General features: G+C 47.5%; 34 pseudogenes; 9 read left to right on the top strand and 25 right to left on the bottom strand.

The window, feature by feature from the left end:
• Positions 1-5144: 5144 nt before the first annotated feature.
• On the bottom strand, positions 5145-5263 carry LOC143947180 (5S ribosomal RNA; annotated as a pseudogene).
• Positions 5264-5586: 323 nt separating this feature from the next.
• Positions 5587-5705, bottom strand: LOC143947597 (5S ribosomal RNA; annotated as a pseudogene).
• A 3554-nt stretch (positions 5706-9259) lies between these two features.
• LOC143950075 (5S ribosomal RNA) lies at positions 9260-9378 on the bottom strand (annotated as a pseudogene).
• Positions 9379-20426: 11048 nt separating this feature from the next.
• Positions 20427-20545, top strand: LOC143950074 (5S ribosomal RNA; annotated as a pseudogene).
• A 3553-nt stretch (positions 20546-24098) lies between these two features.
• On the top strand, positions 24099-24217 carry LOC143947596 (5S ribosomal RNA; annotated as a pseudogene).
• Positions 24218-33632: 9415 nt separating this feature from the next.
• Positions 33633-33751, bottom strand: LOC143947179 (5S ribosomal RNA; annotated as a pseudogene).
• Positions 33752-34073: 322 nt separating this feature from the next.
• Positions 34074-34192, bottom strand: LOC143949851 (5S ribosomal RNA; annotated as a pseudogene).
• A 3309-nt stretch (positions 34193-37501) lies between these two features.
• Positions 37502-37620, bottom strand: LOC143949183 (5S ribosomal RNA; annotated as a pseudogene).
• Positions 37621-52378: 14758 nt separating this feature from the next.
• On the bottom strand, positions 52379-52497 carry LOC143948950 (5S ribosomal RNA; annotated as a pseudogene).
• A 14126-nt stretch (positions 52498-66623) lies between these two features.
• On the top strand, positions 66624-66742 carry LOC143949752 (5S ribosomal RNA; annotated as a pseudogene).
• A 3619-nt stretch (positions 66743-70361) lies between these two features.
• LOC143949355 (5S ribosomal RNA) lies at positions 70362-70481 on the bottom strand (annotated as a pseudogene).
• A 95-nt stretch (positions 70482-70576) lies between these two features.
• LOC143949027 (5S ribosomal RNA) lies at positions 70577-70695 on the bottom strand (annotated as a pseudogene).
• A 3435-nt stretch (positions 70696-74130) lies between these two features.
• On the bottom strand, positions 74131-74249 carry LOC143949808 (5S ribosomal RNA; annotated as a pseudogene).
• A 317-nt stretch (positions 74250-74566) lies between these two features.
• Positions 74567-74685, bottom strand: LOC143947242 (5S ribosomal RNA; annotated as a pseudogene).
• Positions 74686-77371: 2686 nt separating this feature from the next.
• LOC143949055 (5S ribosomal RNA) lies at positions 77372-77490 on the bottom strand (annotated as a pseudogene).
• A 322-nt stretch (positions 77491-77812) lies between these two features.
• LOC143948835 (5S ribosomal RNA) lies at positions 77813-77931 on the bottom strand (annotated as a pseudogene).
• A 3281-nt stretch (positions 77932-81212) lies between these two features.
• Positions 81213-81331, top strand: LOC143947595 (5S ribosomal RNA; annotated as a pseudogene).
• Positions 81332-81652: 321 nt separating this feature from the next.
• Positions 81653-81771, top strand: LOC143948401 (5S ribosomal RNA; annotated as a pseudogene).
• A 100-nt stretch (positions 81772-81871) lies between these two features.
• LOC143945994 (5S ribosomal RNA) lies at positions 81872-81990 on the top strand (annotated as a pseudogene).
• Positions 81991-84740: 2750 nt separating this feature from the next.
• Positions 84741-84859, top strand: LOC143947241 (5S ribosomal RNA; annotated as a pseudogene).
• Positions 84860-88442: 3583 nt separating this feature from the next.
• On the top strand, positions 88443-88561 carry LOC143948464 (5S ribosomal RNA; annotated as a pseudogene).
• Positions 88562-88656: 95 nt separating this feature from the next.
• Positions 88657-88776, top strand: LOC143949071 (5S ribosomal RNA; annotated as a pseudogene).
• A 17162-nt stretch (positions 88777-105938) lies between these two features.
• Positions 105939-106057, bottom strand: LOC143948049 (5S ribosomal RNA; annotated as a pseudogene).
• A 320-nt stretch (positions 106058-106377) lies between these two features.
• Positions 106378-106496, bottom strand: LOC143949862 (5S ribosomal RNA; annotated as a pseudogene).
• A 10768-nt stretch (positions 106497-117264) lies between these two features.
• Positions 117265-117383, bottom strand: LOC143949833 (5S ribosomal RNA; annotated as a pseudogene).
• Positions 117384-117481: 98 nt separating this feature from the next.
• On the bottom strand, positions 117482-117601 carry LOC143950037 (5S ribosomal RNA; annotated as a pseudogene).
• Positions 117602-117693: 92 nt separating this feature from the next.
• Positions 117694-117812, bottom strand: LOC143948949 (5S ribosomal RNA; annotated as a pseudogene).
• Positions 117813-117914: 102 nt separating this feature from the next.
• LOC143949407 (5S ribosomal RNA) lies at positions 117915-118033 on the bottom strand (annotated as a pseudogene).
• Positions 118034-124839: 6806 nt separating this feature from the next.
• On the bottom strand, positions 124840-124958 carry LOC143946722 (5S ribosomal RNA; annotated as a pseudogene).
• A 100-nt stretch (positions 124959-125058) lies between these two features.
• LOC143949428 (5S ribosomal RNA) lies at positions 125059-125177 on the bottom strand (annotated as a pseudogene).
• A 3597-nt stretch (positions 125178-128774) lies between these two features.
• On the bottom strand, positions 128775-128893 carry LOC143948284 (5S ribosomal RNA; annotated as a pseudogene).
• A 2342-nt stretch (positions 128894-131235) lies between these two features.
• On the bottom strand, positions 131236-131354 carry LOC143949306 (5S ribosomal RNA; annotated as a pseudogene).
• A 541-nt stretch (positions 131355-131895) lies between these two features.
• LOC143945537 (5S ribosomal RNA) lies at positions 131896-132014 on the bottom strand (annotated as a pseudogene).
• A 3265-nt stretch (positions 132015-135279) lies between these two features.
• Positions 135280-135398, bottom strand: LOC143949400 (5S ribosomal RNA; annotated as a pseudogene).
• Positions 135399-144179: the final 8781 nt, after the last annotated feature.

Here is a 144179-nt window from a genome sequence, read left to right as displayed (position 1 = left end):
GATCGGGGAATTGCTAAAGCTCCTATCGGAGAGAACCTGCCGGTTAGGGCAGAGGGGCCTAGTGGGGGAAGAGGTAAGGCACTGTAGAGGGAGGAACTCGTCGGTGCAGTACCCCTCCAGCATCCCATGGTCCATGCAGTCGCAATCGGGCGTGCACGGAGCTTCTTTGGCATCTTAACTACGACATCAAACGCATTATAGAACATCACTGCAGCAGGTATCGGGCAGTTAACAACAGTAGAACAGTGCATAATTAGACCAACATATTAAACTTTTCAACACAGAGTATAGATAACTTTATACCACCCAGGCACCCGCCCCTCCCCCCCCCCAAAAAAAAATGGAAAAAAGGGGGGGGGGAGGAGAGGGGGAGGGAGCGGGAACGCCGCCCAGGGGCACCCGGGGGGCACCACCAGGCAGTCCAAAAACACAAAGAGCGCCGAGACTAGGGCACCTGTAGATAAACAGTAACGAGAATGGTGAACAGTACCGCCAATAACTCAGGGCTTCGTCCAGGAAGCGCAGTGTCCAACTCTGTTCTTCCAATGTCCTTCCTCTCCCCTAGCGGGGGCGCTGGGAACAATGGCCCGTGGCATGGTAAACAACACAAAGCTGGATACTCCAGCCGTCTATGTTGGTAGAGAAAAAGAAAACAAAAAAAAAAAGGGTATAACACAGGAATAACGGAAAATTACTGTACTCTCTCAGGGTTCACGATCTTGAGGGGCCTGCGATCTCTGACGTTGGGATCGACGGTGGCGTCTCACTCTCTGTGGCCTGGTTGAGGGGTTGTTCGTCGGGGCCACTGCTCCCTGGGGGACAACAGGAGCCAACCAGTCGGGGACCTGAACCGAGGGCAGGCCCAAAGCCTCCAGAAAGGACGGGACCTCCGAAGGGTGTCGTAGCGCAAGGGGCCTCCCATTTTTGCGCACTATAAGGTGAAACGGATGGCCCCACTTGTATGGAATCCTCCGTTCAGTTAGGTGTTCCAGAAGGGGTCGCAGACAGCGTCTCATCTGGAAGGTCTTGCGGGATACATCTGGCAGAAGGGTGACTTGGGCCCCGTCAAAATCAATGCTGCCTTTGCGCCACGACGCTTGCAGGACATCCTCCCTAACTGAGTAATTGTGGAGACAGCATAAAACGTCACGTGGCCGGTTCTCTGTGGGGCTCCTGGGGCCCAGGGTCCTGTGGACTCTATCAATGGCTATTACTGTGTCAGCAGCGCGGTCCAGACAGGCGTTAAATATAGCTGTAACTGTGGCTTTGAGGTCTGCCTGGCCAGTGGCTTCGGGCAAGTCTCTGATCCTGATGTTGCGTCTGCGGTTGCGATTCTCAAGGTCATCCACTAGGAGTTGCAACTGTGCCACTCTGTCAGCAAGGGTATCATGTGCGGCTTGCAGGCCAGAAACATCAGTGGTCAGGGAGGTCACATCCGATGCCAGGGTGGTCACCCGCTCGTTCGTAGCCGACACGTCACGTTTGACCCCTGCGATTTCATGTCGCAAGGTCGTTTCAATCCTGGCTGCCATACAGCTAAAGTCTGCTTTAGTGGGAAGGTTTTGGAGTAAAGCTAGGATGGCCTTGTCCCCCAATAATGCCGGTGCTGGTGGCAGCGGTGGGTCCCCCTGTGTGTCTGAGGCGAGAGCAGCCTGGCCATTCGGTCCTGGGATGAGGCTTCCACTGCGGGAGGGTCTCTGGGACAGTTGGGAGTTGTGAGGGAACCAGGGTGGCAGGCCGCTATAGTCCGGGCTGTCAAGCGAGGCCATGGACAGTGAGCGGGGGAGACACGGGGACAAGTCACTAGGCGGGGAGAACGGGGGCATGTCGTGTCCCTGCATAGCAGTCTGCTCACCTTCCCTCTGTGCCGCGTGTCCTGGAGCGCCGGAGGCCGCGGGCGCCATCTTGGCTGGATCCGGCGTGGAGGCCGGAGGCTGCAGCGGGACCAAGTACCTGTCCATGGCAGCAGCGGCGGACCCCGCTCGGCTGGCTGTGTTCCGCCGAAGCGCGGGGATGTCGGCGATGCAGAAATATGCGACCAGACTGTGGTAAAGGGGTGCGGAGGGGTCACGGACCGGGAGCTCCGGAAAAGAGTGTCCTCACTCCTTCATGCCTAGGCCACGCCCCCCTGGTTAGTGTCTTGATTGGGAGATCGCCTGGGAATACTGGATGCCGTAGGCTTCTTTTTATGTTGTTGGCTTTGACCTGTTTTTTTTTAGCTTGTTTCCCAAGGTGACCATCTTGGCCTTTGTCAAGAGGCTTCAGAGTGCCCGAAGAGAGTGCCTACGGCCAAATCACCTATATAGTATCTTATATATAATAACTAAAAATATTATTTATTATTATAGATATAGATATATAGTATAGTGATTTGGTCGTAGGCACTCTCTTTGGGCACTCTGAAGCCTCTTGACAAAGGCCAAGATGGTCACCTTGGGAAGCAAGCTAAAAAAAACAGGTCAAAGCCAACAACATAAAAAGAAGCCTACGGCATCCAGTATTCCCAGGCGATCTCCCAATCAAGACACTAACCAGACCAGATCCTTCTATGGCACCTGGTCTTCCCAGGGAGTCTCCCATCCAGGTACTAACCAGGCCTGACGCTGCTTAGCCTCTGAAATCAGACGAGATCGGGTGCTTTCAGGTTGATGTGGCCGTAAGCGTTCTCCTCAAGACACGCCCAACCCTCTTGACAAACGCCAAGATGCTCACCTTGAGAAACAAGCAAAAAAAAAACAGGTCAAAGCCAACAACATAAAAAGAAGCCTATGGGCTTACAGCGGACCTTAAAAGATGGGACCCACTAGCTCTGTCATGGTTCGGACGCTGTAATGTGTTGAAGATGAACGCGATGCCACGACTTCTGTATCTACTACAAGCCTTACCTATCAAAATACCCCAGACTTTCTTTCATGCGGTTCGCTCAATCTTTATCAAGTTCCTCTGGCGCGGAAAACATATGCGTATTGGTAGGGCAATGCTATTGCGACCGAAATTGCGGGGAGGTATTGGCTTCCCGGACCCTGCTCTATATTACACAGCGACGCACATGACACCGGTGGTTGACTGGTGCCGGTGTTCTGCCATATACTGTCCGGCCATGATATAGTGTCCGCGCCGTACTGCGCATGCGCAGTACGGAGCAGACGAAGCTTCGGAAAATCTCCGAAGCTGAACGGCGCCTGCGCGGTGAGTGGAGGTGGTAGCCCCACCATCCAAGCGGACATAGGGTTGTGAATATTAGAGGGCCCCTCGCAGGCGAGCTTCGCTCGCCACGCTTCGGGCTCGGCCTCGCTGCGCTCGGATCTTTTATATTCTTACTCTATGTCCACTTGGATAGTGGGGATAGAACCTGGACTCAGTGCGCAGGCGCCGTTCATGCTCGGCAATTTTCGGAATCTGTGTTGCTGTGTACTGCGCATGCGCAGTACACAGCGGACACTATCCGATGGGGGACCATATGTGATAAGACACCGGCATGGGGAACTGAAGCTATGGGTCAAGCTAGAGCAGGAGATGGCACGGGTTCCACTGGCTGGTCTGCCTTGGGCGGGGAGGCAATTGGAGCCCTGTGTGACTACTCACCCGTTAATTGGCCCCTCGCTCGCCGAGATGGATAGTTTTTTTCACCTTTCCCACCTGACTAACTTCCCTTCTCCTATGACCCCAATTATTGGACATCCTAGATTCCCTCCGGGCCTGTCTGACCAGGCCTTTACCAGGCAAGCCCCGAAAGGGCTTCTGAGAGCAGCCCTATTTCTTGGACCCACGGGCTTGATTCCCACGGGGACCATACTGCTAGAGCAAGTACCTGTTGCATTGGATAGCTGGAGAGCTAGACAGCTAATCCATTTCCTCGGATCACTACCTAACCATTCGTTCTTCTCTAGACAATTCCACCCCTTCGAGGAACTTTGCCTGGATGATGGCCCAATTCGTGGTTCCCTCTCTAGGTCCTACCAAATCCTGACAGATGCACAATCCTCCACGGATCCACCCTTCCTAGCTAAATGGAAAAGGGACTTACAAACTACATTCTCCAAACCACAGAAGGACAGAATACTCTTTTTCGCCCATAAGTCGTCACTCTGCAGTAAATATCAGGAGATCTCATATAAGCTGATCACACGCTGGTATCGTACACCGGTGGTGTTGGCCAAAATATTCCCCGGTCAATCTGACCGCTGCTGTCGCTGTCGGCAACAGACTGGCACCATTCTCCACATTTTCTGGGAATGCCCTAAATTACAAACATTCTGGCAGCCTGTCCTGAGACTCATCCACAAGTTCACAGACATTTCCTTAGCCAATGATCCCGCAGCAGTTCTTCTCAATCTAACTCCTATGTCGAGAAAGCGTTATCATAAGTCCTTACTTAAACATCTCCTCAATGCAGCTAGGGCCTGCATCCCAAGTCAGTGGAAAGAGCAATCTGCTCCAATGGTGACCCAGTGGTTCGCAAAGGGTAAATGATATTGAACGAATGGAAGACCTGACTGCCACAATGAGGGATAAAACGGAGGAGCATGGGAACAGATGGTTCTACTGGACCCAGTTTCGCTTTTCGGAAGAATACCTCCGCAAGACATAGTAAGCTCATGGTGATCGTTGGAGATCGCTGTTCCAAACGTTGGACAGCTGATGAGCTGGTGAGCCGAGGGCGTCTCTTGCTCCCTGGGAGGGGACCCCACCCTATCCACTCTACCCACGACACCCCCTTACCCCTTCTTTTCCTTTTCTGCCATTTCCTTCCCCAATCTTCTCTTTCCCTTTCTCCCTCCTTTCAGTTCTACTATTTCCCTTCTTAACTCAAAAAAGGGAAAAGAAAATGGTATGTTCCGACCCCATTTGACTACTACACAATACTCTTCCCCTATCTATGGATATCTAAACTCTTCGAGGGTAGCAGGGCTAGTATCAATAATATTTTAAGTGGTAGAGGATCCCAACGAGATGGAGCTTTAATCTCATCTTAATATGACCGCAAAGCTGTACACGTGCTATTCTCCTCAGACTTCTTACCATTGGCTCTGATATCCATGCAATATGATCGTTTGTTTATAACTATTTGTATCACACATTCTGTGAAGTTGCCTTTGCATTGTATGTCGCATACTACTAAATAAAAAAACAAAAAAAACAGAAGCCTATGGCACCTGGTATTCCCAGGCGGTCTCCCATCCAGGTACTAACCAGGCCCGACACTGTTTAGCATCCGAGATCAGACGAGATTGGGCGCTTTCAGGGTGATGGGGCCGTAGGTGATCTATTCGGGCACTCTTAACCCTCTTGACAAATGCCAAGATGGTCACCTTGGGAAACAAGTGAAAAAAAAAACAGGTCAATGTCAACAACATAAAAAGAAGAATACGGCACCTGGTATTCCAACGCCATCTCCCATCCAGGTACTAACTAGGCCCAACCCTTCTTAGCCTCAGAAAAGAGAAGAGATAGGGCTCTTTCAGGGTGATGCTGCTGTAAGCGATCTCTTTGGGCACTCTCAACCCTCTTGACAAATGCCAAGATGGTCACCTTGGGAAACAAGCAAAAAAAAGAAAACGAATCAACGCCAACAACATAAAAAGAAGCCTACAATAACTGGTAATCCCAGGTGGTCTCCCATCCAGGTACTAACCAGGCCCGACTCTTCTTAGCCTCCAAGATCAGATGAGATTGGGTGCTTTCAGAGTGATGTGGCCATAGGCAATCTCTTCAGGCACTCTCAACCCTCTTGACAAACACCAAGATGGTCACTTTGGGAAATAAGCGAAAAAAAAACAGGTCAACGCCAACAACATAAAAAGAAGTCTACGACACCTGGTATTCCCAGGCGGTCTCCCATCCAGGTACTAACAAGGCCCGACTCTATTCGCCTCCAACATCAAACGAGATCGGGTGCTTTCAGGGTAATGTGCCCGTAGGCAATCTCTTCAGGCACTTTCAACCCTCTTGACAAATGCCAAGATGGTCACCTTAGGAAACAAGCAAAAAAATAAAAATAAGTCGGAAGCTAGAGACAATACGGCCCGAGTCCTCAATTTAATCCATGCGGCGCATGTACAGGGAAGGCCCTTGCTTATGCTGTCAACGGACGCGGAGGAGGCCTTTGACAGGGTGGCCTGGCACTTTATGCAGGCCACCCTGGAACATATAGGTCTTGGCCCCAACATGATGAACTGGGTAATGTCGCTTTACTCCACGCCATCGGCAGCGGTACGGGTGACCGAGTGGTGCTCGGACTCTTTCCCCATCACTAATGGGACGAGGCAGGGGTGCCCTCTGTCTCCCCTAATTTTTATTCTGACACTGGAACCACTTATGTGTCACGTTCGGAATGACCCGAATATTACTGGCATATCCAAACCCTCGGCACAGCACAAAATTGCGGCGTACGCTGATGATCTAATTTTTTCCATCTCCAATCCACACATTTTGCTTCCCAAAATACTTGCGTCTCTACAGCGACACGGCAGCCTATCAAACTATAAAAACAATTGCGCCAAGTCGGCTTTATTGAATATATCGGTCCCGGATGGTGAGGCCAAGAGGCTCCGCTCCTCTTTTCCATTCTACTGGGCTGAAAAATCTATACGTTAACTGGGCGTTGACATCGCAGCGGATTTAGCGCAATTGTACCTGCTTGATTTTGTCCCTCTCCTGGATAGACTGAAATCTGATTTGGGAAACTGGCATGCTTTAACACTGACCTGGTTCGGGCGCTGTAATGCATTAAAAATGATGGCCCTCCCTCGGATCTTATACATGTTCCAGACATTACCAATCCGGTTACCCCCAATTTTTTTCAGACAACTGCAGGTGCTGCTCCGGGACTTTATTTTGGCGCGCAAACCGCCCAGAGCCCATTTGCAATTGCTTGCCAGACCAAAGGACAAGGGGGGTCTGGGTCTCCCAGATCTCAGACAATACTACAGAGTGACTCTGCTAGCGAGAGTCGTTGATTGGCATTGTAATGGCCCACACAAGCCGTGGGTGGAGATGGAGATTGAGGATGGATCCATTCCCCTATTGACCTCCCCGTGGCTCCTGTCCTCCCTACCAAAAGACCTCAGAGGTCACCCCGTAGTGGGAGCTACGTTGGCTGTTGTGCGGAGGTTGTTCCGCTGCACACACATTGCTCCCCTGCCATCACCAATGACTCCGGTTATAGGTAATCCAGACTTCCCATCGGGATTTACCAACAAGAAACTGCGACAGTTGACAGTGGTGGGGAAACAGCGTCTGGGAGAGGTGTGGCCCACGGGAAGGCTCCCGACCACGCAAACTGTCGCCGAGCTTTCTGACCCTCCGCTTGACTTGTTTAGTGCTTATCAACTTCGTCACTTTCTTCTGGCCATACAAAGGGCCCCCTACACTCCTAGAGACCTGACACCCTATATATCCATCTGTCACAAAAGGGAACCTGTGCGACACACCCTCTCCCTTCTGTACAACCTATTGAGTAGTCAGGAGGAGGAGTCGACCCCCACCATTTATCCACAAATGGGAGAGGGACTTAGGCATCACATTTACCCCACAACAGATAGGGAAGATCCTGACCTTAGTACATAAAGCTTCCATCGCAAACCAATATCAAGATACAAGATAGTCTCACGCTGGTATAGAGTCCCATACCTTCTGAATAAAATGGATAGATCGATCCCGGATGTTTGTTGGAGGTGAAATTCAGATATGGGGACCATGGGACACCTTTTCTGGGCATGCCCGACCTTGAGGAACTTTTGGGTTCCCAGTAGCGTGCCTTCTACACTTGACCGAACAGCCTGTTCGAAAATACAAAAAAACCCTCACGATGCAACTCCTGAATGCCGCCCGGGCCTGCATTCCCGCACTGTGGAGGCAGCCTCAGCCCCCATCCAAGGTGCTGTGTTATTCCAAAGTCAATCATATTCTCCGGATGGAAGAATTGACCGCCACCCTTCACAACACTGAAGAGGCATTTAGTGTTACATGAAGGCCCTGGAGGTATTTTACTGGTACTCGAGACTACATTCGGGAGGTGAGCAGTGCCTCTGTCCCAGAAAACGACTGAACATCTAACGTTTACCTACGTAGGCCATGTCTGCCCTGGGTGGCATTCCCCCCCTCCTTTTTGTCTTTATTTTTCTTTTTTTCCCTGTCGCCATCCCCCCACCTCCTCTCTCTCCGTCTTTGCACTCTCTTCTTCCCCCGTCCTCCCTTTTGACTATGCCTTGTCTCCTTACTAGCCTTCGGGACCCAGAAGAACCCCAGGGTTCTGGACATGACCGGCTCATATTTTACTCTGGTTCACGTAGGTCATGATAAGCTGGCTCGCTGTGGTCCCAGTTGTTCTCCATGATTACATTTGTCCGAACGGAGCTGCACTAGTTATACTGTACTACATGTCGGAGGTGGGGTTTCTCTATTTTCTGCATGAAACTGTAGGACTCCCCTCTGAGAACCCAGAGTTATTTGGCTGCCTATTTTTTGTTAGCATGTAATTGTGACCCTGGGTCATGCTGTATGGTTGACTGTTATATTTATGTTGTTCTACTTAATAAAAGAATAATAAAAATAAAGAAAATAAGTCAATGCCAACAACTTAAAACTAAAGCCTATGGCATCGAGAAATCCCAGGTGGTCTCCCATCGAGGTACTAACCATGTCCCAACCCTGCTTAGCCTCTGAGATCAAATGCACGCTCAACCCTCTTGACAAACGCCAAGATGGTCACCTTGGGAAACAAACAAAAAAAACAAGTCAACGCCAACAACATAAAAAGAAGCCTGCGGCATCTGGAAAACCCAGGCGGTCTCCCATCCAGGTACAAACCAGGCCCAACCCTGCTTAGCCTCTGAGACCAAACGAGATTGGGCGCTTTCAGGGTGTTGTGCCCGTAGGCAATTTCTTTGTGCACTCTCAACCCTCTTGACAAATGCCAAGATGGTCACCTTGGGAAACAAGGGAAAAAAAACAGGTCAAAGCCAACAACATAAAAAGAATCCTACGGCATCCGGTATTCCCAGGCGATCTCCCAATCAAGACACTAACCAGACCAGATCCTTCTATGTCACCTGGTCTTTCCAGGCAGTCTCCCACCCAGGTACTAACCAGTCCTGATGCTCCTAAGCCTCTGAAATCAGACGAGATCGGGTGCTTTCAGTGTGATGTGGCCGTAAGCGTTCTCTTCAAGACACGCCCAACCCTCTTGACAAACGCCAAGATGGTCGCCTTGAGAAACAAGCGAAAAAAACAGTTCAAAGCCAACAACAAAAAAAGAAGTCTATGGCACCTGGTATTTCCAGGCGGTCTCCCATCCAGGTACTAACCAGGACCGACACTGTTTAGCCTCTGAGATCAGATGAGATTGGGCGCTTTCAGGGTGATGGGGCCGTAGGTGATCTCTTTGGGCACTCTCAACCCTCTTGTTAAACACCAAGATGGTCACCTTGGGAAACAAGCGAAAATAAACAGGTAAAAGCCAACAACATAAAAAGAAGCCTACGGCACCTGGTATTCACAGATGGTCTCCCATACAGGTATTAACCAGGCTGTACACTGCTAGGCCTCCGAGATCAGATGAGATTGTGCACTTTCAGGGTGATGTGGCCATAGGTGTTCTATTTAGACACTCTCAACCCTCTTGACAAATACCAAGATGGTTATCTTGGGAAACAAGTGAAAAAAAAAAAGGTCAACGCCAACAACATAGACCCTGGCGGTCTCCCATCTGACCCAGACCCTGCTTAACCTCTGAGATCGGGCGCTTTCAGGGTGATGTGACCTCAGGCGAACGCTTTGGGACATACTCAAAACTCTTGACTGATGCTAAAATGGTCACCTTGGGAAACAAGCGAAAGAAAAACAGGTCAAAGCCAACAATATAAAAAGATTCCTACGGCACCTTTAATTAGGTACTATCCAGGCCGGACCCTTCTTAGCCTCTGAGATCAGATGAGATCGGGCACTTTCAGGGGGTTGTGGCCGTAGGAGATTTCTTTGGGCTCTCTCAGCCCTCTTGACAAATGCCAAGATGATCACCTTGGGAAACAAGCGGAAAAAAAAAACCATGTCAACGCCAACAACATAAAAAGAATGCTACAGCACCTGGTATTCCCAGTTGGTCTCCCATCCAGTTACATCAGGCCCGACAATGCTTAGCCTCCGAGATCAGACAAGATCAGGCACTTTCAAGGGGATGGGGCCATAGGCGATCTCTTCGGGCACTCTCAACCATCATGACAAACGCCAACATGGTCATCTTGGGAAACAAGCGGAAAAAAACAAGTCATTGCCAACATTGGAGGCTAAGCAGGGTTGGGCAATCAGTTTCCTTGCCTGAAATAGGCATCTCAGAACTGCCATCTGGCTACTTCCCGGGTTTCCAACTCCTTCAACTAATCCCAGGAGACAATACTTCGCCTCCATCCTGGTGGAGGTTCCAACCACCCGATCAATGGTTCCTGTCACCTCTGTCCAGTAGCGGATCAACTTCGGGCATCTCCAAAACATGTGCATCATGTCTCCCCCCATGTTCCCGCACCGGGGGCAACTTGCGTCCGGCCGTTCGGCCAAACTGAAAAAGTTTACGAGGAGCATAATAGGTTCTATATAATAAGAACAGATGTGACATCCTGTGTGAGGAGAGCCACAATTCACCACAGGCAGGATTCCTGTGGCCAATTATAGCTCAGGGGGGTTTAGTACACACCCCACACTATATAAGGCCGCCAGCATGGCGGCCTTGTATAGTGTGTTGCGGTGGTCAGGGAAAGAGGACGCTCTTTACTGCTTGGGAACCTAGCACTGTTACAGTGGGTGTTATGTGCCTCCTGCACAGTACACACCTGAAGCTACCCTTTATTACTGGTGTTCAATTTCTGCAATACATGCATCTGCAGTGCAGAAGTTAGAGTCGGTGTTGTGTGCCTCCTGCACAGTATACACCTTATTGCTGGTGTTCTGTTTCTGTAATACAGGAACCTAGCACTGTTACAGTGCTAGGGTGTACAGAGAAGCTGGTATATATAGAAGACTACAGCATACAGAAGAAAGGCTAGTGAATACAGAATACAGGTTTCGTGTATGTAGAGAGGCTTGAGTATACAGAGATGCTAGAGTAAACAGTGAGGATGGGGTACACAGAGAGGCTAGTTTAAAGACAAATACAAAGATGTTAGTGTATATAGAGAGGTTAGTGTATAGAGAGAGTCGAGTGTATACAGAAAGGACAGTGCATATAGAGAAGCTAGTGTATACAGAAAGGGTATACATGAAAGCTGACATTCTATACAGAAGACTGGGTAGTGTATACAGAGAGTCTAGTGGGTACAGAAGACAGGCTGGTGTATTCTAGCTAGTTTTTACAGTCTAGTGTATACAGAAGACAGGCTGTGGTATACAGAGAGTTTAGTGTATTCAGAGAGTCTAGTGTATACAGTCGGCGAGTGTATACATAAGACTGGCTAGTTTACACAGTGTTTACAGAGATGCAAGGGTGTACAGAGAAGCTGGTATATATAGAAGACTACAGCATACAGAAGAAAGGCTAGTTAATACACAATACAGAAGACTCGTGTATGTAGATAGGCTTGAGTATACAGAGATGCTAGAGTAAACAGTGAGGCTGGGGTACACAGAGAGGCTAATTTAAAGAGAGGCTAGTATATACAAAGATGTTAGTGTATATAGAGAGGTTAATGTATAGAGAGGGTCGAGAGTATACAGAAAGGACAGTGCATATAGAGAAACTAGTGTATACAGAAGACAGGCTTGGGTATACATCAAAGCTGACAGTGTATACAGAAGACTGGGTAGTGCATACAGAGAGTCTATTGGGTAAAGAAGACAGGCTGGTGTATTCTAGCTAGTTTTTACAGTCTAATGTATACAGAAGACAGGCTGTGGTATACTGAGGGTTTAGTGTATTCAGAGAGTCTAGTGTACAGAGATGCAAGGGTGTACAGAGAAGCGAGAAGCTAGTATATATAAGGCTAGTGAATACAGGCTAGTGAATGCAGATAGGCTTGAGTATACAGAGATGCTAGAGTAAACAATGAGGCTGGGGTACACAGAGAGGCTAATTTAAAGAGAGGCTAGTATATACAAAGATGTTAGTGTATATAGAGAGGTTAGTGTATAGAGAGAGTCGAGTGTATACAGATAGGACAGTGCATATAGAGAGACTAGTGTATACAGAAGACAGGCTTGGGTATACATCCAAGCTGACAGTGTATACAGAAGACTGGGTCGTGTATACAGAGATTCTAGTGGGTACAGAAGACAGGCTGGTGTATTCTAGCTAGTGTTTACAGTCTAGTGTATACAGAAGACAGGCTGTGGTATACAGAGGGTTTAGTGTATTACAGAGATGCAAGGGTGTACAGAGAAGCTAGTATATATAAAAGACTACAGCATACAGAAGAAAGGCTAGTGAATACAGAATAAAGGCTGGCTTCTACGGAGAGGCTACCACTACGGAGATGCAGAACAATATCTAGGGTATATAGAGAGGCTAGATTATACAGAAAGGCTAGTGCATAGAGTGAAGCTATTGTATATAGAAGCCTGGTTAGTGTATACAGAGAAGCTAGCGTGTACAGAAGAAAGGCTAGACAGGCTATAAAGAGAGACAAGTTTTTACAGAAGACAGTTTGGGATGCAGAGATGCAGAAGACAGAGATGCTAGTTTATACAGAGAGACTAATTTATACAGAAGACAGGCTAGGGCATACAGAAGACAGAAGACGGGCTAGTGTATTCAGAACATAGGCTAGTGTATATCGAAGACAGGCTATTGTATGCAGAAGACCGGCTAGTGTAAACATGCTGGTGTATATAGAGAGGCTAGTGAATTTAGAGGGTAGGCTAAGTGATAACAGAAGACAATCTGGGCTATACAGAGACATTTCATCATTTCATCTAGCTCACATCTCTAATGGAGTTTGTCTCATTGCCATGTTATGCCTTTTTATTCTTATGCTAAATATAGATCACTACACGATTTTAATCATCCACATCAAGCATGCAATAAAACTATCATACATCAAAATAAACCATGTACTCTTTTGCATATTTGTACCGGGACTGTGAGTATGTGACAGTCCTGACACACCATCCTGACTTATTTTTCTTTATTTCTTATTAGAAATGGAGAGTACTATCTCAAAATCCGCTTAAATCTATTCACTTCCATGAGTTCTACCTCTAATTGTACCTTAATGCAAAATGTTCACAAAACCATCCATTTGCTACCAGACATGCTGCACATACTAAGAGTAATGTAACTATCGCTCTCTAACGATGTAAACAGTTTTATTGCTTTTCTGACATTGACCGAGTATCTCTGACATTAACTGAGTATCTCTCTGCACTATGATCTTAATAATAATAATAATAATAATAGGATTGTGTAATGCAAAGATCAACTAGTCTAATATAAGCTTTCTCATTGGTACCGGCATATCCTTTAAATTTAGACTAACGCAACTATTTCTCGGCCATTTTCAAGCTAAGCTTTCAATCTCTTACCTTTGAACAGCGATACTTCCTCCCTACAATATTAAGCCATTTAAATGTCCTATTGGTCGCCTATATTATACAACTCTTTGAAAAGCCTATATGTAGAGAATAAAACTAGTCTTACATCTTAATAAAACAGTTTTATTGCTCAACCAGTATCAGCTGTCATGACAAATAAACGTTTCCACTGTTTGACTCTATTTTCTGTATTACTTCTTTTTCTCCACCTTATCTGTCACAGTTAAAACACAGTGACAAAACATTTCTTTTTACCTCAGCAAAATGTGAGAAAAGCAGTATAAGCCGTCTTTCTGCCATATGCAACCATCTCTCGCTACCTCTATGCGATAGGATTCTCTTTCCAGTGGAAACGGAAAACAGTCAGTGTAAGCCGTCTTCGTGCGTAACAAAATTAGTGGAACGATTTACACGTTGGAATTTGCAAGCTACGTCAATTTACTGTTAAATAGAGTACCTTTGCATTTATCCCTTGACTTTGCAACTATCCCTTGATCCCTTTTGTGTATTCACTTTATCTCGACCTATATATAATGCCTCAATATTTTCCTAATTGGTTTTGCTATACTTATTATTATATTATAGAGATTACTAACTCTAAATCATTGTAAACCTAACCATAGTTATAATGTCTACAGCTAATTTTACGTTAAAGCAAAATTCACACAAAACCATCTTTTTAAAACCTTTACACATTAAGAGTAATGCAACCATCTCTCGCTACCTCTATGCAATAGGATTCTCTTTCCAGTGGAAACGGAAAACAGTCAGTGTAAGCCGTCTTCGTGCGCAGCAAAATTAATGGAACGATTTACACGTTGGAATTTGCAAGCTACGTCAATTTACTGTTAAATAGAGTACCTTTGCATTTATCCCTTGACTTTGCTACTATCCCTTGATCCCTTTTGTGTATTCACTATATCTCGACCTATACATACTGCCTCAAAATTTTCGTAATTTGTTTTGCTATACTTATTATTATTATTTTATAGAGATTACTATCTCTAAATCATTGTAACAAGTTATAATGTCTACAGCTAATTTTACGTTAAAGCAAAAGTCACACAAAACCATCTTTTTAAAACCTTTTACACACTGCACATTAAGATTAATGCAACCATCTCTCGCTACCTCTATGCAATTGGATTCTCTTTCTGACTCTATTTTGTGTATTACTTCTTCTCCACATTAACTGTCACACTGATAACCATTTGTAACACATAACACTTGCAACACATTTTTTAACAGCGGCAAAATGTGAGAAAAGCAGTGGGACGGTTTACTTGATTGAGAAGTGGTTGCATTAGCAAAGCATAGCAATACAGTTTGATTAAATTAATAACACTTAATGCAACTATTTTACATTCACATCATGCATACATCCTAATGTAAGCTGTCTATCACTATTAATGTTCATGGTTACTGATACATTATGCCGATGACCAGTGGAAACGGAAAAACATGTTACGCACGAAGACGGCTTACACTGACTGTTTTCCGTTTCCACTGGTCATCGGCATAATGTATCAGTAACCATGGTGCAGTGTGTAAAAGGTTTTAAAAAGATGGTTTTGTGTGACTTTTGCTTTAACGTAAAATTAGCTGTAGACATTATAACTTGTTACAATGATTTAGAGATAGTAATCTCTATAAAATAATAATAATAAGTACTGGAAAGAGAATCCTATTGCATAGAGGTAGCGAGAGATGGTTGCATTACTCTTAATGTGTAAAGGTTTTAAAAAGATGGTTTTGTGTGAATTTTGCTTTAACGTAAAATTAGCTGTGGACATTATAACTATGGTTAGGTTTACAATGATTTAGAGTTAGTAATCTCTATAATATAATAATAATAAGTATAGCAAAACAAATTACGAAAATTTTGAGGCAGTATGTATAGGTCGAGATATAGTGAATACACAAAAGGGATCAAGGGATAGTAGCAAAGTCAAGGGATAAATGCAAAGGTACTCTATTTAACAGTAAATTGACGTAGCTTGCAAATTCCATTGTGTAAATCGTTCCATTAATTTTGCTGCTCACGAAGACGGCTTACACTGACTGTTTTCCGTTTCCACTGGAAAGAGAATCCTATTGCATAGAGGTAGCGAGAGATGGTTGCATTACTCTTAATGTGTAAAGGTTTTAAAAAGATGGTTTTGTGTGAATTTTGCTTTAACGTAAAATTAGCTGTGGACATTATAACTATGGTTAGGTTTACAATGATTTAGAGTTAGTAATCTCTATAATATAATAATAATAAGTATAGCAAAACAAATTAGGGAAATATTGAGGCAGTATATATAGGTCGAGATAAAGTGAATACACAAAAGGGATCAAGGGATAGTTGCAAAGTCAAGGGATAAATGCAAAGGTACATTATTTAAGAGTAAATTGACGTAGCTTGCAAATTCCAACGTGTAAATCGTTCCATTAATTTTGTTACGCACGAAGACGGCTTACACTGACTGTTTTCCTTTTCCACTGGAAAGAGAAACCTATTGCATAGAGGTAGCGAGAGATGGTTGCATATGGCAGAAAGACGGCTTACACTGCTTTTCTCACATTTTGCTGCGGTAAAAAGAAATGTTTTGTCACTGTGTTTTAACTGTGACAGATAAGGTGGAGAAAAAGAAGTAATACAGAAAATAGAGTCAAACAGTGGAAACGTTTATTTGTCATGACAGCTGATACTGGTTGAGCAATAAAACTGTTTTATTAAGATGTAAGACTAGTTTTATTCTCTACATATAGGCTTTTAACAGAGTTGTATAATATAGGCGACCAATAGGACATTTAAATGGCTTAATATTCAAATGTACCATTTAATATACAGAGTTGTATAATATAGGCGACCAATAGGACATTTAAATGGCTTAATATTCAAAGCTTAGCTTGAAAATGGCCGAGAAATAGTTGCGTTAGTCTAAATTTAAAGGATATGCCGGTACCAATGAGAAAGCTTATTGATTGACTGGTTGATCTTTGCATTACACAATCCTACTATTATTATTATTATTAAGATCATAGTGCAGAGAGATACTCAGTTAATGTCAGATATACTCGGTCAATGTCAGAAAAGCAATAAAACTGTTTACATCGTTAGAGAGCGATAGTTACATTACTCTTAGTATGTGCAGCATGTCTGGTAGCAAATGGATGGTTTTGTGAACATTTTGCATTAAGGTACAATTAGCGGTAGAAATGAATAGATTTAAGCGTATTTTGAGATAGTACTCTCCATTTCTAATAAGAAATAAAGAAAAATAAGTCAGGATGGTGTGTCAGGACTGTCACATACTCACAGTCCCGGTACAAATATGCAAAATAGAGCAAAAGAGTACATGGTTTATTTTGATGTATGATAGTTTTATTGCATGCTTGATGTGGATGATTAAAATCGTGTAGTGATCTATATTTAGCATAAGAATGAAAAGGCATAACATGGCAATGAGACAAACTCCATTAGAGATGTGAGCTAGATGAAATGATGAAATGTCTCTGTATAGCCCAGATTGTCTTCTATTATCACTTAGCCTACCCTCTAAATTCACTAGCCTCTCTATATACACCAGCATGTTTACACTAGCCGGTCTTCTGCATACAATAGCCTGTCTTCGATATACACTAGCCTATGTTCTGAATACACTAGCCCGTCTTCTGTCTTCTGTATGCCCTAGCCTGTCTTCTGTATACATTAGTCTCTCTGTATAAACTAGCATCTCTGTCTTCTGCATCTCTGCATCCCAAACTGTCTTCTGTAAAAACTTGTCTCTCTTTATAGCCTGTCTAGCCTTTCTTCTGTACACACTAGCTTCTCTGTATACCCTAGATAGTGTTCTGCATCTCCGTAGTGGTAGCCTCTCCGTAGAAGCCAGCCTTTATTCTGTATTCACTAGCCTTTCTTCTGTATGCTGTAGTCTTTTATATATACTAGCTTCTCTGTACACCCTTGCATCTCTGTAATACACTAAACCCTCTGTATACCACAGCCTGTCTTTTGTATACACTAGACTGTAAACACTAGCTAGAATACACCAGCCTGTCTTCTGTACCCACTAGAATCTCTGTATACACGACCCAGTCTTCTGTATACACTGTCAGCTTGGATGTATACCCAAGCCTGTCTTCTGTATACACTAGTCTCTCTATATGCACTGTCCTATCTGTATACACTCGACTCTCTCTATACACTAACCTCTCTATATACACTAACATCTTTGTATATACTAGCCTCTCTTTAAATTAGCCTCTCTGTGTACCCCAGCCTCATTGTTTACTCTAGCATCTCTGTATACTCAAGCCTATCTGCATTCACTAGCCTGTATTCACTAGCCTTATATATACTAGCTTCTCGCTTCTCTGTACACCCTTGCATCTCTGTACACTAGACTCTCTGAATACACTAAACCCTCAGTATACCACAGCCTGTCTTCTGTATACATTAGACTGTAAAAACTAGCTAGAATACACCAGCCTGTCTTCTTTACCCAATAGACTCTCTGTATGCACTACCCAGTCTTCTGTATACACTGTCAGCTTTGATGTATACCCAAGCCTGTCTTCTGTATACACTAGTTTCTCTATATGCACTGTCCTTTCTGTATACTCTCGACCCTCTCTATACATTAACCTCTCTATATACACTAACATCTTTGTATATACTAGCCTCTCTTTAAATTAGCCTCTCTGTGTACCCCAGCCTCACTGTTTACTCTAGCATCTCTGTATACTCAAGCCTATCTACATACACGAGTCTTCTGTATTGTGTATTAACTAGCCTTTCTTCTGTATGCTGTAGTCTTCTATATATACCAGCTTCTCTGTACACCCTTGCATCTCTGTAAACACTGTGTAAACTAGCCAGTCTTATGTATACACTCGCCGACTGTATACACTAGACTCTCTGAATACACTAAACTCTCTGTATACCACAGCCTGTCTTCTGTATACACTAGACTGTAAAAACTAGCTAGAATACACCAGCCTGTCTTCTGTACCCACTAGACTCTCTGTATAGAATGTCAGCTTTCATGTATACCCTTTCTGTATACACTAGCTTCTCTATATGCACTGTCCTTTCTGTATACACTCGACTCTCTCTATACACTAACCTCTCTATATACACTAACATCTTTGTATTTGTCTTTAAACTAGCCTCTCTGTGTACCCCAGCCTCACTGTTTACTCTAGCATCTCTGTATACTCAAGCCTCTCTACATAAACGAAACCTGTATTCTGTATTCACTAGCCTTTCTTCTGTATGCTGTAGTCTTCTATATATACCAGCTTCTCTGTACACCCTAGCACTGTAACAGTACTAGGTTCCTGTATTACAGAAACAGAACACCAGCAATAAGGTGTATACTGTGCAGGAGGCACACAACACCGACTCTAACTTCTGCACTGCAGATGCATGTATTGCAGAAATTGAACACCAGTAATAAAGGGTAGCTTCAGGTGTGTACTGTGCAGGAGGCACATAACACCCACTGTAACAGTGCTAGGTTCCCAAGCAGTAAAGAGCGTCCTCTTTCCCTGACCACCACAACACACTATACAAGGCCGCCATGCTGGCGGCCTTATATAGTGTGGGGTGTGTACTAAACCCCCCTGAGCTATAATTGGCCACAGGAATCCTGCCTGTGGTGAATTGTGGCTCTCCTCACACAGGATGTCACATCTGTTCTTATTATATAGAACCTATTATGCTCCTCGTAAACTTTTTCAGTTTGGCCGAACGGCCGGACGCAAGTTGCCCCCGGTGCGGGAACATGGGGGGAGACATGATGCACATGTTTTGGAGATGCCCGAAGTTGATCCGCTACTGGACAGAGGTGACAGGAACCATTGATCGGGTGGTTGGAACCTCCACCAGGATGGAGGCGAAGTATTGTCTCCTGGGATTAGTTGAAGGAGTTGGAAACCCGGGAAGTAGCCAGATGGCAGTTCTGAGATGCCTATTTCAGGCAAGGAAACTGATTGCCCAACCCTGCTTAGCCTCCAATGTTGGCAATGACTTGTTTTTTTTCGCTTGTTTCCCAAGATGACCATGTTGGCGTTTGTCATGATGGTTGAGAGTGCCCGAAGAGATCGCCTATGGCCCCATCCCCTTGAAAGTGCCTGATCTTGTCTGATCTCGGAGGCTAAGCATTGTCGGGCCTGATGTAACTGGATGGGAGACCAACTGGGAATACCAGGTGCCGTAGCATTCTTTTTATGTTGTTGGCGTTGACATGGTTTTTTTTTTCCGCTTGTTTCCCAAGGTGATCATCTTGGCATTTGTCAAGAGGGCTGAGAGAGCCCAAAGAAATCTCCTACGGCCACATCCCCCTGAAAGTGCCCGATCTCATCTGATCTCAGAGGCTAAGCAGGGTCCGGCCTGGATAGTACCTAATTAAAGGTGCCGTAGGAATCTTTTTATATTGTTGGCTTTGACCTGTTTTTCTTTCGCTTGTTTCCCAAGGTGACCATTTTAGCATCAGTCAAGAGTTTTGAGTATGTCCCAAAGCATTCGCCTGAGGTCACATCACCCTGAAAGCGCCCGATCTCAGAGGCTAAGCAGGGTCTGGGTCAGATGGGAGACCGCCAGGGTCTATGTTGTTGGCGTTGACCTTTTTTTTTTTCACTTGTTTCCCAAGATAACCATCTTGGTATTTGTCAAGAGGGTTGAGAGTGTCTAAATAGAACACCTATGGCCACATCACCCTGAAAGTGCACAATCTCATCTGATCTCGGAGGCCTAGCAGTGTACAGCCTGGTTAATACCTGTATGGGAGACCATCTGTGAATACCAGGTGCCGTAGGCTTCTTTTTATGTTGTTGGCTTTTACCTGTTTATTTTCGCTTGTTTCCCAAGGTGACCATCTTGGTGTTTAACAAGAGGGTTGAGAGTGCCCAAAGAGATCACCTACGGCCCCATCACCCTGAAAGCGCCCAATCTCATCTGATCTCAGAGGCTAAACAGTGTCGGTCCTGGTTAGTACCTGGATGGGAGACCGCCTGGAAATACCAGGTGCCATAGACTTCTTTTTTTGTTGTTGGCTTTGAACTGTTTTTTTCGCTTGTTTCTCAAGGCGACCATCTTGGCGTTTGTCAAGAGGGTTGGGCGTGTCTTGAAGAGAACGCTTACGGCCACATCACACTGAAAGCACCCGATCTCGTCTGATTTCAGAGGCTTAGGAGCATCAGGACTGGTTAGTACCTGGGTGGGAGACTGCCTGGAAAGACCAGGTGACATAGAAGGATCTGGTCTGGTTAGTGTCTTGATTGGGAGATCGCCTGGGAATACCGGATGCCGTAGGATTCTTTTTATGTTGTTGGCTTTGACCTGTTTTTTTTCCCTTGTTTCCCAAGGTGACCATCTTGGCATTTGTCAAGAGGGTTGAGAGTGCACAAAGAAATTGCCTACGGGCACAACACCCTGAAAGCGCCCAATCTCGTTTGGTCTCAGAGGCTAAGCAGGGTTGGGCCTGGTTTGTACCTGGATGGGAGACCGCCTGGGTTTTCCAGATGCCGCAGGCTTCTTTTTATGTTGTTGGCGTTGACTTGTTTTTTTTGTTTGTTTCCCAAGGTGACCATCTTGGCGTTTGTCAAGAGGGTTGAGCGTGCATTTGATCTCAGGGGCTAAGCAGGGTTGGGACATGGTTAGTACCTGGATGGGAGACCGCCTGGGATTTCTCGATGCCATAGGCTTTAGTTTTAAGTTGTTGGCATTGACTTATTTTCTTTATTTTTATTATTCTTTTATTAAGTAGAACAACATAAATATAACAGTCAACCATACAGCATGACCCAGGGTCACAATTACATGCTAACAAAAAATAGGCAGCCAAATAACTCTGGGTTCTCAGAGGGGAGTCCTACAGTTTCATGCAGAAAATAGAGAAACCCCACCTCCGACATGTAGTACAGTATAACTAGTGCAGCTCCGTTCGGACAAATGTAATCATGGAGAACAACTGGGACCACAGCGAGCCAGCTTATCATGACCTACGTGAACCAGAGTAAAATATGAGCCGGTCATGTCCAGAACCCTGGGGTTCTTCTGGGTCCCGAAGGCTAGTAAGGAGACAAGGCATAGTCAAAAGGGAGGACGGGGAAGAAGAGAGTGCAAAGACGGAGAGAGAGGAGGTGGGGGGATGGCGACGGGGAAAAAAAGAAAAATAAAGACAAAAAGGAGGGGGGGAATGCCACCCAGGGCAGACATGGCCTACGTAGGTAAACGTTAGATGTTCAGTCGTTTTCTGGGACGGAGGCACTGCTCACCTCCCGAATGTAGTCTCGAGTACCAGTAAAATACCTCCAGGGCCTTCATGTAACACTAAATGCCTCTTCAGTGTTGTGAAGGGTGGCGGTCAATTCTTCCATCCGGAGAATATGATTGACTTTGGAATACCACAGCACTTTGGATGGGGGCTGAGGCTGCCTCCACAGTGCGGGAATGCAGGCCCGGGCGGCATTCAGGAGTTGCATCGTGAGGGTTTTTTTGTATTTTCGAACAGGCTGTTCGGTCATGTGTAGAAGGCACGCTACTGGGAACCCAAAAGTTCCTCAAGGTCGGGCATGCCCAGAAAAGGTGTCCCATGGTCCCCATATCTGAATTTCACCTCCAACAAACATCCGGGATCGATCTATCCATTTTATTCAGAAGGTATGGGACTCTATACCAGCGTGAGACTATCTTGTATCTTGATATTGGTTTGCGATGGAAGCTTTATGTACTAAGGTCAGGATCTTCCCTATCTGTTGTGGGGTAAATGTGATGCCTAAGTCCCTCTCCCATTTGTGGATAAATGGTGGGGGTCGACTCCTCCTCCTGACTACTCAATAGGTTGTACAGAAGGGAGAGGGTGTGTCGCACAGGTTCCCTTTTGTGACAGATGGATTTATAGGGTGTCAGGTCTCTAGGAGTGTAGGGGGCCCTTTGTATGGCCAGAAGAAAGTGACGAAGTTGATAAGCACTAAACAAGTCAAGCGGAGGGTCAGAAAGCTCGGCGACAGTTTGCGTGGTCGGGAGCCTTCCCGTGGGCCACACCTCTCCCAGACGCTGTTTCCCCACCACTGTCAACTGTCGCAGTTTCTTGTTGGTAAATCCCGATGGGAAGTCTGGATTACCTATAACCGGAGTCATTGGTGATGGCAGGGGAGCAATGTGTGTGCAGCGGAACAACCTCCGCACAACAGCCAACGTAGCTCCCACTACGGGGTGACCTCTGAGGTCTTTTGGTAGGGAGGACAGGAGCCACGGGGAGGTCAATAGGGGAATGGATCCATCCTCAATCTCCATCTCCACCCACTGCTTGTGTGGGCCATTACAATGCCAATCAACGACTCTCGCTAGCAAAGTCACTCTGTAGTATTGTCTGAGATCTGGGAGACCCAGACCCCCCTTGTCCTTTGGTCTGGCAAGCAATTGCAAACGGGCTCTGGGCGGTTTGCGCGCCAAAATAAAGTCCCGGAGCAGCACCTGCAGTTGTCTGAAAAAAATTGGGGGTAACCGGATCGGTAATGTCTGGAACATGTATAAGATCCGAGGGAGGGCCATCATTTTTAATGCATTACAGCGCCCGAACCAGGTCAGTGTTAAAGCATGCCAGTTTCCCAAATCAGATTTCAGTCTATCCAGGAGAGGGACAAAATCAAGCAGGTACAATTGCGCTAAATCGGCTGCGATGTCAACGCCCAGTTAACGTATAGATTTTTCAGCCCAGTAGAATGGAAAAGAGGAGCGGAGCCTCTTGGCCTCACCATCCGGGACCGATATATTCAATAAAGCCGACTTGGTGCAATTGTTTTTATAGTTTGATAGGCTGCCGTGTCGCTGTAGAGACGCAAGTATTTTGGGAAGCAAAATGTGTGGATTGGAGATGGAAAAAATTAGATCATCAGCGTACGCCGCAATTTTGTGCTGTGCCGAGGGTTTGGATATGCCAGTAATATTCGGGTCATTCCGAACGTGACACATAAGTGGTTCCAGTGTCAGAATAAAAATTAGGGGAGACAGAGGGCACCCCTGCCTCGTCCCATTAGTGATGGGGAAAGAGTCCGAGTACCACTCGGTCACCCGTACCGCTGCCGATGGCGTGGAGTAAAGCGACATTACCCAGCTCATCATGTTGGGGCCAAGACCTATATGTTCCAGGGTGGCCTGCATAAAGTGCCAGGCCACCCTGTCAAAGGCCTCCTCCGCGTCCGTTGACAGCATAAGCAAGGGCCTTCCCTGTACATGCGCCGCATGGATTAAATTGAGGACTCGGGCCGTATTGTCTCTAGCTTCCGACTTATTTTTATTTTTTTGCTTGTTTCCTAAGGTGACCATCTTGGCATTTGTCAAGAGGGTTGAAAGTGCCTGAAGAGATTGCCTACGGGCACATTACCCTGAAAGCACCCGATCTCGTTTGATGTTGGAGGCGAATAGAGTCGGGCCTTGTTAGTACCTGGATGGGAGACCGCCTGGGAATACCAGGTGTCGTAGACTTCTTTTTATGTTGTTGGCGTTGACCTGTTTTTTTTTCGCTTATTTCCCAAAGTGACCATCTTGGTGTTTGTCAAGAGGGTTGAGAGTGCCTGAAGAGATTGCCTATGGCCACATCACTCTGAAAGCACCCAATCTCATCTGATCTTGGAGGCTAAGAAGAGTCGGGCCTGGTTAGTACCTGGATGGGAGACCACCTGGGATTACCAGTTATTGTAGGCTTCTTTTTATGTTGTTGGCGTTGATTCGTTTTCTTTTTTTTGCTTGTTTCCCAAGGTGACCATCTTGGCATTTGTCAAGAGGGTTGAGAGTGCCCAAAGAGATCGCTTACAGCAGCATCACCCTGAAAGAGCCCTATCTCTTCTCTTTTCTGAGGCTAAGAAGGGTAGGCATGCGCAGTACACAGCAACACAGATTCCGAAAATTGCCGAGCATGAACGGCGCCTGCGCACTGAGTCCAGGTTCTATCCCCACTATCCAAGTGGACATAGAGTAAGAATAAAAAAGATCCGAGCGCAGCGAGGCCGAGCCCGAAGCGTGGCGAGCGAAGCTCGCCTGCGAGGGGCCCTCTAATATTCACAACCCTATGTCCGCTTGGATGGTGGGGCTACCACCTCCACTCACCGCGCAGGCGCCGTTCAGCTTCGGAGATTTTCCGAAGCTTCGTCTGCTCCGTACTGCGCATGCGCAGTACGGCGCGGACACTATATCATGGCCGGACAGTATATGGCAGAACACCGGCACCAGTCAACCACCGGTGTCATGTGCGTCGCTGTGTAATATAGAGCAGGGTCCGGGAAGCCAATACCTCCCCGCAATTTCGGTCGCAATAGCATTGCCCTACCAATACGCATATGTTTTCCGCGCCAGAGGAACTTGATGAAGATTGAGCGAACCGCATGAAAGAAAGTCTGGGGTATTTTGATAGGTAAGGCTTGTAGTAGATACAGAAGTCGTGGCATCGCGTTCATCTTCAACACATTACAGCGTCCGAACCATGACAGAGCTAGTGGGTCCCATCTTTTAAGGTCCGCTGTAAGCCCATAGGCTTCTTTTTATGTTGTTGGCTTTGACCTGTTTTTTTTTGCTTGTTTCTCAAGGTGAGCATCTTGGCGTTTGTCAAGAGGGTTGGGCGTGTCTTGAGGAGAACGCTTACGGCCACATCAACCTGAAAGCACCCGATCTCGTCTGATTTCAGAGGCTAAGCAGCGTCAGGCCTGGTTAGTACCTGGATGGGAGACTCCCTGGGAAGACCAGGTGCCATAGAAGGATCTGGTCTGGTTAGTGTCTTGATTGGGAGATCGCCTGGGAATACTGGATGCCGTAGGCTTCTTTTTATGTTGTTGGCTTTGACCTGTTTTTTTTAGCTTGCTTCCCAAGGTGACCATCTTGGCCTTTGTCAAGAGGCTTCAGAGTGCCCAAAGAGAGTGCCTACGACCAAATCACTATACTATATATCTATATCTATAATAATAAATAATATTTTTAGTTATTATATATAAGATACTATATAGGTGATTTGGCCGTAGGCACTCTCTTCGGGCACTCTGAAGCCTCTTGACAAAGGCCAAGATGGTCACCTTGGGAAACAAGCTAAAAAAAAAAACAGGTCAAAGCCAACAACATAAAAAGAAGCCTACGGCATCCAGTATTCCCAGGCGATCTCCCAATCAAGACACTAACCAGGGGGGCGTGGCCTAGGCATGAAGGAGTGAGGACACTCTTTTCCGGAGCTCCCGGTCCGTGACCCCTCCGCACCCCTTTACCACAGTCTGGTCGCATATTTCGGCATCGCCGACATCCCCGCGCTTCGGCGGAACACAGCCAGCCGAGCGGGGTCCGCCGCTGCTGCCATGGACAGGTACTTGGTCCCGCTGCAGCCTCCGGCCTCCACGCCGGATCCAGCCAAGATGGCGCCCGCGGCCTCCGGCGCTCCAGGACACGCGGCACAGAGGGAAGGTGAGCAGACTGCTATGCAGGGACACGACATGCCCCCGTTCTCCCCGCCTAGTGACTTGTCCCCGTGTCTCCCCCGCTCACTGTCCATGGCCTCGCTTGACAGCCCGGACCATAGCGGCCTGCCACCCTGGTTCCCTCACAACTCCCAACTGTCCCAGAGACCCTCCCGCAGTGGAAGCCTCATCCCAGGACCGAATGGCCAGGCTGCTCTCGCCTCAGACACACAGGGGGACCCACCGCTGCCACCAGCACCGGCATTATTGGGGGACAAGGCCATCCTAGCTTTACTCCAAAACCTTCCCACTAAAGCAGACTTTAGCTGTATGGCAGCCAGGATTGAAACGACCTTGCGACATGAAATCGCAGGGGTCAAACGTGACGTGTCGGCTACGAACGAGCGGGTGACCACCCTGGCATCGGATGTGACCTCCCTGACCACTGATGTTTCTGGCCTGCAAGCCGCACATGATACCCTTGCTGACAGAGTGGCACAGTTGCAACTCCTAGTGGATGACCTTGAGAATCGCAACCGCAGACGCAACATCAGGATCAGAGACTTGCCCGAAGCCACTGGCCAGGCAGACCTCAAAGCCACAGTTACAGCTATATTTAACGCCTGTCTGGACCGCGCTGCTGACACAGTAATAGCCATTGATAGAGTCCACAGGACCCTGGGCCCCAGGAGCCCCACAGAGAACCGGCCACGTGACGTTTTATGCTGTCTCCACAATTACTCAGTTAGGGAGGATGTCCTGCAAGCGTCGTGGCGCAAAGGCAGCATTGATTTTGACGGGGCCCAAGTCACCCTTCTGCCAGATGTATCCCGCAAGACCTTCCAGATGAGACGCTGTCTGCGACCCCTTCTGGAACACCTAACTGAACGGAGGATTCCATACAAGTGGGGCCATCCGTTTCACCTTATAGTGCGCAAAAATGGGAGGCCCCTTGCGCTACGACACCCTTCGGAGGTCCCGTCCTTTCTGGAGGCTTTGGGCCTGCCCTCGGTTCAGGTCCCCGACTGGTTGGCTCCTGTTGTCCCCCAGGGAGCAGTGGCCCCGACGAACAACCCCTCAACCAGGCCACAGAGAGTGAGACGCCACCGTCGATCCCAACGTCAGAGATCACAGGCCCCTCAAGATCGTGAACCCTGAGAGAGTACAGTAATTTTCCGTTATTCCTGTGTTATACCCTTTTTTTTTTTGTTTTCTTTTTCTCTACCAACATAGACGGCTGGAGTATCCAGCTTTGTGTTGTTTACCATGCCACGGGCCATTGCTCCCAGCGCCCCCGCTAGGGGAGAGGAAGGACATTGGAAGAACAGAGTTGGACACTGCGCTTCCTGGACGAAGCCCTGAGTTATTGGCGGTACTGTTCACCATTCTCGTTACTGTTTATCTACAGGTGCCCTAGTCTCGGCGCTCTTTGTGTTTTTGGACTGCCTGGTGGTGCCCCCCGGGTGCCCCTGGGCGGCGTACCCGCTCCCTCCCCCTCTCCTCCCCCCCCCCTTTTTTCCATTTTTTTTTTTTGGGGGGGGGAGGGGCGGGTGCCTGGGTGGTATAAAGTTATCTATACTCTGTGTTGAAAAGTTTAATATGTTGGTCTAATTATGCACTGTTCTACTGTTGTTAACTGCCCGATACCTGCTGCAGTGATGTTCTATAATGCGTTTGATGTCGTAGTTAAGATGCCAAAGAAGCTCCGTGCACGCCCGATTGCGACTGCATGGACCATGGGATGCTGGAGGGGCATTCTTATTAAACATGGTCATAGACTCAAAGTGGCCAAAACTGAGGCTCTCTCCAAACTTATTGCCAAGTTGCATGCGTGTGAACAACGACACAAATCCCAGCCGACTGCTGCGCTGGAGGTGGAGGTGAGAGATCTTAGAGAACAAATCAGAGATTTCTCTCTCTTTCAGGCTAGAACCAGACTCATGTGGGTCCGCAGGACGTATTATGAATATGGAGACAAGTGTAGTAGGTCCCTAGCGAACTCCCTGCGTGCCCAACGCAACGCGTCCTTCATTCCAACCATAACCTCCCCTTCGGGTGCCAAGCTTCATGATTCACGGGAGATAGCGGAGTGTTTCCGATCTTTCTATGAAGCCCTTTATAACTTGCACCCCCGGGACTCAGGAGACGCCCTCCAGGCCGGCACAGCGGCCATTGACGAGTACCTAGCTTCGGCAAACCTCCCGTCGCTGACACAGGAAGAGATAGAGCTTCTCTCGCAACCTATCTCCCCGGAGGAATTGTCGGCAGCGTTAAGAGACTCACCCAAGGGCAAGGCACCAGGCCCAGATGGGTTTACGGTCCCTTATTATAAGGCCTTCCTCTCCCTGTTGTCCACGCCGTTTGTGTCAGCTTTTAATGCCCTATTGGAGGGCCAGACCTTTCCAGCGGAGCTGTTGCAGGCAAGCATCTCGGTCATACTCAAGCCGGAGAAGGATCCGCTTCTCTGTGCGAACTACAGGCCCATCTCCTTATTAAACAGCGACCTTAAGCTCTTCACTAAGATACTGGCGGAGCGGTTGGCGCCCATTCTCCAACGCCTGATACCTCTGGATCAGGTGGGGTTTATTCGTAACAGGGAAGCCCGAGACAACACTACCAGGACAATCAATGTTATAGAACGCGCCAGACGCCTTAAACTACCGATTATGTTGCTCTCTGTGGACGCAGAAAAAGCGTTTGACAGGGTGAGCTGGCCTTTTTTGCTAGCCACCCTGCGAAGCTTGGGTGTACCCCCCCATGCTTTCATGGGTTACAGCTCTTTACTCGTCACCGACGGCGATGGTTAGGGTCAATGGGTTTGCCTCGTCGCGTTTCACTATTGGCAATGGAACGAGGCAGGGATGCCCGTTGTCCCCCCTTTTGTTTGTCCTATCGCTTGAACCCTTGCTGCACCACATCAGGCAGAACATAGACATCAAGGGACTGGACACCCCCTCACACCACCATAAGGTCGCAGCCTTTGCAGATGACCTCTTGTTCTATGTCTCGGAGCCTCACATTACATTGCCGAATCTCTTAGCGGAAATAAGACGATATGGCACCCTGTCAAATTTTAAAATTAACTTACAGAAATCGGAAGCACTCAACGTCTCCCTGTCTACCAACGCCCAGACGAGTCTAAGCACTAATTTTCCCTTTCGTTGGGCAACTGGGGCTATACAATATCTGGGTACCAAGGTTCCCCCGGACCCACATCTGATTTTCCAATTGAATTTCCAGCCGCTTCTTAAAATTTTTGCCATAGATCTAGAGAGGTGGTCAAAGTTGGCGACCTCTTGGTTTGGGAGATGCAATGTGCTCAAAATGAATGTAATGCCCAGACTCTTGTACCTATTACAAGCCTTACCGATAAAAATCCCCCAATCATTTTTTAAAGCCATGCGCTCCATCTTTATTCGATACGTATGGCAGGGCAGGCCTCCAAGACTCAGCCGAACATTACTGCTCAGATCAAAAGACAAGGGAGGGATTGGCCTCCCAGATCCGGCATGGTACTATACGGCGGTGCACATGAACAGAGTAGTTGACTGGTGCAGACACCTGAAGGATAAGCTGTGGGTTCGTCTGGAGCGTGAATCCGTACCATTTCCAGGTTTGCCCTGGAGTGGACCGGGCTGGTCGGGAGCGACGCGGGCACACCCACTCATTGAGCCAACGTTACAAGAGCTAGACAGATATTTTACCCTGACGGGCGTGCCCAGTTTCCTTTCGCCCATGACTCCTATTATTGGACACCCACGCTTTGAACCCGGCATGACGGAAAAGTCTTTCCGCCTCGACCCTGACCGGGACCTTGTGCGGGCCTCTTCTTTTCTTGGCCCTAGGATGTGGACAGCGGTCTCCACTATGTACGAGGCGTTAGCAACCACGGCCCTGGGACAGTGGAAGCTTGCCCAACTCTCCCACTTCTTGAAATCTTTGTCAAACAGTGGCGAATTCCGCAGACCCCTAACATCGTTTGAGGAGGTATGCTCAGGAGAGGGACCGACCCGAGGGTCTCTTTCCCTGTCATATCGCATCCTACTGGACCAACTCTCCCAGGGTAACCTGGTGTTCGTGGAAAAATGGGAGTGAGACCTGCATGTCCGGCTCTCGCCAGACCAGAAGAACCGCACGCTTCTTTTTGCACACAAGTCATCCCTATGTAGTAAATACCAGGAAATAGCTTATAAAATTTTGACCCGATGGTACAGGACCCCCACTGTCCTGGCGGCTATGTTTCCCGGTCACAGCCCTTTGTGCTGGAGATGCGGTGAACAAGCCGGCACGTTACTACATATCTTTTGGGAATGCCCTCAACTGGCCCATTTCTGGAGACAGGTTCTCAATATCATTTATGACCTCACGGCTATTGATCTCCAGAACAACCCAGCTGCGATCTTCCTCAATCTGACCCCACTCTCGAGCAAGAAGTACCATAAATCTCTCTTAAAACATCTTCTGAGTGGGGCCAGGGCATGTATACCTAGCATGTGGAAACAGCAGGCCGCTCCACTGGTGTCTCACTGGTTTGCAAGAGTTTGCGACATCTACCGTATGGAACAGCTCACATCAGCGTTAGGCGACAGGGAGGAAGAGCACACTGCTCGTTGGTTGTCGTTGGTTGTCTTGGAGCCCCCCATCCCCTTCTCCTGCCCATTTGCTCCCCCCTCTTTCCCTACCCCCTAACTCCCAAGTATAATTAAAATACATGATGATTGCAAGGATCTTTTCGTTTTGTTCCCTCAATTTCCCAGCCAGGGGTTGGCGACCCTCGGGGTGGTCCCGGCTGAGCTCTTTGACCAATAGAATGAAGGTGACCGATGTTAGAGGCCCCTCAGTCTGGGCCTTGAGGGGGATCGCCCCGCGGACTGCCCTGGTTTATAAGTAGACACTGGGGTGCCAGATCATTAGAGTGGGATAATGTGGTGGCCTAGCCACGGCTGGGGCTGCTGCTGACATAAGTTGTTAGGTTTCCCCCGGTCCCCCACGAAGTATTAACTATGTATTTTTGTTAACCTGGAAAACTGAGGGATCTATGTCTTTTACAGTTTGTCTCTGTATTACCTGCAATCCGTAAATAAAGAATTAAAAAAAAAAAAGACACTAACCAGACCAGATTCTTCTATGGCACCTGGTCTTCCCAGGGAGTCTCCCATCCAGGTACTAACCAGGCCTGACGCTGCTTAGCCTCGCCTCTGAAATCAGACGACATCGGGTGCTTTCAGGTTGATGTGGCCGTAAGCGTTCTCTTCAAGACACGCCCAACCCTCTTGACAAATGCCAAGATGGTCGCCTTGAGAAACAAGCAAAAAACAACATAAAAAGAAGCCTATGGGCTTACAGCGGACCTTAAAAGATGGGACCCACTAGCTCTGTCATGGTTCGGACGCTGTAATGTGTTGAAGATGAACGCGAGGCCACGACTTCTGTATCTACTACAAGCCTTACCTATCAAAATACCCCAGACTTTCTTTCATGCGGTTCGCTCAATCTTTATCAAGTTCCTCTGGCGCGGAAAACATATGCGTATTGGTAGGGCAATGCTATTGTGACCGAAATTGCGGGGAGGTATTGGCTTCCCGGACCCTGCTCTATATTACACAGCGACGCACATGACACCGGTGGTTGACTGGTGCCGGTGTTCTGCCATATACTGTCCGGCCATGATATAGTGTCCGCGTCCGGAGCAGACGAAGCTTCGGAAAATCTCCGAAGCTGAACGGCGCCTGCGCGGTGAGTGGAGGTGGTAGCCCCACCATCCAAGCGGACATAGGGTTGTGAATATTAGAGGGTCCCTCGCAGGCGAGCTTTGCTCGCCACGCTTCGAGCTCGGCCTCGCTGCGCTCGGCTCTTTTATATTCTTACTCTATGTCCACTTGGATAGTGGGGATAGAACCTGGACTCAGTGCGCAGGCGCCGTTCATGCTCGGCAATTTTCTGAATCTGTGTTGCTGTGTACTGCGCATGCGCAGTACACAGCGGACACTATCCGATGGGGGACCATATGTGATAAGACACCGGCATGGGGAACTGAAGCTATGGGTCAAGCTAGAGCAGGAGATGGCGCGGGTTCCACTGGCTGGTCTGCCTTGGGCGGGGAGGCCATTGGAGCCCTGTGTGACTACTCACCCGTTAATTGGCCCCTCGCTCGCCGAGATGGATAGTTTTTTTCACCTTTCCCACCTGACTAACTTCCCTTCTCCTATGACCCCAATTATTGGACATCCTGGATTCCCTCCGGGCCTGTCTGACCAGGCCTTTACCAGGCAAGCCCCGAAAGGGCTTCTGAGAGCAGCCCTATTTCTTGGACCCACGGGCTTGATTCCCATGGGGACCATACTGCTAGAGCAAGTACCTGTTGCATTGAATAGCTGGAGAGCTAGACAGCTAATCCATTTCCTCGGATCACTACCTAACCATTCGTTCTTCTCTAGACAGTTCCACCCCTTTGAGGAACTTTGCCTGGATGATGGCCCAATTCGTGGTTCCCTCTCTAGGTCCTACCAAATCCTGACAGACGCACAATCCTCCACGGATCCACCCTTCCTAGCTAAATGGAAAAGGGACTTACAAACTACATTCTCCAAACCACAGAAGGACAGAATACTCTTTTTCGCCCATAAGTCGTCACTCTGCAGTAAATATCAGGAGATCTCATTTAAGCTGATCACACGCTGGTATCGTACACCGGTGGTGTTGGCCAAAATATTCCCCGGTCAATCTGACCGCTGCTGTCGCTGTGGGCAACAGACTGGCACCATTCTCCACATTTTCTGGGAATGCCCTAAATTACAAACATTCTGGCAGCCTGTCCTGAGACTCATCCACAAGTTCACAGGCATTTCCTTAGCCAATGATCCCGCAGCAGTTCTTCTCAATCTAACTCCTATGTCGAGAAAGCGTTATCATAAGTCCTTACTTAAACATCTCCTCAATGCAGCTAGGGCCTGCATCCCAAGTCAGTGGAAAGAGCAATCTGCTCCAATGGTGACCCAGTGGTTCGCAAGGGTAAATGATATTGAACGAATGGAAGACCTGACTGCCACAATGAGGGATAAAACGGAGGAGCATGGGAACAGATGGTTCTACTGGACCCAGTTTCGCTTTTCGGAAGAATACCTCCGTGAGACATAGTAAGCTCATGGTGATCGTTGGAGATCGCTGTTCCAAACGTTGGACAGCTGATGAGCTGGTGAGCCGAGCGCGTCTCTTGCTCCCTGGGAGGGGACCCCACCCTATCCACTCTACCCACGACACCCCCTTACCCCTTCTTTACCTTTTCTGCCATTTCCTTCCCCAATCTTCTCTTTCCCCTTCTCCCTCCTTTCAGTTCTACTATTTCCCTTCTTAACTCAAAAAAGGGAAAAGAAAATGGTATGTTCCGACCCCATTTGACTACTACACAATACTCTTCCCCTATCTATGGATATCTAAACTCTTCGAGGGTAGCAGGGCTAGTATCAATACTATTTTAAGTGATAGAGGATCCCAACGAGATGGAGCTTTAATCTCATCTTGATATGACCGCAAAGCTGTACACGTGCTATTCTCCTCAGACTTCTTACCATTGGCTCTGATATCCATGCAATATGATCGTTTGTTTGTAACTATTTGTATCACACATTCTGTGAAGTTGCCTTTGCATTGTATGTCGCATACTACTAAATAAAAAAAAAAACAGAAGCCTATGGCACCTGGTATTCCCAGGCGGTCTCCCATCCAGGTACTAACCAGGCCCGACACTGTTTAGCATCCGAGATCAGACGAGATTGGGCGCTTTCAGGGTGATGGGGCCGTAGGTGATCTCTTCGGGCACTCTCAACCCTCTTGACAAATGCCAAGATGGTCACCTTGGGAAACAAGTGAAAAAAAAACAGGTCAATGTCAACAACATAAAAAGAAGAATACGGCACCTGGTATTCCAACGCCATCTCCCATCCAGGTACTAACTAGGCCCAACCCTTCTTAGCCTCAGAAAAGAGAAGAGATAGGGCTCTTTCAGGGTGATGCTGCTGTAAGCGATCTCTTTGGGCACTCTCAACCCTCTTGACAAATGCCAAGATGGTCACCTTGGGAAACAAGCAAAAAAAAGAAAACGAATCAACACCAACAACATAAAAAGAAGCCTACAATAACTGGTAATCCCAGGTGGTCTCCCATCCAGGTACTAACCAGGCCCGACTCTTCTTAGCCTCCAACATCAGACGAGATCGGGTGCTTTCAGGGTGATGTGCCCGTAGGCAATCTCTTCAGGCACTTTCAACCCTCTTGACAAACGCCAAGATGGTCACCTTGGGAAACAAGCAAAAAAATAAAAATAAGTCGGAAGCTAGAGACAATACGGCCCGAGTCCTCAATTTAATCCATGCAGCGCATGTACAGGGAAGGCCCTTGCTTATGTTGTCAACGGACGAGGAGAAGGCCTTTGACAGGGTGGCCTGGCACTTTATGCAGGCCACCCTGGAACATATAGGTCTTGGCCCCAACATGATGAGCTGGGTAATGTCGCTTTACTCCACGCCATCGGCAGCGGTACGGGTGACCGAGTGGTGCTCGGACTCTTTCCCCATCACTAATGGGACGAGGCAGGGGTGCCCTCTGTCTCCCCTAATTTTAATTCTGACACTGGAACCACTTATGTGTCACGTTTGGAATGACCCGAATATTACTGGCATATCCAAACCCTCGGCACACCACAAAATTGCGGCGTACGCTGACGATCTAATTTTTTCCGTCTCCAATCCACACATTTTGCTTCCCAAAATACTTGCGTCTCTACAGCGACACGGCAGCCTATATGTATTGAATATATCGGTTCCGGATGGTGAGGCCAAGAGGCTCCGCTCCTCTTTTCCATTCTACTGGGCTGAAAAATCTATACGTTAACTGGGCGTTGACATCGCAGCGGATTTAGCGCAATTGTACCTGCTTAATTTTGTCCCTCTCCTGGATAGACTGAAATCTGATTTGGGAAACTGGCATGCTTTAACACTGACCTGGTTCGGGCGCTGTAATGCATTCAAAATGATGGCCCTCCCTCGGATCTTATACATGTTCCAGACATTACCGATCCGGTTACCCCCAATTTTTTTCAGACAACTGCAGGTGCTGCTCCGGGACTTTATTTGGGCGCGCAAACCGCCCAGAGCCCGTTTGCAATTGCTTGCCAGACCAAAGGACAAGGGGGGTCTGGGTCTCCCAGATCTCAGACAATACTACAGAGTGACTCTGCTAGCGAGAGTCGTTGATTGGCATTGTAATGGCCCACACAAGCAGTGGGTGGAGATGGAGATTGAGGATGGATCCATTCCCCTATTGACCTCCCCGTGGCTCCTGTCCTCCCTACCAAAAGACCTCAGAGGTCACCCCGTAGTGGGAGCTACGTTGGCTGTTGTGCGGAGGTTGTTCCGCTGCACACACATTGCTCCCCTGCCATCACCAATGACTCCGGTTATAGGTAATCCAGACTTCCCACCGGGATTTACCAACAAGAAACTGCGACAGTTGACAGTGGTGGGGAAACAGCGTCTGAGAGAGGTGTGGCCCACGGGAGGGCTCCCGACCACGCAAACTGTCGCCGAGCTTTCTGACCGTCCGCTTGACTTGTTTAGTGCTTATCAACTTCGTCACTTTCTTCTGGCCATACAAAGGGCCCCCTACTCTCCTAGAGACCTGACACCCTATGAATCCATCTGTCACAAAAGGGAACCTGTGCGACACACCCTCTCCCTCCTGTACAACCTATTGAGTAGTCAGGAGGAGGAGTCAACCCCCACCATTTATCCACAAATGGGAGAGGGACTTTGGCATCACATTTACCCCACAACAGATAGGGAAGATCCTGACCTTAGTACATAAAGCTTCCATCGCAAACCAATATCACGATACAAGATAGTCTCACGCTGGTATAGAGTCCCATACCTTCTGAATAAAATGGATAGATCGATCCCGGATGTTTGTTGGAGGTGAAATTCAGATATGGGGACCATGGGACACCTTTTCTGGGCATGCCCGACCTTGAGGAACTTTTGGGTTCCCAGTAGTGTGCCTTCTACACTTGACCGAACAGCCTGTTCGAAAATACAAAAAAACCCTCACGATGCACCTCCTGAATGCCGCCCGGGCCTGCATTCCCGCACTGTGGAGGCAGCCTCAGCCCCCATCCAAGGTGCTGTGGTATTCCAAAGTCAATCATATTCTCCGGATGGAAGAATTGACCGCCACCCTTCACAACACTGAAGAGGCATTTAGTGTTACATGGAGGCCCTGGAGGTATTTTACTGTTACGCGAGACTACATTCGGGAGGTGAGCAGTGCCTCCATCCCAGAAAACGACTGAACATCTAACGTTTACCTACGTAGGCCATGTCTGCCCTGGGTGGCATTCCCCCCCTCCCTTTTTGTCTTTATTTTTCTTTTTTTTCCCCGCCGCCATCCCCCCACCTCCTCTCTCTCCGTCTTTGCACTCTCTTCTTCCCCCGTCCTCCCTTTTGACTATGCCTTGTCTCCTTACTAGCCTTCGGGACCCAGAAGAACCCCAGGGGTTCTGGACATGACCGGCTCATATTTTACTCTGGTTCACGTAGGTCATGATAAGCTGGCTCGCTGTGGTCCCAGTTGTTCTCCATGATTACATTTGTCCGAACGGAGTTGCACTAGTTATACTGTACTACATGTCGGAGGTGGTGTTTCTCTATTTTCTGCATGAAACTGTAGGACTCCCCTCTGAGAACCCAGAGTTATTTGGCTGCCTATTTTTTGTTAGCATGTAATTGTGACCCTGGCTCATGCTGTATGGTTGACTGTTATATTTATGTTGTTCTACTTAATAAAAGAATAATAAAAATTAAAAAAATAAGTCAATGTCAACAACTTAAAACTAAAGCCTATGGCATCGAGAAATCCCAGGCGGTCTCCCATCCATGTACTAACCATGTCCCAACCCTGCTTAGCCTCTGAGATCAAATGCACGCTCAACCCTCTTGACAAACGCCAAGATGGTCACCTTGGGAAACAAACAAAAAAAACAAGTCAACGCCAACAACATAAAAAGAAGCCTGCGGCATCTGGAAAACCCAGGCGGTCTCCCATCCAGGTACAAACCAGGCCCAACCCTGCTTAGCCTCTGAGACCAAACGAGATTGGGCGCTTTCAGGGTGTTGTGCCCGTAGGCAATTTCTTTGTGCACTCTCAACCCTCTTGACAAATGCCAAGATGGTCACCTTGGGAAACAAGGGAAAAAAAACAGGTCAAAGCCAACAACATAAAAAGAAGCCTACGGCATCCGGAATTCCCAGGCGATCTCCCAATCAAGACACTAACCAGGCCAGATCCTTCTTTGTCACCTGGTCTTCCCAGGCAGTCTCCCATCCAGGTACTAACCAGGCCTGATGCTGCTAAGCCTCTGAAATCAGACGAGATCGGGTGCTTTCAGGGTGATGTGGCCGTAAGCGTTCTCTTCAAGACACGCCCAACCCTCTTGACAAACGCCAAGATGGTCGCCTTGAGAAACAAGCGAAAAAAACAGTTCAAAGCCAACAACAAAAAAAGAAGCCTATGGCACCTGGTATTTCCAGGCGGTCTCCCATCCAGGTACTAACCAGGCCCGACACTGTTTAGCCTCTGAGATCAGATGAGATTGGGCGCTTTCAGGGTGATGGGGCCGTAGATGATCTCTTTGGGCACTTTCAACCCTCTTGTTAAACGCCAAGATGGTCACCTTGGGAAACAAGCGAAAATAAACAGGTAAACGCCAACAACATAAAAAGAAGCCTACGGCACCTGGTATTCACAGATGGTCTCCCATACAGGTATTAAACAGGCCGTACACTGCTAGGCCTCCGAGATCAGATGAGATTGTGCGCTTTCAGGGTGATGTGGCCATAGGTGTTCTATTTAGACACTCTCAACCCTCTTGACAAATACCAAGATGGTTATCTTGGGAAACAAGTGAAAAAAAAAAGGTCAACGCCAACAACATAGACCCTGGCGGTCTCCCATCTGACCCAGACCCTGCTTAGCCTCTGAGATCGGGCGCTTTCAGGGTGATGTGACCTCAGGCGAACGCTTTGGGACATACTCAAAACTCTTGACTGATGCTAAAATGGTCACCTTGGGAAACAAGCGAAAGAAAAACAGGTCAAAGCCAACAATATAAAAAGATTCCTACGGACCTTGCTTAGCCTCTGAGATCAGATGAGATCGGGCGCTTTCAGGGGAATGTGGCCGTAGGAGATTTCTTTGGGCTCTCTCAGCCCTCTTGACAAATGGCAAGATGATCACCTTGGGAAACAAGCGGAAAAAAAAAACATGTCAACGCCAACAACATAAAAAGAATCCTACGGCACCTGGTATTCCCAGTTGGTCTCCCAACCAGTTACTAATCAGGCCCGACAATGCTTGGCCTCCGAGATCAGACAAGATCAGGCACTTTCAAGGTGATGGGGCCATAGGCGATCTCTTCGGGCACTCTCAACCACCTTGACAAACGCCAACATGGTCATCTTGGGAAACAAGCGAAAAAAACCAAGTCATTGCCAACATTGGAGGCTAAGCAGGGTTGGGCAATCAGTTTCCTTGCCTGAAATAGGCATCTCAGAACTGCCATCTGGCTACTTCCCGGGTTTCCAACTCCTTCAACTAATCCCAGGAGACAATACTTCGCCTCCATCCTGGTGGAGTTTCCTACCACCCGATCAATGGTTCCTGTCACCTCTGTCCAGTAGCGGATCAATTTTGGGCCTCTCCAAAACATGTGCATCATGTCTCCCCCCATGTTCCCGCACTGGGGGCAACTTGCGTCCGGCCGTTCGGCCAAACTGAAAAAGTTTACGAGGAGCATAATAGGTTCTATATAATAAGAACAGATGTGACATCCTGTGTGAGGAGAGCCACAATTCACCACAGGCAGGATTCCTGTGGCCAATTATAGCTCGGGGGGTTTAGTACACACCCCACACTATATAAGGCCGCCAGCACGGCGGCCTTGTATAGTGTGTTGCGGTGGTCAGGGAAAGAGGACGATAGGCAGGGACAGTGTCTTTACTGCTTGGGAACCTAGCACTGTTACAGTGGGTGTTATGTGCCTCCTGCACAGTACACACCTGAAGCTACCCTTTATTACTGGTGTTCAATTTCTGCAATACATGCATCTGCAGTGCAGAAGTTAGAGTCGGTGTTGTGTGCCTCCTGCACAGTATACACCTTATTGCTGGTGTTCTGTTTCTGTAATACTGTTACAGTGCTAGGGTGTACAGAGAAGCTGGTATATATAGAAGACTACAGCATACAGAAGAAAGGCTAGTGAATACAGAATACAGGTTTCGTGTATGTAGATAGGCTTGAGTATACAGAGATGCTAGAGTAAACAGTGAGGCTGGGGTACACAGAGAGGCTAGTTTAAAGACAAATACAAAGATGTTAGTGTATATAGAGAGGTTAGTGTATAGAGAGAGTCGAGTGTATACAGAAAGGACAGTGCATATAGAGAAGCTAGTGTATACAGAAAGGGTATACATGAAAGCTGACATTCTATACAGAAGACTGGGTAGTGTATACAGAGAGTCTAGTGGGTACAGAAGACAGGCTGGTGTATTCTAGCTAGTTTTTACAGTCTAGTGTATACAGAAGACATAGAGTTTAGTGTATTCAGAGAGTCTAGTGTATACAGTCGGCGAGTGTATACATAAGACTGGCTAGTTTACACAGTGTTTACAGAGATGCAAGGGTGTACAGAGAAGCTGGTATATATAGAAGACTACAGCATACAGAAGAAAGGCTAGTTAATACAGAATACAGAAGACTCGTGTAGGCTTGAGTATACAGAGATGCTAGAGTAAACAGTGAGGCTGGGGTACACAGAGAGGCTAATTTAAAGAGAGGCTAGTATATACAAAGATGTTAGTGTATATAGAGAGGTTAATGTATAGAGAGGGTCGAGAGTATACAGAAAGGACAGTGCATATAGAGAAACTAGTGTATACAGAAGACAGGCTTGAGTATACATCAAAGCTGACAGTGTATACAGAAGACTGGGTAGTGCATACAGAGATTCTAGTGGGTACAGAAGACAGGCTGGTGTATTCTATCTAGTGTTTACAGTCTAGTGTATACAGAAGACAGGCTGTGGTATACAGAGGGTTTAGTGTATTACAGAGATGCAAGGGTGTACAGAGAAGCTAGTATATATAGAAGACTACAGCATACAGAAGAAAGGGTAGTGAATACAGAATAAAGGCTGGCTTCTACGGAGAGGCTACCACTACGGAGATGCAGAACAATACCTAGGGTATATAGAGAGGCTAGATTATACAGAGAGGCTAGTGCATAGAGTGAAGCTATTGTATATATAAGCCTGGTTAGTGTATACAGAGAAGCTAGTGTGTACAGAAGAAAGGCTAGACAGGCTATAAAGAGAGACAAGTTTTAATAGAAGACAGTTTGGGGTATACAGAGATGCTAGTTTATACAGAGAGGCTAATGTATACAGAAGACAGGCTAGGGCATACAGAAGACAGAAGACGGGCTAGTGTATTCAGAACATAGGCTAGTGTATATCGAAGACAGGCTATTGTATGCAGAAGACCGGCTAGTGTAAACATGCTGGTGTATATAGAGAGGCTAGTGAATTTAGAGGGTAGGCTAAGTGATAACAGAAGACAATCTGGGCTATACAGAGACATTTCATCATTTCATCTAGCTCACATCTCTAATGGAGTTTGTCTCATTGCCATGTTATGCCTTTTCATTCTTATGCTAAATATAGATCACGACACGATTTACATCATCCACATCAAGCATGCAATAAAACTATCATACATCAAAATAAACCATGTACTCTTTTGCTCTATTTTGCATATTTGTACCGGGACTGTGAGTATGTGACAGTCCTGACACACCATCCTGACTTATTTTTCTTTATTTCTTATTAGAAATGGAGAGTACTATCTCAAAATCCGCTTAAATCTATTCACTTCCATGAGTTCTACCTCTAATTGTACCTTAATGCAAAATGTTCACAAAACCATCCATTTGCTACCAGACATGCTGCACATACTAAGAGTAATGTAACTATCGCTCTCTAACGATGTAAACAGTTTTATTGCTTTTCTGACATTGACCGAGTATCTCTGACATTAACTGAGTATCTCTCTGCACTATGATCTTAATAATAATAATAATAATAATAGGATTGTGTAATGCAAAGATCAACTAGTCTAATATAAGCTTTCTCATTGGTACCGGCATATCCTTTAAATTTAGACTAACGCAACTATTTCTCGGCCATTTTCAAGCTAAGCTTTCAATCTCTTACCTTTGAACAGCGATACTTCCTCCCTACAATATTAAGCCATTTAAATGTCCTATTGGTCGCCTATATTATACAACTCTTTGAAAAGCCTATATGTAGAGAATAAAACTAGTCTTACATCTTAATAAAACAGTTTTATTGCTCAACCAGTATCAGCTGTCATGACAAATAAACGTTTCCACTGTTTGACTCTATTTTCTATATTACTTCTTTTTCTCCACCTTATCTGTCACAGTTAAAACACAGTGACAAAACATTTCTTTTTACCGCAGCAAAATGTGAGAAAAGCAGTATAAGCCGTCTTTCTGCCATATGCAACCATCTCTCGCTACCTCTATGCGATAGGATTCTCTTTCCAGTGGAAACGGAAAACAGTCAGTGTAAGCCGTCTTCGTGCGTAACAAAATTAGTGGAACGATTTACACGTTGGAATTTGCAAGCTACGTCAATTTACTGTTAAATAGAGTACCTTTGCATTTATCCCTTGACTTTGCAACTATCCCTTGATCCCTTTTGTGTATTCACTTTATCTCGACCTATATATAATGCCTCAATATTTTCCTAATTTGTTTTGCTATACTTATTATTATATTATAGAGATTACTAACTCTAAATCATTGTAAACCTAACCATAGTTATAATGTCTACAGCTAATTTTACGTTAAAGCAAAATTCACACAAAACTATCTTTTTAAAACCTTTACACATTAAGAGTAATGCAACCATCTCTCGCTACCTCTATGCAATAGGATTCTCTTTCCAGTGGAAACGGAAAACAGTCAGTGTAAGCCGTCTTCGTGCGCAGCAAAATTAATGGAACGATTTACACGTTGGAATTTGCAAGCTACGTCAATTTACTGTTAAATAGAGTACCTTTGCATTTATCCCTTGACTTTGCTACTATCCCTTGATCCCTTTTGTGTATTCACTATATCTCGACCTATACATACTGCCTCAAAATTTTCCTAATTTGTTTTGCTATACTTATTATTATTATTTTATAGAGATTACTATCTCTAAATCATTGTAACAAGTTATAATGTCTACAGCTAATTTTACGTTAAAGCAAAAGTCACACAAAACCATCTTTTTAAAACCTTTTACACACTGCACATTAAGATTAATGCAACCATCTCTCGCTACCTCTATGCAATAGGATTCTCTTTCTGACTCTATTTTGTGTATTACTTCTTCTCCACATTAACTGTCACACTGATAACCATTTGTAACACATAACACTTGCAACACATTTTTTAACAGCGGCAAGAAGTGGTTGCAGTAGCAAAGCAAAGCAATACAGTTTGATTACATTAATAACACATAATGCAACTATTTTACATTCATTTTACATTCACATCATGCATACATCCTAATGTAAGCTGTCTATCACTTTTAATGTTCATGGTTACTGATACATTATGCCGATGACCAGTGGAAACGGAAAACAGTCAGTGTAAGCCGTCTTCGTGCGTAGCATAATTAATGGAACGATTTACACGTTGGAATTTTCAAGCTACGTCAATTTACTCTTAAATACCCTTTAGCTGCTTAGCTCACACTTTGCTGTATGTAGCCGCGTTTACATGTAAGTAACCAATGGGGATTGACATTTCATGTCCATCTCACATCTCTAATGCAATTTGTCTCTTTGCCATGTCATACTTTGCCAGTTATTATACTTTCTCATCCGATAGAAACCTAGTCGTTGCTGATATTTCATGATTACAGCAATCATCTCATCTAATTGCTATTCCGACATTTTGCCTTGGTATTACTTTGCAACGCTCTATTGAACAATGTAAAGGTAAGCTAGATATTTTGTGTATTTCCACTTAAACTCTACCTGTATATACTGTCTCAATATTATCCTTTCTAATTTTGCTAAATTAGATTATAGAGTTTGCTATGTCTAAATCCAGGTTACCTACTCACCTTTATTACGTATACTGCTAATTTTAGGATAATACAAAACCATCTTATTGCTTCTTTACACGCTGCACATGTTAAGAGTAATGCAATGCTACCGTGAACAGTTTAATTACTCGTCTCACAGTAACTGGTATCTCTCTGCTATAGGAAACTGAATTTGTACTAGAACGATCACTCATCTAATATCAGTCCACTCAGTGCTACCGGGATAACTTTTAAATTTAGAGTAATGAAATGATTTCTCAGTCATTTTGGAGCTACTGCAACTAACGCTTCCGATCTCATTTCGACTGCAATACTTAATCTCTGCTATTGCAGAATATTTAGCTGCTGACACGTAATTAACTTGATTGATAAAAACCTACACACGTTGTTGCTGTTATTTCGTGTATTTCCACTTAAACCCGTTATAGTTATTTTGCTATATTTATTACTAGTATAAACAGATTACTATCTCTAAATCCTGGTAAACCAGCTCACACTAAACCATCTAATTTCTACCTTACACGCAGCACATATTAACATATTAACATTTAGCCGGTATAGTGAAATAGTAAACGAAATGTGTAGATCACTCATCTAATATCGTCTTTTCAGTGCTACCGGAACAACTTTTAAATTTAGAGTAATGCAACGATATCTCAGTTTTATGAAGCTACTGCAACTAACGCTTTGGATCTCTTTCCTGATAAATTACGCTCTGCAATATTAAGCCATGTAAATTGTCCTATTGGTCTGCTAACAATGCTATGTATAATAATACAAATCTTTTAAAAGCAATATCGTCTCACTGCAATACTTACACTCTGCATAATATATATGAATAAAGCGAATAATGCTAATAATAAAGTCGTCTAAAACTCGGCTATAAGTAGAGAATAAAACTATCTTACATCAAAATAAACCATGTACTGCCAAACCAATAACGGCCAATTACTTAACGTCTATCAGTCAATGACTTAACAAAGTAAACTTAGCACTCTTTTGCTCTATTTTGAATAGTTGTAGTTCTCCACATTAACTGTCACATTGATATCACCACTGACAACACACCACTTTTTAACAGCACCAAAATATGAAAAAAGCACTTTATATGTTTCAAAAGTAGTTTCATTAGCAAAAAATAAAGTCCTGTCTTCTTTACACGCTAGCTTTTCTGTATACATTAATCTCTCTGTGTACACCAGCCACTCAATATAGACTAGCCTCTCTGTCTTCTGTATACAGGTGCCCGTAATCTATATACACTAGCCTGCCTTCTTTTTACAATAGTCTCGGTGTCCCAGCCTCTCTGCATACACTAGCCTCACTGAATTCCCCAGACTGTCTTCTGTATACACAAGCCTATCTGTAAAAAAAAAATAGCCGGTCTTCTGCATACTCTAGCCTCTCTGTGTAACACAGTCTCTCTCTGGATTCCCTAGCCTACATCTCTGCATACCTAGGACCTTCCTCTGTATAATCAAGCCTATCTGTATACACTAGCCTGTCTTTTGTACAAATTAGCTTCTCTGTAGCCGGTCTTCTGTATACACGAGCCTCACTGTCTACTCTTGGTTGTCTTTTGTATACACTAGCATCTCTTTATACAAGAGCTCTCTGTATACCCAAGCCTCTCTGTATACACTAGTCCACCGGTATACATTAGCAAGTCTGCATACACTAGCCTCTCTTTGTAACTCAACTTCTCTCTCTGTATACCTTAGCCTCCATCTCTGCATACCCATCTCTATAATCTAGCCTATGTGTATACACTAGCCGGTCTTCTGTAGACATTAGCCTCTCTGTATAAACTAACCGGTCTTCTGTATACACTAGTCCGCCTGTATACACTAGCAAGTATGCATACTCTAGCCTCTCTCTCTGTATACCCTAGCCTCCATCTCTGCATACCCAGGACGTTCTTCTGTATAATCTAGCCTATCTGTATACACTAGCCTGTCTTTTGTACACATTAGCCTCTCTGTGTAAACTAGCCGGTCTACTGTATACACTAGTCCATCTGTATACACTAGCAAGTCTGCATACTCCTGCCTCTCTGTCTAACCCAGCCTCGCTCTCTCTCTCTGTATACCCTAGCCTCCATCTCTGCATACCCAGGACGTTCTTCTGTATAATCTAGCCTATCTGTATAAACTATCCTGTCTTTTTTACACATCAACCTCTCTGTATAAACTAGCCGGTCCTCTGTATACACTAGTCCGTCGGTATACACTAGCATCTCTTTATACATTAGCTCTCTGTATACCCAAGCCTCTCTGTATACACTAGTCCACCGGTATACACTAGCAAGTCTGCATACACTAGCCTCTCTTTGTAACCCAACTTCTCTCTCTGCATACCCAGGACGTTCTTCTCTATAATATAGCCTATTTGTATACACTAGCCTGTCTTTTGTACACATTAGCCTCTCTGTATAAACTAGCCGGTCCTCTGTATACACTAGTCCATCTGTATACACTAGCAAGTATGCGTACTCTAGCCACTCTCTCTGTATACCTTAGCCTCCATCTCTGCATACCCAGGACGTTCTTCTGTATAATCTAGCCTATCTGTATAATCTAGCCTATCTGTATACACTAGCCATCCATCTCTGCATACCCAGGACGTTCTTCTCTATAATCTAGCCTATTTGTATACACTAGCCTGTCGTTTGTACACATTTGCCTCTCTGTATAAACTAACCGGTCTTCTGTATACACTAGTCCACCTGTATACACTAGCAAGTATGCATACTCCTGCCTCTCTGTGTAACCCAGCCTCACTCTCTCTCTGTATACCCTAGCCTCCATCTCTGCATACCCAGGACGTTCTTCTGTATAATCTAGCCTGTGTTTTGTACACTTTAGCCTCTCTGTATAAACTAGCCGGTCTTCTGCATACACGAGTCTCTCTGTATACCCTTGGATGTCTTTTGTATACACTAGCTGCTCTTTATACATTAGCTCTCTGTATACCCAAGCCTCTCTGTATACACTAGTCCGTCTGTATACACTAGCAAGTCTGCATACAGCGGCCTCTCTGTGTAACCCAGCCGCTCTCTCTGCATACCCAAGATGTTCTTCTCTATAATCTAGCCTATTTGTATACACTAGCCTGTCTTTTGCACACATTAGCCTCCCTATATAAACTAGCTGGTCTTCTGTATACACTAGTCCGTCTGTATACACTAGCAAGTATGCATACTCTAGCCTCTCTCTCTGTATACCCTAGCCTCCATCTCTGCATACCCAGGACGTTCTTCTGTATAATCTAGCCTATCTGTATACACTAGTGTATACAGACAGACTAGTGTATACAGAGGACCGACTAATGTGTACAGATAGGCTAGATTATACAGAAGAACGTCCTGGGTATGCAGAGCGCTCAGCTTCAAGGTATGGCCAATGTGAGTAATATGAGGGACACTCCTCACCCCCGCCCCCACCTACCAGATCTGACTTTCATCCCCTTGCCCTCTCTGCCCCGGTCATCTGGTGGCAGTTTTATGCACTCCCTGGCCCCCACCCATTCATAATCCTTACCGACCTTTCTTTCCGCTGCTCACAGAAACACACTGGATGACTTGTCTAATTAACCAACTTGTACAAGACACCGCTATCCTCCTGTCTGACACCGGTCCCCCTTGGAGGCTTTACCCCTCACTGTTTGGGTGGTCCCTGCCTCTCCCTGGATGCTCCACATATACCACAACGACATTGTCAGAGGGGCACCACTTGACAGGACACGGGGCTGTCATGCCGGTGGCATCTCCCATTGGAGGAAGGGATGATGGCCCCAACCCCTTGGCAGCAGGTTCTTTCATGTACAGACCAGGGCGGCTCATCTTCCCTTCTGGAGTCTTGACCTTAGATGGGGGATTTGCACTTTGGGGGGTCTGAGTGATACCTAATGCGCTGTACTGGAAGGGCTTGACATTCCCGCATATGTGTCCCCTCCCCCTGGATGTGCCCCTTGTCCCCCCCTCTGGCTCCCACCTACTCTTTGCCGACATTGCCTTCTGCAGCTTTCGGGGACCCTGGATGACTTATTTATTGAGCCTATTGGTACGAGACACTGCTTCCCTCCAGGGTGACTCTGGACCCCCCTGGAGGATTTACCCCTTACTGTTTGGGCAGTCCCAGCCTCCCTCTGGAGATGCAGGAGAGACACTAATTGGCGGGCCCCAGGACTGCTGCTCGGGTGAAGTCTCCCATTGGATGGAGGGATGGTGGCCCCAGCCCCTTGCCTGCCGGGTTTTCCATGCACCGACCAGGGCTGCTTCTCTTTCATCTTGATGTGGTGACCATGGAGGGGAGGAGTTGAAATTTATGGGGTCCGGGTGTTTGCTGGTGGGAGTGCGCTAAAGGACTTGACATTTCTGCATGTTTGTCCCCTCTCCCCTGTTTCCCCCCTCCCTTCCCCCCCTTCCCACCCTTCCCTTCCCTCCTTTCCCTCCCCCTTTCCCCCTTCCACTCCCCCTTTCCCCCCTTCCACTCCCCCTTTCCCCCCTTCCCTGCCCCTTTTCCCCCCGGGGCGTGGACGGGGGAGAGGGGGTAAGGAGAGGACAATCTGCCAAAGGGAGAAAGGCATTTGTTTGGGGACTGCATGTACTTTAGGGGTATGGGACGGGGGGTGGTGGATCCCATTCTGTGATGCCTTTTCTGTTGTGACGGGCTCCCTCGTGCATGCCTACGTTTAGGGCGAGCCGAGGAGACCCCTCAGTGCTAACAGTTATATGCTCTACCTCTGTTTTGGTTATACTATTGTTTTTTGTTTCTTTGATGTTACTGATTGTCTTTTATTTGCATACCGGTATCAGACGTGACATTTACCACTGCCGGGGTTGGGGGGACTAGGATTCGGGGGCTCCCTCTCCAACCTGTCTACCCAATTACCCAAGTAGGACAGCGCGTTAAACCCAGTGTACATCTGGTAAGCGCTATAGCATAATTGTGCTGTTTTAGTATACCCTTCCTGTACTGTTGAGTGCGGACAACCCTTAATTTCCCTCTCCCCCCGGGGTTGAGGTGCCCGGCCTCTTTTTCCCTTTACCTTTCCTTGCATTTGCCCTTCCTTTCTCCCCCTTAGTTCCCACCATGCATTACCTACCCAAAACCTACCTTGGTTCAACTTTCTTTGCTTTTCTCTGATGTCCCTCCCCGAGGAGCGATGGCAGACTCAGTCAAGGTCACCTCTCTAAACGTTAAGGGACTGAACTCCCCTGAAAAACGGTGGATCCTCCTGTGAGAACTGAACACATCCTGTACTGATGTGGCCTTTATACAAGAAACACATTTTAAAAATACTAGCCTCCCCTTTCTATGGTCGAGATCCTTCCCTAAGGTCTACCACTCTACTAACCCCTCCTCTCCATTCTGATCTCTAGCAGGCTCCCCTGGGTTCTCCAGGATTCTCTGGTGGACCCTGGGGGCCAATATCTTTTTCTTAGGGGCCACATTGGAGAGCGCCTTTTTACATTTGCCACTGTGTATGCTCCCAATGATCACCAAGACACGTTCCTCAGAACTACCCTGCACAGATGATGTGACTTTCGGGAGGGCCAATTGATATTAGGTGGGGACTTTAATGTCCCCTTTCGCCATCGGTTGACACTTCTGCCTCTTGCTCCTCGCTCCCTACCCCTCACCTAGGTCTCTATTCTGGCACCTTAATAAGAGCCTGCTCCAGATACCGGAAGTTTTAGCAGATGTGACCAGGGAATTGGACCTTTATTTCCAAGAAAACTAAAGCAGGACTGTGACCCGGGGATAATTTGGGAGGCTCACAAGTCAGTACTCCGCAGGGTACTTATCAGGCACGGGGCGCGCATCAAACGAGCACGGAAGGAACAGCTTGCTAATCTGTTTCGTGAACTTGCCTCTGTGGAAGCGAAACATAAACATACCCCCTTACGGACCTTAGAGATTGAATTGGGGACACTCCATACCCATATTGCTGTCCTACTCCATTATAAAGCGAAAGCGGCACTCCAGTTTTGTCGTAAACTGACGTAGGAGTCAGAGGACAAATGCAGAAAAATCTTAGCCAGGTCGGTAAAGGAGTTGAAATCTGGCTCTTACATACCACAGTTGATAGATGAGAATGGCCAGAGGGCCTCTACCCCAACCCAAATAGTCGAAGTCTTTGAAAAATGTTACTCTGATCTCTACAACCTGCCCGATTCAGGGTCTGGACAGGACAATATAGACAGATATGTAACCGGTTCTGGTCTACCAACCCTCTCATCGGAATCACGGGAGTACTTGGAGGACCCGATCACACTGGAAGAAGTCCAGGCGGCCGTGGGACCTCCGAAGGTGGGTAAGGCTCCGGGCCCTGACGGATATACCGCACAATACTTTAAGACCTTCCTCCCTATTCTCGGCCCGCGCTTGGTGAATTTATTTAATACTCTGAGCTCGAATGGGGATTTTCCTGAGGATACCCTTAGAGCCCACATCTCGTTGATACCTAAGGAGGGCAAAGACCCAGGCCTATGTGGGAGCTACAGACCCATTTCCCTCCAAAATTCGGTCCTAAAACTATTCACTAACTCCTCGCCACGTGATTGGCACATCACTTGTAGTCCCTTATACATATTGACCAGTTAGGTTTTATTCCCACCAGGGAAGATAGGGACAACACCACTAAGGTGCTTACCCTGATCCGTAAAGCAAAGTCATCTGGGACCCCTTGTCTTTTCATGAGTACTGATATTGACCAGTTAGGTTTTATTCCCACCAGGGAAGATAGGGACAACACCACTAAGGTGCTTACCCTGATCCGTAAAGCAAAGTCATCTGGGACCCCTTGTCTTTTCATGAGTACTGATGGCTTTTGATCGGGTCAAATGGACATTAATGTTCTCGGTCCTTCGCCATATAGGTCTGAGTGAACGGATGCTGGCATGGATAAGTAAGATATACTCACGTACTTACATTCCACCGGACATCGCGCGTACGTTTATGTTGAACTTCCCCCCACCCCTTGTCACTAAGATCCGCAGTTTGCTTCACGGGTGGCATTCTGGCCTCCATTCCTGGTTCAGCAGATGCAATCTCATTAAAATGAACATACTCCCTAAATTTACTTATCTTTTCCAAGCTCTCCCGATCCAGATTCCAGTCCTGTTTTTTAAGCAAGCTCAATCCTTGCTCACTCAATTTAACTGGGCCCACAAAAATCCCAGACTTAAGCGGTCACAGCTGACATTGTCTAAACAACAGGGAGGGTTGGTTCTCCCTAACTTGCGACGCTACTACCTGGCCTCCCATCTGGGGCGTGTATTGGACTGGAATCGAAACAAATTTTCTAAGCTCACTCCCGAATCCCGCTAAGAAGCGCCATGTGGTGCTATAAGTATTTACCCACAGAATTTATGTCACATCCCACTATAGGGGCTTAGTTGAAAGTCAGTCACCTGATCGCTACCCAAAACACACTCACGTCTTTGACTTCCCCCCTATTCCCTATACGTGGCCATCCAACCTTTGAACTGGGGACCCACTTAGAAATTCCAACCTAGACAATGCGTCTAAATTCGTCATTGATGGAAAATGGCCTTCTTTCTCAACCCTAACAGATCCGACAGGGCTTTTCCAACTGCCTTTTTGGAGAGCGGCGCAACGACATCATTTTCTCCATTCCATCCCCAATCCTCAAACGTTCGCCCGCCCTCAGACGGAGTTTGAGACTCTATGCAGGAGCGAAGGCCCTTTGGCCCACATTCTCTCTCAAACAGATTACCCACACTTAACCTGTCTGGCCAACTGGGAAAAGGACCTTAATTGCTAATTTTCCCCAGCACAGAGACAACGCATTATCACTTTGGCTCTCAAAATGTCGCTGTGCACGAAGATACAGGAGACGAATTTTAAACTTCTCACCAGGTGGTATTTGACACCATCAAAGCTGCAGAAATGTTTCCCCTCTTCCTCGAACATATGCTGGAGGTGTGGAGAAGAAGAGGGCACGTTGCTGCACATTTTTTGGTCCTGCCTCAGCTTGGTGGACTTCTGGACAGAGATCCGATGCATGACACAAAAATTCACAGACTTCTCCATCCAGGAAGAGGCTGCATTCTTTCTCTTGTACCATTCACAGATTCCCATTAAGAAGTACAAAAAAATCTATTTTACGGCATGTGATTAATGCGGCGAAATCCTGCATCCCTCTCTATTGGAAAAAATGTTCCCCCCCTTTCATTACTCACTGGCTTAGGAAAATAGAGGACATTAAAAAAAATGGAGGACTTGATCCTCACATCACAAGGTAAACAAGAATTTTTTAAACAAACCTGAGACATCTGGAATACCTTTATATTCTCGCTTAGAAGGATGTCGCCTGCTACCGCCTTAGTGCTCTGAGCTTTCCTTGACTGGCCCCTTAGACAGTGGCTGCCATCGTGTCTCGTCCCCTCTTCTCCTTTTCTGATCTTTCAACCCTTCTCTTTTCGGCCTTCCTCCCCTATCTCTCACCCCCTCCACCCCCTCTCTCTTTTGGAAAGAGTGGAAAATTGGGAATGACGGCCCCACACCCCCCTCTGGATGGATTATGCCGGAGGGACCTGGGGTTTGTGTGACCCTGGATCTTGGTACAGTACTTTATCCGTGCCTCGAATCATTGTGATTGATGGAAGGCAGACTCACAGTTGCGAATATACCTGTATCAAGTATTGTTCAGCTGCTTTTTGCTCTGTATTTCTCTGTTGCATTATGTACTCGGGGGACCGTCTTCCCCTATTTGGAGAAAAAATTATATTTGAAAAAAAAAAGAAGCCTACGACACCTGGTATTCCCAGGCGGTTTCCCATCCAGGCATTAACCAGGCCTGACCCTGCTTAGCCTCCAAGATCAGACGAGATGGAACAGATTCAGGGTGATGTGGCCGTAGCCGATATCTTCAGGCACTCTCAACTCTCTTGACAAACACCAAGATGGTCACCTTGGAAACAAGCGGAAAAAAATAGGTAAACGGCCACAACATAAAAAGAAGCCTACGGCATCTGGAAATCCCAGGCGGTCTCCCATCCAGGTACTAAACTGGTCCCAACCCCGCGTAGCCTCTGAGATCAGATGAGATTGGGCTCTTTTAGGGTGGTGTGGCCGTAGGAGATTTCTTCAGGCACTCTCAACCTTGACTAACGCCAATATGGTCACCTTGGGAAACAAACAAAAAAATCAAGTCAACGCCAACAACATGAGAAGAAGTCTACAGCACCTAGTATTCCCAGGTGGTCTCCCATCCAGGTATTAACAAGGCCCGACCCTGTTTAGTCTCTGAGATCAGACGAGATCTGGTGCTTTCAGGGTTATGTGGCCATAGGCGAGCTCTTCAAGCACTCTCAACCCTCTTGACAAACACCAAGATGGTCACCTTGGTAAACAAACAAAAAAAAAAACAAGTCAACGCCAACAACATAAAAATAAGCCTTCAGCACCTAGTATTCCCAGGTGGTCTCCAATCCAGGTACTAGCAAGGCCCGACCCTGTTTAGCCTCTGAGATCAGAGGAGATCGGGCGCTTTCAGGCTTATGTGCCCATAGGCAATCTCTTTGGGCACTCTCAACCCTCTTGACAAATGCCAAGATGGTCACCTTGGGAAACAAGCGGAAAAAAAACAAAACGAATCAAGGCCAACAACATAAAAAGAAGCCTACAATAACTGGTATTCCCAGGTGGTCTCCCATCCAGGTACTAACCAGGCCTGACTCTTCTTAGCCTCCAAGATCAGACGAGATTGGGTGCTTTCAGAGTGCTCGGACTCTTTCCCCATCACTAATGGGACGAGGCAGGGGTGCCCTCTGTCTCCCCTAATTTTTATTCTGACACTGGAACCACTTATGTGTCACGTTCGGAATGACCCGAATATTACTGGCATATCCAAACCCTCGGCACACCACAAAATTGCGGCGTACGCTGACGATCTAATTTTTTTCGTCTCCAATCCACACATTTCGCTTCCCAATATACTCGTGGCTCTCCGGCGATACGGCAGCCTATCAAACTATAAAATCAATTGCACCATCGGCTGTATTGAATATATCGGTCCCGGATGGTGAGGCCAAGAGGCTATGCTCCGCTTTTCCATTCTACTAAGCTGAAAAATCTATACGTTACCTGGGCGTTGACATCGCAGCGGATTTGGTGCAATTGTACCCGCTTAATTTTCTCCCTCTCCTGAATAGACTGAAATCTGATTTGGGAATAGTGATGGCCGAACGGTTCGCCCGGCGGTCGTTTCGCGGCGAATTTCCGACTTTCGCCGTCCGCGGGTTCGAACGCCTTTTTCCGTCGTTCGCCCCGGCGGACTTACGTGTTTAATGTATACAAGAACTTTAACCTTTCGTGACACGTTTATCATGTGTTACAGGACAACCAATTGAGACATGACAGCTCATGGACACTTGGACATTCCCCCTAACCTATAAATACACCCGATCCGGTGGCCATTTTACATTCTTTCTTCTGTCACTGTAGGGAAAGGATCCTGTGTGGAGTAGGGACAGAGAAAACGCTAGCTATTTGGTACACAAAAGTTCTTTTCAGGACTGGTATAGGTGTTAGGTCAGCAGCCTGAGTTTCTTTTGTCAGTTTAGATAAAGGGACAGAGCGCTGTATGCTGCTATTTTAGGGACAGCTCAGCCAGATTAGTCTTTCTTCATCATCATCATCATCATCATCATTAGCTGTTACTATCAGGTCCACAAAAGAGCTGTTCCAGCTAATCGTTCCAGCCTACTCTTTTTTGCCAATTTGTATAGGGACAGGCAGGAAGCAGTGTGTCAGGCAGTGAGGATAATTTTAAAGACTTGCTGTTACTATTAGTTCCACAAAGGTTCTTTTCAGGACTGGTATCAGTGGTACGGTAATAGGCTTGTACACGTATAATATTCTTTCTTCCAAATATAGAAAGAATATTATACTTGACTGCTGCCCTTCTGCTGCAGTCTGCTAATCATTCACAACTCACTTGTTCCACAAAAGTTCTTATAAGGACTGGTAACTTGGTCTGTCTAGGGTGCTACGGTACATAGGCTTGGGTGCGGTACAGTCTGCTGTTCTGTAAGGACCGCTATCGGTCCACAATAGATAGGGTTGCCGTGCACTACTGCTGACCGCTGCCCTATACTGCAGCAGTCCTTCAGCGGTATAGGGACTGACGCACAGTCTGCTAAACACTAATACACAACCTGCTTGGTCCACAAAAGTTCTTATAAGGACTGGTAACTTGGTATAGGGTGCTACGGTACATAGGCCTGAGTGCGTTACAGTCTGCTGTTCTGTAAGGACCGCTATCGGTCCACAATACATAGGGTTGACGTGCACTACTGCTGACCGCTGCCCTATACTGCAGCAGTCCTTCAGCGGTATAGGGACTGACGCACAGTCTGCTAAACACTAACACACAACCTGCTTGGTCCACAAAAGTTCTTATAAGGACTGGTAACTTGGTATAGGGTGCTACGGTACATAGGCCTGAGTGCGTTACAGTCTGCTGTTCTGTAAGGACCGCTATCGGTCCACAATACATAGGGTTGCCGTGCACTACTGCTGACCGCTGCCCTATACTGCAGCAGTCCTTCATTGGTATAGGGACTGACGTACAGTCTGCTAATCACTAACACACAACCTGCTTGGTCCACAAAAGTTCTTATAAGGACTGGTAACTTGGTATAGGGTGCTACGGTACATAGGCCTGAGTGCGTTACAGTCTGCTGTTCTGTAAGGACCGCTATCGGTCCACAATACATAGGGTTGCCGTGCACTACTGCTGACCGCTGCCCTATACTGCAGCAGTCCTTCAGCGGTATAGGGACTGACGCACAGTCTGCTAAACACTAACACACAACCTGCTTGGTCCACAAAAGTTCTTATAAGGACTGGTAACTTGGTATAGGGTGCTACGGTACATAGGCCTGAGTGCGTTACAGTCTGCTGTTCTGTAAGGACCGCTATCGGTCCACAATACATAGGGTTGCCGTGCACTACTGCTGACCGCTGCCCTATACTGCAGCAGTCCTTCATTGGTATAGGGACTGACGTACAGTCTGCTAATCACTAACACACAACCTGCTTGGTCCACAAAAGTTCTTATAAGGACTGGTAACTTGGTATAGGGTGCTACGGTACATAGGCCTGAGTGCGTTACAGTCTGCTGTTCTGTAAGGACCGCTATCGGTCCACAATACATAGGGTTGCCGTGCACTACTGCTGACCGCTGCCCTATACTGCAGCAGTCCTTCATTGGTATAGGGACTGACGTACAGTCTGCTAATCACTAACACACAACCTGCTTGGTCCACAAAAGTTCTTATAAGGACTGGTAACTTGGTATAGGGTGCTACGGTACATAGGCCTGAGTGCGTTACAGTCTGCTGTTCTGTAAGGACCGCTATCGGTCCACAATACATAGGGTTGCCGTGCACTACTGCTGACCGCTGCCCTATACTGCAGCAGTCCTTCATTGGTATAGGGACTGACGTACAGTCTGCTAATCACTAACACACAACCTGCTTGGTCCACAAAAGTTCTTATAAGGACTGGTAACTTGGTATAGGGTGCTACGGTACATAGGCCTGAGTGCGTTACAGTCTGCTGTTCTGTAAGGACCGCTATCGGTCCACAATACATAGGGTTGCCGTGCACTACTGCTGACCGCTGCCCTATACTGCAGCAGTCCTTCAGCGGTATAGGGACTGACGCACAGTCTGCTAAACACTAACACACAACCTGCTTGGTCCACAAAAGTTCTTATAAGGACTGGTAACTTGGTATAGGGTGCTACGGTACATAGGCCTGAGTGCAGTACAGTCTGCTGTTCTGTAAGGACCGCTATCGGTCCACAATACATAGGGTTGCCGTGCACTACTGCTGACCGCTGCCCTATACTGCAGCAGTCCTTCAGCGGTATAGGGACTGACGCACAGTCTGCTAAACACTAACACACAACCTGCTTGGTCCACAAAAGTTCTTATAAGGACTGGTAACTTGGTATAGGGTGCTACGGTACATAGGCCTGAGTGCGTTACAGTCTGCTGTTCTGTAAGGACCGCTATCGGTCCACAATACATAGGGTTGCCGTGCACTACTGCTGACCGCTGCCCTATACTGCAGCAGTCCTTCATTGGTATAGGGACTGACGTACAGTCTGCTAATCACTAACACACAACCTGCTTGGTCCACAAAAGTTCTTATAAGGACTGGTAACTTGGTATAGGGTGCTACGGTACATAGGCCTGAGTGCGTTACAGTCTGCTGTTCTGTAAGGACCGCTATCGGTCCACAATACATAGGGTTGCCGTGCACTACTGCTGACCGCTGCCCTATACTGCAGCAGTCCTTCATTGGTATAGGGACTGACGTACAGTCTGCTAATCACTAACACACAACCTGCTTGGTCCACAAAAGTTCTTATAAGGACTGGTAACTTGGTATAGGGTGCTACGGTACATAGGCCTGAGTGCGTTACAGTCTGCTGTTCTGTAAGGACCGCTATCGGTCCACAATACATAGGGTTGCCGTGCACTACTGCTGACCGCTGCCCTATACTGCAGCAGTCCTTCAGCGGTATAGGGACTGACGCACAGTCTGCTAAACACTAACACACAACCTGCTTGGTCCACAAAAGTTCTTATAAGGACTGGTAACTTGGTATAGGGTGCTACGGTACATAGGCCTGAGTGCAGTACAGTCTGCTGTTCTGTAAGGACCGCTATCGGTCCACAATACATAGGGTTGCCGTGCACTACTGCTGACCGCTGCCCTATACTGCAGCAGTCCTTCATTGGTATAGGGACTGACGTACAGTCTGCTAATCACTAACACACAACCTGCTTGGTCCACAAAAGTTCTTATAAGGACTGGTAACTTGGTATAGGGTGCTACGGTACATAGGCCTGAGTGCGTTACAGTCTGCTGTTCTGTAAGGACCGCTATCGGTCCACAATACATAGGGTTGCCGTGCACTACTGCTGACCGCTGCCCTATACTGCAGCAGTCCTTCATTGGTATAGGGACTGACGTACAGTCTGCTAATCACTAACACACAACCTGCTTGGTCCACAAAAGTTCTTATAAGGACTGGTAACTTGGTATAGGGTGCTACGGTACATAGGCCTGAGTGCGTTACAGTCTGCTGTTCTGTAAGGACCGCTATCGGTCCACAATACATAGGGTTGCCGTGCACTACTGCTGACCGCTGCCCTATACTGCAGCAGTCCTTCAGCGGTATAGGGACTGACGCACAGTCTGCTAAACACTAACACACAACCTGCTTGGTCCACAAAAGTTCTTATAAGGACTGGTAACTTGGTATAGGGTGCTACGGTACATAGGCCTGAGTGCAGTACAGTCTGCTGTTCTGTAAGGACCGCTATCGGTCCACAATACATAGGGTTGCCGTGCACTACTGCTGACCGCTGCCCTATACTGCAGCAGTCCTTCATTGGTATAGGGACTGACGTACAGTCTGCTAATCACTAACACACAACCTGCTTGGTCCACAAAAGTTCTTATAAGGACTGGTAACTTGGTATAGGGTGCTACGGTACATAGGCCTGAGTGCGTTACAGTCTGCTGTTCTGTAAGGACCGCTATCGGTCCACAATACATAGGGTTGCCGTGCACTACTGCTGACCGCTGCCCTATACTGCAGCAGTCCTTCATTGGTATAGGGACTGACGTACAGTCTGCTAATCACTAACACACAACCTGCTTGGTCCACAAAAGTTTTTATAAGGACTGGTAACTTGGTATAGGGTGCTACGGTACATAGGCCTGAGTGCAGTACAGTCTGCTGTTCTGTAAGGACCGCTATCGGTCCACAATACATAGGGTTGACGTGCACTACTGCTGACCGCTGCCCTATACTGCAGCAGTCCTTCATTGGTATAGGGACTGACGTACAGTCTGCTAATCACTAACACACAACCTGCTTGGTCCACAAAAGTTCTTATAAGGACTGGTAACTTGGTATAGGGTGCTACGGTACATAGGCCTGAGTGCAGTACAGTCTGCTGTTCTGTAAGGACCGCTATCGGTCCACAATACATAGGGTTGCCGTGCACTACTGCTGACCGCTGCCCTATACTGCAGCAGTCCTTCATTGGTATAGGGACTGACGTACAGTCTGCTAATCACTAACACACAACCTGCTTGGTCCACAAAAGTTTTTATAAGGACTGGTAACTTGGTATAGGGTGCTACGGTACATAGGCCTGAGTGCAGTACAGTCTGCTGTTCTGTAAGGACCGCTATCGGTCCACAATACATAGGGTTGACGTGCACTACTGCTGACCGCTGCCCTATACTGCAGCAGTCCTTCATTGGTATAGGGACTGACGTACAGTCTGCTAATCACTAACACACAACCTGCTTGGTCCACAAAAGTTCTTATAAGGACTGGTAACTTGGTATAGGGTGCTACGGTACATAGGCCTGAGTGCAGTACAGTCTGCTGTTCTGTAAGGACCGCTATCGGTCCACAATACATAGGGTTGCCGTGCACTACTGCTGACCGCTGCCCTATACTGCAGCAGTCCTTCATTGGTATAGGGACTGACGTACAGTCTGCTAATCACTAACACACAACCTGCTTGGTCCACAAAAGTTTTTATAAGGACTGGTAACTTGGTATAGGGTGCTACGGTACATAGGCCTGAGTGCAGTACAGTCTGCTGTTCTGTAAGGACCGCTATCGGTCCACAATACATAGGGTTGACGTGCACTACTGCTGACCGCTGCCCTATACTGCAGCAGTCCTTCAGCGGTATAGGGACTAAGAGTTTTGTCACAGGGTGATTTAAAAAATGACAGGCAGAGGAAGAGGCAGGCCCTTCCGCAGGGGTGGTAGGGGTAGGGCAGGAGCAACAGCCTTGAGCCAAAGTGGGAAGTTGCAGAAGGTGCGTTCAATTACTTTAAAGGACGCACCAGACTTGGTTGAGTGGCTCACTCAGCCTTATTCTTCTGCACCCTCCTCATCCTCTCGATCTGCACCCTCTTCTTCACTCTCTGCTATGTGCACCCCCAAAGACACTACCACCAACAACACCACCACCACCACATACCTTCCGCTTGAGTGCAAATGGGGGCCTTCATGCTCCAGTGTTTTAATAGGGACCCCCGTATAAAAAGCATGAGGGTCAAGGACCAGTACTGGGTGGCAACGTACTTAGATCCCCGGTACAAACACAAAATGGCGGAAATGTTACCGCCGTCGCAGAGGGCTGTCAGAATGCAGCACTTCCAGGCCTTGCTTCGAGAAATGCTGCATTCTGCTTTTGCGTGCGCTGGCAGAGGAGCAATTCCCACTCCCAGAGAAGGATTTGCGGGTACCAATCCAACAGCGCCTGCAAGAAGAGGCCGGTTTGAAGATGTGTTGGTGACTTCGGATATGAGGTCATTCTTTCAGCCGACCCATCGACAGGTGTCATCCGGATCCAGCATCAGGGAACGCCTAGACCGTCAGGTGTCCGACTACATTGGGTTAACGGCCGATGTGGACGCTCTGAGGAGTGATGAACCCCTAGACTACTGGGTGGGCAGGCTTGACCTCTGGCCAGAGCTTGCCCAATTTGCAATCGAACTGTTGGCTTGCCCCTCATCCAGTGTCCTGTCCGAAAGGACGTTCAGCGCAGCAGGGGGGATTGTGACCGATAAGCGTACTCGCCTAGCTCACGACAGTGTTAACTACCTCACATTTCTAAAAATGAATGAGGCATGGATCTCGGAGGAATTCAACACATGTGATCAGTAGACCATGTATATGTCTATAAACAATTTTTGGAATCAAGCACACAGACCTTCTTAATTCATTTGGCTCACTTCCCTGACCCAAAAAAGCACACCGTACTATATGCCCCTACCCTCCTCTTTGAAGAGGTTGAGCGGTGTCATATTTCTACTGGGGCTGCTTATTATGAGGGGTTCCCACCATCCCTGTGCTGTGCTGACTTCCTCCTGGGTGTTCTTATTATGAGGGGCTCCCACCATCCCTGTGCTGTGCTGACTTCCTCCTGGGGGTTCTTATTATGAGGGGCTCCCACCATCCCTGTGCTGTGCTGACTTCCTCCTGGGGGTTCTTATTATGAGGGGATCACACCATCCCTGTGCTGTGCTGACTTCCTCCTGGGGCTGCTTACGGTGCTGCTGTCAGCGCTGTATGTCACGGAGCTGCTGTCAGCGCTGTATGTCACGGAGCTGCTGTCAGCGCTGTATGTCACGGAGCTGCTGTCAGCGCTGTATGTCACGGAGCTGCTGTCAGCGCTGTATGTCACGGAGCTGCTGTCAGCGCTGTATGTCACGGAGCTGCTGTCAGCGCTGTATGTCACGGAGCTGCTGTCAGCGCTGTATGTCACGGAGCTGCTGTCAGCGCTGTATGTCACGGTGCTGCTGTCAGCGCTGTATGTCACGGAGCTGCTGTCAGCGCTGTATGTCACGGAGCTGCTGTCAGTGCTGTATGTCACGGAGCTGCTGTCAGCGCTGTATGTCACGGAGCTGCTGTCAGCGCTGTATGTCACGGAGCTGCTGTCAGCGCTGTATGTCACGGTGCTGCTGTCAGCGCTGTATGTCACGGAGCTGCTGTCAGCGCTGTATGTCACGGAGCTGCTGTCAGTGCTGTATGTCACGGAGCTGCTGTCAGCGCTGTATGTCACGGAGCTGCTGTCAGCGCTGTATGTCACGGAGCTGCTGTCAGCGCTGTATGTCACGGTGCTGCTGTCAGCGCTGTATGTCACGGAGCTGCTGTCAGCGCTGTATGTCACGGAGCTGCTGTCAGCGCTGTATGTCACGGAGCTGCTGTCAGCGCTGTATGTCACGGAGCTGCTGTCAGCGCTGTATGTCACGGAGCTGCTGTCAGCGCTGTATGTCACGGTGCTGATGTCAGTGCTCTGTATTACGGTGCTGCTGTCAGTGCTCTGTATCTCCTGCACCCTCTTGTTTGCCTACCCTGGTCCCTGACCTTCCCTCTCCTCCATTGCCTTCATTAGCTCCATAGTCCTGAATTGTCAGAACAATTTCCCAAATAAAAAAAAAATGCTTGTAGTTATCGATCCCAAATTCACCTCATACATGTATTATGCTATTGTCCAGGTGGTGGGACTACGTGCTACCCCCTAATAATTACCCCGTGGCCGCAAATTCGACCTAAAGGTTTGCGAAATTCGCCTCCCATTGAAGTCAATGGAGCCCGCGGCGAACGGTCGTTTTCGCGAACGTTTGTGCCCGTTCGCGTTTCGCGTTCGCGAAACGTCCCGTCGGAAGTTCGTCCATCACTATTTGGGAAACTTGCATGATTTAACACTGACCTGGTTCGGGCGCTGTAATGCATTCAAAATGACGGCCCTCCCGCGGATCTTATACTTGTTCCAGACATTACCGATCCGGTTACCCCCAATCTTTTTCAGACATCTGCAGGTGCTGCTCCGGGACTTTATTTGGGCGCGCAAACCGCCCAGAGCCCGTTTGCAATTGCTTGCCAGACCAAAGGACAAGGGGGGTCTGGGTCTCCCAGATCTGAGACAATACAACAGAGCGACTCTGCTAGCGAGAGTCGTTGATTGGCATTGTAATGGCCCACACAAGCAGTGGGTGGAGATGGAGATTGAGGATGGATCCATTCCCCTATTGACCTCCCCGTGGCTCCTGTCCTCCCTACCAAAAGACCTCAGAGATCACCCCGTAGTGGGAGCTACGTTGGCTGTTGTGCGGAGGTTGTTCCGCTGCACACACATTGCTCCCCTGCCGTCACCAATGACTCCGGTTATAGGTAATCCAGACTTCCCACCGGGATTTACCAACAAGAAACTGCGACAGTTGACAGTGGTGGGGAAAAAGCGTCTGGGAGAGGTGTGGTCCTCGGGAGGGCTCCCGACCACGCAAACTGTCGCCAAGCTTTCTGACCCTCCGCTTGACTTGTTTAATGCTTATCAACTTCGTCACTTTCTTCTGGCCATACAAAGGGCCCCATACACTCCTAGAGACCTGACGCCCTATGAATCCATCTGTCACAAAAAGGAACCTGTGCAACACACCCTCTCCCTCCTGTACAACCTATTAAGTAGTCAGGAGGAGGAGACGACCCCACCATTTATCCACAAATGGGAGATTGCATTTGGCATCACATTTACCCCACAACAGATAGGGAAGATCCTGACATTAGTACATAAAGCTTCCATCGCAAACCAATATCAAGAATCAGGATACAAGATAGTCTCACGCTGGTATAGAGTCCCATACCTTCTGAATAAAATGAATAGATTGATTCCGGATGTTTGTTGGAGGTGCAATTCAGATACGGGGACCATGGGACACATTTTCTGGGCATGCCCGGCCTTGAGCAACTTTTGGGTGGAGGTGACCGGGACGATAAAAACTCTCAGAAATGTAGATATCGCAGACAACCCAGCAGCGTGCCTTCTACACTTGACCGAACAGCCTGTTCGAAAATACAAAAAAACCCTCACGATGCAACTCCTGAACGCCGCCCGGGCCTGCATTCCCACACTGTGGAGGCAGCCTCAGCCCCCATCCAAGGTGCTGTGGTATTCCAAAGTCAATCATATTCTCCGGATGGAAGAATTGACCGCCACCCTTCACAACACTGAAGAGGCATTTAGTGTTACATGGAGGCCCTGGAGGTATTTTACTGGTACTTGAGACTACATTTGGGAGGTGAGCAGAGCCCCTGTCCCAGAAAACGACTGAACATCTAACGTTTACCTACGTAGGCCAAGTCTGCCCTGGGTGGCATTCCCCCCCTTCCCTTTTTGTCTTTATTTTCTTTTTTTCCCCGCCGCCATCCCCTCCCCCCCTCTTCTCTCTCCGTCTTTGCACTCTCTTCTTCCCCCGTCCTCACTTTTCACTATGCCTTGTCTCCTTACTAGCCTTTGGGACCCAGAAGAACCCCAGGGTTCTGGACACGACCGGCTCATATTTTACTCTGGTTCACATAGGTCATGATAAGCTGGCTCGCTGTGGTCCCAGTTGTTCTCCATGATTACATTTGTCCGAACGGAGCTGCATTAGTTATACTGTACTACATGTCAGAGGTGGGGTTTCTCTCTTTTCTGCATGAAACTCTAGGACTCCCCTCTGAGAACCCAGAGTTATTTGGCTGCCTATTTTTTGTTACCATGTAATTGTGACCCTGGGTCATGCTGTATGGTTGACTGTTATATTTATGTTGTTCTACTTATACTTAATAAAAGAATAAAACAAAAAAAAAAAAATAAGTCAATGCCAACAACTTAAAAAAAAAGCCTATGGCATCGAGAAATCCCAGGCGGTCTCCCATCCCGGTACTAACCAGGTCCCAACCCTGCTTAGCCTCTGAGACAGGGCTGGTGCAAGGATCGTTGACACCCTAGGCGAAAACCTAATTTTGCCGCCCCCCCCCCGGCTGCGCCCATGACTCCACCTTACCCTGCCCTTGCTACACATGACCTATCTGACCCCTACACTGACCCCCTGACACATAAACTAATCCACCTGACTCCTACTTCCTGCACTACTCACATCACACTGACCCCTACACTGACCCACCTGATAATTACACCGACCCACCTGGCACCTACACCAACCCACCTGGCACCTACACTGCCAATTACACTGACCATCACGCTGACACCTACACTGACCATCACGCTGACACCTACACTGACCATCACGCAGACACCTACACTGACCATCACGTTGACACCTACACTGACCATCACGCTGACACCTACACTAAAAACACATACCCTGAAAACACATACCCTGAAAACACATACCCTGAAAACACATACCCTGACACATACAATGGCACTGACGCATACACTGAAGCATACACTGACATGACACATACACTGACACGACACATACACTGACATATTACACTGACATGACACATACACTGACACGACACATCACACTGGCATGACACATACACTGGCATAACACATACACTGACACATCACACTGGCATGACACATACACTGACACATCACACTGACATGACACATACACTGACACATTACACTGACATGACACATACACTGACACGACACATACACTGACACATCACACTGGCATGACACATACACAGACACATCACACTGACATGACACATACACAGACACATCACACTGACATGACACATACACAGACACATCACACTGACATGACACATACACAGACACATTACACTGACATGACACATACACTGACACATTACACTGACATGACACATACACTGACACGACACATACACTGACACATCACACTGGCATGACACATACACTGACACATTACACTGACATGACACATACACTGACACATTACACTGACATGACACATACACAGACACATCACACTGACATGACACATACACAGACACATCACACTGACATGACACATACACAGACTCATTACACTGACATGACACATACACAGACACATCACACTGGCATGACACATACACAGACACATCACACTGACATGACACATACACAGACACATCACACTGACATGACACATACACAGACACACCACACTGGCATGACACTGACACACATCACACTGACCTACCTGACTCCTACTTCCTGCATTACTCACACACAAACCCCCTCCATACAGCTCAATGGATCCATCCTCCTCCTTACCTCTGCTCTTTGATGCTGCCTTCAGCGACCATCATCCCACCGGGCCTCTCTGACTCCTCCGCACTGCCAGCGCCGTCCACCCGCTCCGCCGGGGCCACGCCAGCGCCATCCATCCGCTCCACCGGGGCCACACCAGCGCCGTCCACCCGCTCCGCCGGAGCCACACCAGCGCCATCCATCCGCTCCGCCTCCATCATATCCCCGCCGGGACCAGGCCAGCGCCGTCAACCCCGCTCCATGATGTCCCCGCCGGGCAGGAAGTCAGCTGACCGACCTCTCGAAGCTCCCATCTCCGCCGAGCCCCACCCCTCCGCTGCACTCACACAGACACACAGCGCCGCTCCAGAGGGACAGGCTGGAGCAAAGGAGTCCCGGAGCGGCGCTGTGAGATGAGTACGGTGGGGCGCTCAGCGGGAAACATGGGGGATTGGTGGCGCCGGTGGAACACCACAGGGGGGGCGAGAGAGCAGAAGAGGAGCTCACACTGGGCAGAGGCCGTAGTTGCGCCCTAGGTGGTAGTGCGCCCTAGGCGGCTGCCTACTTCGCCTAGTGGTAGCGCCGGCCCTGCTCTGAGATCAAATGAGATTTGGCTCTTTCAGGGTGATGCAGCCATAGTAGATTTTTTCAGGCACGCTCAACCCTCTTGACAAATGCCACGATGGTCACCTTAGGAAACAAACAAAAAAAACAAGTCAACACCAACAACATAAAAAGAAGCCTACCGCACCTAGTATTTCCATGCGGTCTCCCATCCAGGTATTAACAAGGCGCGACCCTTTCTAGCCTCTGAGATCAGCGGAGATTGGGCACTTTCAGGGGGATGTGCCCATAGGCAATCTCTTTCTCGGACTCTTTCCCCATCACTAATGGGACGAGGCAGGGGTGCCCTCTGTCTCCCCTAATTTTTATTCTGACACTGGAACCACTTATGTGTCACGTTTGGAATGACCCGAATATTACCGGCATATCCAAACCCTCGGCACACCACAAAATTGCGGCGTGCGCTGACGATCTAATTTTTTTCGTCTCCAATCCACACATTTCACTTCCCAATATACTTGCGGCTCTCCGGCGATACGGCAGCCTATCAAACTATAAAATCAATTGCACCGTCGGCTGTATTGAATATATCGGTCCCGGATGGTTAGGCCAGGAGGCTACGCTCCGCTTTTCCATTCTACTGAGCTGAAAAATCTATACGTTACCTGGGCGTTGACATCGCAGCGGATTTGGCGCAATTGTACCCGCTTAATTTTGTCCCTCTCCTGAATAGACTGAAATCTGATTTGGGAAACTGGCATGCTTTAACACTGACCCGGTTCGGGTGCTGTAATGCATTCAAAATGACGGCCCTCCCGCGGATCTTATACTTGTTCCAGACATTACCGATCCGGTTACCCCCAATTTTTTTCAGACAACTGCTGGTGCTGCTCCGGGACTTTATTTGGGCGCGCAAACCGCCCAGAGCCCGTTTGCAATTGCTTGCCAGACCAAAGGACAAGGGGGGTCTGGGTCTCCCAGATCTGAGACAATACTACAGAGCGACTCTGCTAGCGAGAGTCGTTGATTGGCATTGTAATGGCCCACACAAGCAGTGGGTGGAGATGGAGATTGAGGATGGATCCATTCCCCTATTGACCTCCCCGTGGATCCTGTCCTCCCTACCAAAAGACCTCAGAGATCACCCCGTAGTGGGAGCTACGTTGGCTGTTGTGCGGAGGTTGTTCCGCTGTACACACATTGCTCCCCTGCCGTCACCCAAGGTGACCATCTTGGCCTTTGTCAAGAGGCTTCAGAGTGCCCAAAGAGAGTGCCTACGGCCAAATCACCCTGAAAGAGCCCAATCTCATCTGATCTCAAAGGCTAAGCAGCGATGGGCCTGGTTAGTTCCTGGATGGGAGACAGCTTGGGAATACCAGGTGCCGTAGGCTTCTCATTATGTTGTCGGCGTTGACCTGTTTTATTTTCCCTTGTTTCCCAAGGTGACCATCTTGGCATGTGTCCAGAGGGTTGAGAGTGCACAAAGAAATTGCCTACGAGCACAACAACCTGAAAGCGCCCAATCTCGCTTGGTCTCAGAGGCTAAGCAGGGTTGGGCCTGGTTTGTACCTGGATGGGAGACCGCCTGGGTTTTCCAGATGCCGCAGGCTTCTTTTTATGTTGTTGGTGTTGACCTGTTTTTTTCGCTTGTTTCCCAAAGTGATCATCTTGGCATTTGTCAAGAGGGTTGAGAGTGCCTAAAGAGATCGCTTACAGCCACATCACCCTGAAAGCACCCTATCTCTTCTGATCTCAGAGGCTAAGAAGGGTTGGGCCTAGTTAGTACTTGAATGGGAGACGGCCTTGGAATACCAGGTGCCGTATTCTTCTTTTTATGTTGTTGTCGTTGACCTGTTTTTTTTCGCTTGTTTCCCAGGGTTTTGGCATTTTTCAAGAGGGATGAGAGTGCCCAAAGAGATTGCCTATGGACACATCACCCTGAAAGCGCCCAATCTCCGCTGATCTCAGAGGCTAGAAAGGGACGCGCCTTGTTAATACCTGGATGGGAGACCGCATGGAAATACTAGGTGCGGTAGGCTTCTTTTTATGTTGTTGGCATTGACTTGTTTTTTTTGTTTGTTTCCCAAGGTGACCATCTTGGCGTTTGTCAAGAGGGTTGAGCGTGCCTGAAAAAATCTACTATGGCTGCATCACCCTGAAAGAGCCAAATCTCATTTGATCTCAGAGGCTAAGCAGGGTTGGGACCTGGTTAGTACCGGGATGGGAGACCGCCTGGGATTTCTCGATGCCATTTCTGAGAGTTTTTATCGTCCCGGTCACCTCCACCCAAAGGTTCCTCAAGGCCGGGCATGCCCAGAAAATGTGTCCCATGGTCCCCGTATCTGAATTGCACCTCCAACAAACATCCGGAATCGATCTATTCATTTTATTCAGAAGGTATGGGACTCTATACCAGCGTGAGACTATCGTGTATCCTGATTCTTGATATTGGTTTGCGATGGAAGCTTTATGTACTAATGTCAGGATCTTCCCTATCTGTTGTGGGGTAAATGTGATGCCAAAGTCCCTCTCCCATTTGTGGATAAATGGTGGGGTCGACTCTTCCTCCTGACTACTTAATAGGTTGTACAGGAGGGAGAGGGTATGTCGCACAGGTTCCTTTTTGTGACAAATGGATTCATAGGGCGTCAGGTCTCTAGGAGTGTAGGGGGCCCTTTGTATGGCCAGAAGAAAGTGACGAAGTTGATAAGCACTAAACAAGTCAAGCGGAGGGTCAGAAAGCTCGGTGACAGTTTGCGTGGTCGGGAGCCCTCCCGAGGGCCACACCTCTCCCAGACGCTGTTTCCCCACCACTGTCAACTGTCGCAGTTTCTTTTGATCGGGTCAAATGGACATTAATGTTCTCGGTCCTTCGCCATATAGGTCTGAGTGAACGGATGCTGGCATGGATAAGTAAGATATACTCACGTACTTACATTCCACCGGACATCGCGCGTACGTTTATGTTGAACTTCCCCCCACCCCTTGTCACTAAGATCCGCAGTTTGCTTCACGGGTGGCATTCTGGCCTCCATTCCTGGTTCAGCAGATGCAATCTCATTAAAATGAACATACTCCCTAAATTTACTTATCTTTTCCAAGCTCTCCCGATCCAGATTCCAGTCCTGTTTTTTAAGCAAGCTCAATCCTTGCTCACTCAATTTAACTGGGCCCACAAAAATCCCAGACTTAAGCGGTCACAGCTGACATTGTCTAAACAACAGGGAGGGTTGGTTCTCCCTAACTTGCGACGCTACTACCTGGCCTCCCATCTGGGGCGTGTATTGGACTGGAATCGAAACAAATTTTCTAAGCTCACTCCCGAATCCCGCTAAGAAGCGCCATGTGGTGCTATAAGTATTTACCCACAGAATTTATGTCACATCCCACTATAGGGGCTTAGTTGAAAGTCAGTCACCTGATCGCTACCCAAAACACACTCACGTCTTTGACTTCCCCCCTATTCCCTATACGTGGCCATCCAACCTTTGAACTGGGGACCCACTTAGAAATTCCAACCTAGACAATGCGTCTAAATTCGTCATTGATGGAAAATGGCCTTCTTTCTCAACCCTAACAGATCCGACAGGGCTTTCCAACTGCCTTTTTGGAGAGCGGCGCAACAACATCATTTTCTCCATTCCATCCCCAATCCTCAAACGTTCGCCCGCCCTCAGACGGAGTTTGAGACTCTATGCAGGAGCGAAGGCCCTTTGGCCCACATTCTCTCTCAAACAGATTACCCACACTTAACCTGTCTGGCCAACTGGGAAAAGGACCTTAATTGCTAATTTTCCCCAGCACAGAGACAACGCATTATCACTTTGGCTCTCAAAATGTCGCTGTGCACGAAGATACAGGAGACGAATTTTAAACTTCTCACCAGGTGGTATTTGACACCATCAAAGCTGCAGAAATGTTTCCCCTCTTCCTCGAACATATGCTGGAGGTGTGGAGAAGAAGAGGGCACGTTGCTGCACATTTTTTGGTCCTGCCTCAGCTTGGTGGACTTCTGGACAGAGATCCGATGCATGACACAAAAATTCACAGACTTCTCCATCCAGGAAGAGGCTGCATTCTTTCTCTTGTACCATTCACAGATTCCCATTAAGAAGTACAAAAAAATCTATTTTATGGCATGTGATAAATGCGGCGAAATCCTGCATCCCTCTCTATTGGAAAAAATGTTCCCCCCCTTTCGTAAGGGGGGGAACTTTCGTAAGGGGGGGAACTGGCTTAGGAAAATAGAGAACATTAAAAAAAATGGAGGACTTGATCCTCACATCACAAGGTAAACAAGAATTTTTTAAACAAACCTGAGACATCTGGAATACCTTTATATTCTCGCTGGAAGGATGTCGCCTGCTATCGCCTTAGTGCTCTGAGCTTTCCTTGACTGGCCCCTTGGACAGTGGCTGCCATCGTGTCTTGTCCCCTCTTCTCCTTTTCTGATCTTTCAACCCTTCTCTTTTCGGCCTTCCTCCCCTATCTCTCACCCCCTCCACCCCCTCTCTCTTTTGGAAAGAGTGGAAAATTGGGAATGACGGCCCCACACCCCCCTCTGGATGGATTATGCCGGAGAGACCTGGGGTTTGTGTGACCCTGGATCTTGGTACAGTACTTTATCCATGCCTCGAATCATTGTGATTGATGGAAGGCAGACTCACAGTTGCGAATATACCTGTATCAAGTATTGTTCAGCTGCTTTTTGCTCTGTATTTCTCTGTTGCATTATGTACTCGGGGGACCGTCTTCCCCTATTTGGAGAAAAAATTATATTTGAAAAAAAAAGAAGCCTACGACACCTGGTATTCCCAGGCGGTCTCCCATCCAGGCATTAACCAGGCCGGACCCTGCTTAGCCTCCAAGATCAGATGAGATGGAACAGATTCAGGGTGATGTGACCATAGCCAATATCTTCAGGCACTCTCAACTCTCTTGACAAACACCAAGATGGTCACCTTGGAAACAAGTGGAAAAAAATAGGTCAATGGCCACAACATAAAAAGAAGCCTACGGCATCTGGAAATCCCAGGCGGTCTCCCATCCAGGTACTAAACTGGTCCCAACCCTGCTTAGCCTCTGAGATCAGATGAGATTGGGCTCTTTCAGGGTGGTGTGGCCATAGGAGATTTCTTCAGGCACTCTCAACCTTGACTAACGCCAATATGGTCACCTTGGGAAACAAACAAAAAAATCAAGTCAATGCCAACAACATGAGAAGAAGTCTACAGCACCTAGTATTCCCAGGTGGTCTCCCATCCAGGTATTAACAAGGCCCGACCCTGTTTAGTCTCTGAGATCAGACGAGATCTGGTGCTTTCAGGGCTATGTGGCCATAGGCGAGCTCTTCAAGCACTCTCAACCCTCTTGACAAACACCAAGATGGTCACCTTGGTAAACAAAAAAACAAAAAAACAAATCAACGCCAACAACATAAAAATAAGCCTCCAGCACCTAGTATTCCCAGGTGGTCTCCAATCCAGGTACTAGCAAGGCCCGACCCTGTTTAGCCTCTGAGATCAGAGGAGATCGGGCGCTTTCAGGCTTATGTGCCCACAGGCAATCTCTTTGGGCACTCTCAACCCTCTTGACAAATGCCAAGATAGTCACCTTGGGAAACAAGCGAAAAAAAAACAGGTCAATGTCAACAACATAAAAAGAAGACTACGGCACCTGGTATTCCAAAGCCATCTCCCATCCAGGGACTAACTAGGCCCAACCCTTCTTAGCCTCAGAGATGAGAAGAGATAGGGCTCTTTCAGGGTGATGCTGCTGTAAGCGAACTCTTTGGGCACTCTCAACCCTCTTGACAAATGCCAAGATGGTCACCTTGGGAAACAAGCGAAAAAAAACCAAAACGAATCAAGGCCAACAACATAAAAAGAAGCCTACAATAACTGGTATTCCCAGGTGGTCTCCCATCCAGGTACTAACCAGGCCTGACTCTATTAAGCCTCCAAGATCAGACGAGATTGGGTGCTTTCAGAGTGCTCGGACTCTTTCCCCATCACTAATGGGACGAGGCAGGGGTGCCCTCTGTCTCCCCTAATTTTTATTCTGACACTGCAACCACTTATGTGTCACGTTCGGAATGACCCGAATATTACTGGCATATCCAAACCCTCGGCACACCAAAAAATTGCGGCGTACGCTAACGATCTAATTTCTTTCGTCTCCAATCCACACATTTCGCTTCCCAATATACTCGCGGCTCTCCGGCGATACGGCAGCCTATCAAACTATAAAATCAATTGCACCTTTGGCTGTATTGAATATATCGGTCCCGGATGGTGAGGCCAAGAGGCTACGCTCCGCTTTTCCATTCTACTGAGCTGAAAAATCTATACGTTACCTGGGCGTTGACATCGCAGCGGATTTGGCGCAATTGTACCCGCTTAATTTTGTCCCTCTCCTGAATAGACTGAAATCTGATTTGGGAAACTGGCATGCTTTAACACTGACCTGGTTCAGGCGCTGTAATGCATGCAAAATGACGGCCCTCCCGCGGATTTTATACTTGTTCCAGACATTACCGATCCGGGTACCCCCAATTTTTTTCAGACAACTGCAGGTGCTGCTCCGGGACTTTATTTGGCCGCGCAAACCGCCCAGAGCCCGTTTGCAATTGCTTGCCAGACCAAAGGACAAGGGGGGTCTGGGTCTCCCAGATCTGAGACAATACTACAGATTGACTCTGCTAGTGAGAGTCGTTGATTGGCATTGTAATGGCCCACACAAGCAGTGGGTGGAGATGGAGATTGAGGATGGATCCATTCCCCTATTGACCTCCCCGTGGCTCCTGTCCTCCCTACCAAAAGACCTCAGAGATCACCCCGTAGTGGGAGCTACGTTGGCTGTTGTGCGGAGGTTTTTCCGCTGCACACACATTGCTCCCTTGCCGTCACCAATGACTCCGGTTATAGGTAATCCAGACTTCCCACCGGGATTTACCAACAAGAAACTGCGACAGTTGACAGTGGTGGGGAAACAGCGTCTGGGAGAGGTGTGGCCCTTGGGAGGGCTCCCGACCACGCAAACTGTCGCCAAGCTTTCTGACCCTCCGCTTGACTTGTTTAGTGCTTATCAACTTCATCACTTTCTTCTGGCCATACAAAGGGCCCCCTACACTCCTAGAGACCTGACACCCTATGAATCCATCTGTCACAAAAAGGAACCTGTGCGACACACCCTCTCCCTCCTGTACAACCTATTAAGTAGTCAGGAGGAGGAGTCGACCCCACCATTTATCCACAAATGGGAGAGGGACTTTGGCATCACATTTACCCCACAACAGATAGGCAAGATCCTGACATTAGTACATAAAGCTTCCATCGCAAACCAATATCAAGAATCAGGATACAAGATAGTCTCACGCTGGTATAGAGTCCCATACCTTCTGAATAAAATGAATAGATCGATCCCGGATGTTTGTTGGAGGTGCAATTCAGATACGGGGACCATGGGACACATTTTCTGGGCATGCCCGGCCTTGAGGAACTTTTGGGTGGAGGTGACCGAGACGATAAAAACTCTCAGAAATGTAGATATCGCAGACAACCCAGCAGCGTGCCTTCTACACTTGACCGAACAGCCTGTTCGAAAATACAAAAAAACCCTCCCGATGCAACTCCTGAACGCCGCCCGGGCCTGCATTCCCACACTGTGGAGGCAGCCTCAGCCCCCCATCCAAGGTGCTGTGGTATTCCAAAGTCAATCATATTCTCTGGATGGAAGAATTGACCGCCACCCTTCACAACACTGAAGAGGCATTTAGTGTTACATGGAGGCCCTGGAGGTATTTTTCTGGTACTTGAGACTACATTCGGGAGGTGAGCAGCGCCCCTGTCCCAGAAAAAGACTGAACATCTAACGTTTACCTACGTAGGCCATGTCTGCCCTCGGTGGCATCCCCCCCCCTCCCTTTTTGTCTTTATTTTTCTATTTTTCCCCGCCGCCATCCCCCCCCTCCTCTCTCTCCGTCTTTGCACTCTCTTCTTCCCCCGTCCTCCCTTTTGACTGTGCCTTGTCTCCTTACTAGCCTTTGGGACCCAGAAGAGCCCCAGGGTTCTGGACACGACCGGCTCATATTTTACTCTGGTTCACATAGGTCATGATAAGCTGGCTCGCTGTGGTCCCAGTTGCTCTCCATGATTACATTTGTCCGAACAGGGCTGCATTAGTTATACTGTACTACATGTCCGAGGTGGGGTTTCTCTCATTTCTGCATGAAACTCTAGGACTCCCCTCTGAGAACCCAGAGTTATTTGGCTGCCTATTTTTTGTTACCATGTAATTGTGACCCTGGGTCATGCTGTATGGTTGACTGTTATATTTATGTTGTTCTACTTATACTTAATAAAAGAATAAAACAAAAAAATAAAAAATAAGTCAATGCCAACAACTTAAAAAAAGCCTATGGCATTGAGAAATCCCAGGCGTTCTCCCATCCAGGTACTAACCACGTCCCAACCCGGCTTAGCCTCTGATATCAAATGAGATTTGGCTCTTACAGGGTGATGCAGCCATAGTAGATTTTTTCAGGCACGCTCAACCCTCTTGACAAACGCCAAGATGGTCACCTTGGGAAACAAACATCCAGGTATTAACAAGACGCGACCCTTTCTAGCCTCTGAGATCAGCGGAGATTGGGCGCTTTCAGGGTGATGTGCCCATAGGCAATCTCTTTGGGCACTCTCATCCCTCTTGAAAAATGCCAAGATAGTCACCCTGGGAAACAAGCGAAAAAAAACAGGTCAACGCCAACAACATAAAAAGAAGACTACGGCACCTAGTATTCCAAGGCCGTCTCCCATTCAAGTACTAACTAGGCCCAACCCTTCTTAGCCTCTGAGATCAGAAGAGATAGGGTGCTTTCAGGGTGATGTGGCTGTAAGCGATCTCTTTAGGCACTCTCAACCCTCTTGACAAATGCCAAGATGATCACTTTGGGAAACAAGCGAAAAAAACAGGTCAACACCAACAACATAAAAATAAGCCTGCGGCATCTGGAAAACCCAGGCGGTCTCCCATCCAGGTACAAACCAGGCCCAACCCTGCTCAGCTTCTGAGACCAAACGAGATTGGGCGCTTTCAGGGTGTTGTGCTCGTAGGCAATTTCTTTGTGCACTCTCAACCCTCTTGACACATGCCAAGATGGTCACCTTGGGAAACAAGGGAAAATAAAACAGGTCAATGCCGACAACATAATGAGAAGCCTACGGCACCTGGTATTCCCAAGCTGTCTCCCATCCAGGTACTAACCAGGCCCATCGCTGCTTAGCCTCCGAGATCAGATGAGATTGGGCTCTTTCAGGGTGATTTGGCCGTAGGCACTCTCTTTGGGCACTCTGAAGCCTCTTGACAAAGGCCAAGATGGTCACCTTGGGAAACAAGCTAAAAAAAACAGGTCAAAGCCAACAACATAAAAAGAAGCCTACGGCATCCAGTATTCCCAGGCGATCTCCCAATCAAGACACTAACCAGACCAGATCCTTCTATGGCACCTGGTCTTCCCAGGCAGTCTCCCATCCAGGTACAAACCAGGCCTGACGCTGCTTAGCCTCTGAAATCAGACGAGATCGGGTGCTTTCAGGTTGATGTGGCCGTAAGCATTCTCTTCAAGACACGCCCAACCCTCTTGACAAACGCCAAGATGGTCGCCTTGAGAAACAAGCAAAAAAAACAGGTCAAAGCCAACAACATAAAAAGAAGCCTATGGGCTTACAGCGGACCCTAAGAGATGGGACCCACTAGCTCTGTCATGGTTCGGACGCTGTAATATGAACGCAATGCCACGACTTCTGTATCTACTACAAGCCTTACCTATCAAAATACCCCAGACTTTCTTTCATGCGGTTCGCTCAACCTTTATCAAGTTCCTCTGGCGCGGAAAACATATGCGTATTGGTAGGGCAATGCTGTTGTGACCGAAATTGCGGGGAGGTATTGGCTTCCCGGACCCTGCTCTATATTACACAGCGACGCACATGACACCGGTGGTTGACTGGTGCTGGTGTTCTGCCATATACTGTCCGGCCATGATATAGTGTCTGCGCCGTACTGCGCATGCGCAGTACGGAGCAGACGAAGCTTCGGAAAATCTCCGAAGCCGAACGGCGCCTGCGCGGTGAGTGGAGGTGGTAGCCCCACCATCCAAGCGGACATAGGGTTGTGAATATTAGAGGGCCCCTCGCAGGCGAGCTTCGCTCGCCACGCTTCGGGCTCGGCCTCGCTGTGCTCGGCTCTTTTATATTCTTACTCTATGTCCACTTGGATAGTGGGGATAGAACCTGGACTCAGTGCGCAGGCGCCGTTCATGCTCGGCAATTTTCGGAATCTGTGTTGCTGTGTACTGCGCATGCGCAGCACACAGCGGACACTATCCGATGGGGGACCATATGTGATAGGACACCGGCATGGGGAACTGAAGCTATGGGTCAAGCTAGAGCAGGAGATGGTGCGGGTTCCACTGACTGGTCTGCCTTGGGCGGGGAGGCCATTGGAGCCCTGTGTGACTACTCACCCGTTAATTGGCCCCTCGCTCGCCGAGATGGATAGTTTTTTTCACCTTTCCCACCTGACTAACTTCCCTTCTCCTATGACCCCAATTATTGGACATCCTAGATTCCCTCCGGGCCTGTCTGACCAGGCCTTTACCAGGCAAGCCCCGAAAGGGCTTCTGAGAGCAGCCCTATTTCTTGGACCCACGGGCTTGATTCCCATGGGGACCATACTGCTAGAGCAAGTACCTGTTGCATTGGATAGCTGGAGAGCTAGACAGCTAATCCATTTCCTCGGATCACTACCTAACCATTCGTTCTTCTCTAGACAATTCCACCCCTTTGAGGAACTTTGCCTGGATGATGGCCCAGTTCGTGGTTTCCTCTCTAGGTCCTACCAAATCCTGACAGACGCACAATCCTCCACGGATCCACCCTTCCTAGCTAAATGGAAAAGGGACTTACAAACTACATTCTCCAAACCACAGAAGGACAGAATACTCTTTTTCGCCCATAAGTCGTCACTCTGCAGTAAATATCAGGAGATCTCATATAAGCTGATCACACGCTGGTATCGTACACCGGTGGTGTTGGCCAAAATATTCCCCGGTCAATCTGACCGCTGCTGTCGCTGCGGGCAACAGGCTGGCACCATTCTCCACATTTTCTGGGAATGCCCTAAATTACAAACATTCTGGCAGCCTGTCCTGAGACTCATCCACAAGTTCACAGACATTTCCTTAGCCAATGATCCCACAGCAGTTCTTCTCAATCTAACTCCTATGTCGAGAAAGCGTTATCATAAGTCCTTACTTAAACATCTCCTCAATGCAGCTAGGGCCTGTATCCCAAGTCAGTGGAAAGAGCAATCTGCTCCAATGGTGACCCAGTGGTTCGCAAGGGTAAATGATATTGAACGAATGGAAGACCTGACTGCCACAATGAGGGATAAAACGGAGGAGCATGGGAACAGATGGTTCTACTGGACCCAGTTTCGCTTTTCGGAAGAATACCTCCGCGAGACATAGTAAGCTCATGGTGATCGTTGGAGATCGCTGTTCCAAACGTTGGACAGCTGATGAGCTGGTGAGCCGAGGGCATCTCTTGCTCCCTGGGAGGGGACCCCATCCTATCCACTCTACCCACGACACCCCCTTACCCCTTCTTTTCCTTTTCTGCCATTTCCTTCCCCAATCTTCTCTTTCCCCTTCTCCCTCCTTTCAGTTCTACTATTTCCCTTCTTAACTCAAAAAAGGGAAAAGAAAATGGTATGTTCCGACCCCATTTGACTACTACACAATACTCTTCCCCTATCTATGGATATCTAAACTCTTCGAGGATAGCAGGGCTAGTATCAATAATATTTTACGTGGTAGAGGATCCCAACGAGATGGAGCTTTAATCTCATCTTGATATGACCGCAAAGCTGTACACATGCTATTCTCCTCGGACTTCTTACCATTGGCTCTGATATCCATGCAATATGATCGTTTGTTTGTAACTATTTGTATCACAAGAAGCATACAGCACCTAGTATTCCCAGGTGGTCTCCAATCCAGGTACTAGCAAGGCCCAACCCTGTTTAGCTTCTGAGATCAGAGGAGATCGGGTGCTTTCAGGGTTATGTGCCCATAGGCAATCTCTTTGGGCATTCTCAACCCTCTTGACAAATGCCAAGATAGTCACCTTGAGATACAAGCAATAAAAAACAGGTCAATGTCAACAACATAAAAAGAAGAATACGGCACCTGGCATTCCAACGCCATCTCCCATCCAGGTACTAACTAGGCCCAACCCTTCTTAGCCTCAGAAAAGAGAATAGATAGGGCTCTTTCAGGGTGATGCTGCTGTAAGCGATCTCTTTGGGCACTCTCAACCCTCTTGACAAATGCCAAGATGGTCACCTTGGGAAACAAGCAAAAAAAAAGAAAACGAATCAACGCCAACAACATAAAAAGAAGCCTACAATAACTGGTAATCCCAGGTGGTCTCCCATCCAGGTACTAACCAGGCCTGACTCTTCTTAGCCTCCAAGATCAGACGAGATTGGGTGCTTTCAGAGTGATGTGGCCATAGGCAATCTCTTCAGGCACTCTCAACCCTCTTGACAAACACCAAGATGGTCACTTTGGGAAATAAGCGAAAAAAAAACAGGTCAACGCCAACAACATAAAAAAAAGTCTACGACACCTGGTATTCCCAGGCGGTCTCCCATCCAGGTACTAACAAGGCCCGACTCTATTAGCCTCCAACATCAAACGAGATCGGGTGCTTTCAGGGTGATGTGCCCGTAGGCAATCTCTTCAGGCACTTTCAACCCTCTTGACAAACGCCAAGATGGTCACCTTGGGAAACAAGCAAAAAAATAAAAATAAGTCGGAAGCTAGAGACAATACGGCCCGAGTCCTCAATTTAATCCATGTGGCGCATGTACAGGGAAGGCCCTTGCTTATGTTGTCAACGGATGCGGAGAAGGCCTTTGACAAGGTGGCCTGGCACTTTATGCAGGCCACCCTGGAACATATAGGTCTTGGCCCCAACATGATGAGCTGGGTAATGTCGCTTTACTCCACGCCATCGGCAGCGGTACGGGTGACCGAGTGGTGCTCGGACTCTTTCCCCATCACTAATGGGACGAGGCAAGGGTGCTCTCTGTCTCCCCTAATTTTAATTCTGACACTGGAACCACTTATGTGTCACGTTCGGAATGACCCGAATATTACTGGCATATCCAAACCCTCGGCACACCACAAAATTGCGGCGTACGCTGACGATCTAATTTTTTCCGTCTCCAATCCACACATTTTGCTTCCCAAAATACTTGCGTCTCTACAGCGACACGGCAGCCTATCAAACTATAAAAACAATTGCGCCAAGTCGGCTGTATTGAATATATCGGTCCCGGATGGTGAGGCCAAGAGGCTCCGCTCCTCTTTTTCATTCTACTGGGCTGAAAAATCTATACGTTAACTGGGCGTTGACATCGCAGCCGATTTATCGCAATTGTACCTGCTTAATTTTGTCCCTCTCCTGGATAGACTGAAATCTAATTTGGGAAACTGGCATGCTTTAACACTGACCTGGTTTGGGCGCTGTAATGCATTCAAAATGATGGCCCTCCCTCGGATCTTATACATGTTCCAGACATTACCGATCCGGTTACCCCCAATTTTTTTCAGACAACTGCAGGTGCTGCTCCGGGACTTTATTTGGGCGCGCAAACTGCCCAAAGCCCGTTTGCAATTGCTTGCCAGACCAAAGGACAAGGGGGGTCTGGGTCTCCCAGATCTCAGACAATACTACAGAGTGACTCTGCTAGCGAGAGTCGTTGATTGGCATTGTAATGGCCCACACAAGCAGTGGGTGGAGATGGAGATTGAGGATGGATCCATTCCCCTATTGACCTCCCCGTGGCTCCTGTCCTCCCTACCAAAAGACCTCAGAGGTCACCCCGTAGTGGGAGCTACGTTGGCTGTTGTGCGGAGGTTGTTCCGCTGCACACACATTGCTCCCCTGCCATCACCAATGACTCCGGTTATAGCTAATCCAGACTTCCCACCGGGATTTACCAACAAGAAACTGCGACAGTTGACACTGGTGGGGAAACAGCGTCTGGGAGAGGTGTGGCCCACGGGAGGGCTCCCGACCACGCAAACTGTCGCCGAGCTTTCTGACCCTCCGCTTGACTTGTTTAGTGCTTATCAACTTTGTCACTTTCTTCTGGCCATACAAAGGGCCCCCTACACTCCTAGAGACCTGACACCCTATGAATCCATCTGTCACAAAAGGGAACCTGTGCGACACACCCTCTCCCTCCTGTACAACCTATTGAGTAGTCAGGAGGAGGAGTTGACCCCCACCATTTATCCACAAATGGGAGAGGGACTTAGGCATCACATTTACCCCACAACAGATAGGGAAGATCCTGACCTTAGTACATAAAGCTTCCATCGCAAACCAATATCAAGATACAAGATAGTCTCACGCTGGTATAGAGTCCCATACCTTCTGAATAAAATGGATAGATCGATCCCGGATGTTTGTTGGAGGTGAAATTCAGATATGGGGACCATGGGACACCTTTTCTGGGCATGCCCGACCTTGAGGAACTTTTGGGTTCCCAGTAGCGTGCCTTCTACACTTGAGCCTCAGTGTGGTGCTGTGGTATTCCAAAGTCAATCATATTCTCCGGATGGAAGAATTGACCGCCACCCTTCACGCGCCCAAATAAAGTCCCGGAGCAGCACCTGCAGTTGTCTGAAAAACAATTGGGGGTAACCGGATCGGTAATGTCTGGAACATGTATAAGATCCGAGGGAGGGCCATCATTTTGAATGCATTACAGCGCCCGAACCAGGTCAGTGTTAAAGCATGCCAGTTTCCCAAATCAGATTTCAGTCTATCCAGGAGAGGGACAAAATTAAGCAGGTACAATTGCGCTAAATCCGCTGCGATGTCAACGCCCAGTTAACGTATAGATTTTTCAGCCCAGTAGAATGGAAAAGTGGAGCGGAGCCTCTTGGCCTCACCATCCGGGACCGATATATTCAATACAGCCGACTTGGCGCAATTGTTTTTATAGTTTGATAGGTTGCCGTGTCGCTGTAGAGACGCAAGTATTTTGGGAAGCAAAATGTGTGGATTGGAGACGGAAAAAATTAGATCGTCAGCGTACGCCGCAATTTTGTGGTGTGCCGAGGGTTTGGATATGCCAGTAATATTCGGGTCATTCCGAACGTGACACATAAGTGGTTCCAGTGTCAGAATTAAAATTAGGGGAGACAGAGAGCACCCCTGCCTCGTCCCATTAGTGATGGGGAAAGAGTCCGAGCACCACTCGGTCACCCGTACCGCTGCCGATGGCGTGGAGTAAAGCGACATTACCCAGCTCATCATGTTGGGGCCAAGACCTATATGTTCCAGGGTGGCCTGCATAAAGTGCCAGGCCACCTTGTCAAAGGCCTTCTCCGCATCCGTTGACAACATAAGCAAGGGCCTTCCCTGTACATGCGCCGCATGGATTAAATTGAGGACTCGGGCCGTATTGTCTCTAGCTTCCGACTTATTTTTATTTTTTTGCTTGTTTCCCAAGGTGACCATCTTGGCGTTTGTCAAGAGGGTTGAAAGTGCCTGAAGAGATTGCCTACGGGCACATCACCCTGAAAGCACCCGATCTCGTTTGATGTTGGAGGCTAATAGAGTCAGGCCTTGTTAGTACCTGGATGGGAGACCGCCTGGGAAAACCAGGTGTCGTAGACTTCTTTTTATGTTGTTGGCGTTGACCTGTTTTTTTTTTGCTTATTTCCCAAAGTGACCATCTTGGTGTTTGTCAAGAGGGTTGAGAGTGCCTGAAGAGATTGCCTATGGCCACATCACTCTGAAAGCACCCAATCTCATCTGATCTTGGAGGCTAAGAAGAGTCGGGCCTGGTTAGTACCTGGATGGGAGACCACCTGGGATTACCAGTTATTGTAGGCTTCTTTTTATGTTGTTGGCGTTGATTCGTTTTCTTTTTTTTGCTTGTTTCCCAAGGTGACCATCTTGGCATTTGTCAAGAGGGTTGAGAGTGCCCAAAGAGATCGCTTACAGCAGCATCACCCTGAAAGAGCCCTATCTCTTCTCTTTTCTGAGGCTAAGAAGGGTTGGGCCTAGTTAGTACCTGGATGGGAGATGGCGTTGGAATACCAGGTGCCGTATTCTTCTTTTTATGTTGTTGACATTGACCTGTTTTTTATCGCTTGTATCTCAAGGTGACTATCTTGGCATTTGTCAAGAGGGTTGAGAATGCCCAAAGAGATTGCCTATGGGCACATAACCCTGAAAGCACCCGATCTCCTCTGATCTCAGAAGCTAAACAGGGTTGGGCCTTGCTAGTACCTGGATTGGAGACCACCTGGGAATACTAGGTGCTGTAGGCTTCTTTTTATGTTGTTGGCCTTGACCTGTTTTTTTTTCACTTGTTTCCCAAGGTGACCATCTTGGCGTATGTCAAGAGGGTTGAGAGTGCCCGAAGAGATTACCTACGGCCCCATCACCCTGAAAGCACCCAATCTCATCTGATCTCGGATGCTAAACAGTGTCGGGCCTGGTTAGTACCTGGATGGGAGACCGCCTGGGAATACCAGGTGCCATAGGCTTCTTTTTTTTTATTTTTTTTTATTTAGTAGTATGCAACATACAATGCAAAGGCAACTTCACAGAATGTGTGATACAAATAGTTACAAACAAACGATCATATTGTATGGATATCAGAGCCAATGGTAAGAAGTCAGAGGAGAATAGCATGTGTACAGCTTTGCGGTCATATCAAGATGAGATTAAAGCTCCATCTCGTTGGGATCCTCTACCACGTAAAATATTATTGATACTAGCCCTGCTATCCTCGAAGAGTTTAGATATCCATAGATAGGGGAAGAGTATTGTGTAGTAGTCAAATGGGGTCGGAACATACCATTTTCTTTTCCCTTTTTTGAGTTAAGAAGGGAAATAGTAGAACTGAAAGGAGGGAGAAGGGGAAAGAGAAGATTGGGGAAGGAAATGGCAGAAAAGGAAAAGAAGGGGTAAGGGGGTGTCGTGGGTAGAGTGGATAGGATGGGGTCCCCTCCCAGGGAGCAAGAGACGCCCTCGGCTCACCAGCTCATCAGCTGTCCAACGTTTGGAACAGCGATCTCCAACGATCACCATGAGCTTACTATGTTTCGCGGAGGTATTCTTCCGAAAAGCGAAACTGGGTCCAGTAGAACCATCTGTTCCCATGCTCCTCCGTTTTATCCCTCATTGTGGCAGTCAGGTCTTCCATTCGTTCAATATCATTTACCCTTGCGAACCACTGGGTCACCATTGGAGCAGATTGCTCTTTCCACTGACTTGGGATACAGGCCCTAGCTGCATTGAGGAGATGTTTAAGTAAGGACTTATGATAACGCTTTCTCGACATAGGAGTTAGATTGAGAAGAACTGCTGTGGGATCATTGGCTAAGGAAATGTCTGTGAACTTGTGGATGAGTCTCAGGACAGGCTGCCAGAATGTTTGTAATTTAGGGCATTCCCAGAAAATGTGGAGAATGGTGCCAGCCTGTTGCCCGCAGCGACAGCAGCGGTCAGATTGACCGGGGAATATTTTGGCCAACACCACCGGTGTACGATACCAGCGTGTGATCAGCTTATATGAGATCTCCTGATATTTACTACAGAGTGACGACTTATGGGCGAAAAAGAGTATTCTGTCCTTCTGTGGTTTGGAGAATGTAGTTTGTAAGTCCCTTTTCCATTTAGCTAGGAAGGGTGGATCCGTGGAGGATTGTGCGTCTGTCAGGATTTGGTAGGACCTAGAGAGGAAACCACGAACTGGGCCATCATCCAGGCAAAGTTCCTCGAAGGGGTGGAATTGTCTAGAGAAGAACGAATGGTTAGGTAGTGATCCGAGGAAATGGATTAGCTGTCTAGCTCTCCAGCTATCCAATGCAACAGGTACTTGCTCTAGCAGTATGGTCCCCATGGGAATCAAGCCCGTGGGTCCAAGAAATAGGGCTGCTCTCAGAAGCCCTTTCGGGGCTTGCCTGGTAAAGGCCTGGTCAGACAGGCCCGGAGGGAATCTAGGATGTCCAATAATTGGGGTCATAGGAGAAGGGAAGTTAGTCAGGTGGGAAAGGTGAAAAAAACTATCCATCTCGGCGAGCGAGGGGCCAATTAACGGGTGAGTAGTCACACAGGGCTCCAATGGCCTCCCCGCCCAAAGCAGACCAGTCAGTGGAACCCGCACCATCTCCTGCTCTAGCTTGACCCATAGCTTCAGTTCCCCATGCCGGTGTCCTATCACATATGGTCCCCCATCGGATAGTGTCCGCTGTGTGCTGCGCATGCGCAGTACACAGCAACACAGATTCCGAAAATTGCCGAGCATGAACGGCGCCTGCGCACTGAGTCCAGTTTCTATCCCCACTATCCAAGTGGACATAGAGTAAGAATATAAAAGAGCCGAGCGCAGCGAGGCCGAGCCCGAAGCGTGGCGAGCTAAGCTCGCCTGCGAGGGGCCCTCTAATATTCACAACCCTATGTCCGCTTGGATGGTGGGGCTACCACCTCCACTCACCGCGCAGGCGCCGTTCGGCTTCGGAGATTTTCCGAAGCTTCGTCTGCTCCGTACTGCGCATGCGCAGTACGGCGCAGACACTATATCATGGCCGGACAGTATATGGCAGAACACCAGCACCAGTCAACCACCGGTGTCATGTGCGTCGCTGTGTAATATAGAGCAGGGTCCGGGCAGCCAATACCTCCCCGCAATTTTGGTCGCAACAGCATAGCCCTACCAATACGCATATGTTTTCCGCGCCAGAGGAACTTGATAAAGGTTGAGCGAACCGCATGAAAGAAAGTCTGGGGTATTTTGATAGGTAAGGCTTGTAGTAGATACAGAAGTCGTGGCATTGCGTTCATATTACAGCGTCCGAACCATGACAGAGCTAGTGGGTCCCATCTCTTAGGGTCCGCTGTAAGCCCATAGGCTTCTTTTTATGTTGTTGGCTTTGACCTGTTTTTTTTGCTTGTTTCTCAAGGCGACCATCTTGGCGTTTGTCAAGAGGGTTGGGCGTGTCTTGAAGAGAATGCTTACGGCCACATCAACCTGAAAGCACCCGATCTCGTCTGATTTCAGAGGCTAAGCAGCGTCAGGCCTGGTTTGTACCTGGATGGGAGACTGCCTGGGAAGACCAGGTGCCATAGAAGGATCTGGTCTGGTTAGTGTCTTGATTGGGAGATCGCCTGGGAATACTGGATGCCGTAGGCTTCTTTTTATGTTGTTGGCTTTGACCTGTTTTTTTTAGCTTGTTTCCCAAGGTGACCATCTTGGCCTTTGTCAAGAGGCTTCAGAGTGCCCAAAGAGAGTGCCTACGGCCAAATCACCCTGAAAGAGCCCAATCTCATCTGATCTCGGAGGCTAAGCAGCGATGGGCCTGGTTAGTACCTGGATGGGAGACAGCTTGGGAATACCAGGTGCCGTAGGCTTCTCATTATGTTGTCGGCGTTGACCTGTTTTATTTTCCCTTGTTTCCCAAGGTGACCATCTTGGCATGTGTCAAGAGGGTTGAGAGTGCACAAAGAATTTGCCTACGAGCACAACACCCTGAAAGCGCCCAATCTCGTTTGGTCTCAGAAGCTAATCAGGGTTGGGCCTGGTTTGTACCTGGATGGGAGACCACCTGGGTTTTCCAGATGCCGCAGGCTTATTTTTATGTTGTTGGTGTTGACCTGTTTTTTTCGCTTGTTTCCCAAAGTGATCATCTTGGCATTTGTCAAGAGGGTTGAGAGTGCCTAAAGAGATCGCTTACAGCCGCATCACCCTGAAAGCACCCTATCTCTTCTGATCTCAGAGGCTAAGAAGGGTTGGGCCTAGTTAGTACTTGAATGGGAGACGGCCTTGGAATACTAGGTGCCGTAGTCTTCTTTTTATGTTGTTGGCGTTGACCTGTTTTTTTTCGCTTGTTTCCCAGGGTGACTATCTTGGCATTTTTCAAGAGGGATGAGAGTGCCGAAAGAGATTGCCTATGGGCACATCACCCTGAAAAGCGCCCAATCTCCGCTGATCTCAGAGGCTAGAAAGGGTCGCGCCTTGTTAATACCTGGATGGGAGACCGTCTGGAAATACTAGGTGCGGTAGGCTTCTTTTTATGTTGTTGGCGTTGACTTGTTTTTTTTTATTTGTTTCCCAAGGTGACCATCTTGGCGTTTGTCAAGAGGGTTGAGCGTGCCTGAAAAAATCTACTATGGCTGCATCACCCTGAAAGAGCCAAATCTCATTTGATCTCAGAGGCTAAGCCGGGTTGGGACCTGGTTAGTACCTGGATGGGAGAACGCCTGGGATTTCTCGATGCCATAGGCTTTTTTTAAGTTGTTGGCATTGACTTATTTTTATTTTTTTTGTTTTATTCTTTTATTAAGTATAAGTAGAACAACATAAATATAACAGTCAACCATACAGCATGACCCAGGGTCACAATTACATGGTAACAAAAAATAGGCAGCCAAATAACTCTGGGTTCTCAGAGGGGAGTCCTAGAGTTTCATGCAGAAATGAGAGAAACCCCACCTCGGACATGTAGTACAGTATAACTAATGCAGCCCTGTTCGGACAAATGTAATCATGGAGAGCAACTGGGACCACAGCGAGCCAGCTTATCATGACCTATGTGAACCAGAGTAAAATATGAGCCGGTCGTGACTTTGGAATACCACAGCACCTTGGATGGGGGGCTGAGGCTGCCTCCACAGTGTGGGAATGCAGGCCCGGGCGGCGTTCAGGAGTTGCATCGGGAGGGTTTTTTTGTATTTTCGAACAGGCTGTTCGGTCAAGTGTAGAAGGCACGCTGCTGGGTTGTCTGCGATATCTACATTTCTGAGAGTTTTTATCGTCTCGGTCACCTCCACCCAAAAGTTCCTCAAGGCCGGGCATGCCCAGAAAATGTGTCCCATGGTCCCCGTATCTGAATTGCACCTCCAACAAACATCCGGGATCAATCTATTCATTTTATTCAGAAGGTATGGGACTCTATACCAGCGTGAGACTATCTTGTATCCTGATTCTTGATATTGGTTTGCGATGGAAGCTTTATGTACTAATGTCAGGATCTTGCCTATCTGTTGTGGGGTAAATGTGATGCCAAAGTCCCTCTCCCATTTGTGGATAAATGGTGGGGTCGACTCCTCCTCCTGACTACTTAATAGGTTGTACAGGAGGGAGAGGGTGTGTCGCACAGGTTCCTTTTTGTGACAGATGGATTCATAGGGTGTCAGGTCTCTAGGAGTGTAGGGGGCCCTTTGTATGGCCAGAAGAAAGTGATGAAGTTGATAAGCACTAAACAAGTCAAGCGGAGGGTCAGAAAGCTTGGCGACAGTTTGCGTGGTCGGGAGCCCTCCCGAGGGCCACACCTCTCCCAGACGCTGTTTCCCCACCACTGTCAACTGTCGCAGTTTCTTGTTGGTAAATCCCGGTGGGAAGTCTGGATTACCTATAACCGGAGGCATTGGTGACGGCAGGGGAGCAATGTGTGTGCAGCGGAACAACCTCCGCACAACAGCCAACGTAGCTCCCACTACGGGGTGATCTCTGAGGTCTTTTGGTAGGGAGGACAGGAGCCACGGGGAGGTCAATAGGGGAATGGATCCATCCTCAATCTCCATCTCCACCCACTGCTTGTGTGGGCCATTACAATGCCAATCAACGACTCTCGCTAGCAGAGTCACTCTGTAGTATTGTCTGAGATCTGGGAGACCCAGACCCCCCTTGTCCTTTGGTCTGGCAAGCAATTGCAAACGGGCTCTGGGCAGTTTGCGCGGCCAAATAAAGTCCCGGAGCAGCACCTGCAGTTGTCTGAAAAAAATTGGGGGTAACCGGATCGGTAATGTCTGGAACAAGTATAAAATCCGCGGGAGGGCCGTCATTTTGAATGCATTACAGCGCCTGAACCAGGTCAGTGTTAAAGCATGCCAGTTTCCCAAATCAGATTTCAGTCTATTCAGGAGAGGGACAAAATTAAGCGGGTACAATTGCGTAAAATACGCTGCGATGTCAACGCCCAGGTAACGTATAGATTTTTCAGCTCAGTAGAATGGAAAAGCGGAGCGTAGCCTCTTGGCCTCACCATCCGGGACCGATATATTCAATACAGCCAAAGGTGCAATTGATTTTATAGTTTGATAGGCTGCCGTATCGCCGGAGAGCCGCGAGTATATTGGGAAGCGAAATGTGTGGATTGGAGACGAAAGAAATTAGATCGTTAGCGTACGCCGCAATTTTGTGGTGTGCCGAGGGTTTGGATATGCCAGTAATATTCGGGTCATTCCGAACGTGACATATAAGTGGTTCCAGTGTCAGAATAAAAATTAGGGGAGACAGAGGGCACCCCTGCCTCATCCCATTAGTGATGGGGAAAGAGTCCGAGCACTCTGAAAGCACCCAATCTCGTCTGATCTTGGAGGCTAAGAAGAGTCAGGCCTGGTTAGTACCTGGATGGGAGACCACCTGGGAATACCAGTTATTGTAGGCTTCTTTTTATGTTGTTGGCCTTGATTCGTTTTTTTTTTTTTTTCGCTTGTTTCCCAAGGTGACCATCTTGGCATTTGTCAAGAGGGTTGAGAGTGCCCAAAGAGTTCGCTTACAGCAGCATCACCCTGAAAGAGCTCTATCTCTTCTCATCTCTGAGGCTAAGAAGGGTTGGGCCTAGTTAGTCCCTGGATGGGAGATGGCTTTGGAATACCAGGTGCCGTAGTCTTCTTTTTATGTTGTTGACATTGACCTGTTTTTTTTCCGCTTGTTTCCCAAGGTGACTATCTTGGCATTTGTCAAGAGGGTTGAGAGTGCCCAAAGAGATTGCCTATGGGCACATAAGCCTGAAAGCGCCCGATCTCCTCTGATCTCAGAGGCTAAACAGGGTCGGGCCTTGCTAGTACCTGGATTGGAGACCACCTGGGAATACTAGGTGCTGGAGGCTTATTTTTATGTTGTTGGCGTTGACTTGTTTTTTTGTTTTTTTGTTTACCAAGGTGACCATCTTGGTGTTTGTCAAGAGGGTTGAGAGTGCTTAAAGAGCTCGCCTATGGCCATATAACCCTGAAAGCACCAGATCTCGTCTGATCTCAGAGACTAAACAGGGTCGGGCCTTGTTAATACCTGGATGGGAGACCACCTGGGAATACTAGGTGCTGTAGACTTCTTCTCATGTTGTTGGCATTGACTTGATTTTTTTGTTTGTTTCCCAAGGTGACCATATTGGCGTTAGTCAAGGTTGAGAGTGCCTGAAGAAATCTCCTACGGCCACACCACCCTGAAAGAGCCCAATCTCATCTGATCTCAGAGGCTAAGCAGGGTTGGGACCAGTTTAGTACCTGGATGGGAGACCACCTGGGATTTCCAGATGCCGTAGGCTTCTTTTTATGTTGTGGCCATTGACCTATTTTTTTCCGCTTGTTTCCAAGGTGACCATCTTGGTGTTTGTCAAGAGAGTTGAGAGTGCCTGAAGATATTGGCTACGGCCACATCACCCTGAATCTGTTCCATCTCATCTGATCTTGGAGGCTAAGCAAGGTCCGGCCTGGTTAATGCCTGGATGGGAGACCGCCTGGGAATACCAGGTGTCGTAGGCTTCTTCAAAAAGCAGCTGAACAATACTTGATACAGGTATATTCGCAACTGTGAGTCTGCCTTCCATCAATCACAATGATTCGAGGCACGGATAAAGTACTGTACCAAGATCCAGGGTCACACAAACCCCAGGTCCCTCCGGCATAATCCATCCAGAGGGGGATGTGGGGCCGTCATTCCCAATTTTTCCACTCTCTGTGCTGGGGAAAATTAGCAATTAAGGTCCTTTTCCCAGTTGGTCAGACAGGTTAAGTCTGGGTAATCTGTTTGAGAGAGAATGTGGGCCAAAGGGCCTTCGCTCCTGCATAGAGTCTCAAACTCCGTCTGAGGGCGGGCGAACGTTTGAGGATTGGGGATGGAATGGAGAAAATGATGTTGTTGCGCCGCTCTCCAAAAAGGCAGTTGGAAAAGCCCTGTCGGATCTGTTAGGGTTGAGAAAGAAGGCCATTTTCCATCAATGACGAATTTAGACGCATTGTCTAGGTTGGAATTTCTAAGTGGGTCCCCAGTTCAAAGGTTGGATGGCCACATATAGGGAATAGGGGGGAAGTCAAAGACGTGAGTGTGTTTTGGGTAGCGATCAGGTGACTGACTTTCAACTAAGCCCCTATAGTGGGATGTGACATAAATTCTGTGGGTAAATACTTATAGCACCACATGGCGCTTCTTAGCGGGATTCGGGAGTGAGCTTAGAAAGTTTGTTTCGATTCCAGTCCAATACACGCCCCAGATGGGAGGCCAGGTAGTAGCGTCGCAAGTTAGGGAGAACCAACCCTCCCTGTTGTTTAGACAATGTCAGCTGTGACCGCTTAAGTCTGGGATTTTTGTGGGCCCAGTTAAATTGAGTGAGCAAGGATTGAGCTTGCTTAAAAAACAGGACTGGAATCTGGATCGGGAGAGCTTGGAAAAGATAAGTAAATTTAGGGAGTATGTTCATTTTAATGAGATTGCATCTGCTGAACCAGGAATGGAGGCCAGAATGCCACCCGTGAAGCAAACTGCGGATCTTAGTGACAAGGGGTGGGGGGAATTTCAACATAAACGTACGCGCGATGTCCGGTGGAATGTAAGTAAGTGAGTATATCTTACTTATCCATGCCAGCATCCGTTCACTCAGACCTATATGGCAAAGGACCGAGAACATTAATGTCCATTTGACCCGATCAAAAGCCTTCTCGGCATCAGTACTCATGAAAAGACAAGGGGTCCCAGATGACTTTGCTTTACGGATCAGGGTAAGCACCTTAGTGGTGTTGTCTCTATCTTCCCTGGTGGGAATAAAACCTAACTGGTCAATATGTATAAGGGACTACAAGTGATGTGCCAATCACGTGGTGAGGAGTTAGAGAATAGTTTTAGGACCGAATTTTGGAGGGAAATGGGTCTGTAGCTCCCACATAGGCCCGGGTCTTTGCCCTCCTTAGGTATCAACGAGATGTGGGCTCTAAGGGTATCCTCAGGAAAATCCCCATTTGAGCTTAGAGTATTAAATAAATTCACCAAGCGCGGGCCGAGAATGGGGAGGAAGGTCTTAAAGTATTGTGCGGTATATCCGTCAGGGCCCGGAGCCTTACCCACCTTTGGAGGTCCCACGGCCGTCTGGACTTCTTCCAGTGTGATCGGGTCCTTCAAGTACTCCCGTGATTCCGATGAGAGGGTTGGTAGACCAGAACCGGTTACATATCTGTCTATATAGTCCTGTCCAGACCCTGAATCGGGCAGGTTGTAGAGATCAGAGTAACATTTTTCAAAGACTTCAACTATTTGGGTTGGGGTAGAGGCCCTCTGGCCATTCTCATCTATCAACTGTGGTATGTAAGAGCCAGATTTCAACTCCTTTACCGACCTGGCTAAGATTTTTCTGCATTTGTCCTCTGACTCCTACGTCAGTTTACGACAAAACTGGAGTGCCGCTTTCGCTTTATAATGGAGTAGGACAGCAATATGGGTATGGAGTGTCCCCAATTCAATCTCTAAGGTCCGTAAGGGAGTATGTTTATGTTTCGCTTCCACAGAGGCAAGTTCACGAAACAGATTAGCAAGCTGTTCCTGATAAGTACCCTGCGGAGTACTGACTTGTGAGCCTCCCAAATTATCCCCGGGTCACAGTCCTGCTTTAGTTTTCTTGGAAATAAAGGTCCAATTCCCTGGTCACATCTGCTAAAACTTCCGGTATCTGGATGAGGCTCTCATTAAGGTGCCAGAATAGAGACCTAGGTGAGGGGTAGGGAGCGAGGAGCAAGAGGCAGAAGTGTCAACCGATGGCGAAAGGGGACATTAACCACTTTCAGACCGGACCATTTTGCTGGTAAATGACCAGAGGTCTTTTTACACTTTGGCACTGCGCTGCTTTAACTGGTAATTGCGCGGTCATGCAATGTTGTACCCAAACAAAATTTGCGTCCTTTTCTTCCCACAAATAGAGCTTTCTTTTGATGGTATTTGATTGCCTCTGCGATTTTTATTTTTTGCGATATAAACGTAAAAAGACCGCAAATTTTGAAAAAAAATGATATTTTCTACTTTTTGTTATTAGAAAAATCCAATAAACTCAATTTTAGTCATACATTTAGGCCAAAATGTATTCAGCCACATGTCTTTGGTAAAAAAAAAGTCAATAATTGTATATTTATTGGTTTGCGCAAAAGTTGTCACATCTACAAACTAAGGTACGTTTTCTGGAATTTACGCAGCTTTTAGTTTACGACTGCCTATCTCATTTCTTGAGGTGCTAAAATGACAGGGCAGTACAAAACCCCCCCAAATGACCCCATTTTGGAAAGTAGACCCCCTAAGGAAATTGATAAGAGGCATGTTGAGCCCATTGAATATTTTATTTTTTTGCCTCAAGCGATTGAATAATGACAAAAAAAAAATTTTTTTTTTTTTTTTACACAAAGTTGTCACTAAATGATATATTGCTCACACATGCTATGGGCGTATGTGAAATGACACCCCAAAATAAATTCTGCTGCTTCTCCTGAGTACGGGGATACCACATATGTGGGACTTTTTGGGAGCCTAGCCGCGTACAGGGCCCCGAAAACCAAGCACCGCCTTCAGGCTTTCTAAGGGCGTAAATTTTTGATTTCACGCCTCACTACCTATTACAGTTTTGAAGGCCATAAAATGCCAAGATGGCACAAAACCCCCACAAATGACCCCATTTTAGAAAGTAGACACCCCAAGCTATTTGCTGAGAGGCATGTTGAGTCCATGGAATATTTTATATTTTGCCACAAGTTGCGGGAAAATTACAAACTTTTTTTTTTTTTTTTTTTTTTCACAAAGTTGTCACTAAATGATATATTGCTCATGCATGCCATGGGCATATGTGAAATGACACCCCAAAATAAATTCTGCTGCTTCTCCTGAGTACGGGGATACCACATATGTGGGACTTTTTGGGAGCCTAGCCGCGTACGGGGCCCCGAAAACCAAGCACCGCCTTCAGGCTTTCTAAGGGCGTAATTTTTTGAGTTCACTTCTCACTACCTATTACAGTTTTGAAGGCCATAAAATGCCAAGATGGCACAAAACCCCCACAAATGACCCCATTTTAGAAAGTAGACACCCCAAGCTATTTGCTGAGAGGCATGTTGAGTCCATGGAATATTTTATATTTTGCCACAAGTTGCGGGAAAATTACAAACTTTTTTTTTTTTTCACAAAGTTGTCACTAAATGATATATTGCTCACGCATGCCATGGGCATATGTGAAATGACACCCCAAAATAAATTCTGCTGCTTCTCCTGAGTACGGGGATACCACATATGTGGGACTTTTTGGGAGCCTAGCCGCGTACGGGGCCCCAAAAACCAAGCACCGCCTTCAGGCTTTCTAAGGGCGTTACAGTTTTGAAGGCCATAAAATGCCAAGATGGCACAAACCCCCCCCCCCCCAAATGACCCCATTTTAGAAAGTAGACACCCCTAAATTTAGGGGTACACTAGTGAGACTAGGTAATAAATGGCGGGTGCCCTGAAACTATAAAAAAATAACTAACCAACCAGCGTCACCTGTAACAGTTATATGGTGATCACTGGTGAAAGGGTTAACTAGGGGGCAATCAGGGGGCTTTATGCGGTAGTATATGGGGGTCCCTGGCGCTATAAAAAGCTGCGGCGAACCTAAATACCTACCTGCCTAACTAGCGTCACCTGTGACACTAATACAGCGATCAGAAAAACGATCGCTTATTAGGCTGGGTTCACACTGGAGCGATGCGGGAACGCCACGAATGCGCGGCGGGTTCCCGCATCGCATGCCTCCCGGCGGCAGTTCACACTGCCCTATGCGAACTGCTGGGAGTGTCAGTGAAATGTTAATGACACCCCCAGATCAGTTCGCATATCGCAGTGCGATCTGCAAACTTGGATCGCATGGTGTGAACACCCATGCGATCCGATTCTGCTGCGGACCAAAAAAAGGGTCCCGTGCGAGTTTGCGGCGGGTGCGGCGGGTGCGACACGAATTCAGCCATACTATCTGTATAGCTGAACTCGAATCGCACAGAGATCGGATGTGATTTGCACTGCAGTGCGGTGCGAATCACATCCGTTCTCATAAACCGCTGCAATGTGAACCCAGCCTTAGTGACACTGGCGACGGGGGGTGATCACGGGGTTAAACCTTTATTGGGGGGGTTAGGGGGGTACCTTAGAACTAAAGGGGGCTAACCCTAACTGCCCTAACAGTTATTAGTCACAAATGACACCTGCCGGGTGATCAGGGGGTTAAACCTTTATTAGGTAATAAATGGCGGGTGCCCTGAAACTATAAAAAAATAACTAACCAACCAGCGTCACCTGTAACAGTTATATGGTGATCACTGGTGAAAGGGTTAACTAGGGGGCAATCAGGGGGCTTTATGCGGTAGTATATGGGGGTCCCTAGCGCTATAAAAAGCTGCGGCGAACCTAAATACCTACCTGCCTAACTAGCGTCACCTGTGACACTAATACGGCGATCAGAAAAACGATCGCTTATTAGGCTGGGTTCACACTGGAGCGATGCGGGAACGCCACAAATCCGCGGCGGGTTCCCGCATCGCATGCCTCCCGGCGGCAGTTCACACTGCCCTATGCGAACTGCTGGGAGTGTCAGTGAAATGTTACTGACACCCCCAGATCAGTTCGCATATCGCAGTGCGATCTGCAAACTCGGATCGCATGGTGTGAACACCCATGCGATCCGATTCTGCTGCGGGCCAAAAAAAGGGTCCCGTGCGAATTTGCGGCGGGTGCGGCGGGTGTGGCGGGTGCGGCGGGTGCGGCGAATGGCTGAACTCGAATCGCACAGAGATCGGATGTGATTTGCACTGCAGTGCGGTGCGAATCACATTCGTTCTCATAAACCGCTGCAATGTGAACCCAGCCTTAGTGACACTGGCGACGGGGGGTGATCACGGGGTTAAACCTTTATTGGGGGGGTTAGGGGGGTACATTAGAACTAAAGGGGGCTAACCCTAACTGCCCTAACAGTTATTACAGTCACAAATGACACCAATGCAAAAAAAAAAAAAAAAAAAAAAAAAAATGACATTGGTGTCACTGTGACTGGGGGGCAGGGGTAATTGGGGGGGTGATCGGGGGGTAAAGGGGGGGTGTGAGTGTGCCTGGCATGTTCTACTGTGTGTGGGATGTGTTGGTGCAACTCACTGATCCGCTCTCCTCCGTGTCGGAACGAAAAATACCGACACGGAGGAGAGAATACATCACTTCCTCTCCTGTGTTTACATTACAGGAGAGGAAGTGATGTCACCGGGGATTTCCATTCGTCGGGAGCGATCGCGAGGGGGTGGCCATGAATGAATGGCCGTCCCCTCGTCCGGGATCGCTCCCGAACGAAAACCGACCGCCGCAGGCACCGGGCGGGGGCCCGATCGGGCCCCCGACCCGCGGGAGGCAAAGGACGTACATGTATGTGCTTATGCCTGCCCGTGCCATTCTGCCGACGTACATCGGCGTGCGGCGGTCGGCAAGTGGTTAAAGTCCCCACCTAATATCAATTGGCCCTCCCGAAAGTCACATCATCTGTGCAGGGTAGTTCTGAGGAACGTGTCTTGGTGATCATTGGGAGCGTACACAGTGGCAAATGTAAAAAGGCGCTCTCCAATGTGGCCCCTAAGAAAAAGATATTGGCCCCCAGGGTCCACCAGAGAATCCTGGAGAACCCAGGGGAGCCTGCTAGAGATCAGAATGGAGAGGAGGGGTTAGTAGAGTGGTAGACCTTAGGGAAGGATCTCGACCATAGAAAGGGGAGGCTAGTATTTTTAAAATGTGTTTCTTGTATAAAGGCCACATCAGTACAGGATGTGTTCAGTTTTCCCAGGAGGATCCACCGTTTTTCAGGGGAGTTCAGTCCCTTAACGTTTAGAGAGGTGACCTTGACTGAGTCTCCCATCGCTCCTCGGGGAGGGGGAGGGGGACGTCAGAGAAAAGCAAAGAAAGTTGAACCAAGGTAGGTTTTGGGTAGGTAATGCATGGCGGGAACTAAGGGGGAGAAAGGAAGGGCAAATGGAAGGAAAGGTAAAGGGAAAAAGAGGCCGGGCACCTCAACCCCAGGGGGAGAGGGAAATTAAGGGTTGTCCGCACTCAACAGTACAGGAAGGGTATACTAAAACAGCACAATTATGCTATAGCGCTTACCAGATGTACACTGGGTTTAAAGCGCTGTCCTACTTGGGTTATTGGGTAGACAGGTCGGAGAGGGAGCCCCCGAATCCTAGTCCCCCCAGTCCCGGCAGTGGTAAATGTCACGTCTGATACCGGTATGCAAATAAAAGACAATCAGTAACATCAAAGAAACAAAAAACAATAGTATAACCAAAACAGAGGTAGAGCATATAACTGTCAGCACTGAGGGGTCTCCTCGGCTCGCCCTAAACATAGGCATGCACGAGGGAGCCCGTCACAACAGAAAAGTCTTAGAAAAAGGAACTTGCAATACAGATGGAAATTTCCATTTCAACTGCAAGTTTATTATGAAGATTCGTCAGTAGTTTACAGGAACCTAGAAGACTTACCGGAATTTGTAAAGGATCTTGGTCTTTCACCAGTAGACTTACCAGAATGGCCAAAACCTTACAGAAAAATAGTAAAACAGTAAAAAGCTTATAGGGAATTATGGAGGTGGATGGGGGAGGGGGAATTTATTTATTGATGGGGGGCCAGTTGGAGATTTATGGTTAAAATTTTTTTTTTTTTTTTTTTAACTAGGGGTTAAAGGGAATGGGAAGTTTTTTTTTTTTTTTTTTCACAAATAGGGGGAAAAGGAAAGAGGGGGTTTTTTTTTTTTGATATAATGAAATACGGCAAGTTTATTTACTTATGGAAAAAAGGGAAAAAATTTTTTTTTTTTTTCTTTACTCACAACGGGGGATAAGAGGGAGGAGGTGGTTTGTGATATAATGAAATATGGCAAAATGTAAAAAAAATTTTTTTTTTTTTTATTTTTTTTTTTTTTTTCCTCTCACAATTAGGGGTTAAGGGGAAGAGGGTTTTTTTTTGATATAATGGAATATGGTAAAATTATTTAGTCAAAAGGGAAGGAAAGAAAAGAAAAAAGAGAGAAAATTTTTTTTTTTTTTTTTTTTCTCTTTTTTTTTTTTTTTTTCTTTTCACAATTAGGGGTAAAAGGGAGGTTTTTGGTAATAAATGAAATATGACAAATTTATTTATGTAGGGGAATACACAGATAAAAATAGAAATGGAATTGATTAATAGAAAAATTATAAAATTTATTTATTTATTTATTTTTATTTTTTTCACAACAAGGGGTAAGGGGAAGAGGAGGTTTTTGATATAATGGAATATGGTAAAAAACTATTTAAAATTTATTAAATTAATTAAATTTTTTATTTTTTTTTCCCTTTTCTTCACAATTAAGGGGCAAAAGGGAGATGGAGGTTTTTTGTAATAAATGAAATATGACAAATTTATTTATTTATATAAGGGAATACACAGATAAAAATTGAAATGGAATTGATTAATAGAAAAATTATAAAAAATTTTTTTTTTTTTTTTTTTCTTCTTTTTTCACAACAAGGGGTAAGAATAAACAGATGACTATCTCTAAATCCTGGTAAATCAACTCACACAAAACCATCTTATTTCTACCTTACACGCAATACATATTAAGATATTAACATTTAGCCGGTATCTCTCTGCAATAGTAAACGAAATATGTAGATCACTCATCTAATATCGTAATGAACCTGATTGATAAAAACCTACACACGTCATTGCGGTTATTTAGTGTATTTCCACTTAAACCCGACCTGAATATTCTGTCTCAATATTAATCTGAGTTATTTTGCTATATTTATTATTAGAATAAACAGATGACTATCTCTAAATCCTGGTAAATCAACTCACACAAAACCATCTTATTTCTACCTTACACGCAATACATATTAAGATATTAACATTTAGCCGGTATCTCTCTGCAATAGTAAACGAAATATGTAGATCACTCATCTAATATCGTAATGAACCTGATTGATAAAAACCTACACACGTCGTTGCTGTTATTTCGTGTATTTCCACTTAAACCCGACCTGTGTATACTGTCTCAATATTAATCTGAGTTATTTTGCTATATTTATTATTAGAATAAACAGATGACTATCTCTAAATCCTGGTAAATCAACTCACACAAAACCATCTTATTTCTACCTTACACGCAATACATATTAAGATATTAACATTTAGCCGGTATCTCTCTGCAATAGTAAACGAAATATGTAGATCACTCATCTAATATCGTAATGAACCTGATTGATAAAAACCTACACACGTCGTTGCGGTTATTTAGTGTATTTCCACTTAAACCCGACCTGAATATTCTGTCTCAATATTAATCTGAGTTATTTTGCTATATTTATTATTAGAATAAACAGATTATTATCTCTAAATCCTGGTAAACCAACTCACACCCAACCATCTTATTTCTTCCTTACACGCAGCACATATTAAGATATTAACATTTAGCCGGTATCTCTCTGCAATAGTAAACGAAATGTGTAGATCACTTATCTAATATCGTCTTCTCAGTGCTACCGGAACAACTTTTAAATTTAGAGTAATGCAACGATTTCTCAGTTTTATGAAACTACTGCAACTAACGCATTGGATCTCTTTCCTGTTAAATTACGCTCTGCAATATTAAGCCATGTAAATTGTCCTATTGGTCTGCTAACAATGCTATGTATAATTATACAAATCTTTCAAAAGCAATATCGTCTCACTGCAATACTTACACTCTGCATAATACATATAATAATGCGAATAATGCTTATAATAAAGTCGTCTAAAAATCGGCTATAAGTAGAGAATAAAACTATCTTACATCAAAATAAACCATTACCGCCAAACCAATAACGGCCAATTACTTAACGTCTATCAGTAAATGACTTAACAAAATAAACTTAGCACTCTTTTGCTCTATTTTGTATATTTGTATAAAATAAAGTCCTGTCTTCTTTACACGCTAGCCTTTCTGTATACATTAATCTCTCTGTGTACACCAGCCACTCTATATAGACTAGCCTCTCTGTCTTCTGTATACACGTGCCCGTAATCTATATACACTAGCCTGCCTTCTTTTTACAATAGTCTCGGTGTCCCAGCCTCTCTGCATACACTAGCCTCACTGAATGCCCCAGACTGTCTTCTTTATACACAAGCCTATCTGTAAAAAACAGCCTGCCTTTTGTACTCATTAGCCTCTCTCTCTGTATACCATAGCCTCCATCTCTGCATACCCAGGACGTTCTTCTCTATAATCTAGCCTATCTGTATACACTAGCCGGTCTTCTGTAGACATTAGCCCCCCTGTATAAACTAGCTGGTCTACTGTATACACTAGTCCGTCTGCAAGTATGCATACTCTAGCCTCTCTCTCTGTATACCTTAGCCTCCATCTCTGCATACCCAGGACGTTCTTCTGTATAATCTAGCCTATCTGTATACACTAGACTATCTGTATACACTAGCTTGTCTTTTGTACACATTAGCCTCTCTGTTTAAACTAACCAGTCTTCTGCATACACTAGTCCGCCTGTATACACTAGCAAGTATGCATACTCTAGCCTCTCTCTCTGTATACCCTAGCCTCCATCTCTGCATACCCAGGAGAGGCAGGAGTATGCAGACTTGCTAGTGTATACAGAAGGACTAGTGTATACAGAGGACCGGCTAGTTGATACAGACAGGCTAATGTGTACAAAAGACAGGCTAATGTATACAGATAGGCTAGATTATACAAAAGAACGTCCTGGGTATGCAGAGATGGAGGCTAGGGTATACAGAGAGAGAGGCTAGAGTATGCATACTTGCTAGTGTATACAGATGGACTAGTGTATACAGAAGTCCGTCTAGTTTATATAGAGAGGCTAATGTGTGCAAAAGACAGGCTAGTGTATACAAATAGGCAAGATTATAGAGAAGAACATCTTGGGTATGCAGAGATGGAGGCTAGGGTATACAGAGAGGCTGGTGTATGCAGACTTGCTAGTGTATACAGACGGACTAGTGTATACAGAAGACCAGCTAGTTTATACAGAGAGGCTAATGTGTACAAAAGACAGGCTAGTTCATACAGATAGGCTACATTATACAGAAGAACGTCCTGGGTATGCAGAGATTGAGGCTAGGGTATACAGAGAGATAGAGGCTGGGTTACACAGAGAGGCAGGGGTATGCAGACTTGCTAGTGTATACAGATGGACTAGTGTATACAGAAGATCGGCTAGTTTATACAGAGAGGCTTCCGCTGCTCACAGGAACACACTGGATTAATTAACCAACTTGTACAAGACACCGCTATCCTCCTGTCTGACACCGGTCCCCCTTGGAGGCTTTACCCCTCACTGATGCTCCACATATACTCCGACGACATTGTCGGAGGGGCACCACTTGACAGGACACGGGGCTGTCATGCCGGTGGCATCTCCCACTGGAGGAAGGGATGATGGCCCCAACCCCTTGGCAGAAAGGTTCTTTCATGTACAGACCAGGGCGGCTCATCTTCCCTTCTGGAGTCTTGACCTTAGAGGGGGGAGTTGCACTTTGGGGGGTCTGAGTAATACCTAGTGTGCTGTACTGGAAGGGCTTCACATTCCCGCAGATGTGTCCCCTCCCCCTGGTTGCGCCCCTCGTCCCCCCCCCTGGCCCCCACCTACTCTTTGCCGACATTGCCTTCTGCAGCTTTCGGGGACACCTTGGATGACGTATTTATTGAGCCTATTGGTACGAGACACTGCTTCCCTCCAATGTGACTCTGGACCCCCCTGGAGGATTTACCCCTTACTGTTTGGGCGGTCCCAGCCTCCCTCTGGATGCTCTACACAGCCCCCGATGGCGATGCAGGAGAGACACTAATTGGCGGGCCCCAGGACTGCTGCTCGGGTGAAGTCTCCCGTTGGATGGAGGGATGGTGGCCCCAGCCCCTTGCCTGCTGGATTCTCCATGCACCGACCAGGGCTGCTCCTCTTTCATCTTGATGTGGTGACCATGGAGGGCAGGAGTTGAAATTTATGGCGCCCGGGTGGTTGCTGGTGTGAGTGCGCTAAAGGACTTGACATTTCCGCATGTTTGTTTCCTCTCCCTTGCTGCCCCCCTTCCCTCCTTCCCTTCCCTTCCCTCCCCCCTTTCCCCCTTCCCTCCCCCCTTCCCCCTTTCCTCCCCCTTCCCCCTTCACTCCCCCCTTTTCCCCCTTCCCTCCCCCTTTCCCTCCCCCCTTTTCCCCCCCTTGCCTCCCCTTTTCCCCCGGGGCGTGGACGGGGGAGAGGGGGTAAGGAGAGGACAATCTGCCAAAGGGAGAAATGCATTTGTTCGGGGACTGCATGTACTTTTGGGGTATGGGAGGGGGGGTGGTTTATCCCATTCTGTGATGCCTTTTCTGTTGTGATGGGCTCCCTCGTGCATGCCTACGTTTAGGGGGCGAGCCGAGGAGACCCCTCAGTGCTGACAGTTATGTGCTCTACCTCTGTTTTGATTATACTATTGTTTTTTGGTTTTATGATGTTACTGATTGTCTTTTATTTGCATACCGGTATCAGACGTGACATTTACCACTGCCGGGACTGGGGGGACTAGGATTCGGGGGCTCCCTCTCCGACCTGTCTACCCACCAACCCAAGTAGGACAGCGCTTTAAACCCAGTGTACATCTGGTAAGCGCTATAGCATAATTGTGCTGTTTTAGTATACCCTTCCTGTACTGTTGAGTGCGGACAACCCTTAATTTCCCTCTCCCCTGGGGTTGAGGTGCCCGGCCTCTTTTTCCCCTTACCTTTCCTTCCATTTGCCCTTCCTTTCTCCCCCTTAGTTCCCGCCATCCATTACCTACCCAAAACCTACCTTAGTTCAACTTTCTTTGCTTTTCTCTGACGTCCCCCTCCCCCTCCCCGAGGAGCGATGGCAGACTCAGTCAAGGTCACCTCTCTAAACGTTAAGGGACCGAACTCCCCTGAAAAACGGTGGATCCTCCGGTGAGGACTGAAGACTTCCTGTACTGATGTGGCCTTTCTACAAAAAACACATTTAAAAAATACTAGCCTCCCCTTTCTATGGTCGAGATTCTTCCCTAAGGTCTACCACTCTACTAACCCCTCCTCTAAGACCAAGGGAGTCTCCATTCTGATCTCTAGCAGGCTCCCCTGGGTTCTCCAGGATTCTCTGGTGGACCCTGGGGGCCGATATCTTTTTCTTAGGGGCCACATTGGAGAGCGCCTTTTTACATTTGCCACTGTGTACGCTCCCAATGATCACCAAGACACGTTCCTCAGAACTACCCTGCACAGATTATGTGACTTTCGGGAGGGCCAGTTGATATTAGGTGGGGACCTTAATGTCCCCTTTCACCATCGGTTGACACTTCTGCCTCTTGCTCCTCGCTCCTCATTTCCTCTAGAAAGCGGATTACTAAGTGTTTACTGAATGACCAATTAGTTGATGTCTGGCGTGTTGCACTCTGGGGAAAGGGACTACTCTTTTTGCTCTTCCCCTCACAAATCATACTTGAGGATAGACTTCTTCTTGATTCCACATGACCAACTGCACTTGGTGAGCTCTTCCTCCATCTGCCATATTACTTGGTCCGACCATGCTCATGTAGCCCTTACCTACACCCTCTCTAGGAACCCCTCACCTAGGTCTCTATTCTGGCACCTTAATGAGAGCCTCCTCCAGATACCGGAAGTTTTAGCAGATGTGACCAGGGAATTGGACCTTTATTTCCAAGAAAACTAAACGCAGGACTGCGACCCGGGGATAATTTGGGAGGCTCACAAGTCAGTACTCCGCAGGGTACTTATCAGGCACGGGGCGCGCATCAAACAAACACGGAAGGAACAGCTTGCTAATCTGTTTCGTGAACTTGCCTCTGTGGAAGCGAAACATAAACATGGCCCCTCACGGACCTTAGAGATTGAATTGGGGACACTCCGTACCCAGATTGCTGACCTACTCCATTATAAAGCGAAAGCGGCACTCCAGTTTTGTCGTAAACTGACATAGGAGTCAGGGGACAAATGCGGAAAAATCTTAGCCAGGTCGGTAAAGGAGTTGAAATCTGCCTCTTACATACCACAGTTGATAGATGAGAATGGCCAGAGGGCCTCTACCCCATCCCAAATAGCCGAAGTCTTTGAAAAATGTTACTCTGATCTCTACACCTGCCCGATTCAGGGTCCGGACAGGACAATATAGACAGATATGTAACCGGTTCTGGTCTACCAACCCTCTCATCGGACTCACAGGAGTACTTGGAGGACCCGATCACACTGGAAGAAGTCCAGACGGCCGTGGGACCTCTGAAGGTGGGTAAGTCTCCGGGCCCTGACGGATATACCGCACAATACTATAAGACCTTCCTCCCTATTCTCGGCCCGCGCTTGGTGATTTTATTTAATACTCTGAGCTCGAATGGGGATTTTCCTGAGGATACCCTTAGAGCCCACATCTCGTTGATACCTAAGGAGGGCAAAGACCCGGGCCTATGTGGGAGCTACAGACCCATTTCCCTCCTAAATTCGGTCCTAAAACTCACTAAGATCCGCAGTTTGCTTCACGGGTGGCATTCTGGCCTCCATTCCTGGTTCAGGAGATGCAATCTCATTAAAATGAACAAGCTCTCCCGATCCCGATTCCAGTCCCGTTTTTTAAGTAAGCTCAATCCTTGCTCACTCAATTTAACTGGGCCCACGAAAATTGACACTTCTGCCTCTTGCTCCTCGCTCCTCATTTCCTCTAGAAAGCGGATTACTAAGTGTTTACTGAATGACCAATTAGTTGATGTCTGGCGTCTGCAACACTCTGGGGAAAGGGACTACTCTTTTTGCTCTTCCCCTCACAAATCATACTTGAGGATAGACTTCTTCTTGATTCCACATGACCAACAGCCCTTAAAACTTCCCCCCACCCCTTGTCACTAAGATCCGCAGTTTGCTTCACGGGTGGCATTTTGGCCTCCATTCCTGGTTCAGGAGATGCAATCTCATTAAAATGAACATACTCCATAAATTTACCTATCTTTTCCAAGCTCTCCCGATCCCGATTCCAGTCCCGTTTTTTAAGTAAGCTCAATCCTTGCTCACTCAATTTAACTGGGCCCACGAAAATCCCAGACTTAAGCGGTCACAGCTGACATTGTCTAAACAACAGGGAGGGTTGGTTCTCCCTGACTTGCGACGCTACTACCTGGCCTCCCATCTGGGGTGTGTATTGGACTGGAATCGAAACAAACTTTCTAAGCTCACTCCCGAATTCCGCTAAGAAGCCCCATGTGGTGCTATAAGGATTTACCCACAGAATTGACGTCACATCCCACTAAAGGGGCTTAGTTGAAAGTCAGTCACCTGATCGCTACCCAAAACACACTCACGTCTTTGACTTCCCCCCTATTCCCTATACGTGGCCATCTGAACTTTGAACCGGGGACCCACTTAGAAATTCCAACCTAGACAATGCGTCTAAATTCGTCATTGAGGGAAAATGGCCTTCTTTCTCAACCCTAACAGATCCGACAGGGCTTTTCCAACTGCCTTTTTGGAGAGTGGCGCAACGACATCATTTTCTCCATTCCATCCCCAATTCTCAAACGTTCGCCCGCCCTCAGACCGAGTTTGAGACTCTATGCAGGAGCGAAGGCCCTTTGGCCCACATTCTCTCTCAAACAGATTACCCACAATTAACCTGTCTGTCCAACTGGGAAAAGGACCTTAATTGCTCGTTTTCCCCAGCACACAGAACGCATTATCACTTTGGCTCTCAACACCTCGCTGTGCACGAAGATACAGGAGACAAATTTTAAACTTCTCACCAGGTGGTATTTGACACCATCAAAGCTGCATAAATGTTTCCCATCTTCCTCAAACATATGCTGGAGGTGTGGAGAAGAAGAGGGCACGTTGCTCCACATTTTTTGGTCCTGCCCCAGCTTGGTGGACTTCTGGACAGAGATCTGATGCATAACACAAAAATTCACAGACTTCTCCATCCAGGAAGAGGCTGCATTCTTTCTCTTGCACCATTCCCAGATTCCCTTTAAGAAGTACAAAAAAATCTAAACAGTGTCTGGGAGAGGTGTGGCCCTCAGGAGGGCTCCGGACCACGCAAACTGTCGCCGAGCTTTCTGACCCTCCGCTTGACTTGTTTAGTGCTTATCAACTTCGTCACTTTCTTCTGGCATACAAAGGGCCCCCTACACTCCTAGAGACCTGACGCCTTATGAATCCATCTGTCACAAAAGGGAACCTGTGCGACACACCCTCTCCCTCCTGTACAACCTATTGAGTTGGTAGGAGGAGGAGTCGACCCCACCATTTATCCACAAATGGGAGAGGGACTTAGGCATCACATTTACCCCACAACAGATAGGGAAGATCCTGACCTTAGTACATAAAGCTTCCATCGCAAACCAATATCAAGAATCAGGATACAAGATAGTCTCACGCTGGTATAGAGTCCCATGTTGGAGGTGCAATTCAGATACGGGGACCATGGGACACATTTTCTGGGCATGCCCGGCCTTGAGGAACTTTTGGGTGGAGGTGACCGGGACAATAAAAACTCTCACAAATGTAGATATCGCAGACAACCCAGCAGCGTGCCTTCTACACTTGACCGAACAGCCGGTTCGAAAATACAAAAAAACCCTCACGATGCAACTCCTGAACGCCGCCCGGGCCTGCATTCCCACACTGTGGAGGCAGCCTCAGCCCCCATCCAAGGTGCTGTGGTATTCCAAAGTCAATCATATTCTCCGGATGGAAGAATTGACCGCCACCCTTCACAACACTGAAGAGGCATTTAGTGTTACATGGAGGCCCTGGAGGTATTTTACTGGTAGTCGAGACTACATTCGGGAGGTGAGCAGCGCCCCTGTCCCAGAAAACGACTGAACATCTAACGTTTACCTACGTAGGCCATGTCTGCCCTGGGTGGCATCCCACCCCCTCCCTTTTTGTCTTTATTTTTCTTTTTTTCCCCGCCGCCATCCCCCCCCCTTCTCTCTCTCTGTCTTTGCACTCTCTTCTCCCCTGTCCTCCCTTTTGACTATGCCTTGTCTCCTTACTAGCCTTCGGGACCCAGAAGAACCCCAGGGTTCTGGACACGACCGGCTCATATTTTACTCTGGTTCACATAGGTCATGATAAGCTGGCTCGCTGTGGTCTCAGTTGTTCTCCATGATTACATTTGTCCGAACGGAGCTGCACTAGTTATACTGTACTACATGTCGGAGGTGAGGTTTCTCTCTTTTCTGCATGAAACTGTAGGACTCCCCTCTGAGAACCCAGAGTTATTTGGCTGCCTATTTTTTGTTACCATGTAATTGTGACCCTGGGTCATGCTGTATGGTTGACTGTTATATTTATGTTGTTCTACTTATACTTAATAAAAGAAAAAAAAAAAAAAGTCAATGCCAACAACTTAAAAAAAAAGCCTATGACATCGAGAAATCCCAGGCGGTCTCCCATCCAGGTACTAACCAGGCCCGACTCTTCTTAGCCTCCAAGATCAGACGAGATTGGGTGCTTTCAGAGTGATGTGGCCATAGGCAATCTCTTCAGGCACTCTCAACCCTCTTGACAAACACCAAGATGGTCACTTTCGGAAACAAGTGAAAAAAAAACAGGTCAACGCCAACAACATAAAAAGAAGTCTACGACACCTGGTATTCCCAGGCGGTCTCTAATCCAGGTACTAACAAGGCCCGACTCTATTTTGCCTCCAACATCAAACGAGATCGGGTGCTTTGAGGGTGATGTGCCCGTAGGCAATCTCTTCAGGCACTTTCAACCCCCTTGACAAATGCCAATATGGTCACCTTAGGAAACAAGTAAAAAATAAAATGAATTAATGCCAACAACATAAAAAGAAGCCTACAATAACTGGTATTCCCAGGCGGTCTCCCATCCAGGTACTAACAAGGCCCGACTCTTCTTAGCCTCCAACATCAAACGAGATTGGGTGCTTTCAGGGTGATGTGCCCGTAGGCAATCTCTTCAGGCACTTTCAACCCCCTTGACAAACGTCAAGATGGTCACCTTGGGAAACAAGCAAAAAAATAAAAAATAAGTCGTAAGCTAGAGACAATACGGCCCGAGTCCTCAATTTAATCCATGCGGCGCATGTACAGGGAAGGCCCTTGCTTATGTTGTCAACGGACGCGGAGAAGGCCTTTGACAGGGTGGCCTGGCACTTTATGCTGGCCACCCTGGAACATATAGGTCTTGGCCCCAACATGATGAGCTGGGTAATGTCGCTTTACTCCACGCCGTCGGCAGCGGTACGGGTGAACGAGTGGTGCTCGGACTCCTTCCCCATCACTAATGGGATGAGGCAGGGGTGCCCTCTGTCTCCCCTAATTTTTATTCTGACACTGGAACCACTTATGTGTCACGTTCGGAATGACCCGAATATTACTGGCATATCCAAACCCTCGGCACACCACAAAATTGCGGCATACACTGACGATCTAATTTTTTTCGTCTCCAATCCACACATTTCGCTTCCCAATATACTCGCGGCTCTCCGGCTATACGGCAGCCTATCAAACTATAAAATCAATTGCGCCAAGTCGGATGTATTGAATATATCGGTCCCGGATGGTGAGGCCAAGAGGCTACGCTCCGCTTTTCCATTCTACTGAGCTGAAAAATCTATACGTTACCTGGGCGTTGACATCGCAGCGGATTTGGCGCAATTGTACCCGCTTAATTTTGTCCCTCTCCTGAATAGACTTAAATCTGATTTGGGAAACTGGCATTCTTTAACACTAACCTGGTTCGGGCGCTGTAATGCATTAAAAATGATGGCCCTCCCGCGGATCTTATACTTGTTCCAGACATTACCGATCCGGTTACCCCCAATTTTTTTTAGACAACTGCAGGTGCTGCTCCGGGACTTTATTTGGGCGCGCAAACCGCCCAGAGCCCATTTGCAATTGCTTGCCAGACCAAAGGACAAGGGGGGTCTGGGTCACCCAGATCTGAGACAATACTACAGAGCGACTCTGCTAGAGAGAGTCGTTGATTGGCATTGTAATGGCCCACACAAGCAGTGGGTGGAGATGGAGATTGAGGATGGATCCATTCCCCTATTGATCTCCCCGTGGCTCCTGTCCTCCCTACCAAAAGACCTCAGAGATCACCCCGTAGTGGGAGCTACGTTGGCTGTTGTGCGGAGGTTGTTCCGCTGCACACACATTGCTCCCCTGCCGTCACCAATGACTCCGGTTATAGGTAATCCAGACTTCACACCGGGATTTACCAACAAGAAACTGCGACAGTTGACAGTGGTGGGGAAACAGTGTCTGGGAGAGGTGTGGCCCTCAGGAGGGCTCCGGACCACGCAAACTGTCGCCGAGCTTTCTGACCCTCCGCTTGACTTGTTTAGTGCTTATCAACTTCGTCACTTTCTTCTGGCATACAAAGGGCCCCCTACACTCCTAGAGACCTGACGCCTTATGAATCCATCTGTCACAAAAGGGAACCTGTGCGACACACCCTCTCCCTCCTGTACAACCTATTGAGTTGGTAGGAGGAGGAGTCGACCCCACCATTTATCCACAAATGGGAGAGGGACTTAGGCATCACATTTACCCCACAACAGATAGGGAAGATCCTGACCTTAGTACATAAAGCTTCCATCGCAAACCAATATCAAGAATCAGGATACAAGATAGTCTCACGCTGGTATAGAGTCCCATGTTGGAGGTGCAATTCAGATACGGGGACCATGGGACACATTTTCTGGGCATGCCCGGCCTTGAGGAACTTTTGGGTGGAGGTGACCGGGACAATAAAAACTCTCACAAATGTAGATATCGCAGACAACCCAGCAGCGTGCCTTCTACACTTGACCGAACAGCCGGTTCGAAAATACAAAAAAACCCTCACGATGCAACTCCTGAACGCCGCCCGGGCCTGCATTCCCACACTGTGGAGGCAGCCTCAGCCCCCATCCAAGGTGCTGTGGTATTCCAAAGTCAATCATATTCTCCGGATGGAAGAATTGACCGCCACCCTTCACAACACTGAAGAGGCATTTAGTGTTACATGGAGGCCCTGGAGGTATTTTACTGGTAGTCGAGACTACATTCGGGAGGTGAGCAGCGCCCCTGTCCCAGAAAACGACTGAACATCTAACGTTTACCTACGTAGGCCATGTCTGCCCTGGGTGGCATCCCACCCCCTCCCTTTTTGTCTTTACTTTTCTTTTTTTCCCCGCCGCCATCCCCCCCCCCCCCTTCTCTCTCTCTGTCTTTGCACTCTCTTCTCCCCTGTCCTCCCTTTTGACTATGCCTTGTCTCCTTACTAGCCTTCGGGACCCAGAAGAACCCCAGGGTTCTGGACACGACCGGCTCATATTTTACTCTGGTTCACATAGGTCATGATAAGCTGGCTCGCTGTGGTCTCAGTTGTTCTCCATGATTACATTTGTCCGAACGGAGCTGCACTAGTTATACTGTACTACATGTCGGAGGTGAGGTTTCTCTCTTTTCTGCATGAAACTGTAGGACTCCCCTCTGAGAACCCAGAGTTATTTGGCTGCCTATTTTTTGTTACCATGTAATTGTGACCCTGGGTCATGCTGTATGGTTGACTGTTATATTTATGTTGTTCTACTTATACTTAATAAAAGAATAAAAAAAAAAAAAGAAGTCAATGCCAACAACTTAAAAAAAAAGCCTATGACATCGAGAAATCCCAGGCGGTCTCCCATCCAGGTACTAACCAGGTCCCAACCCTGCTTAGCCTCTGAGCTCAAATGAGATTTGGCTCTTTCAGGGTGATGCAGCCATAGTAGATTTTTTCAGGCATGCTCAACCCTCTTGACAAACGCCAAGATGGTCACCTTGGGAAACAAACAAAAAAAAGAAGTCAACGCCAACAACATAAAAAGAAGCCTACAGCACCTAGTATTCCCAGGCGGTCTCCCATCCAGGTATTAACAAGGCGCGACCCTTTCTAGCCTCTGAGATCAGCGGAGATTGGGCGCTTTCAGGGTGATGTGCCCATAGGCAATCTCTTTGGACACTCTCATCCCTCTTGAAAAATGCCAAGATAGTCACCCTGGCAAACAAGTGGAAAAAAACAGGTCAACGCCAACAACATAAAAAGAAGAATACGGCACCTGGTATTCCAAGGCCGTCTCCCATTCAAGTACTAACTAGGCCCAACCCTTCTTAGCCTCTGAGATCAGAAGAGATAGGGTGCTTTCAGGGTGATGCGGCTGTAAGCGATCTCTTTAGGCACTCTCAACCCTCTTGACAAATGCCAAGATGATCACTTTGGGAAACAAGTGAAAAAAACAGGTCAACACCAACAACATAAAAAGAAGCCTGGGCATCTGGAAAACCCAGGCGGTCTCCCATTCAGGTACAAACCAGGCCCAACCCTGCTTAGCCTCTGAGACCAAACGAGATTGGGCGCTTTCAGGGTGTTGTGGCCGTAGGCAATTTCTTTACAGGGGGGGAGTGGTCTGAGCATGGCTGAGTGAGGGCGCGCAGAGTCCGTGCTCCGAGCAGAACCGACAGTCACAGGAGATTTGTGCCTGAAGATCCCGGGATGAGCGCACCTAGACAGAGGGAAACGAAAACCTCCCGTAGAGCTGCAGGGTGCGGTGGCCCCCAGTCTGCTATACAGCAGTATTTCTCCCCTAGGCGGATGTCGGCTGCCGGGCATATCGCTGAGATCACGGATACAGCCAAGCCCCGTGAGGCGGTGAGTGTGCAGCTGAATAGAGGAGAGATGAAGAGCTCAATTGATGCAGGGAACAGCGGAGTGGAAGACGAGGAGGCTGCCCCCCGCCGTATACGATCAGAAGCAGAGGATCTGAAGAGTCTAATTCAGGCTTTACCAACGAAAGCCGATATAGAGGCTCTCATTAAGAGAGTGGAGGAGACTCACCGTGCGGAGATCCAGCAGGTGCATACTGAGATCCAGCTCATTTCCGACCGTCTGACAGCGGGGGAGGTAAGAGTGTCCTCATTTGGAGGAAAAATAGAGAGAGTGGAGAGGGAGAGTAAGGAGCATGGCGAGACGATGGCGGAGATGCAGCTTCAGATCGAGGAACTCGAGGATCGCAGCCGTCGCTGTAACCTGAGGCTCCGAGGTGTCCCTGAAGTCGCTGAACAGGAGGACTTGCAGGGGAAGGTAATGAGCGTCTTTCACAAAGTTTTAGAGGGTAATGTCCCGGCTAACATGGACTTGGACACAGGGCGCTAGGACCTAAATCGATAGACCCCCAAAGACCCAGGGATATAATTTGCCGCCTCCATAGGTATGTGCATAAGGAAACTTTGCTGAGGAAGGCATGGGAGGCCGGCACTATTGAGATAGAGGGGTCAGTAGTGAAGCTCTTACCTGACCTCTCGCGGGCCACATTACAGCGCAGAGCACAGTTGCGAACTGTCTTGGACTGTGTACGACGGGAGGGATACACATACAGATGGAAATACCCGCTTGCTGTGGTAATAAGAAAAGGAACATCTACATGCTCATTGCGACTTTACAGCGATCTTTCAAAGATATTTGCCTTCATAGGTGTTGAGCCGTTTATGGTGCCAAATTGGAGACTCCCACTCTCTCTGCTACAGAGAAAAAAGCCAGGAGGGAAGGAGAGGGAGGAGAGGGAGTGAGAAGGAAGAGAGAAATATGTTACAGTATACTGGGACACACGCTGGAAATTAAGCCAAATTAAGCCATACCTCAGAATTTGTTTTTCTGCGTTTACTGGGGGGTTTTTTTTCCTCTTCCCCCATCGACCAGGTTCCCAACTTGTTTAATTACTTCCTCCCATGATGATTTGAGAAGTATGAGTGGAGTGAGATCTGTTCCCATTTTTTTTTGGATTGGTATGAATGGAGATAATGAGGGATGAGGTGGGGGTAGCAGGTGGGAGGAGGAGGTCTGGAGGAGGGAGAGGGGGGGGGACAGAGGGGGAATAGGATAGGAGATATAGACGGAGAGTTCAAGATAATTACATAAATATGATCATATGATTATATATAAATACGGAGGGAGAGAGGGAGGGAGGGGGGGATCGGGTCCCTTGGGGGACTTACATAACCTAGGTTCCTAGAAGAGGTGGTCACTTAGGAGAATATTATATTTCACGAGGGGGTAAAGAGATGGCTGGGAGAAAATGTGAGGATAGGGGTTTGCCGTGTCCTTTTTTGGGATTGATTTTTTTTTTTTTTTAGAAGTGTTGGGGGGGGGGGGGGGGGGGGGGGTATATAAATCTTTATTTTTATTTTATTTTTTTCTGAGAGAGGGAGGGGGTAAAGGAGAGGTGGGTTAGTGAATACATATGATGGTGGCATAAGGGTGGGCTTGGGCTTTGGGAGGGATAATGGGAGAAACAATGAGCAGGTGAGGGAGGGTTAGAGAAGGAGAGTATATTTAATAATAACACAAGGAATTGTTTGTTCTTGTTTTTTATTTATTTATTTATTTTATTTTTTTTAAAGAAATTAAATAACAAACATTGTTAATCACTAATATCACTAATCACTAATATCATCATTAATAAAATAAAAGCACATAGTCAGGGACCTGGGGGAAACGGAAGACCCAGGGGATTGGACCCCCCCTATCTGAACCTAAAGATGAATAAAATACTTCCATGAGATGTACCCTTCGGTTTTACCCCCCCCCTTTCCTCTCTTTCCCCCCCCCTTTTATTTTTTTTCTCTCTTAGTTGAAAAAGGATGAGGAATGTATGGTGTTATTGTATAGCTGTATTAGTGTATTAATGTATTGTATTGTTGGAATAAGGTTGATACACAATATGGCCCTCGGAGGAGGGGAGAGAGAAACAGAGAGGAGATATGGAAAATGGGAATGAGGGGGGTGTGATCAATATAAACATAGGGGAGGCTTAAGTGGCGGACAAATGTGGGTACACGTATGTACTTGCTTACACAGGACCAGCTGTGTGTGTGTGTCCATGCATGTGTATATGTATACATGTGTATATGTATATATGTAGACGGATATGGTCGGACATATTTAATTTGGTCTCTCTTTTTTTTTTTTTTCTCTTCTGCAATCTCTCCTTTCTTTTGCAAGAGCCATGTTGGAGTAGACACAATGTGTAATGAAGTAACAGGTGACATTAGAAAACCTGCTATTATAAAAGACTGGCGGAGTGCACGGGGAAAGCTCGGCCTGGAGCAGCCATGCACAACCACAAAACCCCATTAGGTCAACACTCATAATCCGGAGGGTCCGGAAATTGAGTGGTTAAAAGCAGTAGAGCTTTGAGATTTGTGGGGAGGCCGTGTGTAAACGGCCAACCCAGGGATTGGTAGTGAGGGAGGGAGGGAGTAGTAAATCGGACGGGAAGGTGGTGGGAGGGGGTAGACTTAAAAGGTTTTTTTTTTTTTTTTTTTTTTTTTTTTTGCCTCTCTTTCCGAAGAGATGTGGAAACTTTAAAAATAATGTCCTTGAACGTAAAGGGATTGAATGTCCCTGAAAAAAGACGAATGTTATTCCATGATTTAAAGAGACTGAAGATAGATGTAGCGTTTATTCAAGAAACGCATTTCAGAGAAAACAATCTCCCTTTGTTAAGGAATACGGGTTATCCAATGGTCTACCACGCATTCAATCCGGATTCCAAAACCAAGGGAGTAACCATTATGATATCAAATACAGTAGCATGGAATCACAGAGATTCCTTGATAGATGCAAAGGGAAGGTATTTGTTCGTAAAGGGGACTATAGGAGGGATAGGAGTAACATTAGCAACATATTATGCCCCCAATATACAACAAGACTCTTTTGTTAAAGAGACATTTGATAAACTTATGGAATTTGTAGAAGGACAGTTGATTATGGGGGGAGACCTTAATATTCCATTAATCCCTAGTGAAGACACCTCATCCGGGACTTCGTCAGTGACACCTAAAATAAGAAAGAGGATATCTCAGGCAATAATAGAAACAAAACTGGTAGATATATGGCGATTATTACACCCCAAGGAAAGAGACTACTCTTTTTTTTCTAATCCGCATAGAGTGTACTCACGGATAGATATATTCTTTATTCCGCATAAACAACTATCCTCAGTTAAGGAAGCCACTATTGGTTTAATTACCTGGTCAGATCATGCCCCAATCTTTTTAAAATATAATCTAACAGGAAAAAAACATTTAACCCCCAGGATGTGGAAACTCAATGAGAGCCTCCTTCAAGACCCCTTAGTGCTGGAGGATGTCCGAAAGGAGATAAAATTCTTTTTTCAGGAGAATGAAGGTCCAGAAAGTTCCTCGGGAACAATCTGGGAAACGCACAAGGCAGTAATTAGAGGAGTACTGATTAAGCATGGAGCAAGGATTAAGAAGGAAAGAGAAACTAAGTTAACAGAACTTTTAGCAAAAATGCAACACTTAGAAGCCCAACATAAACATGCTCAGAATCTAGAAGTTGAACAAGAATTAATAAGTACACGTAGGCAAGTGACAGATCTGTTACAGTACAGAGCTAAAATGACAATGCAGATAGGACGTAAGTGTAGTTATGAATCCGGCAATAAATGCGGAAAACAATTGTCGAGAGCATTATGAGAAATACAAACAAAGACATACATACCTACAATTAGGAAAAAAGATGGGGAGGAAGAGTGGATGCCAGAACAGATTGCTGGTGTGTTTGGCGATTTTTACTCCTCAATGTATAATTTGAACCTGAGAGCATCAGATCAGGCTAAGATAAACGAATATATAAGCTCAAGTGAAATGCCATCTCTGACAAGCACTGCACGGGAGGAGATGGAATCGCCAATCACACTAGATGAGGTACAAAACACGATAAAGCAGATAAAAAGTGGGAAAGCACCTGGCCCAGATGGATTCTCAGCCCAGTATTATAAGATGCTTATGCCGGAATTATGCCCGTATATGGTTAAATTGTTCAATGAAATAGGAGACATATCGACTTTCCACTCAGAAACAGTTAAAGCTACAATTACAGTGATACAGAAAGAAGGTAAAGATCCGAAACAATGTGGAATTTATAGGCCAATATCCTTGCTGAACACGGATCTGAAAATATTCAGTAAAATATTGGCCTTGAGGATACAACAGTATTTGCCCTCTTTGATTCATCAAGACCAAGTGGGATTTGTCCCAACAAGAGAATCAAGAGACAATACTATCAAGGCCTTAAACTTAATGCATACAGCCAACTCCGCCGAGACCCCCTGCATATTTTTAGGAACAGATGCAGAAAAGGCTTTTGACCGGGTAGGGTGGGGGTTCATGTTCTCGGTACTCCGACATATAAAGTTAGGGGGGAAAATGATAGGCTGGATAGCAAGTTTGTATGAAAAACCTACAGCTCAAGTAAGAGTAAACGGAGTGGTATCTTCATCTTTTCCGATAACAAATGGGACCAGACAGGGATGTCCACTGTCCCCTTTGTTATTCGCGTTGACCCTCGAACCACTGCTATGTAGAGTAAGGCTTAACAGGGATGTCCAAGGAATAACCATAGGAGGAACTCATAATAAAGTGGCAGCATATGCAGATGATATGCTTTTTACAGTGACGAATCCGACAATTTCGCTCCCAAATCTATTTAAGGAAATTGAGGCATACAGTATACTATCCTACTTTAAAATAAACTGTTCCAAGTCAGAAGCCTTGATGATAGCAGTCCCAGAGAAAATGACGAGATTAATAAAACTAAATTACAAATTTAATTGGACGGATCAAGGCCTGAAATATTTAGGAATAATGATTGCAACAGACCCCAATAAAATATATGAATTAAATTTTGCGCCGGTATTGAAGATGGTACGTGGATGCCTGGAGAGATGGCATAGGGGAATACATTCTTGGTTTGGAAGAAATAATATAATCGAGATGAATATTCTGCCAAAACTCCTGTACCTCCTCCAGGCAATTCCAATTCTAATGCCAAGGAAATTTTTTAGAACTATACAAACATTATTCATGAAATTTATATGGGCAGATAAACAACCAAGGATACGGAGGACACTATTAACATTACCGAAGCAATACGGGGGACTGGCAACACCGGACATATATAAATATTATCAGGCAATACATCTAGGCCGACTGTTGGACTGGTGTCGACATGGAGACCAGAAAATATGGGTAAATTTAGAGCAAGCACAATGTAGGGAGCTATTACTGCGACAGTTGACAGTGGTGGGGAAACAGCGTCTGGGAGAGGTGTGGCCCTCGGGAGGGCTCCCGACCACGCAAACTGTCGCCGAGCTTTCTGACCCTCCGCTTGACTTGTTTAGTGCTTATCAACTTCGTCACTTTCTTCTGGCATACAAAGGGCCTCCTACACTCCTAGAGATCTGACGCCTTATGAATCCATCTGTCACAAAAGGGAACCTGTGCGACACACCCTATCCCTCCTGTACAACCTATTGAGTTGGTAGGAGGAGGAGTCGACCCCACCATTTATCCACAAATGGGAGAGGGACTTAGGCATCACATTTACCCCACAACAGATAGGGAAGATCCTGACCTTAGTACATAAAGCTTCCATCGCAAACCAATATCAAGAATCAGGATACAAGATAGTCTCACGCTGGTATAGAGTCCCATACCTTCTGAATAAAATGAATAGATCAATCCCGGATGTTTGTTGGAGGTGCAATTCAGATACGGGGACCATGGGACACCTTTTCTGGGCATGCCTGGCCTTGAGGAACTTTTGGGTTCCCAGCAGCGTGCCTTCTACACTTGACCGAACAGCCTGTTCGAAAATACAAAAAACCCTCACGATGCAACTCTTGAACGCCGCCTGCATTCCCACACTGTGGAGGCAGCCTCCTTCCCCCCTATTCCCTATACGTAGCCATCCAAACTTTGAACCGGGGACCCACTTAGAAATTCCAACCTAGACAACGTGTCTAAATTTGTCATTGATGGAAAATGGCCTTCTTTCTCAACCCTAACAGATCCGACAGGGCTTTTCCAACTGCCTTTTTCGAGAGCGGCGCAATGACATAATTTTCTCCATTCCATCCCCAATCCTCAAACGTTCGCCCGCCCTCAGACAGAGTTTGAGACTCTATGCAGGAGCGAAGGCCCCATTCTTTCTCTTGCACCATTCACAGATTCCCATTAAGAAGTACAAAAAAATAAATTTTACGGCATGTGATAAATGCGGCGAAATCCTGCATCCCTCTCTATTGGAAAAAATGCCCCCCCCCTTTCATTACTCAGTGGCTTAGGAAAATAGAGGACATTAAAAAAAATGGAGGACTTGATCCTCACATCACAAGGTAAACAAGAATTTTTTAAACAAACCTGGGACATCTGGAATACCTTTATATTCTCGCTGGAGCTAGTGCTCTGAGCTTTCCTTGACTGGCCCCTTGGACAGTGGCCGCCATCGTGTCTCATCCCCTCTTCTCCTTTCCTGATCTTTCACCCCTTCTCTTTTCTGCCTTCCTCCCCTATCTCTCACCCCCTCCACCCCCTCTCTCTTTTGGAAAAGTGGAAAATTGGGAATGACGGCCCCACACCCCCCTCAGGATGGATTATGCCGGAGGGACCTGGGGTTTGTGTGACCCTGGATCTTGGTACAGTACTTTATCCGTGCCTCGAATCATTGTGATTGATGGAAGGCAGACTCACAGTTGCGAATATACTGTACCTGTATCAAGTATTGTTCAGCTGCTTTTTTCTCTGTATTTCTCTGTTGCATTGTCTACTCGGGGGACCGTCTTCCCCTGTTTGGAGAAAAAATTGTATTTGAAAAAAAAAAAGAAGCCTACGACACCTGGTATTCCCAGGCGGTCTCCCATCAAGGCATTAACCAGGCCCGACCCTGCTTAGCCTCCAAGATCAGACGAGATGGAACAGATTCAGGGTGATGTGGCCGTAGCCAATATCTTCAGGCACTCTCAACTCTCTTGACAAACGCCAAGATGGTCACCTTGGGAACAAGCGGAAAAAAATAGGTCAACGGCAACAACATAAAAAGAAGCCTACGGCATCTGGAAATCCCAGGCGGCCTCCCATCCAGGTACTAAACTGGTCCCAACCCTGCTTAGCCTCTGAGATCAGATGAGATTGGGCTCTTTCAGGGTGATGTGGCCGTAGGAGATTTCTTCAGGCACTCTCAACCCTCTTGACTAACGCCAAGATGGTCACCTTTGGAAACAAACAAAAAGTAAACGCCAACAACATAAGAAGAAGTCTACAGCACCTAGTATTCCCAGGTGGTCTCCCATCCAGGTATTAACAAGGCCCGACCCTGTTTAGTCTCTGAGATCAGACGAGATCTGGTGCTTTCAGGGTTATGTGGCCATAGGCGAGCTCTTCAGGCTCTCTCAACCCTCTAGACAAACACCAAGATGGTCACCTTTGGTAAACAAAAAAAAAAAAAAACAAGTCAACTCCAACAACATAAAAAGAAGCCTACAGCACCTAGTATTCCCAGGTGGTCTCCAATCCAGGTACTAGCAAGGCCCAACCCTGTTTAGCCTCTGAGATCAGAGGAGATCGGGCGCTTTCAGGGTTATGTGCCCATAGGCAATCTCTTTGGGCACTCTCAACCCTCTTGACAAATGCCAAGATAGTCACCTTGAGATACAAGCGATAAAAAACAGGTCAATGTCAACAACATAAAAAGAAGGGGGGCGTGGCCGGATGTGAACCAGGGAGGACGCACGGTGACTGAGCTCCAGGCATCCTTCTTTCATCCTGATCCATCCTCTCTGCTGACGGACCCGGGAACGCTGTTAGCCTCCCTCCTGCACTGTGGACCATCCTCGGAACCGGCTGGGCTGTTTATTTCGGAGCCCGGCGGTGTCTCTGGAGCTCCGGTCGGCTGCGGCCTAGCTGCCTGGTGGAGACCGGCCGCCATCTTTGAGGCCCGTGAAGCCTCCGGGACGCCCGCGGTGGAGTGCCGCGCTCGCGGAGCGCATCTGTGAGCGGGCCGTACGGGAGTGGAGCATTGCGGACGTGCGCTGGGAGCTGTGACCGGACCCCTCACCGAAATTGTCGCTGCCGCGTTCGGCAGGGGCGGCGGCTCGCCTGGAGTGTGTGGAGGCTGAAACCCAGGAGGAGAGGTGAGCCTTGGAGTTGGGGTTCGCTGCAGGGTGCCCCAGGACTGAGACTGAGGGAGTGAGGTGGTGGCCTGTGACAGTTATTGGCAGTGTTGTTGCTCTCTCACACTGGTTTTTGGCTGGACTCTCTTAAAGGGACATATCCTGTTCTGTATGCAAACTGCTGGACTGTCTGCTGCTGCTGAATCCTCCTGCTGAACTTATACCACGCAAAGTATTGCGCTGCACTATACATTATTCTAGCTGTTTGTTCGCTCTGTGGCTGCCCTACTCTTAAAGGGGCGCAACTTACTGCCTGCATACCATCCTGCATAATCTCAGTCTGTCTGCCTGCTCCTTCATGCCCTCCAAAGGCAAGTCCGCTGCTAAGAAGGCACCGCCGCAGCCTACACAGAGCCCTAGTGATTTTTTGAACCAATTTAAGGCGCTGATGGCAGATATGGAACAGGCGGCAGCGCAGGCGGCCGCTCCGCCCGTGCCTGCTACCCCTCAAGCCAATGATACCACTGTTATTCTTGCGGCAATTGAGCAAAGCAGAACATCATTGCTGGTCCGCATAGACCATTTGGCGGAAGAGTGCAATCTCATAAGAGCTGATTTGGACAAATTTAGGGGCCGACTTTCTGAAACCGAATCCTGAGTCTCGGCGACGGAGGACGCCACTAGTCGCCATGATGAAGCCATTCATGCTTTGCAGTGCACTGTTCAGAATTTGGTGGCGAAAGCTGACGACGCAGAAAATCGCATGCGGAGGAACAACGTTAGGGTTCTGGGCCTCCCAGAGGGGGCTGAGGGGGAGCGCCCTGCTGAGTTTGCGGAGAGCTTTTTTAAATCACTTCTTCATTTGACAGAGGTCTCCCCAACCTATGTGGTGGAAAGGGCTCACAGGGTACCCACTGGCCGAGGGCCGCCGGGGGCTCAGCCCAGGCCATTCCTGGTACGATTCCTCAATTTTAGGGACCGGGACTGTATACTGCGCGAGGCACGCAAACACCAGACCCTGCCTTTTGAGAACACAGTGGTGCATCTGTATCCTGATTTCTCGGCTGACTTGCAGAGACGGCGCAAGACCTTTACGGACATCAGAAGACGGCTGCGAGAGAAAGATTTGAAATACTCCATGCTCTATCCTAGTCGGCTGCGGGTGCAACATGGGGGTTCGGTGAAGTTTTTCAATACTCCTGCTGAGGCAGATGCCTGGCTCCAGTCGCTGAGATAGGCGAGGCCGGTCATGGTCTATTTACTACACGGCGGGATTGGTTCTTCTCTTCATTTTTCTTTTTCTTTTTTGCCTTTTGCTATGGCCCCCTTCAAGAGTTTGGCCGGACTGCTCCTTGGAGGTTGAGTTACCCGTGTGCTACCATAGAATTTCCCTGCCATGGAAGTTTGCTCCCTCGGGCTTGGGGGTGGGGGGGGGGGGAATTTGAAGGTGGCTGCCCTCTCCTCACAAGTACATCTCTATGAACACATAGTTGAGTGTAGTGCCCCTTCTTCTTCAGTATCTGTTGGCTATCCTCTTGGACACATCAAATCCTGGGAACTGAAGGGGGCATATGTGGTCCGGATGTGGCAGCAAAGGCGGGAGGGTCCTGAAGCAGAGTTGGGAGCTCCGGGACACCCACCGTGTTTATGACAGTTTATTTTGGTGACACTTTCACACCCCCTTTTTATTGTTTTTTAGGGGGTGTCAACTTTTTTCTTTGTGTCTTTAGGTCCTTTTTGGCCTCATGATGGTTATGCCCTCAAGGACTGTTTTAGGACATGGTTTGGGGACAAGCTGCGTGTACCTGTTTTTTTGGTTTGCTACACAGCAGCAGGGAGTTTATGGGGGTCAGGGGGTGGGGTTTTTTAGTAAATGCAGCCCTCCAAGTCAGTTTTTTTATTTTTCATATGCTTGGTTACCCGTATGTCACACATGGTCAACTGTATTCCCTTCTGTTAATTGTGTATTGTGTCTCTTGCTGGACGAGTTTAATGGGGGATGATGGCGGGACAAATGTTTAATGTGGTCTCCTGGAATATCCGAGGACTGAATGACAAATTCCGTAGAGCTTTAATGTTTCAATTCTTAAAACCGCTTAGTCCTCATGTGGTGTTCCTGCAGGAGACGCATCTGGACGGGAGCAGGGTGCTGGCCTTACGTAGAGCCTGGGTACAACCGGCGATACATGCAACGTACTCTACTTACTCCAGGGGAGTGTCAATCTTAATTAGTAGGGTGGTACCCTGCACCGTACATCGTGTGATCTCGGACCCTGGGGGAAGGTATCTGATTGTAGTTGCTGATATTGGCACATACAAGGTGGTCTTAGTTAATGTTTATATTCCACCCCCTTTCCAGGTTCAGATTTTGTATGATATTTTGGGTAGATTGGCGCCCTACATGCACCTCCCTCTCCTTATTGCTGGGGATTTCAATGCCATACTCTCTGCCACCTTGGACTCCTCAAATGCGTCTAGAGTGGCATCGGCTGACCTTTCTGCCTGGGCGGCTACGGCTTCCCTGACAGAATTGTGGCGGTGTAAGAACCCTACTACTAGAGGTTACTCGCATCTTTCCAAAACGCATAGATCCTCATCGAGGATTGATTTGGCGTTCGCAAATGCATCAATGTTGCAGCTGGTGGGCGGAGCTACATATTTAGCGGGTGGTTTGCCTGATCATACGCCCCTGTCAATACATATTGGTCTCACCTCAGGTTCTAGGGGGGGGGGGGCTGGAGGCTCAACCCTGGCTGGCTGGAGGTAGAGGAGGTGTCCACTCAGGTTGCGCCACACTTTGGTCAGTATTGGGAGGATAATGTGGGATCTGCCGCCCCAACCGTGGTGTGGGATGCTTTTAAAGCTTGCATGCGCGGTCACTATATCTCGGCTATTAAACAGGCACGTAGGTCCTATAATCAGAAAGAGCAGGAATTGCAGGACAGGGAGAGGGTGTGTGCTTTGGCACATGCTAATAGCCATTCGGATGTCACGTATGGTGAACTTCTGGAGGCGAGGCGTGTTTTGGCACTCCACTATACCGAGTTAGCTCACACGTCTAGGACAAAGCTGGCTGAATCCCTTTTTGAGCGGGGGGACAAAAATGGCAAGTTGCTTGCTATGTTGGTAGCGGACCAGAGAGTTCAGACTAACATACCTTGCATTAAAAACGATCAGGGGGACATTCTCACAGATCCTGTGGCTATCTTGGACACTTTTGTGGAATTCTACAGAACCCTGTATGCTCCTCTCCCGGCTTACAGCTCACTTGAGCTGGACGGGTTGTTGGCGTCCCTGGGTGTCCCGGTGCTGTCTGAAGGGGACAGGGACATGTTGGACGCTGATATAACTGAGGAGGACATTGAGAGGGCCATTAGGTCCTTCCCTTCACATAAGTCTCCGGGTCCCGATGGTTTCTGTGTTGAATGGTACAGGGCACATTTAGAGGACTTGGTACCCCGGCTAAAGGGTCTCTTTCACTACTGTATTGAACACAGGTGTCTTCCTGACTCCCTATTAGAGGCGCAGGTTATTCTACTGCCAAAGCCGTGTAAGGATCCCCTGTCATGTTCATCTTACAGGCCAATAGCATTGCTGAATCAAGATTTGAAAATCTTAACAAAAATTTTGGCTACCAGACTCTCCCAAGTCATCACTACCTTGGTGGACATAGATCAGACGGGATTTATTCCGCAGAAGTCTACGGATACCAATTTGCGCAGGCTGTTTACTCATCTGCAGGTCGAACATGACAGGACGGGCGAGAGAGTAGTGGTCTCCCTCGACATGGCTAAGGCCTTCGATTCTGTAGACTGGCGATATATGCTAGCAGTTCTGCGGCACATGGGTTTTGAGGAGGTTTTTGTAACTTGGATTTCTCTACTTTATAGCAACCCTCGGGCGGTTATCAAAATAGGTGCCTTGATCTCCTCTCAGTTTGAAGTGGGCAGGGGCACGCGTCAAGGGTGCCCGCTGTCTCCATCCTTATTTGTGTTAGCAATAGAGCCCTTGGCTATAGCTTTGCGGAGGTCCCCTGAGGTTGGAGCTTTGGAGGTAGGGGGTATCAAGGAATGCTTAGCGTTATATGCGGATGACATGCTTCTATTTCTGCAGGACGCAGGGCCTTCCTTGGAGGCTGTGTTTAAGGTGCTTGACACCTTTGCCACATACTCCGGGCTTCGGATTAATTGGGAGAAGTCAAACGTTATGGCTATTGACGGGGGGCTCGTGCTTTGGCGACCACTAAGGTCCCCATTGCATGGGTGCAGGAGTTCAGGTATTTGGGTGTGAGGGTGTCCCCAAGAGTGGGTGATTATATGTCTCTCAATTTTCTTCCATTGCTGGCTAAGGTGAAGGTACAACTGGATGCATGGAAACATTTGCCGCTGTCCCTGATTGGTAGGGTTAACCTACTGAAAATGAAAGTTTTACCAGTGTTTTTATACTATTTGCGAAACACGCCAGTTTGGATCCCCTGCTCCTTTTTCAGAAGGGTGAACAGTCTGTTCAGTTCGTTTTTGTGGGCCGCTGCGCATCCCAGGATAAGTCTCCGTGTTTTACAGGAGCCCTGGGGTCAAGGTGGCTTGGCTTTACCGGATCTTTTTAAGTATTTTATAGCTGGACAGATGGTGGTCGCCAGGAGATGGTTAACGAGGGATGATGGGGACTCCGCCACGGTACTAGAGGCAGCCCTTATGGGCTCGTATGAGAGTTTATCCTACCTGGTGTAAGGGGGCCAGGGGCGTCTCCTTCCCTGACAGTCTCCATGCGAGTAACGGTGTGAGCTTGGGACAGGCCGCAGGTCTTGATGAAGAACAGAGGGGGGTGCTGGTCGCCGGACGCCCCTCTCTGGTTTAATCCCAGGCTGCCGCATTTTGGTGCGATTCCTGACCCGGTGATATGGGCCAGGGTTGGCATCAAACAACTCGTGCACATAGTGGGGGGGACCAGGCTATACACTTTTGATCAACTGAAAGCGAAATACAATTTACCGAACTGGTATGTTTTTCGCTACCTCCAGTTGAGACACGCCTTCCTCACCCAGTTTGGTTCGGATGCTTTGGAGTTGGGTGTGTCTCCTCTGGAGAGGGTGCTGCGGACGGGGGACCTTTTGAAGCCCTTATCCGCGGTATACAAAGAGCTGTTCGTTGATAGACCCAGTGTGGTACAAAAATGTAGGGACACATGGAGCGCTTTGGTGGCGGACTTTGGGGGGGAGGACTGGGACGACATGTGGGCCTATCCTTTCCAGACTCTGGTGTCGGCCAGAGATAGACTTATTCAATATAAAATTCTATACAGGGTGCACTACACACCTGCAAGGCTAGCTGGAATGTATGGTACGGGTGCGGTGGGTTGCTGGAGGTGTACGGAGGACCGAGCTGGCTTTGATCATATATTTTGGCAGTGCCCACTGATTAGGGACTTTTGGAGGGGTGTGACGGATACCATCCAAACAGTCCTCTTGGTGCCGATTCCTCTTACGGTCGCGGTTTGTTTGCTGGGGCTGGTGGAGGAGTTGGCTCCTAGAAGGGCACAAAGAACTATGATTTTTCTGTCTTTGTTCTATGCGCGTAAAGCCATTCTGCTATATTGGAAAAGGCCTGAACCACCTACTGTGTCCTATTGGAAAAGCCTGATTAACAAAGCACTTCCACTTTACAAGGCCACGTACCTTAGTAGGGGATGCTCCAAAAAATTTGAGAAAGTGTGGCAGGGCTGGCTAGACGCCAAAGATACTTTGAATTAGTTTGCTGAGGGGGGAGAGGACTCCTGGATAGCCAATAGGAGCACGGGGCAGATTGATGCTATGTGCTCTGTGGGTTTTTCTGTTGTGCATTCGGAGTCAGGGTGCATCATTACTTTTTGGGGAGCCAGTTTTTCTCTGTGGAATATGGTTGATGACTATGACTATGAATGTGTTTAGTGATTTGTATTTGACTGGGGGGCTGCACAGGGGCATGGGTGGGGGGGGGGGGGGGGTTTAGGTCATATGTTTGTATGTGTTGTTTGTGTTGAAAAACTGTTCATAAAAACAAATTTACAAAAAAAAAAAAACAACATAAAAAGAAGAATACGGCACCTGGTATTCCAACGCCATCTCCCATCCAGGTACTAACTAGGCCCAACCCTTCTTAGCCTCAGAGAAGAGAAGAGATAGGGCTCTTTCAGGGTGATGCTGCTGTAAGCGATCTCTTTTCGGCACTCTCAACCCTCTTGACAAATGCCAAGATGGTCACCTTGGGAAACAAGGGAAAAAAAAATGAATCAATGCCAACAACATAAAAAGAAGCCTACAATAACTGGTATTCCCAGGTGGTCTCCCATCCAGGTACTAACCAGGCACGACTCTTCTTAGCCTCCAAGATCAGACGAGATTGGGTGCTTTCAGAGTGATGTGGCCATAGGCAATCTCTTAAGGCACTCTCAACCCTCTTGACAAACACCAAGATGGTCACTTTGGGAAACAAGCGAAAAAAAAACAGGTCAACGCCAACAACATAAAAAGAAGTCTACGACACCTGGTATTCCCAGGCGGTCTCCCATCCAGGTACTAACAAGGCCCGACTCTTCTTAGCCTCCAACATCAAACGAGATCGGGTGCTTTCAGGGTGATGTGCCCGTAGGCAATCTCTTCAGGCACTTTCAACCCCCTTGACAAACGTCAAGATGGTCACCTTGGGAAACAAGCAAAAAAAATAAAAACTAAGTCGTAAGCTAGAGACAATACGGCCCGAGTCCTCAATTTAATCCATGCGGCGCATGTACAGGGAAGGCCCTTGCTTATGTTGTCAACGGACGCGGAGAAGGCCTTTGACATGGTGGCCTGGCACTTTATGCAGGCCACCCTGGAACATATAGGTCTTGGCCCCAACATGATGAGCTGGGTAATGTCACTTTACTCCACGCCGTCGGCAGCGGTACGGGTGAACGAGTGGTGCTCGGACTCCTTCCCCATCACTAATGGGACGAGGTAGGGGTGCCCTCTGTCTCCCCTAATTTTTATTCTGACACTGGAACCACTTATGTGTCACGTTCGGAATGACCCAAATATTACTGGCATATCCAAACCCTCGGCACACCACAAAATTGCGGCGTACGCTGACGATCTAATTTTTTTCGTCTCCAATCCACACATTTCGCTTCCCAATATACTCGCGGCTCTCCGGCGATACGGCAGCCTATCAAACTATAAAATCAATTGCGCCAAGTCGGCTGTATTGAATATATTGGTCCCGGATGGTGAGGCCAAGAGGCTACGCTCCGCTTTTCCATTCTACTGAGCTGAAAAATCTATACGTTACCTGGGCGTTGACATCGCAGCGGATTTGGCGCAATTGTACCCGCTTAATTTTGTCCCTCTCCTGAATAGACTGAAATCTGATTTGGGAAACTGGCATGCTTTAACACTAACCTGGTTCGGGCGCTGTAATGCATTCAAAATGACAGCCCTCCCGCGGATCTTATACTTGTTCCAGACATTACCGATCCGGTTACCCCAACTTTTTTCAGACAACTGCAGGTGCTGTTCCGGGACTTTATTTGGGCGCGCAAACCGCCCAATTTGCAATTGCTTGCCAGACCAAAGGACAAGGGGGGTCTGGGTCACCCAGATCTGAGACAATACTACAGAGCGACTCTGCTAGAGAGAGTCGTTGATTGGCATTGTAATGGCCCACACAAGCAGTGGGTGGAGATGGAGATTGAGGATGGATCCATTCCCCTATTGATCTCCCCATGGCTCCTGTGCTCCCTACCAAAAGACCTCAGAGATCACCCCGTAGTGGGAGCTACGTTGGCTGTTGTGCGGAGGTTGTTCTGCTGCACACACATTGCTCCCCTGCTGTCACCAATAACTCCGGTTATAGGTAATCCAGACTTCCCACCGGGATTTACCAACAAGAAACTGCGACAGTTGACAGTGGTGGGAAAACAGCGTCTGGAAGAGGTGTGGCCCTCGGGAGGGCTCCCGACCACGCAAACTGTCGCCGAGCTTTCTGACCCTCCACTTGACTTGTTTAGTGCTTATCAACTTCGTCACTTTCTTCTGGCCATACAAAGGGCCCCCTACACTCCTAGAGACCTGACGCCTTATGAATCCATCTGTCACAAAAGGGAACCTGTGCGACACACCCTCTCCCTCCTGTACAACTTATTGAGTTGGTAGGAGGAGGAGTCGACCCCACCATTTATCCACAAATGGGAGAGGGACTTAGGCATCACATTTACCCCACAACAGATAGGGAAGATCCTGACCTTAGTACATAAAGCTTCCATCGCAAACCAATATCAAGAATCAGGATACAAGATAGTCTCACGCTGGTATAGAGTCCCATACCTTCGGAATAAAATGAATAGATCGATCCCGGATGTTTGTTGGAGGTGCAATTCAGATACGGGGACCATGGGACACATTTTCTGGGCATGCCCGGCCTTGAGGAACTTTTGGGTGGAGGTGACCGGGACAATAAAAACTCTCACAAATGTAGATATCGCAGACAACCCAGCAGCGTGCCTTCTACACTTGACCGAACAGCCTGTTCGAAAATACAAAAAAACCCTCACGATGCAACTCCTGAACGCCGCCCGGGCCTGCATTCCCACACTGTGGAGGCAGCCTCAGCCCCCATCCAAGGTGCTGTGGTATTCCAAAGTCAATCATATTCTCCGGATGGAAGAATTGACCGCCACCCTTCACAACACTGAAGAGGCATTTAGTGTTACATGGAGGCCCTGGAGGTATTTTACTGGTAGTCGAGACTACATTCGGGAGGTGAGCAGCGCCCCTGTCCCAGAAAACGACTGAACATCTAACGTTTACCTACGTAGGCCATGTCTGCCCTGGGTGGCATCCCACCCCCCTCCCTTTTTGTCTTAATTTTTCTTTTTTTCCCCACCGCCATCCACCCCCCCTTCTCTCTCTCCGTCTTTGCACTCTCTTCTCCCCTGTCCTCCCTTTTGACTATGCCTTGTCTCCTTACTAGCCTTCGGGACCCAGAAGAACCCCAGGGTTCTGGACACAAACGGCTCATATTTTACTCTGGTTCACATAGGTCATGATAAGCTGGCTCGCTGTGGTCCCAGTTGTTCTCAATGATTACATTTGTCCGAACGGAGCTGCACTAGTTATACTGTACTACATGTCGGAGGTGAGGTTTCTCTCTTTTCTGCATGAAACTGTAGGACTCCCCTCTGAGAACCCAGAGTTATTTGGCTGCCTATTTTTTTGTTACCATGTAATTGTGACCCTGGGTCATGCTGTATGATTGACTGTTATATTAATGTTGTTCTACTTATACTTAATAAAAGAATAAAAAAATAAAAAAAATAAGTCAATGCCAACAACTTAAAAAAAAAGCCTATGACATCGAGAAATCCCAGGCGGTCTCCCATCCAGGTACTAACCAGGTCCCAACCCTGCTTAGCCTCTGAGATCAAAAGAGATTTGGCTCTTTCAGGGTGATGCAGCCATAGTAGATTTTTTCAGGCACGCTCAACCCTCTTGACAAACACCAAGATGGTCACCTTGGGAAACAAACAAAAAAAACAAGTCAATGCCAACAACATAAAAAGAAGCCTACAGCACCTAGTATTCCCAGGCGGTCTCCCATCCAGGTATTAACAAGGCGCGACCCTTTCTAGCCTCTGAGATCAGCGGAGATTGGGCGCTTTCAGGGTGATGTGCCCATAGGCAATCTCTTTGGACACTCTCATCCCTCTTGAAAAATGCCAAGATAGTCACCCTGGCAAACAAGCGGAAAAAAACAGGTCAATGCCAACAACATAAAAAGAAGAATACGGCACCTGGTATTCCAAGGCTGTCTCCCATTCAAGTACTAACTAGGCCCAACCCTTCTTAGCCTCTGAGATCAGAAGAGATAGGGTGCTTTCAGGGTGATGCGGCTGTAAGCGATCTCTTTAGGCACTCTCAACCCTCTTGACAAATGCAAAGATGATCACTTTGGGAAACAAACGAAAAAAACATGTCAACACCAACAACATAAAAAGAAGCCTGGGCATCTGGAAAACCCAGGCTGTCTCCCATCCAGGCACAAACCAGGCCCAACCCTGCTTAGCCTCTGAGACCAAACGAGATTGGGCGCTTTCAGGGTGTTGTGCCCGTAGGCATTTTCTTTGTGCGCTCTCAACCCTCTTGACACATGCCAAGATAGACACCTTGGGAAACAAGGGAAAAAAACAGGTCAACGCCGACAACATAATGAGAAGCCTATGGCACCTGGTATTCCCAGGCTGTCTCCCATCCAGGTACTAACCAGGCCCATCGCTGCTTAGGCTCCGAGATCAGATGAGATTGGGCTCTTTCAGGGTGATTTGGCCGTAGGCACTGTCTTTGGGCACTCTGAAGCCTCTTGACAAAGGCCAAGATGGTAAAAAACAAGGTAAAAAAAACAGGTCAAAGCCAACAACATAAAAAGAAGCCTACGGCATCCAGTATTCCCAGGCGATCTCCCAATCAAGACACTAACCAGACCAGATCCTTCTATTCTGGTCTCCCATCCAGGTACTAACCAGGCCTGACGCTGCTTAGCCTCTGAAATCAGACGAGATCGGGTGCTTTCAGGTTGATGTGGCCGTAAGCGTTCTCTTCAAGACACGCCCAACCCTCTTGACAAACGCCAAGTAACAAAAGTCGCCTTGAGTAACAATCGAAAAAGCAGGTCAAAGCCAACAACATAAAAAGAAGCCTATGGGCTTACAGTGGACCTTAAAAGATGGGACCCACTAGCTCTGTCATGGTTCGGACGCTGTAATGTGTTGAAGATGAACGCGATGCCACGACTTCTGTATCTACTACAAGCCTTACCTATCAAAATACCCCAGACTTTCTTTCATGCGGTTCGCTCAATCTTTATCAAGTTCCTCTGGCGAGGCAAACATACGCGTATTGGTAGGGCAATGCTATTGCGACCGAAATTGCAAAGAGGTATTGGCTTCCCGGAACCCTGCTCTATATTACACAGCGACGCACATGACATGGGTGGTTAACTGGTGCCAGCATGGGGAACTGAAGCTATGGGTCAAGCTAGAGCAGGAGATGCCGTGGGGTCCACTGGCTGGTCTGCCTTGGGCGGGGAGGCCATTGGAGTCCTGTGTGACTACTCACCCGTTAATTGGCCTCTCGCTCGCCGAGATGGATAGTTTTTTTCACCTTTCCCACCTGACTAACTTCCCTTCTCCTATGACCCCAATTATTGGACATACTAGATTCCCTCCGGGCCATTCTGACCAGGCCTTTACCAGGCAAGCCCCGAAAGGGCTTCTGAGAGCAGCCCTATTTCTTGGACCCACGGGCTGGATTCCCACGGGGACCATACTGCTAGAGCAAGTACCTGTTGCATTGGATAGCTGGAGAGCTAGACAGCTCATCCATTTCCTCGGATCACTACCTAACCATTTGTTCTTCTCTGGACAATTCCACCCCTTCGAGGAACTTTGCCTGGATGATGGCCCAATTCGTAGTTCCCTCTCTAGGTCCAACCAAATCCTGACAGACGCACAATCCTCCACGGATCCGCCCTTCCTAGCTAAATGGAAAAGGGACTTACAAACTACATTCTCCAAACCACAGAAGGACAGAATACTCTTTTTCGCCCATAAGTCGTCACTCTGCAGTAAATATCAGGAGATCTCATATAAGCTGATCACACGCTGGTATCGTACACCAGTGGTGTTGGCCAAAATATTCCCCGGTCAATCTGACCGCTGCTGGCGCTGTGAGCAACAGGCTGGCACCATTCTCCACATTTTCTGGGAATGCCCTCAATTACAAACATTCTGGCAGCCTGTCCTGAGACTCATCCACAAGTTCACAGACATTTCCTTAGCCAATGATCCCGCAGCAGTTCTTCTTAATCTAACTCCTATGTCGAGAAAGCGTTATCATAAGTCCTTACTTAAACATCTCCTCAATGCAGCTAGGGCCTGCATCCCAAGTCAGTGGAAACAGCAATCTGCTCCAACGGTGACCCAGTGGTTCGCAAGGGTAAATGATATTGAAAGAATGGAAGACCTGACTGCCACAATGAGGGATAAAACGGAGGAGCATGGGAACAGGTGGTTCTACTGGACCCAGTTTCGCTTTTCGGAAGAATACCTCCGCGAGACATAGTAAGCTCATGGTGATCGTTGGAGATCGCTGTTCCAAACGTTGGACAGCTGATGAGCTGGTGAGCCGAGGGCGTCTCTTGCTCCCTGGGAGGGGACACCACCCTATCCACTCTACCCACGACACCCCCTTACCCCTTCTTTTCCTTTTCTGCATTTCCTTCCCCAATCTTCTCTTTCCCCTTCTCCCTCCTTTCAGTTCTACTATTTCCCTTCTTAACTTTAAAAAAGGGAAAAGAAAATGGTATGTTCTGACCCCATTTGACTACTACATAATACTCTTCCCCTATCTATGGATATCTAAACTCTTTGAGGGTAGCAGGGCCAGTATCAATAATATTTTAAGTGGTAGAGGATCCCAACGAGATGGAGCTTTAATCTCATCTTGATATGACCGCAAAGCTGTACACGTGCTATTCTCCTCGGACTTCTTACCATTGGCTCTGATATCCATGCAATATGATCGTTTGTTTGTAACTATTTGTATTACACATTCTGTGAAGTTGCCTTTGCATTGTATGTCGCATACTACTATAAATAAAAAAAAAAAAAAAAAAAGAAGTCTATGGCACCTGGTATTCCCAGGCGGTCTCCCATCCAGGTACTAACCAGGCCCGACACTGTTTAGCCTCCGAGATCAGAAGAGATTGGGCGCTTTCAGGGTGATGGGGCTGTAGGTGATCTCTTCGGGCACTCTCAACCCTCTTGACAAACACCAAGATGGTCACCTTCGGAAATAAGTGAAAAAAAAAACAGGTCAAGGCCAACAACATAAAAAGAAGCCTACAGCACCTAAAATTCCCAGGTGGTCTCCAATCCAGGTACTAGCAAGGCCCAAGCCTGTTTAGCTTCTGAGATCAGAGGAGATCGTGCGCTTTCAGGGATATGTGCCCATAGGCAATCTCTTTGGGCATTCTCAACCCTCTTGACAAATGCCAAGATAGTCACCTTGAGATACAAGCGAAAAAAAAACAGGTCAATATCAACAACATAAAAAGAAGAATACGGCACCTGGTATTCCAACGCCATCTCCCATCCAGGTACTAACTAGGCCCAACCCTTCTTAGCCTCAGAGAAGAGAAGAGATAGGGCTCTTTCAGGGTGATGCTGCTGTAAGCGATCTCTTTGGGCACTCTCAACCCTCTTGACAAATGCCAAGATGGTCACCTTGGGAAACAAGCGAAAAAAAAAAACGAATCAATGCCAACAACATAAAAAGAAGCCTACAATAACTGGTATTCCCAGGTGGTCTCCCATCCAGGTACTAACCAGGCCCGACTCTTCTTAGCCTCCAAGATCAGATGAGATTGGGTGCTTTCAGAGTGATGTGGCCATAGGCAATCTCTTCAGGCACTCTCAACCCTCTTGACAAACACCAAGATGGTCACTTTCGGAAACAAGCGAAAAAAAAACAGGTCAAGGCCAACAACATAAAAAGAAGTCTACGAAACCTGGTATTCCCAGGCGGTCTCCCATCCAGGTACTAACAAGGCCCGACTCTTCATAACCTCCAACATCAAACGAGATCGGGTGCTTTCAGGGTGATGTGCCCATAGGCAATCTCTTCAGGCACTTTCAACCCTCTTGACAAACGCCAAGATGGTCACCTTGGGAAACAAGCAAAAAAAATAAAAAATAAGTCTGAAGCTAGAGACAATACGGTCCGAGTCCTCAATTTAATCCATGCGGCGCATGTACAGGGAAGGCCCTTGCTTATGTTGTCAACGGACGCGGAGAAGGCCTTTGACAGGGTGGCCTGGCACTTTATGCAGGCCACCCTGGAACATATAGGTCTTGGCCCCAACATGATGAGCTGGGTAATGTCGCTTTACTCCACGCCGTCGGCAGCGGTACGGGTGAACGAGCGGTGCTTGGACTCTTTCCCCATCACTAATGGGACGAGGCAGGGGTGCCCTCTGTCTCCCCTAATTTTTATTCTGACACTGGAACCACTTATGTGTCACGTTCGGAATGACCCAAATATTACTGGCATATCCAAACCCTCGGCACACCACAAAATTGCGGCGTACGCTGACAATCTAATTTTTTCCATCTCCAATCCACACATTTCGCTTCCCAATATACTCGCGGCTCTCCGGCGATACGGCAGCCTATCAAACTATAAAATCAATTGCACCAAGTCGGCTGTATTGAATATATTGGTCCCGGATGGTGAGGCCAAGAGGCTACGCTCCGCTTTTCCATTCTACTGAGCTGAAAAATCTATACGTTACCTGGGTGTTGACATCGCAGCGGATTTGGCGCAATTGCACCCGCTTAATTTTGTCCCTCTCCTGAATCGACTGAAATCTGATTTGGGAAACTGGCATGCTTTAAAACTAACCTGGTTCGGGCGCTGTAATGCATTCAAAATTACGGCCCTCCTGCGGATCTTATACTTGTTCCAGACATTACCGATCCAGTTACCCCCAACTTTTTTCAGGCAACTGCAGGTGCTGCTCCGGGACTTTATTTGGGCGCGCAAACCGCCCAGAGCCCATTTGCAATTGCTTGCCAGACCAAAGGACAAGGGGGGTCTGGGTCACCCAGATCTGAGACAATACTACAGAGCGACTCTGCTAGAGAGAGTCGTTGATTGGCATTGTAATGGCCCACACAAGCAGTGGGTGGAGATGGAGATTGAGGATGGATCCATTCCCCTATTGATCTCCCTGTAGCTCCTGTCCTCCCTACCAAAAGACCTCAGAGATCACCCCCGTAGTGGGAGCTACGTTGGCTGTTGTGCGGAGGTTGTTCTGCTGCACACACATTGCTCCCCTGCCGTCACCAATGACTCCGGTTATAGGTAATCCAGACTTCACACCGGGATTTACCAACAAGAAACTGCGACAGTTGACAGTGGTGGGGAAACAGCGTCTGGGAGAGGTGTGGCCCTTGGGAGGGCTCCCGACCACGCAAACTGTTGCCGAGCTTTCTGACCCTCCGCTTGACTTGTTTAGTGCTTATCAACTTCGTCACTTTGTTCTGGCCATACAAAGGGCCCCCTACACTCCTAGAGACCTGACGCCTTATGAATCCATCTGTCACAAAAGGGAACCTGTGCGACACACCCTATCCCTCCTCTACAACCTATTGAGTTGGTAGGAGGAGGAGTCGACCCCACCATTTATCCACAAATGGGAGAGGGACTTAGGCATCACATTTACCCCACAACAGATAGGGAAGATTCTGAACTTAGTACATAAAGCTTCCATCGCAAACCAATATCAAGAATCAGGATACAAGATAGTCTCACGCTGGTATAGAGTCCCATACCTTCTGAATAGATCGATCCCGGATGTTTGTTGGAGGTGCAATTCAGATACGGGGACCATGGGACACCTTTTCTGGGCATGCCCGGCCTTGAGGAACTTTTGGGTTCCCAGCAGCGTGCCTTCTACACTTGACCGAACAGCCTGTTCGAAAATACAAAAAAACCCTCACGATGCAACTCCTGAACGCCGCCAAGGCCTGCATTCCCGCACTGTGGAGGCAGCCTCAGCCCCCATCCAAGGTGCTGTGGTATTCCAAAGTCAATCATATTCTCCGGATGGAAGAATTGACCGCCACCCTTCACAACACTGAAGAGGCATTTAGTGTTACATGGAGGCCCTGGAGGTATTTTACTGGTACTCGAGACTACATTCGGGAGGTGAGCAGCGCCCCTGTCCCAGAAAACGACTGAACATCTAACCTTTACCTACGTAGGCCATGTCTGCCCTGGGTGGCACCCCCCCCCCCCCTTTTTGTCTTAATTTTTCTTGGTAATCAAGCAAAAAAAAACAGGTCAAAGCCAACAACATAAAAAGAATCCTACGGCATCCGGTATTCCCAGGCGATCTCCCAATCAAGACACTAACCAGGCCAGATCCTTCTATGGCACCTGGTCTTCCCAGGCAGACTCCCATCCAGGTACTAACCAGGCCTGACGCTGCTTAGCCTTTGAAATCAGATGAGATCGGGTGCTTTCAGGGTGATGTGGCCGTAAGCGTTCTCTTCAAGACACGCCCAACCCTCTTGACAAACGCCAAGATGGTCGCCTTGAGAATCAAGCAAAAATAAACAGGTCAACGCCAACAACATAAAAAGAAGCCTACGGCACCTGGTATTCACAAATCGTCTCCCATACAGGTATTAACCAGGCCGTACACTGCTAGGCCTCCGGGATCAGATGAGATTGTGTGCTTTCAGGGAGATGTGGCCATAGGTGTTCTATTTAGACACTCTCAACCCTCTTGACAAATGCCAAGATGGTCATCTTGGGAAACAAGTGAAAAAAAACAGGTCTCCCATCTGACACAGACCCTGCTTAGCCTCTGAGATCGGGCGCTTTCAGGGTGATGTGACCTTAGGTGAACGCTTCGAGACATACTCAAAACTCTTGACAGATGCTACCTTGGGAAACAAGCGAAAGAAAAACAGGTCAAAGCCAACAATATAAAAAGATTCCTACGGCACCTGTAATTAGGTACTATCCAGGCCGGACCCTGCTTAGCCTCTGAGATTTCTTTGGGCTCTCTCAGCCTTCTTGACAAATGCCAAGATGATCACCTTGGGAAACAAGCGGAAAAAAAAACCATGTAAACGCCAACAACATAAAAAGAAGCCTACGGCACCTGGTATTCCCAGTTGGTCTCCCATCCAGTTACTAATCAGGCCCGACAATGCTTAGCCTCCGAGATCAGACAAGATCAGGCACTTTCAAGGTGATGGGGCCATAGGTGATCTCTTCGGGGACACTCTCAACCATCTTGACAAACGCCAACATGGTCATCTTGGGAAACAAGCGAAAAATACCAAGTCATTGCCAAAATTGGAGGCTAAGCAGGGTTGGGCAATCAGTTTCCTTGCCTGAAATAGGCATGTCAGAACTGCCATCTGGCTGCTTCCCGGGTTTCCAACTCCTTCAACTAATCCCAGGAGACAATACTTTGCCTCCATCCTGGTGGAGGTTCCAAACACCCGATCAATGGTTCCTGTCACCTCCATCCAGTAGCGGATCAACTTTGGGCATCTCCAAAACATGTGCATCATGTCTCCTCCCATGTTCCCGCACAAGGGGCAACTTGCGTCCGGCCGTTCGGCCAAATTGAAAAAGTTTACGAGGAGCATAATAGGTTCTATATAATGAGAACAGATGTGACATCCTCTGTGAGGAGAGCCACAATTCACCACAAGCAGGATTCCTGTGGCCAATTATAGCTCAGGGGGGTATAGTACACACCCCACACTATATAAGGCTGCCAGCGGCGGCCTTGTATAGTGTGTTGCGGTGGTCAGGGAAAGAGGACGATAGGCAGGGGCAGTGTCTTTACTGCTTGGGAACCTAGCACTGTTACAGTGGGTGTTATGTGCCTCCTGCACAGTACACACCTGAAGCTACCCTTTATTACTGGTGTTCAATTTCTGCCATACATGCATCTGCAGTGCAGAAGTTAGAGTGGGTCCTGTGTGCCTCCTGCACAGTATACACCTTATTGCTGCTGTTCTGTTTCTGTAATACAGGAACCTAGCACTGTTACAGTGCTAGGGTGTACAGAGAAGCTGGTATATATAGAAGACTACAGCATACAGAAGAACGGCTAGTGAATACAGAATACAGACTCGTGTAAACAGATAGGCTTGAGTATACAGAGATGCTAGAGTAAACAGTGAGGCTGGGGTACACAGAGAGGCTAGTTTAAAGAGAGGCTAGTATATACAAAGATGTTAGTGTATAGAGAGAGTTGAGTGTATACAGATAGGACAGTACGTATAGAGAGACTAGTGTATACAGAAGACAGGCTTTGGTATACATCCAAGATGACAGTGTATACAGAAGACTGGGTAGTGTATACAAAGAGTCTAGTGGGTACAGAAGACAGGCTGGTGTATTCTAGCTAGTTTTTACAGTCTAGTGTATACAGAAGACAGGCTGTGGTATATAGAGGGTTTAGTGTATTCAGAGAGTCTAGTGTATACAGTCGGCGAGTGTATATATAAGACTGGCTAGTTTACACAGTGTTTACAGAGATGCAAGGGTGTACAGAGAAGCTGGTATATATAGAAGACTACAGCATACAGAAGAAAGGCTAGTGAATACAGAATACAGACTTGTGTATGTAGATAGGCTTGAGTATACAGAGATGCTAGAGTTAACAGTGAGGCTGGGGTACACAGAGAGGCTAGTTTAAAGAGAGGCTAGTATATACAAAGATGTTAGTGTATATAGAGAGGTTAGTGTATAGAGAGGGTCGAGTGTATACAGAAAGGACAGTGCATATAGAGAAACTAGTGTATACAGAAGACAGGCTTGGGTATACATCAAACCTGACAGTGTATACAGAAGACTGGGTAGTGCATACAGAGAGTCTTGTGGGTAAAGAAGACAGGCTGGTGTATTCTAGCTAGTTTTTACAGTCTAGTGTATACAGAAGACAGGCTGTGGTATACAGAGGGTTTAGTGTATTCAGAGAGTCTAGTGTATACAGTCGGCGAGTGTATACATAAGACTGGCTAGTTTACACAGTGTTTACAGAGATGCAAGGGTGTACAGAGAAGCTAGTATATATAGAAGACTACAGCATACAGAAGAAAGGCTAGTGAATACAGAATACAGACTAGTGTATGCAGATAGGCTTGAGTATACAGAGATGCTAGAGTAAACAGTGAGGATGGGGTACACAGAGAGGTTAGTTTAAAGAGAGGCTAGTATATACAAAGATGTTAGTGTATATAGAGAGGTTAGTGTATAGAGAGAGTTGAGTGTATACAGATAGGACAGTGCATATAGAGAGACTAGTGTATACAGAAGACAGGCTTTGGTATACATCCAAGCTGACAGTGTATACAGAAGACTGGGTAGTGTATACAGAGAGTCTAGTGGGTACAGAAGACAGGCTGGTGTATTCTAGCTAGTTTTATCAAATTACGTTTTATTAATTTCCAGCGGTTGCATAGGAACACAAACAGTACAGAAGTACAGCAGTAGGCGAGTAACTACATAGCTTTGCAAGAATAAGAATAGACATGTGATATGCAGTGTCATATTACAGGCGTGTGCAGTAGATATCAGTAGCTTGGGCAGTGGGGTGCTGGGGGGCAGGGAACACCAAAAGTCAGCTGCCCCTCCCACGACCCCCACGGCCCAGTATGCGCTGCCCTGCGGCCTATGCAAAACACTGAACTTGTAACAGACTAAGTCCGCTATAAAAACAGGGGAGGTGAAAAGGGAAAAGACAGAAAAGAAGAAGAGAAGAAAGTGCCAGAGATCCAAGTCGCCATACCCCATCCAGGTCGCCCCTAGTCCTCCCGCAGCCGCCATCTCTCCCAGACTTGGTCAAATTCCTCCAGCCTGTCCCGTATTCTGGCAGTCAGTTTCTCCATAAGTTCTACGTCCTTTATCCTGGAATAAAGGGCTTCCATAGAGGGGGCCAGTCAGCTCTTCCAGTTGAGAGCTATTAGGCAACGAGCTGCTGTGAGGATATGTTGTAGAAGCTTCCTAGATGGCTTAGACATCTTTGGTTGGGATAAGCCAAATAGGAAGAGCTTGGGTATGAACCGGACAGAGACCTCAAATACCCGGGTAAGGAGCTGTTGGATGGATTTCCAGAAAGGGGCTATCAAAGGGCAAGTCCAGTATATATGGAACAGGGTGCCCCTGTCCTTCAGGCAGCGCCAGCAGCGATCAGAGGCGGAGGGATAAATTTTGTGGAGTACCGCTGGGGTCTGGTACCAGTGGTAGAGAATTTTATAGAAATTCTCCTTGTAAAGGGTACATAGAGAGGACTTAGCTGCCTGCCTCCACACCCCCTGCCAGGCTTCCAGCGGAAGTTCCTCACCCAACTCCCTTTCCCATCTCAACATATACTTGTGCTTGCCCCTTGTGTGAAAGTGGTGCGAGTTAAGGATGCGGTAGAGGTCTGATATCATTCCCCTGCGGTTCCGTCCCTCAAGTATAATCAGTTCGAACGAGGAGGGTGGGGAGAATTGGAGCCTCGGGGCTATGGTTTGCGCAAAATGTCTGATCTGAAGATAACTGTAGAAGGCCTGTCGGGGGAGGTCGTGTTTAGTCTGCAGCTCCGAGAAAGACAGCAGTTTTCTCGATCTGGGGTCTACTAGATGTCCCAAGTGAAATAATCCTCGGGATGCCCAGGGCCATGACATCTGGTGGGTTAGGCTGTCCGGGAGTTTAGGGTTACAAAGAAACGAGGTCAGCACGGATGCCTCCGAGTGGAGCCTGTGCTCCCGGGAGAGTTTCCCCCAGAGCTGGGTGAGCTGGACCATCGGCCCTAATAGCCGGTTCGTATCAATCTGTACGTCCGCTCCCCAGAGCAGGCTGTTCGGGTGCACCGGGGCTAGCCATAGCTTCTCAATCTCCGACCACTTGTTGTACGACCGTTGTGGGAACCAGGAGACTATGGCCCGGAGCTGCGCCGTTTGATAGTACCTAACCAAGTCGGGGAACGCCAGGCCGCCGTCCGAGCGCAGAGCAGTCATAACGGAGGCAGGAACCCGATGTTTTTTATAGGTCCACAGGAACTTCAGCAAGTCCTTCTGGAGCAAACGGAGGTGCGCGTAGGGGATCTGGACCGGTAGCGTCTGGAATAAGTAAAGGAGTTTGGGGAGGATTACCATTTTGATGGACGCGAGCCGCCCTATGAGCGATAGTTGGTGTGCCTTCCATTTATGGATAAGTTCCCTAATCCCCCGGTAAAGGGGGGGGGAAGTTGGCCTGATACAAAGTGTGGAAGGATGGGGTGATGAAAACCCCCAAATATTTAAGGGAGGAGTTCTCCCACCTGTAGGGAAACACAGAGCGAAGGTGGGTTTCCTCCGCCAGTGGTATATGGATCGGGAGGGCCACCGACTTGGAGGCATTAATTTTATAACCCGAGATCTCCCCGTATCGTCGCAGTTCCGCATGCAGGTTGGGCAAAGACGTCCTAGGCTGGGTTAGGGTAAGGATGACATCATCCGCGAATAGAGATATTTTAAATTCCCTGTCCCGAACCAAAATTCCCCTTACGTCCGGATTGCTTCTAATGGCCTCCGCCAGGGGCTCTACACAGAGTGCAAACAGCAAAGGAGATAGCGGACAGCCCTGGCGGGTGCCATTGGCGATAGAGAAGACTGGAGACGTTGCATACGGGGTTTTAACTTGCGAGGTGGGAGTGGTGTTGAGATGTTGTATTGCGTGTAGAAAAGGACCTCGAAAGCCCATGTGGCGTAAAGTTGCCGTCATGAATGGCCAGCTCAGGCGGTCAAATGCCTTTTCTGCGTCTAGACTCAGGACCAGGGAGGGGAGAGTGGTCTTGTTGGCTACGTCGATAAGGTCAATAATTTTCCTGGTGTTATCGCCCGCCTGTCTGTAAGGTACAAAGCCTACCTGGTCCTTATGGATCAAAGCAGGAAGAATGGCATTGAGGCGGTTCGCCAGAATTTTTGTGAAAATTTTTAAATCTGAATTTAACAGAGCAATAGGCCTATAGCTGGCACAGACAGTCGGGTCTTTGTCTGGTTTCGGGATGGCGGATATAAAGGAAGCCAGCATTTCAGTGGGGACCGGAGACCGTTGGAGAAAGGAGTTAAACAGTTTGGTCATGTGGGGGCTCAGAATAGGTAGAAATGTCTTATAATACTCGTACGGGAACCCGTCTGGCCCTGGAGATTTATGGGCTGGCAGTGCTTTCACAGTCGCTGAGAGTTCCTCATCCGTAATTAGGGCGTTAAGGTCTTGAAGGTCTGTGTCTGACAGTCGGGGCAGTGTCACGTTTTCTAAGTACCTAGTGATGCGATCAGTCAATGCGGGGGCTGGTGGATTGTGGGGTATGTCCTGCTTGTTGTAGAGATCAGTGTAAAAGGCCGCAAACCTGTCCGCAATGGCCTACTGTTTTTGATTTGGGCAGGTGTAGATGCTTGTGTTTGATCAGCCAGTTTCCGAGCCAACAGAGTCTGCGCTTTATTTCCCTTGTCATAATAGAGCTGTCGCAAGCGGATAAGCGCCCTCTCCACTGAGCCTAGAGCAAGATCTCTCAAAGTTAGTCTCACCAGCACGATTTGTTTAATCAGTGAGAGGGAGGGAGCTCCCCGAAGCCTAGCCTCAAGGGTCTTCAGCTGACCTTCAGCCATTAGCTTGGCGGCCTGTGCATCTCTCTTCAGTGCTGAGGAGAGGGCAAGGCAGCGACCCCGTATAACAGCCTTGTGGGCAGCCCACAGGGTGGGGAGGGTAACGTCTGGGGTATCGTTTTCAGCAAAATACAATTGGAGCGAAGAATCCAGCTCCGCTCTGGTAGGGAGATGCTGCAATAAGTAGTTTTTCAGTCGCCAGTTGCAGGGTTTACGAAAGGGGGCCCCAATGTCTAGCGTCATGGTAATCGGGGCGTGGTCAGACCAGGAGATAGGAAGAATGTGTGCGGAGCGGACGGCCCTCAACGTGTTATTGTTCACAAAAAAATGATCAATGCGTGAGTGAGTGCGATGGGGGGCCGAGTAAAAGGTATATTGGCGGTCCTGGGGGTGTAGGGTGCGCCATACGTCAAATAGAGCCCGTCTTCTGGTGATCTGGCAGATCAACTTAGAGTCCCTCAAGACTCTGGTTTGGGGCGCTTGTGGATTCCCCACATGGCGGTCATGCGGAACTGACGGAGTAAGATTGAAGTCCCCCCTATCACCAGAAGCTCGGAAGGCGTCCTAAAGAGGCGGGACAGCACGCTAGACAAGAAGCGGTGCTGCCTTGCGGTAGGGGCATATAGGGCACAGAGGGTAAGGGCCTGCGCGCGCCAGGTACCTCGGAGTATGACATAATGGCCCTGCGGATCAAGGTATGTGGATGTGCACGTAAAGTGGGAACCTTGCCTGATAAGTATGGCCACCCCCGCCCTCTTGCGTGAGCTGAAAGCCTGATATACCTGGGGGAAGTGTCTAGAGGCAAACTTAAAGGAGTCCCCACGGTTAAAGTGAGTTTCCTGGACCATCACTATGTCCGCCCCGGATTGCCTAAATTCCCTGAGCGCAAGGTGGCGTTTTTTATTGGAGTTTAGACCATGCACATTAAGTGAGAAAATCTTAGCCATGATCGGGAGGGGGGTGGTCGGGGATAGTCATACTTAACTGAAGCCAGTAGAGAAATGCGGATCCCGAAGAGAGAGGCGACTGCTGGAGAAGGACCGGCGACCCAGAGGACCACTGACAAATGTCCGCACAGGGGGCGGGGCAGAGAGAGAATCTAGAAGAAAGAGAGAAAATAGAAACATAGACAAAATACATAACCAGTATTAGCTGTAACATGCGCCAGGTCCAGATGCCCTATAGGGACACCGAGCCCAAGCGGTTCCGATAGGTCTCCTGACCTGGGCGTCCCCCAGCCAAAAAAAAACCCAAAAACAGAAAACAAGGTGGGGGGAAAAAACCGGGTCAGGTAGACACCAACAGTTAATAGTCTTCGATGGAACCAAGGGGTGGAAAACCACGGGGGGGGGGGGATCAGTAATCTGAGAGTTGGTCTGTCCTCGGACTCTGCCTAGGCCAGCCCTGGGTAAACGCAGTTCAAAATAGAAACCTTGTGAAGCTCAGGCCCTCGGGGGGGAGGGGGGGGGGAAATTCCCCAAGCAAAAAGGATGTAAGAGAGCACTCAGGGAAAAAACAAAAACAAAAACAATAATAACACTGCAGATAGTAGGGAGTTCCACCGGTGGAGGAATCCGTGTTACTTATGCGTAGGCGGTCTGCGGTCTGGATCCGGTCCTCTGTGTCTTTTAGCCGAGGGTACTTTCTGCCAAAGCACCGGTGGAGGTGGCGGGGAGGCTATCAGATCCCAGTCAGGGAGCTTGGGGACAGGTATGCCCAGGGTATCACAGAAGGAGGCGAGATCCTCCGGATAGCGAAGGGACACCGACTTCCCCTGATGTCTGGCTGTGTCTAGCTAGTTTTAACAGTCTAGTGTATACAGAAGACAGGCTGTGGTATACAGATGGTTTAGTATATTCAGAGAGTCTAGTGTATACAATCGGCGAGTGTATACATAAGACTGGCTAGTTTACACAGTGTTTACAGAGATGCAAGGGTGTACAGAGAAGCTGGTATATATAGAAGACTACAGCATACAGAAGAAAGGCTAGTGAATACAGAATACAGACTTGTGTATGTAGATAGGCTTGAGTATACAGAGATGCTAGAGTAAACAGTGAGGCTGGGGTACACAGAGAGGCTAGTTTAAACAGAGGCTAGTATATACAAAGATGTTAGTGTATATAGAGAGGCTAGTGTATAGAAAGGGTTGAGGTTATAGAGAAAGGACAGTGCATATAGAGAAACTAGTGTATACAGAAGACAGGCTTGGGTATACATCAAAGCTGACAGTGTATACAGAAGACTGCGTAGTGCATACAGAGAGTCTAGTGGGTAAAGAAGACAGGCTGGTGTATTCTAGCTAGTTTTTACAGTCTAGTGTATACAGAAGACAGGCTGTGGTATACAGAGGGTTTAGTGTATTCAGAGAGTCTAGTGTATACAGTTCGACGAGTGTATACATAAGACTGGCTAGTTTACACAGTGTTTACAGAGATGCAAGGGTGTACAGAGAAGCTAGTATATATAGAAGACTACAGCATACAGAAGAAAGGCAAGTGAATACAGAATAAAAGCTGGCTTCTACGGAGAGGCTAGTGTATGCAGAACACTATCTAGGGTATACAGAGAGGTTAGATTATACAGAGAGGCTAGTGCATAGAGTGAAGCTATTGTATATAGAAGCCTGGTTAGTGTATGCAGAGAAGCTAGTGTGTACAGAAGAAAGGGTAGACAGGCTATAAAGAGAGACAAGTGTTTACAGAAGACAGTTTGGGGTATACAGAGATGCTAGTTTATACAGAGAGACTAATGTATACAGAAGACAGGCTAGGGCATACAGAAGACGGGCTAGTGGATTCAGAACATAGCCTAGTGTATATCGAAGACAGGCTATTGTATGCAGAAGACCGGCTAGTGTAAACATGCTGGTGTATATAGAGAGGCTAGTGAATTTAGAGGGTATGCTAAGTGATAACAGAAGACAATCTTGGCTATACAGAGACATTTCATCGTTTCATCTAGCTCACATCTCTAATGGAGTTTGTCTCATTGCCATGTTATGCCTTTTAATTCTTATGCTAAATATAGATTATACTCACTACACGATTTTAATCATCCACATAAGCATGCAATAAAACTATCATTCATCAAAACAAACCATGTACTCTTTTGCTCTATTTTGCATATTTGTAATTCTCTCTTTTGCTTTATATCTTATTAGAAATAGAGAGTACTATCTCAAAATCCGGTTAAATCTATTCACTTCGATGAGTTCTACCGCTAATTGTACGATCTATGCAAAATGTTCACAAAACCATCCATTTGCTACCAGACATGCTGCACATACTAAGAGTAATGTAACTATCGCTCGCTAACGGTGTAAACAGTTTTATTGCTTTTCTGACATTAACCGAGTATCTCTGACATTAACTGAGTATCTCTCTGCACTATGATC

The sequence above is a fragment of the Lithobates pipiens genome, unplaced genomic scaffold (assembly GCF_037356315.1).
Source record: "Lithobates pipiens isolate NorthernLeopardFrog02 unplaced genomic scaffold, aLitPip1_a1.2 Scaffold_30, whole genome shotgun sequence".
NCBI classification, from domain to species: domain Eukaryota; kingdom Metazoa; phylum Chordata; class Amphibia; order Anura; family Ranidae; genus Lithobates; species Lithobates pipiens.
This window is presented reverse-complemented; position numbering and strand designations above follow the sequence as displayed.